Source organism: Pleurodeles waltl, chromosome 4_1, assembly GCF_031143425.1.
Source record: "Pleurodeles waltl isolate 20211129_DDA chromosome 4_1, aPleWal1.hap1.20221129, whole genome shotgun sequence".
Classification (NCBI taxonomy): domain Eukaryota; kingdom Metazoa; phylum Chordata; class Amphibia; order Caudata; family Salamandridae; genus Pleurodeles; species Pleurodeles waltl.
In genome coordinates, this window is record NC_090442.1 from 40392326 (window position 1) to 40536504 (window position 144179).

Sequence of the window (144179 nt, forward strand, 5' to 3'; positions counted from 1 at the left end):
CAGGATCCCATACCGTTCTTCATCTTCTTTCCATCAAAGGAGTTTTTTCAAACAATATCTAGATAATTTCCAAAGTTTCATATCTTATGCTGCGCTTTTTTCCCGTTAATCCTCCTTTCTTCTTTTATTGAATACTCTGTTTTATGCTGCAATGGTATTTTTGGATTATTTGAAAAGAGAATGAAATTGCTTTGACAGTAGTTCAGACTTCCCATTTCTTGACTTGCTAATTTGCTCCCTGAATTAGCTTATACAAGTGACATGAACAGGGCCTTGACCTAAGCACGTACCTGAAAGCCTGTCACCACCTCTAGAAATAAAATTCACAGCAGCTCAAAACATTCATTTTGAAAGAGAATATTTCAAGTGAGTCAATGTTTAATTTCAATAAAGAAAGCTGTAGAAAATGACACGCTGCACATTTGGGTAACCAGCATGACTCTTTTCAGTGAAGAAGTGGAATGGTTCTGTTGCAATATACTATCACCCTGGCAAGCTGCTACGAGGAAGAGTAAATAATATGATTAGGTTTCAGCAAAAATGTATTAGTTCAGGGTGTGCAACTCAGATTGACTTAAACTTACACACCCTGCTCTGTGAGAGTAGTGCCCTATCCATTGCGGCATTGAGGGTAATCTGCAAGACAGAGTTCCAAAATCATCCTTTCATCTCAGTTCATGGCCACATACAGTATTTCTGCAGTCATTCGTTTCACTTTTCTGTCTTAATTTAAACTGACCATTTTAAACCTCCGGCACCCACCACTTCAATCTTACCGTTTTTGTGCTATCATAGGGCCTTGGAACTTTTGGCAAGTGGACAGAAGCAGTCAGAGAACCACATCACAATACATACTCCTTTGCCTGATACCTTTCACAACAAATTGCTGTTGGAAAAAGACGTTAAGGTCCTTGCTCTCAGACAGACACAGAAAGCCTATCACCACCTCTACGAACATATTTCAATCAAACCAATATATATCATTCAACAATTATGCCTCTGTATCAATATAACTACAACTCGAGACAAAAAGGAATTTAAAAAACAATCTGCCCATTTGAATAACCAGCATAGTTTTAAGGACGTACAAATTGGAATGTGACAATTTCAGAGTTCCTCATTCATAAGAAGTCTGTGAGATAGTATCTCAGAAAGATCTCAAGTTTATAGCAAAAATGGTTGTAAGGGTGATTTATACCACACAATTGCAACTAGGTGCCTCAAACTGCAAGAGACCAGTCCTTGACAGATTACACAATTGGGGCAACAGCAAAGGCAGCAATTGTGTCAATTCTTTATGATTCTTCTCCAGTACTATATTTTTTTCTGAGGGACAATTTGCATTATTCCTGATGAAAATCATAGAACTTCTACCCATGCATAGTTTCTGCTTTCTGCACGCACACACTCCCTGCACTGAATCTACCCACAGTTCTGTTCAGAATGATTGTTGCATGTCATATTGTTGTATACGTATTGCATATCCGTGGCATTTATGAAGAGGTACTTTGGTATGGCAGAAAGACAGAAAAGTAGCAATGCTGAAGGCATAACGTGACTGATTGTGCAGTTTGCATTGGGCTTCCTTAATGAGTGAGAGTGAAAGGAGTATTTTAAGAGTGTGCCTCCAGTTTGTATGTAAAGATAAGTTGGGTGCTGTGAGAAAAAGACTCAACCATGAAGGGACTCGAACCCTCAATCTTCTAATCCAAAATCAGACGCCTTATCCATTAGGCCACATGGTCACTGACCACAGTATATTTGGGTGTTTAGGGTTAGGTGGTATGAATGGATGTGGAACATATCAATTCCCTTTGCGCAGGACAGGATCCCATACCGTTCTTCATCTTCTTTCCATCAAAGGAGTTTTTTCAAACAATATCTTGATAATTTCCAAAGTTTCATATCTTATGATGTGCTTTTTTGCAGTTAATCCTCCTTTCTTCTTTTATTGAATACTCTGTTTTATGCTGCAATGGTATTTTTGGATTATTTGAAAAGAGAATGAAACTGCTTTGACACTATTTCAGACTTCTCATTTCTTGACTTGCTAATTCGCTCCCTGTATTAGCTTATACAAGTGACATGAACAGGGCCTTGACCTAAGCACGTACCTGAAAGCCTGTCACCACCTCTAGAAATAAAATTAACAGCAGCTCAAAACAATCATTTTGATAGAGAAAATTTCAAGTGAGTCCAAGTTTAATTTCAATAAAGAAAGCTGTATAAAATGACACGCTGCACATTTGGGTAACCAGCATGACTCTTTTCAGTGAAGAAGTGGAATGGTTCTGTTGCAATATACTATCACCCTGGCAAGCTCCTACGAGGAAGAGTAAACAATATGATTAGGTTTTAGCAAAAATGTAATAGTTCAGGGTGTGCACCTCAGATAGACTTAAACTTACACACCCTGGTCTGTGAGAGTAGTGCCCTATCCATTGCGGCATTGAGGGTAATCTGCAAGACAGAGTTCCAAAATCATCCTTTCATCTCAGTTCATGGCCACATAGAGTATTTCTGCAGTCATTTGTTTCACTTTTCTGTCTTTAATTAAACTGCCCATTTTAAACCTCCGGCACCCACCACTTCAATCTTACCGTTTTCGTGCTATCATAGGGCCTTGGAACTTTTGGCAAGTGGACAGAGGCAGTCAGAGAACCACATCACAATACATACTCCTTTGCCTGATACCTTTCGCGACAAATTGCTCTTGGAAAAAGACGTTAACCGGTCCTTGTTCTCAGACAGACACAGAAAGCCTATCACCACCTCTACGAACATATTTCAATCAAACCAATATATATCATTCAACAATTATGCCTCTGTATCAATATAACTACAACTCGAGACAGAAAGGAATTTAAAAAACAATCTGCCCATTTGAATAACCAGCAGAGTTTTAACGACGTACAAATTGAAATGTGACAATTTCAGAGTTCCTCATTCATAAGAAGTCTGTGAGATAGTATCTCAGAAAGATCTCAAGTTTATAGCAAAAATGGTTGTAAGGGTGATTTATACCACACAATTGCAACTAGGTGCCTCAATCTGCAAGAAACCAGTCCTTGACAGATTACACAATTGGGGCAACAGCAAAGGCAGCAATTGTGTCAATCCTTTATGATTCTTCTCCAGTACTATATTTCTTCTGAGGGACAATTTGCATTATTCCTGATGAAAATCATAGAGCTTCTACCCATGCATAGTTTCTGCTTTCTGCACGCACACACTCCCTGCACTGAATCTACCCACAGTTCTGTTCAGAATGATCGTGCCATGTCATATTGTTGTATACGTATTGCATATCCGTGGCATTTATGAAGAGGTACTTTGTTATGGCAGAAAGACAGAACAGTAGCAATGCTGAAGGCATAACGTGACTGATTGTGCAGTTTGCATTGGGCTTTCTTAATGAGTGAGAGTGAAAGGAGTATTGTAAGAGTGCATTTCCAGTTTGTATGTAAAGATAAGTTGGGTGCTGTGAGAAAAAGACTCTACCATGAAGGGACTCGAACCCGCAATCTTCTGACCTGAAGTCAGATGCCTTATTCATTAGGCCACATGGTCACTGACTGCAATACATTTGGGTGTTTAGGGTTAGGTGGTATGAATGGATGTGAAACATATCAATTACAGGTGCGCAGGACAGGATCCCATACCGTTCTTCATCTTCTGTCCATCAAAGGAGTTTTTTCAAACAATATCTAGATAATTTCCGAAGTTTCATATCTTATGCTGTGCTATTTTGCCGTTAATCCTCCTTTCTTCTTTTATTGAATACTCTGTTTCATGCTGCAATGGTATTTTTGGATTATTTGAAAAGAGAATGAAACTGCTTTGACAGTAGTTCAGACTTCCCATTTCTTGATTTGCTAATTTGCTCCCTGAATTAGCTTATACAAGTGACATGAACAGGGCCTTGACCTAAGCACGTACCTGAAAGCCTGTCACCACCTCTAGAAATAAAATTCACAGCAGCTCAAAACATTCATTTTGAAAGAGAATATTTCAAGTGAGTCCATGTTTAATTTCAATAAAGAAAGCTGTAGAAAATGACACGCTGCACATTTGGGTAACCAGCATGACTCTTTTCAGTGAAGAAGTGGAATGGTTCTGTTGCAATATACTATCACCCTGGCAAGCTGCTACGAGGAAGAGTAAACAATATGATTAGGTTTCAGCAAAAATGTTTTAGTTCAGGGTGTGCACCTCAGATAGACTTAAACTTACACACCCTGCTCTGTGAGAGTAGTGCCCTATCCATTGCGGCATTGAGGGTAATCTGCAAGACAGAGTTCCAAAATCATCCTTTCATCTCAGTTCATGGCCACATACAGTATTTCTGCAGTCATTCGTTTCACTTTTCTGTCTTAAATTAAACTGACCATTTTAAACCTCCGGCACCCACCACTTCAATCTTACCGTTTTTGTGCTATCATAGGGCCTTGGAACTTTTGGCAAGTGGACAGAAGCAGTCAGAGAACCACATCACAATACATACTCCTTTGCCTGATACCTTTCACAACAAATTGCTCTTGGAAAAAGACGTTAACCGGTCCTTGCTCTCAGACAGACACAGAAAGCCTATCACCACCTCTACGAACATATTTCAATCAAACCAATATATATCATTCAACAATTATGCCTCTGTATCAATATAACTACAACTCGAGACAAAAAGGAATTTAAAAAACAATCTGCCCATTTGAATAACCAGCATAGTTTTAAGGACGTACAAATTGGAATGTGACAATTTCAGAGTTCCTCATTCATAAGAAGTCTGTGAGATAGTATCTCAGAAAGATCTCAAGTTTATAGCAAAAATGGTTGTAAGGGTGATTTTTACCACACAATTGCAACTAGGTGCCTCAATCTGCAAGAGACCAGTCCTTGACAGATTACACAACTGGGGCAACAGCAAAGGCAGCAATTGTGTCAATCCTTTATGATTCTTCTCTACTACTATACTTTTTCTGAGGGACAATTTGCATTATTCCTGGAGAAAATCATAGAGCTTCTACCCATGCATAGTTTCTGCTTTCTGCACGCACACACTCCCTGCACTGAATCTACCCACAGTTCTGTTCAGAATGATTGTGCCATGTCATATTGTTGTATACGTATTGCATATCCGTGGCATTTATGAAGAGGTACTTTGGTATGGCAGAAAGACAGAAAAGTAGCAATGCTGAAGGCATAACGTGACTGATTGTGCAGTTTGCATTGGGCTTTCTTACTTAGTGAGGGTGAAAGGAGTATTTTAAGAGTGTACCTCCAGTTTGTATATAAAGATAAGTTGGGTGCTGTGAGAAAAAGACTCAACCATGAAGGGACTCGAACCCTCAATCTCCTAATCCAAAATCAGAAGCCTTATCCATTAGGCCACATGGTCACTGACCACAGTATGTTTGGGTGTTTAGGGTTAGGTGGTATGAATGGATGTGAAACATATCAATTACCGTTGCGCAGGACAGGATCCCATACCGTTCTTCATCTTCTTTCCATCAAAGGAGTTTTTTCAAACAATATCTTGATAATTTCCAAAGTATAATATCTTATGATGTGCTTTTTTGCCATTAATCCTCCTTTCTTCTTTTAATGAATACTCTGTTTTATGCTGCAATGGTGTTTTGGGATTATTTGAAAAGAGACTGAAACTGCTTTGACACTAGTTCAGACTTCTCATTTCTTTACTTGCTAATTTGCTCCCTGAATTAGCTTATACAAGGGACATGAACAGGGCCTTGACCTAAGCACGTACCTGAAAGCCTGTCACCACCTCTAGAAATAAAATTCACAGCAGCTCAAAACAATCATTTTGATAGAGAACAGTTCAAGTGAGTCTAAGTTTAATTTCAATAAAGAAAGCTGTATAAAATGACACGCTGCACATTTGGGTAACCAGCATGACTCTTTTCAGTGAAGAAGTGGAATGGTTCTGTTGCAATATACTATCACCCTGGCAAGCTGCTACGAGGAAGAGTAAACACTATGATTAGGTTTCAGCAAAAATGTATTAGTTCAGGGTGTGCACCTCAGATAGACTTAAACTTACACACCCTGGTCTGTGAGAGTAGTGCCCTATCCATTGCGGCATTGAGGGTAATCTGCAAGACAGAGTTCCAAAATCATCCTTTCATCTCAGTTCATGGCCACATACAGTATTTCTGCAGTCATTCGTTTCACTTTTCTGTCTTTAATTAAACTGACCATTTTAAACCTCCACCACCCACCACTTCAATCTTACCGTTTTTCTGCTATCATAGGGCCTTGGAACTTTTGGCAAGTGGACAGAGGCAGTCAGAGAACCACATCACAATACATACTCCTTTGCCTGATATCTTTCACAACAAACTGCTCTTGGAAAAAGACGTTAACCGGTCCTTGCTCTCAGACAGACACAGAAACCTTATCACCACCTCTACGAACATATTTCAATCAAACCAATATATATCATTCAACAATTATGCCTCTGTATCAATATAACTACAACTCGAGACAGAAAGGAATTTAAAAAACAATCTTCCCATTTGAATAACCACCATAGTTTTAAGGACGTACAAATTGGAATGTGACAATTTCAGAGTTCCTCATTCATAAGAAGTCTATGAGATAGTATCTCAGAAAGATCTCAAGTTTATAGCAAAAATGGTTGTAAGGGTTATTTTTACCACACAATTGCAACTAGGTGCCTCAATCTGCAAGAGACCAGTCCTTGACAGATTACTCAACTGGGGCAACAGCAAAGGCAGCAATTGTGTCAATCCTTTATGATTCTTCTCTAGCACTATACTTTTTCTGAGGGACAATTTGCATTATTCCTGGAGAAAATCATAGAGCTTCTACCCATGCATAGTTTCTGCTTTCTGCACGCACACACTCCCTGCACTGAATCTACCCACAGTTCTGTTCAGAATGATTGTGCCATGTCATATTGTTGTATACGTATTGCATATCCGTGGCATTTATGAAGAGGTACTTTGGTATGGCAGAAAGACAGAAAAGTAGCAATGCTGAAGGCATAACATGACTGATTGTGCAGTTTGCATTGGGCTTTCTTAATGAGTGAGAGTGAAAGGAGTATTGTAAGAGTGTGTTTCCAGTTTGTATGTAAAGATAAGTTGGGTGCTGTGAGAAAAAGACTCAACCATGAAGGGACTTGAACCCTCAATCGTCTGATCTGAAGTCAGGCGCCTTATCCATTAGCCCACATGGTCACTGTCTGCAATATGTTTGGGTGTTTAGAGTTAGGTGGTATGAATGGATGTGGAACATATCAATTACAGGTGCGCAGGACAGGATCACATACCGTTCTTCATCTTCTTTCCATCAAAGGAGTTTTTTCAAACAATATCTAGATAATTTCCAAAGTTTCATATCTTATGCTGTGCTTTTTTGCCGTTAATCCTCCTTTCTTCTTTTATTGAATACTCTGTTTTATGCTGCAATGGTATTTTTGGATTATTTGAAAAGAGAATGAAACTGCTTTAGCAGTAGTTCAGACTTCCCATTTCTTGACTTGCTAATTTGCTCCCTGAATTAGCTTATACAAGTGACATGAACAGGGCCTTGACCTAAGCACGTACCTGAAAGCCTGTCACCACCTCTAGAAATAAAATTCACAGCAGCTCAAAACATTCATTTTGAAAGAGAATATTTCAAGTGAGTCCAAGTTTAATTTCAATAAAGAAAGCTGTATAAAATGACACGCTGCACATTTGGGTAACCAGCATGACTCTTTTCAGTGAAGAAGTGGAATGGTTCTGTTGCAATATACTATCACCCTGGCAAGCTGCTACGAGGAAGAGTAAACAATATGATTATGTTTCAGCAAAAATGTATTAGTTCAGGGTGTGCACCTCAGATAGACTTAAACTTACACACCCTGGTCTGTGAGAGTAGTGCCCTATCCATTGCGGCATTGAGGGTAATCTGCAAGACAGAGTTAAAAAATCATCCTTTCATCTCAGTTCATGGCCACATACAGTATTTCTGCAGTCATTCGTTTCACTTTTCTGTCCTTAATTAAACTGACCATTTTAAACCTCCGGCACCCACCACTTCAATCTTACCGTTTTTGTGCTATCATAGGGCCTTGGAACTTTTGGCAAGTGGACAGAAGCAGTCAGAGAACCACATCACAATACATACTCCTTTGCCTGATACCTTTCACAACAAATTGCTCTTGGAAAAAGACGTTAACCGGTCCTTGCTCTCAGACAGACACAGAAAGCCTATCACCACCTCTACAAACATATTTAAATCAAACCAATATATATCATTCGACAATTATGCCTCTGTATCAATATAACTACAAGTCGAGACAGAAAGGAATTTAAAAAACAATCTGCCCATTTGAATAACCAGCAGAGTTTTAACGACGTACAAATTGAAATGTGACAATTTCAGAGTTCCTCATTCATAAGAAGTCTGTGAGATAGTATCTCAGAAAGATCTCAAGTTTATAGCAAAAATGGTTGTAAGGGTGATTTATACCACACAATTGCAACTAGGTGCCTCAAACTGCAAGAGACCAGTCCTTGACAGATTACACAATTGGGGCAACAGCAAAGGCAGCAATTGTGTCAATTCTTTATGATTCTTCTCCAGTACTATATTTTTTCTGAGGGACAATTTGCATTATTCCTGATGAAAATCATAGAGCTTCTACCCATGCATAGTTTCTGCTTTCTGCACGCACACACTCCCTGCACTGAATCTACCCACAGTTCTGTTCAGAATGATTGTGCCAAGTCATTTTGTTGTATACGTATTGCATATCCGTGGCATTTATGAAGAGGTACTTTGGTATGGCAGAAAGACAGAAAAGTAGCAATGCTGAAGGCATAACGTGACTGATTGTGCAGTTTGCATTGGGCTTTCTTAATGAGTGAGAGTGAAAGGAGTATTGTAAGAGTGCATTTCCAGTTTGTATGTAAAGATAAGTTGGGTGCTGTGAGAAAAAGACTCTACCATGAAGGGACTCGAACCCGCAATCTTCTGACCTGAAGTCAGATGCCTTATTCATTAGGCCACATGGTCACTGACTGCAATACATTTGGGTGTTTAGGGTTAGGTGGTATGAATGGATGTGAAACATATCAATTACAGGTGCGCAGGACAGGATCCCATACCGTTCTTCATCTTCTGTCCATCAAAGGAGTTTTTTCAAACAATATCTAGATACTTTCCGAAGTTTCATATCTTATGCTGTGCTTTTTTGCCGTTAATCCTCCTTTCTTCTTTTATTGAATACTCTGTTTCATGCTGCAATGGTATTTTTGGATTATTTGAAAAGAGAATGAAACTGCTTTGACAGTAGTTCAGACTTCCCATTTCTTGATTTGCTAATTTGCTCCCTGAATTAGCTTATACAAGTGACATGAACAGGGCCTTGACCTAAGCACGTACCTGAAAGCCTGTCACCACCTCTAGAAATAAAATTCACAGCAGCTCAAAACATTCATTTTGAAAGAGAATATTTCAAGTGAGTCCATGTTTAATTTCAATAAAGAAAGCTGTAGAAAATGACACGCTGCACATTTGGGTAACCAGCATGACTCTTTTCAGTGAAGAAGTGGAATGGTTCTGTTGCAATATACTATCACCCTGGCAAGCTGCTACGAGGAAGAGTAAACAATATGATTAGGTTTCAGCAAAAATGTTTTAGTTCAGGGTGTGCACCTCAGATAGACTTAAACTTACACACCCTGCTCTGTGAGAGTAGTGCCCTATCCATTGCGGCATTGAGGGTAATCTGCAAGACAGAGTTCCAAAATCATCCTTTCATCTCAGTTCATGGCCACATACAGTATTTCTGCAGTCATTCGTTTCACTTTTCTGTCTTAAATTAAACTGACCATTTTAAACCTCCGGCACCCACCACTTCAATCTTACCGTTTTTGTGCTATCATAGGGCCTTGGAACTTTTGGCAAGTGGACAGAAGCAGTCAGAGAACCACATCACAATACATACTCCTTTGCCTGATACCTTTCACAACAAATTGCTCTTGGAAAAAGACGTTAACCGGTCCTTGCTCTCAGACAGACACAGAAAGCCTATCACCACCTCTACGAACATATTTCAATCAAACCAATATATATCATTCAACAATTATGCCTCTGTATCAATATAACTACAACTCGAGACAAAAAGGAATTTAAAAAACAATCTGCCCATTTGAATAACCAGCATAGTTTTAAGGACGTACAAATTGGAATGTGACAATTTCAGAGTTCCTCATTCATAAGAAGTCTGTGAGATAGTATCTCAGAAAGATCTCAAGTTTATAGCAAAAATGGTTGTAAGGGTGATTTTTACCACACAATTGCAACTAGGTGCCTCAATCTGCAAGAGACCAGTCCTTGACAGATTACACAACTGGGGCAACAGCAAAGGCAGCAATTGTGTCAATCCTTTATGATTCTTCTCTACTACTATACTTTTTCTGAGGGACAATTTGCATTATTCCTGGAGAAAATCATAGAGCTTCTACCCATGCATAGTTTCTGCTTTCTGCACGCACACACTCCCTGCACTGAATCTACCCACAGTTCTGTTCAGAATGATTGTGCCATGTCATATTGTTGTATACGTATTGCATATCCGTGGCATTTATGAAGAGGTACTTTGGTATGGCAGAAAGACAGAAAAGTAGCAATGCTGAAGGCATAACGTGACTGATTGTGCAGTTTGCATTGGGCTTTCTTACTTAGTGAGGGTGAAAGGAGTATTTTAAGAGTGTACCTCCAGTTTGTATATAAAGATAAGTTGGGTGCTGTGAGAAAAAGACTCAACCATGAAGGGACTCGAACCCTCAATCTCCTAATCCAAAGTCAGAAGCCTTATCCATTAGGCCACATGGTCACTGACCACAGTATGTTTGGGTGTTTAGGGTTAGGTGGTATGAATGGATGTGAAACATATCAATTACCGTTGCGCAGGACAGGATCCCATACCGTTCTTCATCTTCTTTCCATCAAAGGAGTTTTTTCAAACAATATCTTGATAATTTCCAAAGTATAATATCTTATGATGTGCTTTTTTGCCATTAATCCTCCTTTCTTCTTTTAATGAATACTCTGTTTTATGCTGCAATGGTGTTTTGGGATTATTTGAAAAGAGACTGAAACTGCTTTGACACTAGTTCAGACTTCTCATTTCTTTACTTGCTAATTTGCTCCCTGAATTAGCTTATACAAGGGACATGAACAGGGCCTTGACCTAAGCACGTACCTGAAAGCCTGTCACCACCTCTAGAAATAAAATTCACAGCAGCTCAAAACAATCATTTTGATAGAGAACATTTCAAGTGAGTCTAAGTTTAATTTCAATAAAGAAAGCTGTATAAAATGACACGCTGCACATTTGGGTAACCAGCATGACTCTTTTCAGTGAAGAAGTGGAATGGTTCTGTTGCAATATACTATCACCCTGGCAAGCTGCTACGAGGAAGAGTAAACACTATGATTAGGTTTCAGCAAAAATGTATTAGTTCAGGGTGTGCACCTCAGATAGACTTAAACTTACACACCCTGGTCTGTGAGAGTAGTGCCCTATCCATTGCGGCATTGAGGGTAATCTGCAAGACAGAGTTCCAAAATCATCCTTTCATCTCAGTTCATGGCCACATACAGTATTTCTGCAGTCATTCGTTTCACTTTTCTGTCTTTAATTAAACTGACCATTTTAAACCTCCACCACCCACCACTTCAATCTTACCGTTTTTCTGCTATCATAGGGCCTTGGAACTTTTGGCAAGTGGACAGAGGCAGTCAGAGAACCACATCACAATACATACTCCTTTGCCTGATATCTTTCACAACAAACTGCTCTTGGAAAAATACGTTAACCGGTCCTTGCTCTCAGACAGACACAGAAACCTTATCACCACCTCTACGAACATATTTCAATCAAACCAATATATATCATTCAACAATTATGCCTCTGTATCAATATAACTACAACTCGAGACAGAAAGGAATTTAAAAAACAATCTTCCCATTTGAATAACCACCATAGTTTTAAGGACGTACAAATTGGAATGTGACAATTTCAGAGTTCCTCATTCATAAGAAGTCTATGAGATAGTATCTCAGAAAGATCTCAAGTTTATAGCAAAAATGGTTGTAAGGGTTATTTTTACCACACAATTGCAACTAGGTGCCTCAATCTGCAAGAGACCAGTCCTTGACAGATTACTCAACTGGGGCAACAGCAAAGGCAGCAATTGTGTCAATCCTTTATGATTCTTCTCTAGCACTATACTTTTTCTGAGGGACAATTTGCATTATTCCTGGAGAAAATCATAGAGCTTCTACCCATGCATAGTTTCTGCTTTCTGCACGCACACACTCCCTGCACTGAATCTACCCACAGTTCTGTTCAGAATGATTGTGCCATGTCATATTGTTGTATACGTATTGCATATCCGTGGCATTTATGAAGAGGTACTTTGGTATGGCAGAAAGACAGAAAAGTAGCAATGCTGAAGGCATAACATGACTGATTGTGCAGTTTGCATTGGGCTTTCTTAATGAGTGAGAGTGAAAGGAGTATTGTAAGAGTGTGTTTCCAGTTTGTATGTAAAGATAAGTTGGGTGCTGTGAGAAAAAGACTCAACCATGAAGGGACTTGAACCCTCAATCGTCTGATCTGAAGTCAGGCGCCTTATCCATTAGCCCACATGGTCACTGTCTGCAATATGTTTGGGTGTTTAGAGTTAGGTGGTATGAATGGATGTGGAACATATCAATTACAGGTGCGCAGGACAGGATCACATACCGTTCTTCATCTTCTTTCCATCAAAGGAGTTTTTTCAAACAATATCTAGATAATTTCCAAAGTTTCATATCTTATGCTGTGCTTTTTTGCCGTTAATCCTCCTTTCTTCTTTTATTGAATACTCTGTTTTATGCTGCAATGGTATTTTTGGATTATTTGAAAAGAGAATGAAACTGCTTTAGCAGTAGTTCAGACTTCCCATTTCTTGACTTGCTAATTTGCTCCCTGAATTAGCTTATACAAGTGACATGAACAGGGCCTTGACCTAAGCACGTACCTGAAAGCCTGTCACCACCTCTAGAAATAAAATTCACAGCAGCTCAAAACATTCATTTTGAAAGAGAATATTTCAAGTGAGTCCAAGTTTAATTTCAATAAAGAAAGCTGTATAAAATGACACGCTGCACATTTGGGTAACCAGCATGACTCTTTTCAGTGAAGAAGTGGAATGGTTCTGTTGCAATATACTATCACCCTGGCAAGCTGCTACGAGGAAGAGTAAACAATATGATTATGTTTCAGCAAAAATGTATTAGTTCAGGGTGTGCACCTCAGATAGACTTAAACTTACACACCCTGGTCTGTGAGAGTAGTGCCCTATCCATTGCGGCATTGAGGGTAATCTGCAAGACAGAGTTAAAAAATCATCCTTTCATCTCAGTTCATGGCCACATACAGTATTTCTGCAGTCATTCGTTTCACTTTTCTGTCCTTAATTAAACTGACCATTTTAAACCTCCGGCACCCACCACTTCAATCTTACCGTTTTTGTGCTATCATAGGGCCTTGGAACTTTTGGCAAGTGGACAGAAGCAGTCAGAGAACCACATCACAATACATACTCCTTTGCCTGATACCTTTCACAACAAATTGCTCTTGGAAAAAGACGTTAACCGGTCCTTGCTCTCAGACAGACACAGAAAGCCTATCACCACCTCTACAAACATATTTAAATCAAACCAATATATATCATTCGACAATTATGCCTCTGTATCAATATAACTACAAGTCGAGACAGAAAGGAATTTAAAAAACAATCTGCCCATTTGAATAACCAGCAGAGTTTTAACGACGTACAAATTGAAATGTGACAATTTCAGAGTTCCTCATTCATAAGAAGTCTGTGAGATAGTATCTCAGAAAGATCTCAAGTTTATAGCAAAAATGGTTGTAAGGGTGATTTATACCACACAATTGCAACTAGGTGCCTCAAACTGCAAGAGACCAGTCCTTGACAGATTACACAATTGGGGCAACAGCAAAGGCAGCAATTGTGTCAATTCTTTATGATTCTTCTCCAGTACTATATTTTTTCTGAGGGACAATTTGCATTATTCCTGATGAAAATCATAGAGCTTCTACCCATGCATAGTTTCTGCTTTCTGCACGCACACACTCCCTGCACTGAATCTACCCACAGTTCTGTTCAGAATGATTGTGCCAAGTCATTTTGTTGTATACGTATTGCATATCCGTGGCATTTATGAAGAGGTACTTTGGTATGGCAGAAAGACAGAAAAGTAGCAATGCTGAAGGCATAACGTGACTGATTGTGCAGTTTGCATTGGGCTTTCTTAATGAGTGAGAGTGAAAGGAGTATTTTAAGAGTGTGCCTCCAGTTTGTATGTAAAGATAAGTTGGGTGCTGTGAGAAAAAGACTCAACCATGAAGGGACTCGAACCCTCAATCTTCTAATCCAAAGTCAGACGCCTTATCCATTAGGCCACATGGTCACTGACCACAGTATATTTGGGTGTTTAGGGTTAGGTGGTATGAATGGATGTGGAACATATCAATTCCCTTTGCGCAGGACAGGATCCCATACCGTTCTTCATCTTCTTTCCATCAAAGGAGTTTTTTCAAACAATATCTTGATAATTTCCAAAGTTTCATATCTTATGATGTGCTTTTTTGCCGTTAATCCTCCTTTCTTCTTTTATTGAATACTCTGTTTTATGCTGCAATGGTATTTTTGGATTATTTGAAAAGAGAATGAAACTGCTTTGACACTATTTCAGACTTCTCATTTCTTGACTTGCTAATTCGCTCCCTGTATTAGCTTATACAAGTGACATGAACAGGGCCTTGACCTAAGCACGTACCTGAAAGCCTGTCACCACCTCTAGAAATAAAATTAACAGCAGCTCCAAACAATCATTTTGAGAGAGAAAATTTCAAGTGAGTCCAAGTTTAATTTCAATAAAGAAAGCTGTATAAAATGACACGCTGCACATTTGGGTAACCAGCATGACTCTTTTCAGTGAAGAAGTGGAATGGTTCTGTTGCAATATACTATCACCCTGGAAAGCTCCTACGAGGAAGAGTAAACAATATGATTAGGTTTTAGCAAAAATGTAATAGTTCAGGGTGTGCACCTCAGATAGACTTAAACTTACACACCCTGGTCTGTGAGAGTAGTGCCCTATCCATTGCGGCATTGAGGGTAATCTGCAAGACAGAGTTCCAAAATCATCCTTTCATCTCAGTTCATGGCCACATAGAGTATTTCTGCAGTCATTCGTTTCACTTTTCTGTCTTTAATTAAACTGCCCATTTTAAACCTCCGGCACCCACCACTTCAATCTTACCGTTTTCGTGCTATCATAGGGCCTTGGAACTTTTGGCAAGTGGACAGAGGCAGTCAGAGAACCACATCACAATACATACTCCTTTGCCTGATACCTTTCGCGACAAATTGCTCTTGGAAAAAGACGTTAACCGGTCCTTGTTCTCAGACAGACACAGAAAGCCTATCACCACCTCTACGAACATATTTCAATCAAACCAATATATATCATTCAACAATTATGCCTCTGTATCAATATAACTACAACTCGAGACAGAAAGGAATTTAAAAAACAATCTGCCCATTTGAATAACCAGCAGAGTTTTAACGACGTACAAATTGAAATGTGACAATTTCAGAGTTCCTCATTCATAAGAAGTCTGTGAGATAGTATCTCAGAAAGATCTCAAGTTTATAGCAAAAATGGTTGTAAGGGTGATTTATACCACACAATTGCAACTAGGTGCCTCAATCTGCAAGAAACCAGTCCTTGACAGATTACACAACTGGGGCAACAGCAAAGGCAGCAATTGTGTCAATCCTTTATGATTCTTCTCCAGTACTATATTTCTTCTGAGGGACAATTTGCATTATTCCTGATGAAAATCATAGAGCTTCTACCCATGCATAGTTTCTGCTTTCTGCACGCACACACTCCCTGCACTGAATCTACCCACAGTTCTGTTCAGAATGATCGTGCCATGCCATATTGTTGTATACGTATTGCATATCCGTGGCATTTATGAAGAGGTACTTTGTTATGGCAGAAAGACAGAACAGTAGCAATGCTGAAGACATAACATGACTAGTTATGCAGTTTGCATTGGGCTTTCTTAATGAGTGAGAGTGAAAGGAGTATTGTAAGAGTGTGTTTCCAGTTTGTATGTAAAGATAAATTGGGTGCTGTGAGAAAAAGACTCTACCATGAAGGGACTCGAACCCTCAATCTTCTGACCTGAAGTCAGATGCCTTATTCATTAGGCCACATGGTCACTGACTGCAATATGTTTGGGTGTTTAGGGTTAGGTGGTATGAATGGATGTGAAACATATCAATTACAGGTGCGCAGGACAGGATCCCATACCGTTCTTCATCTTCTGTCCATCAAAGGAGTTTTTTCAAACAATATCTAGATAATTTCCGAAGTTTCATATCTTATGCTGTGCTTTTTTGCCGTTAATCCTCCTTTCTTCTTTTATTGAATACTCTGTTTCATGCTGCAATGGTATTTTTGGATTATTTGAAAAGAGAATGAAACTGCTTTGACAGTAGTTCAGACTTCCCATTTCTTGACTTGCTAATTTGCTCCCTGAATTAGCTTATACAAGTGACATGAACAGGGCCTTGACCTAAGCACGTACCTGAAAGCCTGTCACCACCTCTAGAAATAAAATTCACAGCAGCTCAAAACATTCATTTTGAAAGAGAATATTTCAAGTGAGTCAATGTTTAATTTCAATAAAGAAAGCTGTAGAAAATGACACGCTGCACATTTGGGAAACCAGCATGACTCTTTTCAGTGAAGAAGTGGAATGGTTCTGTTGCAATATACTATCACCCTGGCAAGCTGCTACGAGGAAGAGTAAACAATATGATTAGGTTTCAGCAAAAATGTATTAGTTCAGGGTGTGCACCTCAGATAGACTTAAACTTACACACCCTGCTCTGTGAGAGTAGTGCCCTATCCATTGCGGCATTGAGGGTAATCTGCAAGACAGAGTTCCAAAATCATCCTTTCATCTCAGTTCATGGCCACATACAGTATTTCTGCAGTCATTCGTTTCACTTTTCTGTCTTAAATTAAACTGACCATTTTAAACCTCCGGCACCCACCACTTCAATCTTACCGTTTTTGTGCTATCATAGGGCCTTGGAACTTTTGGCAAGTGGACAGAAGCAGTCAGAGAACCACATCACAATACATACTCCTTTGCCTGATACCTTTCACAACAAATTGCTCTTGGAAAAAGACGTTAACCGGTCCTTGCTCTCAGACAGACACAGAAAGCCTATCACCACCTCTACGAACATATTTCAATCAAACCAATATATATCATTAAACAATTATGCCTCTGTATCAATATAACTACAACTCGAGACAAAAAGGAATTTAAAAAACAATCTGCCCATTTGAATAACCAGCATAGTTTTAAGGACGTACAAATTGGAATGTGACAATTTCAGAGTTCCTCATTCATAAGAAGTCTGTGAGATAGTATCTCAGAAAGATCTCAAGTTTATAGCAAAAATGGTTGTAAGGGTGATTTATACCACACAATTGCAACTAGGTGCCTCAAACTGCAAGAGACCAGTCCTTGACAGATTACACAATTGGGGCAACAGCAAAGGCAGCAATTGTGTCAATTCTTTATGATTCTTCTCCAGTACTATATTTTTTCTGAGGGACAATTTGCATTATTCCTGATGAAAATCATAGAGCTTCTACCCATGCATAGTTTCTGCTTTCTGCACGCACACACTCCCTGCACTGAATCTACCCACAGTTCTGTTCAGAATGATTGTGCCATGTCATATTGTTGTATACGTATTGCATATCCGTGGCATTTATGAAGAGGTACTTTGGTATGGCAGAAAGACAGAAAAGTAGCAATGCTGAAGGCATAACGTGACTGATTGTGCAGTTTGCATTGGGCTTCCTTAATGAGTGAGAGTGAAAGGAGTATTTTAAGAGTGTGCCTCCAGTTTGTATGTAAAGATAAGTTGGGTGCTGTGAGAAAAAGACTCAACCATGAAGGGACTCGAACCCTCAATCTTCTAATCCAAAGTCAGACGCCTTATCCATTAGGCCACATGGTCACTAACCACAGTATATTTGGGTGTTTAGGGTTAGGTGGTATGAATGGATGTGGAACATATCAATTCCCTTTGCGCAGGACAGGATCCCATACCGTTCTTCATCTTCTTTCCATCAAAGGAGTTTTTTCAAACAATATCTTGATAATTTCCAAAGTTTCATATCTTATGATGTGCTTTTTTGCCGTTAATCCTCCTTTCTTCTTTTATTGAATACTCTGTTTTATGCTGCAATGGTATTTTTGGATTATTTGAAAAGAGAATGAAACTGCTTTGACACTATTTCAGACTTCTCATTTCTTGACTTGCTAATTCGCAACCTGTATTAGCTTATACAAGTGACATGAACAGGGCCTTGACCTAAGCACGTACCTGAAAGCCTGTCACCACCTCTAGAAATAAAATTAACAGCAGCTCAAAACAATCATTTTGATAGAGAAAATTTCAAATGAGTCCAAGTTTAATTTCAATAAAGAAAGCTGTATAAAATGACACGCTGCACATTTGGGTAACCAGCATGACTCTTTTCAGTGAAGAAGTGGAATGGTTCTGTTGCAATATACTATCACCCTGGCAAGCTCCTACGAGGAAGAGTAAACAATATGATTAGGTTTTAGCAAAAATGTAATAGTTCAGGGTGTGCACCTCAGATAGACTTAAACTTACACACCCTGGTCTGTGAGAGTAGTGCCCTATCCATTGCGGCATTGAGGGTAATCTGCAAGACAGAGTTCCAAAATCATCCTTTCATCTCAGTTCATGGCCACATAGAGTATTTCTGCAGTCATTCGTTTCACTTTTCTGTCTTTAATTAAACTGCCCATTTGAAACCTCCGGCACCCACCACTTCAATCTTACCGTTTTCGTGCTATCATAGGGCCTTGGAACTTTTGGCAAGTGGACAGAGGCAGTCAGAGAACCACATCACAATACATACTCCTTTGCCTGATACCTTTCGCGACAAATTGCTCTTGGAAAAAGACTTTAACCGGTCCTTGTTCTCAGACAGACACAGAAAGCCTATCACCACCTCTACGAACATATTTCAATCAAACCAATATATATCATTCAACAATTATGCCTCTGTATCAATATAACTACAACTCGAGACAGAAAGGAATTTAAAAAACAATCTGCCCATTTGAATAACCAGCAGAGTTTTAACGACGTACAAATTGAAATGTGACAATTTCAGAGTTCCTCATTCATAAGAAGTCTGTGAGATAGTATCTCAGAAAGATCTCAAGTTTATAGCAAAAATGGTTGTAAGGGTGATTTATACCACACAATTGCAACTAGGTGCCTCAATCTGCAAGAAACCAGTCCTTGACAGATTACACAACTGGGGCAACAGCAAAGGCAGCAATTGTGTCAATCCTTTATGATTCTTCTCCAGTACTATATTTCTTCTGAGGGACAATTTGCATTATTCCTGATGAAAATCATAGAGCTTCTACCCATGCATAGTTTCTGCTTTCTGCACGCACACACTCCCTGCACTGAATCTACCCACAGTTCTGTTCAGAATGATCGTGCCATGTCATATTGTTGTATACGTATTGCATATCCATGGCATTTATGAAGAGGTACTTTGTTATGGCAGAAAGACAGAACAGTAGCAATGCTGAAGGCATAACGTGACTGATTGTGCAGTTTGCATTGGGCTTTCTTAATGAGTGAGAGTGAAAGGAGTATTGTAAGAGTGCATTTCCAGTTTGTATGTAAAGATAAGTTGGGTGCTGTGAGAAAAAGACTCTACCATGAAGGGACTCGAACCCTCAATTTTCTGACCTGAAGTCAGATGCCTTATTCATTAGGCCACATGGTCACTGACTGCAATATGTTTGGGTGTTTAGGGTTAGCTGGTATGAATGGATGTGAAACATATCAATTACAGGTGCGCAGGACAGGATCCCATACCGTTCTTCATCTTCTGTCCATCAAAGGAGTTTTTTCAAACAATATCTAGATAATTTCCGAAGTTTCATATCTTATGCTGTGCTTTTTTGCCGTTAATCCTCCTTTCTTCTTTTATTGAATACTCTGTTTCATGCTGCAATGGTATTTTTGGATTATTTGAAAAGAGAATGAAACTGCTTTGACAGTAGTTCAGACTTCCCATTTCTTGACTTGCTAATTTGCTCCCTGAATTAGCTTATACAAGTGACATGAACAGGGCCTTGACCTAAGCACGTACCTGAAAGCCTGTCACCACCTCTAGAAATAAAATTCACAGCAGCTCAAAACATTCATTTTGAAAGAGAATATTTCAAGTGAGTCCATGTTTAATTTCAATAAAGAAAGCTGTAGAAAATGACACGCTGCACATTTGGGTAACCAGCATGACTCTTTTCAGTGAAGAAGTGGAATGGTTCTGTTGCAATATACTATCACCCTGGCAAGCTGCTACGAGGAAGAGTAAACAATATGATTAGGTTTCAGCAAAAATGTATTAGTTCAGGGTGTGCACCTCAGATAGACTTAAACTTACACACCCTGCTCTGTGAGAGTAGTGCCCTATCCATTGCGGCATTGAGGGTAATCTGCAAGACAGAGTTCCAAAATCATCCTTTCATCTCAGTTCATGGCCACATACAGTATTTCTGCAGTCATTCGTTTCACTTTTCTGTCTTAAATTAAACTGACCATTTTAAACCTCCGGCACCCACCACTTCAATCTTACCGTTTTTGTGCTATCATAGGGCCTTGGAACTTTTGGCAAGTGGACAGAAGCAGTCAGAGAACCACATCACAATACATACTCCTTTGCCTGATACCTTTCACAACAAATTGCTCTTGGAAAAAGACGTTAACCGGTCCTTGCTCTCAGACAGACACAGAAAGCCTATCACCACCTCTACGAACATATTTCAATCAAACCAATATATATCATTCAACAATTATGCCTCTGTATCAATATAACTACAACTCGAGACAAAAAGGAATTTAAAAAACAATCTTCCCATTTGAATAACCAGCATAGTTTTAAGGACGTACAAATTGGAATGTGACAATTTCAGAGTTCCTCATTCATAAGAAGTCTGTGAGATAGTATCTCAGAAAGATCTCAAGTTTATAGCAAAAATGGTTGTAAGGGTGATTTTTACCACACAATTGCAACTAGGTGCCTCAATCTGCAAGAGACCAGTCCTTGACAGATTACACAACTGGGGCAACAGCAAAGGCAGCAATTGTGTCAATCCTTTATGATTCTTCTCTACTACTATACTTTTTCTGAGGGACAATTTGCTTTATTCCTGGAGAAAATCATAGAGCTTCTACCCATGCATAGTTTCTGCTTTCTGCACACACGCACTCCCTGCACTGAATCTACCCACAGTTCTGTTCAGAATGATTGTGCCATGTCATATTGTTGTATACGTATTGCATATCCGTGGCATTTATGAAGAGGTACTTTGGTATGGCAGAAAGACAGAAAAGTAGCAATGCTGAAGGCATAACGTGACTGATTGTGCAGTTTGCATTGGGCTTTCTTACTTAGTGAGGGTGAAAGGAGTATTTTAAGAGTGTACCTCCAGTTTGTATGTAAAGATAAGTTGGGTGCTGTGAGAAAAAGACTCAACCATGAAGGGACTCGAACCCTCAATCTCCTAATCCAAAGTCAAAAGCCTTATCCATTAGGCCACATGGTCACTGACCACAGTATGTTTGGGTGTTTAGGGTTAGGTGGTATGAATGGATGTGGAACATATCAATTACCGTTGCGCAGGACAGGATCCCATACCGTTCTTCATCTTCTTTCCATCAAAGGAGTTTTTTCAAACAATATCTTGATAATTTCCAAAGTATAATATCTTATGATGTGCTTTTTTGCCATTAATCCTCCTTTCTTCTTTTAATGAATACTCTGTTTTATGCTGCAATGGTGTTTTGGGATTATTTGAAAAGAGACTGAAACTGCTTTGACACTAGTTCAGACTTCTCATTTCTTTACTTGCTAATTTGCTCCCTGAATTAGCTTATACAAGGGACATGAACAGGGCCTTGACCTAAGCACGTACCTGAAAGCCTGTCACCACCTCTAGAAATAAAATTCACAGCAGCTCAAAACAATCATTTTGATAGAGAAAATTTCAAGTGAGTCTAAGTTTAATTTCAATAAAGAAAGCTGTATAAAATGACACGCTGCGCATTTGGGTAACCAGCATGACTCTTTTCAGTGAAGAAGTGGAATGGTTCTGTTGCAATATACTATCACCCTGGCAAGCTGCTACGAGGAAGAGTAAACACTATGATTAGGTTTCAGCAAAAATGTATTAGTTCAGGGTGTGCACCTCAGATAGACTTAAACTTACACACCCTGGTCTGTGAGAGTAGTGCCCTATCCATTGCGGCATTGAGGGTAATCTGCAAGACAGAGTTCCAAAATCATCCTTTCATCTCAGTTCATGGCCACATACAGTATTTCTGCAGTCATTCGTTTCACTTTTCTGTCTTTAATTAAACTGACCATTTTAAACCTCCACCACCCACCACTTCAATCTTACCGTTTTTCTGCTATCATAGGGCCTTGGAACTTTTGGCAAGTGGACAGAGGCCGTCAGAGAACCACATCACAATACATACTCCTTTGCCTGATATCTTTCACAACAAACTGCTCTTGGAAAAAGACGTTAACCGGTCCTTGCTCTCAGACAGACACAGAAACCTTATCACCACCTCTACGAACATATTTCAATCAAACCAATATATATCATTCAACAATTATGCCTCTGTATCAATATAACTACAACTCGAGACAGAAAGGAATTTAAAAAACAATCTTCCCATTTGAATAACCACCATAGTTTTAAGGACGTACAAATTGGAATGTGACAATTTCAGAGTTCCTCATTCATAAGAAGTCTATGAGATAGTATCTCAGAAAGATCTCAAGTTTATAGCAAAAATGGTTGTAAGGGTTATTTTTACCACACAATTGCAACTAGGTGCCTCAATCTGCAAGAGACCAGTCCTTGACAGATTACTCAACTGGGGCAACAGCAAAGGCAGCAATTGTGTCAATCCTTTATGATTCTTCTCTAGCACTATACTTTTTCTGAGGGACAATTTGCATTATTCCTGGAGAAAATCATAGAGCTTCTACCCATGCATAGTTTCTGCTTTCTGCACGCACACACTCCCTGCACTGAATCTACCCACAGTTCTGTTCAGAATGATTGTGGCATGTCATATTGTTGTATACGTATTGCATATCCGTGGCATTTATGAAGAGGTACTTTGGTATGGCAGAAAGACAGAAAAGTAGCAATGCTGAAGGCATAACATGACTGATTGTGCAGTTTGCATTGGGCTTTCTTAATGAGTGAGAGTGAAAGGAGTATTGTAAGAGTGTGTTTCCAGTTTGTATGTAAAGATAAGTTGGGTGCTGTGAGAAAAAGACTCAACCATGAAGGGACTTGAACCCTCAATCGTCTGATCTGAAGTCAGGCGCCTTATCCATTAGCCCACATGGTCACTGTCTGCAATATGTTTGGGTGTTTAGAGTTAGGTGGTATGAATGGATGTGGAACATATCAATTACAGGTGCGCAGGACAGGATCACATACCGTTCTTCATCTTCTTTCCATCAAAGGAGTTTTTTCAAACAATATCTAGATCATTTCCAAAGTTTCATATCTTATGCTGTGCTTTTTTGCCGTTAATCCTCCTTTCTTCTTTTATTGAATACTCTGTTTTATGCTGCAATGGTATTTTTGGATTATTTGAAAAGAGAATGAAACTGCTTTAGCAGTAGTTCAGACTTCCCATTTCTTGACTTGCTAATTTGCTCCCTGAATTAGCTTATACAAGTGACATGAACAGGGCCTTGACCTAAGCACGTACCTGAAAGCCTGTCACCACCTCTAGAAATAAAATTCACAGCAGCTCAAAACATTCATTTTGAAAGAGAATATTTCAAGTGAGTCCAAGTTTAATTTCAATAAAGAAAGCTGTATAAAATGACAAGCTGCACATTTGGGTAACCAGCATGACTCTTTTCAGTGAAGAAGTGGAATGGTTCTGTTGCAATATACTATCACCCTGGCAAGCTGCTACGAGGAAGAGTAAACAATATGATTATGTTTCAGCAAAAATGTATTAGTTCAGGGTGTGCACCTCAGATAGACTTAAACTTACACACCCTGGTCTGTGAGAGTAGTGCCCTATCCATTGCGGCATTGAGGGTAATCTGCAAGACAGAGTTCCAAAATCATCCTTTCATCTCAGTTCATGGCCACATACAGTATTTCTGCAGTCATTCGTTTCACTTTTCTGTCTTTAATTAAACTGACCATTTTAAACCTCTGGCACCCACCACTTCAATCTTACCGTTTTTGTGCTATCATAGGGCCTTGGAACTTTTGGCAAGTGGACAGAAGCAGTCAGAGAACCACATCACAATACATACTCCTTTGCCTGATACCTTTCACAACAAATTGCTCTTGGAAAAAGACGTTAACCGGTCCTTGCTCTCAGACAGACACAGAAAGCCTATCACCACCTCTACGAACATATTTCAATCAAACCAATATATATCATTCGACAATTATGCCTCTGTATCAATATAACTACAAGTCGAGACAGAAAGGAATTTAAAAAACAATCTGCCCATTTGAATAACCAGCAGAGTTTTAACGACGTACAAATTGAAATGTGACAATTTCAGAGTTCCTCATTCATAAGAAGTCTGTGAGATAGTATCTCAGAAAGATCTCAAGTTTATAGCAAAAATGGTTGTAAGGGTGATTTATACCACACAATTGCAACTAGGTGCCTCAAACTGCAAGAGACCAGTCCTTGACAGATTACACAATTGGGGCAACAGCAAAGGCAGCAATTGTGTCAATTCTTTATGATTCTTCTCCAGTACTATATTTTTTCTGAGGGACAATTTGCATTATTCCTGATGAAAATCATAGAGCTTCTACCCATGCATAGTTTCTGCTTTCTGCACGCACACACTCCCTGCACTGAATCTACCCACAGTTCTGTTCAGAATGATTGTGCCATGTCATATTGTTGTATACGTATTGCATATCCGTGGCATTTATGAAGAGGTACTTTGGTATGGCAGAAAGACAGAAAAGTAGCAATGCTGAAGGCATAACGTGACTGATTGTGCAGTTTGCATAGGGGTTTCTTAATGAGTGAGAGTGAAAGGAGTATTTTAAGAGTGTGCCTCCAGTTTGTATGTAAAGATAAGTTGGGTGCTGTGAGAAAAAGACTCAACCATGAAGGGACTCGAACCCTCAATCTTCTAATCCAAAGTCAGACGCCTTATCCATTAGGCCACATGGTCACTGACCACAGTATATTTGGGTGTTTAGGGTTAGGTGGTATGAATGGATGTGGAACATATCAATTCCCTTTGCGCAGGACAGGATCCCATACCGTTCTTCATCTTCTTTCCATCAAAGGAGTTTTTTCAAACAATATCTTGATAATTTCCAAAGTTTCATATCTTATGATGTGCTTTTTTGACGTTAATCCTCCTTTCTTCTTTTATTGAATACTCTGTTTTATGCTGCAATGGTATTTTTGGATTATTTGAAAAGAGAATGAAACTGCTTTGACACTATTTCAGACTTCTCATTTCTTGACTTGCTAATTCGCTCCCTGTATTAGCTTATACAAGTGACATGAACAGGGCCTTGACCTAAGCACGTACCTGAAAGCCTGTCACCACCTCTAGAAATAAAATTAACAGCAGCTCAAAACAATCATTTTGATAGAGAAAATTTCAAGTGTCCAAGTTTAATTTCAATAAAGAAAGCTGTATAAAATGACACGCTGCACATTTGGGTAACCAGCATGACTCTTTTCAGTGAAGAAGTGGAATGGTTCTGTTGCAATATACTATCACCCTGGCAAGCTCCTACGAGGAAGAGTAAACAATATGATTAGGTTTTAGCAAAAATGTAATAGTTCAGGGTGTGCACCTCAGATAGACTTAAACTTACACACCCTGGTCTGTGAGAGTAGTGCCCTATCCATTGCGGCATTGAGGGTAATCTGCAAGACAGAGTTCCAAAATCATCCTTTCATCTCAGTTCATGGCCACATACAGTATTTCTGCAGTCATTCGTTTCACTTTTCTGTCTTTAATTAAACTGACCATTTTAAACCTCTGGCACCCACCACTTCAATCTTACCGTTTTCGTGCTATCATAGGGCCTTGGAACTTTTGGCAAGTGGACAGAGGCAGACAGAGAACCACATCACAATACATACTCCTTTGCCTGATACCTTTCACGACAAATTGCTCTTGGAAAAAGACGTTAACCGGTCCTTGTTCTCAGACAGACACAGAGAGCCTATCACCACCTCTACGAACATATTTCAATCAAACCAATATATATCATTCAACAATTATGCCTCTGTATCAATATAACTACAACTCGAGACAGAAAGGAATTTAAAAAACAATCTGCCCATTTGAATAACCAGCAGAGTTTTAACGACGTACAAATTGAAATGTGACAATTTCAGAGTTCCTCATTCATAAGAAGTCTGTGAGATAGTATCTCAGAAAGATCTCAAGTTTATAGCAAAAATGGTTGTAAGGGTGATTTATACCACACAATTGCAACTAGGTGCCTCAATCTGCAAGAAACCAGTCCTTGACAGATTACACAATTGGGGCAACAGCAAAGGCAGCAATTGTGTCAATCCTTTATGATTCTTCTCCAGTACTATATTTCTTCTGAGGGACAATTTGCATTATTCCTGATGAAAATCATAGAGCTTCTACCCATGCATAGTTTCTGCTTTCTGCACGCACACACTTCCTGCACTGAATCTACCCACAGTTCTGTTCAGAATGATCGTGCCATGTCATATTGTTGTATACGTATTGCATATCCGTGGCATTTATGAAGAGGTACTTTGTTATGGCAGAAAGACAGAACAGTAGCAATGCTGAAGGCATAACGTGACTGGTTATGCAGTTTGCATTGGGCTTTCTTAATGAGTGAGAGTGAAAGGAGTATTGTAAGAGTGTGTTTCCAGTTTGTATGTAAAGATAAGTTGGGTGCTGTGAGAAAAAGACTCAACCATGAAGGGACTCGAACCCTCAATCTTCTGACCTGAAGTCAGATGCCTTATTCATTAGGCCACATGGTCACTGACTGCAATATGTTTGGGTGTTTAGGGTTAGGTGGTATGAATGGATGTGGAACATATCAATTACAGGTGCGCAGGACAGGATCCCATACCGTTCTTCATCTTCTGTCCATCAAAGGAGTTTTTTCAAACAATATCTAGATAATTTCCGAAGTTTCATATCTTATGCTGTGCTTTTTTGCCGTTAATCCTCCTTTCTTCTTTTATTGAATACTCTGTTTTATGCTGCAATGGTATTTTGGGATTATTTGAAAAGAGAATGAAACTGCTTTGATAGTAGTTCAGACTTCCCATTTCTTGACTTGCTAATTTGCTCCCTGAATTAGCTTATACAAGTGACATGAACAGGGCCTTGACCTAAGCACGTACCTTAAAGCCTGTCACCACCTCTAGAAATAAAATTCACAGCAGCTCAAAACATTCATTTTGAAAGAGAATATTTCAAGTGAGTCCAAGTTTAATTTCAATAAAGAAAGCTGTAGAAAATGACACGCTGCACATTTGGGTAACCAGCATGACTCTTTTCAGTGAAGAAGTGGAATGGTTCTGTTGCAATATACTATCACCCTGGCAAGCTGCTACGAGGAAGAGTAAACAATATGATTAGGTTTCAGCAAAAATGTATTAGTTCAGGGTGTGCACCTCAGATAGACTTAAACTTACACACCCTGGTCTGTGAGAGTAGTGCCCTATCCACTGCGGCATTGAGGGTAATCTGCAAGACAGAGTTCCAAAATCATCCTTTCATCTCAGTTCATGGCCACATACAGTATTTCTGCAGTCATTCGTTTCACTTTTCTGTCTTAAATTAAACTGACCATTTTAAACCTCCGGCACCCACCACTTCAATCTCACCGTTTTTGTGCTATCATAGGGCCTTGGAACTTTTGGCAAGTGGACAGAAGCAGTCAGAGAACCACATCACAATACATACTCCTTTGCCTGATACCTTTCACAACAAATTGCTCTTGGAAAAAGACGTTAACCGGTCCTTGCTCTCAGACAGACACAGAAAGCCTATCACCACCTCTACGAACATATTTCAATCAAACCAATATATATCATTCAACAATTATGCCTCTGTATCAATATAACTACAACTCGAGACAAAAAGGAATTTAAAAAACAATCTGGCCATTTGAATAACCAGCATAGTTTTAAGGACGTACAAATTGGAATGTGACAATTTCAGAGTTCCTCATTCATAAGAAGTCTGTGAGATAGTATCTCAGAAAGATCTCAAGTTTATAGCAAAAATGGTTGTAAGGGTGATTTTTACCACACAATTGCAACTAGGTGACTCAATCTGCAAGAGACCAGTCCTTGACAGATTACACAACTGGGGCAACAGCAAAGGCAGCAATTGTGTCAATCCTTTATGATTCTTCTCTAGTGTGAGAAAACAGGGCTGATTGCAGAGGCCCCATAACTTTTTGCCCCCATTTTCCACTTTTTGCTGGTGTTTTCCTGACTTTAAAGGTGCCCTGGGTATTGCTAACCAGTCCCAGGGCCTGTGCTCTGTGTAAAATGGATATGCAAATTAGGCTAATTATAAGTGGCTAAGTTAACCTACCTATAAGTCCCTAGTATATGGTAGGGCATGTAGGTTTAGGGACCACAGCATAGGTGGTGCACACCTAGGTGCATTGCTGAGGTGCCCAGTGTCATTTTAAAAGCAAGCCTGCCTTGCTGGCTGCTTTTAAATTAAAGTTATATGCAAATTCGACTTTGGAATTAAAGGTACTTCCAAAGTCTTAAACTACCTTATTTTTACATATAAGTCACCCCTAAGGTGTGCCCTATGTGCCCCTAGGGCTGGGTGCCATGTAACTATAAGCAGGGACTTTATAAAAATAGATTTATAAGCCCTGGTGAGGTAAAAACAGCCAAATTCGTTTTTCCCTCATTGAAGTAAATGGCCTTCATAGGCTAGAATGGGCAGACTTTATTTTAAATTTTAAAGTCTCCTTAAATGTTGCATACCAAGAATTTGGTATCAAATTAATTGTTGTAATAAATCCTACAACTTCCAGTTGTTGGATTTAATATAACTAGTTCAGGTAAAAAGTTTAGACTTTACCTAAAAAGTTGCCAATTTCAGCTCTGCATTGTTTTTGCTGCTGTGCTCTGATTGGCCAGCCTGCAGCAGCTTCTGCCAGGCTGCCTTGATGAGGTGTGAAGTGGCCAGGCTTCACACAAAGGAATGTGCTTGGGGGAGAGAATCTCCCCTCAGCAGATGGTGAGGCAGGAAGGGGGAGGGCTGCCAAACTGGTCTTCAAAGGCAGAGAAGGACATTTGCAGCACCCAGCAACACCCCCACATCCTGCAACCCCAGACAGCTAGGTGCCCCCTTGATTAGATTAGGAGAGGGCAGGAGAGGGGTGTGTTTATGATTTTTAGCCACACCAGTGGGTGGGCTCAGCCAGATGTAACCTCCAAAAATCAGATTCATCCATGTTGGATTTTTAGAGACTGTTGCCTTCTGGGATGGATTTTTGCCACACTTCCCAGGAAGTGGTCATCACAGGGGGACGACCCTGTCCCTGATTGGAGAACCAGGGCCCCCCTGCTTTTCACCCAGGAGCAAGGATAAAACTGGCAGACCTGCACCCACACTGCAGATCCCCTCCAGAATTCAACAAGAAAGGAACTAAAGAAGAAGAAGGACTGCCCTGCTGGACCCCTGGCCTGCACCTGGACCCTGCACTCAGAAGGACTGCACCAGCTGCACACTTGGGCTTCACCACAAGAAGGACTTTACCTGGCTTCAACTGGTTCAAGGAGGGACTCCCTGTTTGCCACAGGTGAAAAATTGCTAAACCAAAGTCCCCTGCACCAACTCCTGAAGAAAGCGACCAGCTGACCACTGTCCAGTGGCCAAAAAGGAGTTTGCGCCAGGTGCATTCTGGGAGTTGAAGTCCGCACCCCCCAAGGACCATCACAGAACTTCTGGACCCTTGGGGTGAGCTGTGGACCCCAAAAGAACCTTAAAAGAACATCTGGGTGAAGCCCCAGAAGTTTGGAAAAGATTTGAGAATTTTTGGAAAAAAGCTCCAGAGAGGGACCGACCCGCCGCGGAAATTCTAGCCGGCTTGCCTCAACCGCGACCCGGCCTGACTTCGTGGTTTGTCCCGGTAAAGAAAAACATCCAAAAAAGAGACTAAGTCCGAATGTAAAAAGTTGACCGGGACCTCCCAGCCATCGTATCCGAGAAGGGCTCCATGGACGTCGGATCAAGATCCAGGTTTACCCCGGTCGAAGGATTTTCATCTCGAAAAAACGACTAAGTCCGAAGGTAAAAGTCTCCACCGAGGAAACCCACATCGCGTATCCGGACAAGGGCTCCAGGAGGTCGGATTCAACTGGCAGGTTCGTCCCGGTGAAGAAAAACTTCAAAATAAAGACTAAGTCAGAAGGTAACTTTTTAACCGAGGCCTCCCGCGACTTGTAGCCGAGCAGGGCTCCATCGCGGTCGGCCTGAAACTTTGACTTTGCCCCGGTCGAGGTGCAACCAGATGACCCGATTGGCGCTTTTTGTTTCTAAGCGCTAGAAAAGTAATAATTCTTTAAAAATTCATATCTCCGGTTCCCTTTATCCGATTTTATTCGTTTTTGTGTCATTTTAAAGATAAAAATATAAACTATTTTTATAAATTGGTTTTGGATTTTTAAACTGTTTCCTGTGTTTTATTTAATTACTGTTTTGTGATATTTGAATGCTTTACACACTGTCTCCTAAGTTAAGCCTTGACGCTCGTTGCCAAGCTACCAAGGGTTGAGCTGGGATTAATTTACTGAGACCTAACTGTACCTAGGTGGAGGTTAGTGGCTTGTTGCTAGGTGTAGGTACCTACCTGCCCTTACCAATAACCCATTTTTCAACATAGTACTATACTTTTTCTGAGGGACAATTTGCATTATTCCTGGAGAAAATCATAGAGCTTCTACCCATGCATAGTTTCTGCTTTCTGCACGCACACACTCCCTGCACTGAATCTACCCACAGTTCTGTTCAGAATGATTGTGCCATGTCATATTGTTGTATACGTATTGCATATCCGTGGCATTTATGAAGAGGTATTTTGGTATGGCAGAAAGACAGAAAAGTAGCAATGCTGAAGGCATAACGTGACTGATTGTGCAGTTTGCATTGGGCTTTCTTAATGAGTGAGAGTGAAAGGAGTATTTTAAGAGTGTGCCTCCAGTTTGTATGTAAAGATAAGTTGGGTGCTGTGAGAAAAAGACTCAACCATGAAGGTACTCGAACCCTCAATCTTCTAATCAAAAGTCAGACGCCTTATCCATTAGGCCACATGGTCACTGACTGCAGTATGTTTGGGTGTTTAGGGTTAGGTGGTATGAATGGATGTGGAACATATCAATTACCGTTGCGCAGGACAGGATCCCATACCGTTCTTCATCTTCTTTCCATCAAAGGAGTTTTTTCAAACAATATCTTGATAATTTCCAAAGTTTCATATCTTATGATGTGCTTTTTTGCTGTTAATCCTCCTTTCTTCTTTTATTGAATACTCTGTTTTATGCTGCAATGGTATTTTTGGATTATTTGAAAAGAGAATGAAACTGCTTTGACACTAGTTCAGACTTCTCATTTCTTGACTTGCTAATTTGCTCCCTGAATTAGCTTATACAAGTGACATGAACAGGGCCTTGACCTAAGCACGTACCTGAAAGCCTGTCACCACCTCTAGAAATAAAATTCACAGCAGCTCAAAACAATCATTTTGATAGAGAAATTTCAAGTGAGTCCAAGTTTAATATCAATAAAGAAAGCTGTATAAAATGACACGCTGCACATTTGGGTAACCAGCATGACTCTTTTCAGTGAAGAAGTGGAATGGTTCTGTTGCAATATACTATCACCCTGGCAAGCTCCTACGAGGAAGAGTAAACAATATGATTAGGTTTCAGCAAAAATGTATTAGTTCAGGGTGTGCACCTCAGATAGACTTAAACTTACACACCCTGGTCTGTGAGAGTAGTGCCCTATCCATTGCGGCATTGAGGGTAATCTGCAAGACAGAGTTCCAAAATCATCCTTTCATCTCAGTTCATGGCCACATAGAGTATTTCTGCAGTCATTCGTTTCACTTTTCTGTCTTTAATTAAACTGACCATTTTAAACCTCCGGCACCCACCACTTCAATCTTACCGTTTTTGTGCTATCATAGGGCCTTGGAACTTTTGGCAAGTGGACAGAGGCAGTCAGAGAACCACATCACAATACATACTCCTTTGCCTGATACCTTTCACAACAAATTGCTCTTGGAAAAAGACGTTAACCGGTCCTTGCTCTCAGACAGACACAGAAAGCCTATCACCACCTCTACGAACATATTTCAATCAAACCAATATATATCATTCAACAATTATGCATCTGTATCAATATAACTACAACTCGAGACAGAAAGGAATTTAAAAAACAATCTGCCCATTTGAATAACCAGCAGAGTTTTAACGATGTACAAATTGAAATGTGACAATTTCAGAGTTCCTCATTCATAAGAAGTCTGTGAGATAGTATCTCAGAAAGATCTCAAGTTTATAGCAAAAATGGTTGTAAGGGTGATTTATACCACACAATTGCAACTAGGTGTCTCAATCTGCAAGAAACCAGTCCTTGACAGATTACACAATTGGGGCAACAGCAAAGGCAGCAATTGTATCAATCCTTTATGATTCTCCAGTACTATATTTTTTCTGAGGGACAATTTGCATTATTCCTGATGAAAATCATAGAGCTTCTACCCATGCATAGTTTCTGCTTTCTGCACGCACACACTCCCTGCACTGAATCTACCCACAGTTCTGTTCAGAATGATCGTGCCATGTCATATTGTTGTATACGTATTGCATATCCGTGGCATTTATGAAGAGGTACTTTGGTATTTCAGAAAGACAGACCAGTAGCAATGCTGAAGGCATAACGTGACTGGTTGTGCAGTTTGCATTGGGCTTTCTTAATGAGTGAGAGTGAAAGGAGTATTGTAAGAGTGTGTTTCCAGTTTGTATGTAAAGATAAGTTGGATGCTGTGAGAAAAAGATTCTTCCATGAAGGGAAGCGAACCCTCAATCTTCTGACCCGAAGTCAGATGCCTTATCCATTAGGCCACATGGTCACTGACTGCAATATGTTTGGGTGTTTAGGGTTAGGTGGTATGAATGGATGTGAAACATATCAATTACAGGTGCGCAGGACAGGATCATATACCGTTCTTCATCTTCTGTCCATCAAAGGAGTTTTTTCAAACAATATCTAGATAATTTCCGAAGTTTCATATCTTATGCTGTGCTTTTTTGCCGTTAATCCTCCTTTCTTCTTTTATTGAATACTCTGTTTTATGCTGCAATGGTATTTTGGGATTATTTGAAAAGACAATGAAACTGCTTTGATAGTAGTTCAGACTTCCCATTTCTTGACTTGCTAATTTGCTCCCTGAATTAGCTTATACAAGTGACATGAACAGGGCCTTGACCTAAGCACGTACCTGAAAGCCTGTCACCACCTCTAGAAATAAAATTCACAGCAGCTCAAAACATTCATTTTGAAAGAGAATATTTCAAGTGAGTCCATGTTTAATTTCAATAAAGAAAGCTGTAGAAAATGACACGCTGCACATTTGGGTAACCAGCACGACTCTTTTCAGTGAAGAAGTGGAATGGTTCTGTTGCAATATATTATCACCCTGGCAAGCTGCTACGAGGAAGAGTAAACAATATGATTAGGTTTCAGCAAAAATGTATTAGTTCAGGGTGTGCACCTCAGATAGACTTAAACTTACACACCCTGGTCTGTGAGAGTAGTGCCCTATCCATTGCGGCATTGAGGGTAATCTGCAAGACAGAGTTCCAAAATCATCCTTTCATCTCAGTTCATGGCCACATACAGTATTTCTGCAGTCATTCGTTTCACTTTTCTGTCTTAAATTAAACTGACCATTTTAAACCTCCGGCACCCACCACTTCAATCTTACCGTTTTTGTGCTATCATAGGGCCTTGGAACTTTTGGCAAGTGGACAGAAGCAGTCAGAGAAACACATCACAATACATACTCCTTTGCCTGATACCTTTCACAACAAATTGCTCTTGGAAAAAGACGTTAACCGGTCCTTGCTCTCAGACAGACACAGAAAGCCTATCACCACCTCTACGAACATATTTCAATCAAACCAATATATATCATTCAACAATTATGCCTCTGTATCAATATAACTACAACTCGAGACAAAAAGGAATTTAAAAAACAATCTGCCCATTTGAATAACCAGCATAGTTTTAATGACGTACAAATTGGAATGTGACAATTTCAGAGTTCCTCATTCATAAGAAGTCTGTGAGATAGTATCTCAGAAAGATCTCAAGTTTTTAGCAAACATGGTTGTAAGGGTGATTTTTACCACACAATTGCAACTAGGTGCCTCAATCTGCAAGAGTCCAGTCCTTGACAGATTACACAACTGGGGCAACAGCAAAGGCAGCAATTGTGTCAATCCTTTATGATTCTCCTCTAGTACTATACTTTTTCTGAGGGACAATTTGCATTATTCCTGGAGAAAATCATGGAGCTTCTACCCATGCATAGTTTCTGCTTTCTGCACGCACACACTCCCTGCACTGAATCTACCCACAGTTCTGTTCAGAATGATTGTGCCATGTCATATTGTTGTATACGTATTGCATATCCGTGGCTTTTATGAAGAGGTACTTTGGTATGGCAGAAAGACAGAAAAGTAGCAATGCTGAAGGCATAACGTGACTGATTGTGCAGTTTGCATTGGGCTTTCTTAATGAGGTAGAGTGAAAGGAGTATTGTAAGAGTGTGTTTCCAGTTTGTATGTAAAGATAAGTTGGGTGCTGTGAAAAAAAACTCATCCATGAAGGGACTCAAACCCTCAATCTTCTGAACCGAAGTCAGACTCCTTACCCATTAGGCCACATGGTCACTGACTGCAATATGTTTGTGTGTTTAGGGTTAGGTGGTATGATTGGATGTGGAACATATCAATTACAGGTGCGCAGGACAGGATCCCATACCGTTCTTCAACTTCTTTCCATCAAAGGAGTTTTTTCAAACAATATCTAGATAATTTCCAAAGTTTCATATCTTATGATGTGCTTTTTTGCCGTTAATCCTCCTTTCTTCTTTTATTGAATACTCTGTTTTATGCTGCAATGGTATTTTTGGATTATTTGAAAAGAGAATGAAACTGCTTTGACAGTAGTTCAGACTTCCCATTTCTTGACTTGCTAATTTGCTCCCTGAATTAGCTTATGCAAGTGACATGGACAGGGCCTTGACCTAATCACGTACCTGAAAGCCTGTCACCACCTCTAGAAATAAAATTCACAGCAGCTCAAAACATTCATTTTGAAAGAGAATATTTCAAGTGAGTCCAAGTTTAATTTCAATAAAGAAAGCTGTATAAAATGACACGCTGCACATTTGGGTAACCAGCATGACTCTTTTCAGTGAAGAAGTGGAATGGTTCTGTTGCAATATACTATCACCCTGGCAAGCTGCTACGAGGAAGAGTAAACAATATGATTAGGTTTCAGCAAAAATGTATTAGTTCAGGGTGTGCACCTCAGATAGACTTAAACGTACACACCCTGGTCTGTGAGAGTAGTGCCCTATCCATTGCGGCATTGAGGGTAATCTGCAAGACAGAGTTCCAAAATCATCCTTTCATCTCAGTTCATGGCCACATACAGTATTTCTGCAGTCATTCGTTTCACTTTTCTGTCTTTAATTGAACTGACCATTTTAAACCTACGGCACCCACCACTTCAATCTTACCGTTTTTGTGCTATCATAGGGCCTTAGAACTTTTGGCAAGTGGACAGAAGCAGTCAGAGAACCACATGACAATACATACTTCTTTGCCTGATACGTTTCACAACAAACTGCTCTTGGAAAAAGACGTTAACCGGTCCTTGCTCTCAGACAGACTCAGAAAGCCTATCACCACCTCTACGAACATATTTCAATCAAACCAATATATATCATTCAACAATTATGCCTCTGTATCAATATAACTACAACTCGAGACAGAAAGGAATTTAAAAAACAATCTGCCCATTTGAATAACCAGCAGAGTTTTAAGGACGTACAAATTGGAATGTGACAATTTCAGAGTTCCTCATTCATAAGAAGTCTGTGAGATAGTATCTCAGAAAGATCTCAAGTTTATAGCAAAAATGGTTGTAAGAGTGATTTATACCACACAATTGCAACTAGGTGCCTCAATCTGCAAGAGACCCGTCCTTGACAGATTACACAACTGGGGCAACAGCAAAGGCAGCAATTGTGTCAATCCTTTATGATCCTTCTCTAGTACTATACTTTTTCTGAGGGACAATTTGCATTGTTCCTGGAGAAAATCATAGAGCTTCTGCCCATGCATAGTTTCTGCTTTCTGCACGCACACACTCCCTGCACTGAATCTACCCACAGTTCTGTTCAGAATGATTGTGCCGTGTCATATTGTTGTATACGTATTGCATATCCGTGGCATTTATGAAGAGGTACTTTGGTATGGCAGAAAGACAGAAAAGTAGCAATGCTGAAGGCATAACGTGACTGATTGTGCAGTTTGCATTGGGCTTTCTTAATGAGTGAGAGTGAAAGGAGTATTGTAAGAGTGTGTTTCCAGTTTGTATGTAAAGATAAGTTGGATGCTGTGAGAAAAAGACTCAACCATGAAGGGACTCGTACCCTCAATCTTCTGATCCGAAGTCAGACACCTTATCCATTAGGCCACATGGTGACTGACTGCAATATGTTTGGGTGTTTAGGGTTAGATGTATGATTGGATGTGGAACATATCAATTACAGGTGCGCAGGACAGGATCCCATACCGTTCTTCATCTTCTTTCCATCAAAGGAGTTTTTTCAAACAATAACTAGATAATTTCCAAAGTTTAATATCTTATGATGTGCTTTTTTGCCATTAATCCTCCTTTCTTCTTTTATTGAATACTCTGTTTTATGCTGCAATGGTATTTTTGGATTATTTGAAAAGAGAATGAAACTGCTTTGACAGTAGTTCAGACTTCCCATTTCTTGACTTGCTAATTTGCTCCCTGAATTAGCTTATACAAGTGACATGAACAGGGCCTTGACCTAAGCACGTACCTGAAAGCCTGTCACCACCTCTAGAAATAAAATTCACAGCAGCTCAAAACATTCATTTTGAAAGAGAATATTTCAAGTGAGTCCAAGTTTAATTTCAATAAAGAAAGCTGTATAAAATGACACGCTGCACATTTGGGTAACCAGCATGACTCTTTTCAGTGAAGAAGTGGAATAGTTCTGTTGCAATATACTATCACCCTGGCAAGCTGCTACGAGGAAGAGTAAACAATATGATTAGGTTTCAGCAAAAATCTATTATTTCAGGGTGTGCACCTCAGATAGACTTAAACTTACACACCCTGGTCTGTGAGAGTAGTTTCCTATCCATTGCGCATTGAGGGTAATCTGCAAGACAGAGTTCCAAAATCATCCTTTCATCTCAGTTCATGGCCACATACAGTATTTCTGCAGTCATTCGTTTCACTTTTCTATCTTTAATTAAACTGACCGTTTTAAACCTCCGGCACCCACCACTTCAATCTTACCGGTTTTGTGCTATCATAGGGCCTTGGAACTTTTGGCAAGTGGACAGAAGCAGTCAGAGAACCACATCACAATACATACTCCTTTGCCTGATACCTTTCACAACAAACTGCTCTTGGAAAAAGATGTTAACCGTCCTTGCTCTCAGACAGACACCGAAACCTTATCACCACCTCTACGAACATATTTCAATCAAACCAATATATACCATTCAACAATTATGCCTCTGTATCAATATAACTACAACTCGAGACAGAAAGGAATTTAAAAAACAATCTGCCCATTTGAATAACCAGCATAGTATTAAGGACGTACAAATTGGAATGTGACAATTTCAGAGTTCGTCATTCATAAGAAGTCTATGAGATAGTATCTCAGAAAGATCTCAAGTTTATAGCAAAAATGGTTGTAAGGGTGATTTTTACCACACAATTGCAACTAGGTGCCTCAATCTGCAAGAGACCAGTCCTTCACAGATTACACAACTGGGGCAACAGCAAAGGCAGCAATTGTGTCAATCCTTTATGATTCTTCTCTAGTACTATACTTTTTCTGAGGGACAATTTGCATTATTCCTGGAGAAAATCATAGAGCTTCTACCCATTCATAGTTTCTGCTTTCTGCACGCACACACTCCCTGCACTGCATCTACCCACAGTTCTGTTAAGAATGATTGTGCCGTGTCATATTGTTGCATACGTATTGCATATCCATGGCATTCATGAAGAGGTACTTTGGTATGGCAGAAAGACAGAAAAGTAGCAATGCTGAAGGCATAACGTGACTGATTGTGCAGTTTGCATTGGGCTTTCTTAATGAGTGAGAGTGAAAGGAGTATTGTAAGAGTGTGTTTCCAGTTTGTATGTAAAGATAAGTTGGGTGCTGTGAGAAAAAGACTCAACCATGAAGGGACTCAAACCCTCAATTTTCTGATCTGAAGTCAGACGCCTTATCCATTAGGCCACATGGTCACTGACTGCAATATGTTTGGGTGTTTAGGGTTAGGTGGTATGAATCGAAGTGGAACATATCAATTACAGGTGCGCAGGACAGGATCCCATACCGTACTTCATCTTCTTTCCATCAATGGAGTTTTTTCAAACAATATCTAGATAATTTCCAAAGTTTCATATCTTATGCTGCGCTTTTTTCCCGTTAATCCTCCTTTCTTCTTTTATTGAATACTCTGTTTTATGCTGCAATGGTATTTTTGGATTATTTGAAAAGAGAATGAAACTGCTTTGGCAGTAGTTCAGACTTCCCATTTCTTGACTTGCTAATTTGCTCCCTGAATTAGCTTATACAAGTGACATGAACAGGGCCTTGACCTAAGCACGTACCTGAAAGCATGTCACCACCTCTAGAAATAAAATTCACAGCAGCTCAAAACATTCATTTTGAAAGAGAATATTTCAAGTGAGTCCAAGTTTAATTTCAATAAAGAAAGCTGTATAAAATGACACGCTGCACATTTGGGTAACCAGCATGACTCTTTTCAGTGAAGAAGTGGAATAGTTCTGTTGCAATATACTATCACCGTGGCAAGCTGCTACGAGGAAGAGTAAACAATATGATTAGGTTTCAGCAAAAATCTATTATTTCAGGGTGTGCACCTCAGATAGACTTAAACTTACACACCCTGGTCTGTGAGAGTAGTTTCCTATCCATTGTGCATTGAGGGTAATCTGCAAGACAGAGTTCCAAAATCATCCTTTCATCTCAGTTCATGGCCACATACAGTATTTCTGCAGTCATTCGTTTCACTTTTCTATCTTTAATTAAACTGACCGTTTTAAACCTCCGGCACCCACCACTTCAATCTTACCGGTTTTGTGCTATCATAGGGCCTTGGAACTTTTGGCAAGTGGACAGAAGCAGTCAGAGAACCACATCACAATACATACTCCTTTGCCTGATACCTTTCACAACAAACTGCTCTTGGAAAAAGATGTTAACCGTCCTTGCTCTCAGACAGACACCGAAACCTTATCACCACCTCTACGAACATATTTCAATCAAACCAATATATACCATTCAACAATTATGCCTCTGTATCAATATAACTACAACTCGAGACAGAAAAGAATTTAAAAAACAATCTGCCCATTTGAATAACCAGCATAGTATTAAGGACGTACAAATTGGAATGTGACAATTTCAGAGTTCGTCATTCATAAGAAGTCTATGAGATAGTATCTCAGAAAGATCTCAAGTTTATAGCAAAAATGGTTGTAAGGGTGATTTTTACCACACAATTGCAACTAGGTGCCTCAATCTGCAAGAGACCAGTCCTTGACAGATTACACAACTGGGGCAACAGCAAAGGCAGCAATTGTGTCAATCCTTTATGATTCTTCTCTAGTACTATACTTTTTCTGAGGGACAATTTGCATTATTCCTGGATAAAATCATGGAGCTTCTACCCATGCATAGTTTCTGCTTTCTGCACGCACACACTCCCTGCACTGAATCTACCCACAGTTCTGTTCAGAATGATTGTGCCATGTCATATTGTTGTATACGTATTGCATATCCGTGGCTTTTATGAAGAGGTACTTTGGTATGGCAGAAAGACAGAAAAGTAGCAATGCTGAAGGCATAACGTGACTGATTGTGCAGTTTGCATTGGGCTTTCTTAATGAGGTAGAGTGAAAGGAGTATTGTAAGAGTGTGTTTCCAGTTTGTATGTAAAGATAAGTTGGGTGCTGTGAAAAAAAACTCATCCATGAAGGGACTCAAACCCTCAATCTTCTGAACCGAAGTCAGACTCCTTACCCATTAGGCCACATGGTCACTGACTGCAATATGTTTGTGTGTTTAGGGTTAGGTGGTATGATTGGATGTGGAACATATCAATTACAGGTGCGCAGGACAGGATCCCATACCGTTCTTCAACTTCTTTCCATCAAAGGAGTTTTTTCAAACAATATCTAGATAATTTCCAAAGTTTCATATCTTATGATGTGCTTTTTTGCCGTTAATCCTCCTTTGTTCTTTTATTGAATACTCTGTTTTATGCTGCAATGGTATTTTTGGATTATTTGAAAAGAGAATGAAACTGCTTTGACAGTAGTTCAGACTTCCCATTTCTTGACTTGCTAATTTGCTCCCTGAATTAGCTTATACAAGTGACATGGACAGGGCCTTGACCTAATCACGTACCTGAAAGCCTGTCACCACCTCTAGAAATAAAATTCACAGCAGCTCAAAACATTCATTTTGAAAGAGAATATTTCAAGTGAGTCCAAGTTTAATTTCAATAAAGAAAGCTGTATAAAATGACACGCTGCACATTTGGGTAACCAGCATGACTCTTTTCAGTGAAGAAGTGGAATGGTTCTGTTGCAATATACTATCACCCTGGCAAGCTGCTACGAGGAAGAGTAAACAATATGATTAGGTTTCAGCAAAAATGTATTAGTTCAGGGTGTGAACCTCAGATAGACTTAAACGTACACACCCTGGTCTGTGAGAGTAGTGCCCTATCCATTGCGGCATTGAGGGTAATCTGCAAGACAGAGTTCCAAAATCATCCTTTCATCTCAGTTCATGGCCACATACAGTATTTCTGCAGTCATTCGTTTCACTTTTCTGTCTTTAATTGAACTGACCATTTTAAACCTACGGCACCCACCACTTCAATCTTACCGTTTTTGTGCTATCATAGGGCCTTGGAACTTTTGGCAAGTGGACAGAAGCAGTCAGAGAACCACATGACAATACATACTTCTTTGCCTGATACGTTTCACATCAAACTGCTCTTGGAAAAAGACGTTAACCGGTCCTTGCTCTCAGACAGACTCAGAAAGCCTATCACCACCTCTACGAACATATTTCAATCAAACCAATATATATCATTCAACAATTATGCCTCTGTATCAATATAACTACAACTCGAGACAGAAAGGAATTTAAAAAACAATCTGCCCATTTGAATAACCAGCAGAGTTTTAAGGACGTACAAATTGGAATGTGACAATTTCAGAGTTCCTCATTCATAAGAAGTCTGTGAGATAGTATCTCAGAAAGATCTCAAGTTTATAGCAAAAATGGTTGTAAGAGTGATTTATACCACACAATTGCAACTAGGTGCCTCAATCTGCAAGAGACCCGTCCTTGACAGATTACACAACTGGGGCAACAGCAAAGGCAGCAATTGTGTCAATCCTTTATGATCCTTCTCTAGTACTATACTTTTTCTGAGGGACAATTTGCATTGTTCCTGGAGAAAATCATAGAGCTTCTGCCCATGCATAGTTTCTGCTTTCTGCACGCACACACTCCCTGCACTGAATCTACCCACAGTTCTGTTCAGAATGATTGTGCCGTGTCATATTGTTGTATACGTATTGCATATCCGTGGCATTTATGAAGAGGTACTTTGGTATGGCAGAAAGACAGAAAAGTAGCAATGCTGAAGGCATAACGTGACTGATTGTGCAGTTTGCATTGGGCTTTCTTAATGAGTGAGAGTGAAAGGAGTATTGTAAGAGTGTGTTTCCAGTTTGTATGTAAAGATAAGTTGGATGCTGTGAGAAAAAGACTCAACCATGAAGGGACTCGTACCCTCAATCTTCTGATCCGAAGTCAGACACCTTATCCATTAGGCCACATGGTGACTGACTGCAATATGTTTGGGTGTTTAGGGTTAGATGTATGATTGGATGTGGAACATATCAATTACAGGTGCGCAGGACAGGATCCCATACCGTTCTTCATCTTCTTTCCATCAAAGGAGTTTTTTCAAACAATAACTAGATAATTTCCAAAGTTTAATATCTTATGATGTGCTTTTTTGCCATTAATCCTCCTTTCTTCTTTTATTGAATACTCTGTTTTATGCTGCAATGGTATTTTTGGATTATTTGAAAAGAGAATGAAACTGCTTTGACAGTAGTTCAGACTTCCCATTTCTTGACTTGCTAATTTGCTCCCTGAATTAGCTTATACAAGTGACATGAACAGGGCCTTGACCTAAGCACGTACCTGAAAGCCTGTCACCACCTCTAGAAATAAAATTCACAGCAGCTCAAAACATTCATTTTGAAAGAGAATATTTCAAGTGAGTCCAAGTTTAATTTCAATAAAGAAAGCTGTATAAAATGACACGCTGCACATTTGGGTAACCAGCATGACTCTTTTCAGTGAAGAAGTGGAATAGTTCTGTTGCAATATACTATCACCCTGGCAAGCTGCTACGAGGAAGAGTAAACAATATGATTAGGTTTCAGCAAAAATCTATTATTTCAGGGTGTGCACCTCAGATAGACTTAAACTTACACACCCTGGTCTGTGAGAGTAGTTTCCTATCCATTGCGCATTGAGGGTAATCTGCAAGACAGAGTTCCAAAATCATCCTTTCATCTCAGTTCATGGCCACATACAGTATTTCTGCAGTCATTCGTTTCACTTTTCTATCTTTAATTAAACTGACCGTTTTAAACCTCCGGCACCCACCACTTCAATCTTACCGGTTTTGTGCTATCATAGGGCCTTGGAACTTTTGGCAAGTGGACAGAAGCAGTCAGAGAACCACATCACAATACATACTCCTTTGCCTGATACCTTTCACAACAAACTGCTCTTGGAAAAAGATGTTAACCGTCCTTGCTCTCAGACAGACACCGAAACCTTATCACCACCTCTACGAACATATTTCAATCAAACCAATATATACCATTCAACAATTATGCCTCTGTATCAATATAACTACAACTCGAGACAGAAAGGAATTTAAAAAACAATCTGCCCATTTGAATAACCAGCATAGTATTAAGGACGTACAAATTGGAATGTGACAATTTCAGAGTTCGTCATTCATAAGAAGTCTATGAGATAGTATCTCAGAAAGATCTCAAGTTTATAGCAAAAATGGTTGTAAGGGTGATTTTTACCACACAATTGCAACTAGGTGCCTCAATCTGCAAGAGACCAGTCCTTGACAGATTACACAACTGGGGCAACAGCAAAGGCAGCAATTGTGTCAATCCTTTATGATTCTTCTCTAGTACTATACTTTTTCTGAGGGACAATTTGCATTATTCCTGGAGAAAATCATAGAGCTTCTACCCATGCATAGTTTCTGCTTTCTGCACGCACACACTCCCTGCACTGCATCTACCCACAGTTCTGTTAAGAATGATTGTGCCGTGTCATATTGTTGCATACGTATTGCATATCCATGGCATTCATGAAGAGGTACTTTGGTATGGCAGAAAGACAGAAAAGTAGCAATGCTGAAGGCATAACGTGACTGATTGTGCAGTTTGCATTGGGCTTTCTTAATGAGTGAGAGTGAAAGGAGTATTGTAAGAGTGTGTTTCCAGTTTGTATGTAAAGATAAGTTGGGTGCTGTGAGAAAAAGACTCAACCATGAAGGGACTCAAACCCTCAATTTTCTGATCTGAAGTCAGACGCCTTATCCATTAGGCCACATGGTCACTGACTGCTATATGTTTGGGTGTTTAGGGTTAGGTGGTATGAATGGATGTGGAACATATCAATTACAGGTGCGCAGGACAGGATCCCATACCGTACTTCATCTTCTTTCCATCAATGGAGTTTTTTCAAACAATATCTAGATAATTTCCAAAGTTTCATATCTTATGCTGCGCTTTTTTCCCGTTAATCCTCCTTTCTTCTTTTATTGAATACTCTGTTTTATGCTGCAATGGTATTTTTGGATTATTTGAAAAGAGAATGAAACTGCTTTGGCAGTAGTTCAGACTTCCCATTTCTTGACTTGCTAATTTGCTCCCTGAATTAGCTTATACAAGTGACATGAACAGGGCCTTGACCTAAGCACGTACCTGAAAGCATGTCACCACCTCTAGAAATAAAATTCACAGCAGCTCAAAACATTCATTTTGAAAGAGAATATTTCAAGTGAGTCCAAGTTTAATTTCAATAAAGAAAGCTGTATAAAATGACACGCTGCACATTTGGGTAACCAGCATGACTCTTTTCAGTGAAGAAGTGGAATGGTTCTGTTGCAATATACTATCACCCTGGCAAGCTGCTACGAGGAAGAGTAAACAATATGATTAGGTTTCAGCAAAAATGTATTAGTTCAGGGTGTGCACCTCAGATAGACTTAAACGTACACACCCTGGTCTGTGAGAGTAGTGCCCTATCCATTGCGGCATTGAGGGTAATCTGCAAGACAGAGTTCCAAAATCATCCTTTCATCTCAGTTCATGGCCACATACAGTATTTCTGCAGTCATTCGTTTCACTTTTCTGTCTTTAATTAAACTGACCATTTTAAACCTACGGCACCCACCACTTCAATCTTACCGTTTTTGTGCTATCATAGGGCCTTGGAACTTTTGGCAAGTGGACAGAAGCAGTCAGAGAACCACATGACAATACATACTTCTTTGCCTGATACGTTTCACAACAAACTGCTCTTGGAAAAAGACGTTAACCGGTCCTTGCTCTCAGACAGACTCAGAAAGCCTATCACCACCTCTACGAACATATTTCAATCAAACCAATATTTATCATTCAACAATTATGCCTCTGTATCAATATAACTACAACTCGAGACAGAAAGGAATTTAAAAAACAATCTGCCCATTTGAATAACCAGCAGAGTTTTAAGGACGTACAAATTGGAATGTGACAATTTCAGAGTTCCTCATTCATAAGAAGTCTGTGAGATAGTATCTCAGAAAGATCTCAAGTTTATAGCAAAAATGGTTGTGAGGGTGATTTTTACCACACAATTGCAACTAAGTGCCTCAATCTGCAAGAGACCATTCCTTGACAGATTACACAACTGGGGCAACAGCAAAGGCAGCAATTGTGTCAATCCTTTATGATTCTTCTCTAGTACTATACTTTTTCTGAGGGACAATTTGCATTATTCCTGGAGAAAATCATAGAGCTTCTACCCATGCATAGTTTCTGCTTTCTGCACGCACACACTCCCTGCACTGAATCTACCCACAGTTCTGTTCGGAATGATTGGGCCATGTCATATTGTTGTATACGTATTGCATATCCGTGGCATTTATGAAGAGGTACTTTGGTATGGCAGAAAGACAGAAAAGTAGCAATGCTGAAGGCATAACGTGACTGATTGTGCAGTTTGCATTGGGCTTTCTTAATGAGTGAGAATGAAAGGAGTATTGTAAGAGTGTATTTCCAGTTTGTATGTAAAGATAAGTTGGGTGCTGTGAGAAAAAGACTCAACCATGAAGGGACTCGAACCCTCAATCTTCTGATCCGAAGTCAGATGCCTTTTCCATTAGGCCACATGGTCACTGACTGCAATATGTTTGGGTGTTTAGGGTTAGGTGGTATGAATGGATGTGGAACATATCAATTACAGGTGCGCAGGACAGGATCCCATACCGTTCTTCATCTTCTTTCCATCCAAGGAGTTTTTTCAAACAATATCTAGATAATTTCCAAAGTTTCATATCTTATGATGTGCTTTTTTGCCGTTAATCCTCCTTTCTTCTTTTATTGAATACTCTGTTTTATGCTGCAATGGTATTTTTGGATTATTTGAAAAGAGAATGAAACTACTTTGACAGTAGTTCAGACTTCCCATTTCTTGACTTGCTAATTTGCTCCCTGAATTAGCTTATACAAGTGACATGAACAGGGCCTTGACCTAAGCACGTACCTGAAAGCCTGTCACCACCTCTAGAAATAAAATTCACAGCAGCTCAAAACAATAATTTTGAAAGAGAATATTTCAAGTGAGTCCAAGTTTAATTTCAATAAAGAAAGCTGTATAAAATGACACGCTGCACATTTGGGTAACCAGCATGACTCTTTTCAGTGAAGAAGTGGAATGGTTCTGTTGCAATATACTATCACCCTGGCAAGCTGCTACGAGGAAGAGTAAACAATATGATTAGGTTTCAGCAAACATGTATTAGTTCAGGGTGTGCACCTCAGATAGACTTAAACGTACACACCCTGGTCTGTGAGAGTAGTGCCCTATCCATTGCGGCATTGAGGGTAATCTGCAAGACAGTGTTCCAAAATCATCCTTTCATCTCAGTTCATGGCCACATACAGTATTTCTGCAGTCATTCGTTTCACTTTTCTGTCTTTAATTAAACTGACCATTTTAAACCTCCGGCACCCACCACTTCAATCTTACCGTTTTTGTGCTATCATAGGGCCTTGGAACTTTTGGCAAGTGGACAGAAGCAGTCAGAGAACCACATGACAATACATACTCCTTTGCCTGATACCTTTCACAACAAACTGCTCTTGGAAAAAGACGTTAACCGGTCCTTGCTCTCAGACAGACACAGAAAGCCTATTACCACCTCTACGAACATATTTCAATCAAACCAATATATATCATTCAACAATTATGCCTCTGTATCAATATAACTACAACTCGAGACAGAAAGGAATTTAAAAAACAATCTGCCCATTTGAATAACCAGCAGAGTTTTAAGGACGTAGAAATTGGAATGTGACAATTTCAGAGTTCCTCATTCATAAGAAGTCTGTGAGATAGTATCTCAGAAAGATCTCAAGTTTATAGCAAAAATGGTTGTAAGGGTGATTTATACCACACAATTGCAACTAGGTGCCTCAATCTGCAAGAGACCAGTCCTTGACAGATTACACAATTGGGGCAACAGCAAAAGCAGCAATTGTGTCAATCCTTTATGATTCTTCTCCAGTACTATATTTTTTCTGAGGGACAATTAGCATTATTCCTGGAGAAAATCATAGAGCTTCTACGCATGCATAGTTTCTGCTTTCTGCACGCACACACTCCCTGCACTGCATCTACCCGCAGTTCTGTTAAGAATGATTGTGCTGTGTCATATTGTTGCATACGTATTGCATATCCATGGCATTTATGAAGAGGTACTTTGGTATGGCAGAAAGACAGAAAAGTAGCAATGCTGAAGGCATAACGTGCCTGATTGTGCAGTTTGCATTGGGCTTTCTTAATGAGTGAGAGTGAACGGAGTATTGTAAGAGTGTGTTTCCAGTTTGTATGTAAAGATAAGTTGGGTGCTGTGAGAAAAAGACTCAAGCATGAAGGGACTCGTACCCTCAATCTTCTGATCCGAAGTCAGACGCCTTATCCATTAGGCTACATGGTCACTGACTGCAATATGTTTGGGTGTTTAGGGTTAGGTGGTATGAATGGATGTGGAACATATCAATTACAGGTGCGCAGGACAGGATCCCATACCGTTCTTCATCTTCTTTCCATCAAAGGAGTTTTTTCAAACAATATCTAGATAATTTCCAAAGTTTCATATCTTATGATGTGCTTTTTTGCCGTTAATCCTCCTTTCTTCTTTTATTGAATACTCTGTTTTATGCTGCAATGGTATTTTTGGATTATTTGAAAAGAGAATGAAACTACTTTGACAGTAGTTCAGACTTCCAATTTCTTGACTTGCTAATTTGCTCCCTGAATTAGTTTATACAAGTGACATGAACAGGGCCTTGACCTAAGCACGTACCTGAAAGCCTGTCACCACATCTAGAAATAAAATTCACAGCAGCTCAAAACATTCATTTTGAAAGAGAATATTTCAAGTGAGTCCAAGTTTAATTTCAATAAAGAAAGCTGTATAAAATGACACGCTGCACATTTGGGTAACCAGCATGACTCTTTTCAGTGAAGAAGTGGAATGGTTCTGTTGCAATATACTATCACCCTGGCAAGCTGCTACGAGGAAGAGTAAAGAATATGATTAGGTTTCAGCAAAAATGTATTAGTTCAGGGTGTGCACCTCAGATAGACTTAAGCTTACACACCCTGGTCTGTGAGAGTAGTGCCCTATCCATTGCGGCATTGAGGGTAATCTGCAAGACAGAGTTCCAAAATCATCCTTTCATCTCAGTTCATGGCCACATACAGTATTTCTGCAGTCATTCGTTTCACTTTTCTGTCTTTAATTAAATTGACCATTTTAAACCTCCGGCACCCACCACTTCAATCTTACCGTTTTTGTTCTATCATAGGGCCTTGGAACTTTTGGCAAGTGGACAGAAGCAGTCAGAGAACCACATCATAATACATACTCCTTTGCCTGATACCTTTCACAACAAACTGCTCTTGGAAAAAGACGTTAACCAGTCCTTGCTCTCAGACAGACACAGAAAGCCTATCACCACCTCTACGAACATATTTCAATCAAACCAATATATATCATTCAACAATTATGCCTCTGTATCAATATAACTACCATTCGAGACAGAAAGGAATTTAAAAAACAATCTGCCCATTTGAATAACCAGCAGAGTTTTAAGGACGTAAAATTGGAATGTGACAATTTCAGAGTTCCTCATTCATAAGAAGTCTGTGAGATAGTATCTCAGAAAGATCTCAAGTTTATAGCAAAAATGGTTGTGAGGGTGATTTTTACCACACAATTGCAACTAAGTGCCTCAATCTGCAAGAGACCATTCCTTGACAGATTACACAACTGGGGCAACAGCAAAGGCAGCAATTGTGTCAATCCTTTATGATTCTTCTCTAGTACTATACTTTTTCTGAGGGACAATTTGCATTATTCCTGGAGAAAATCATAGAGCTTCTACCCATGCATAGTTTCTGCTTTCTGCACGCACACACTCCCTGCACTGAATCTACCCACAGTTCTGTTCGGAATGATTGGGCCATGTCATATTGTTGTATACGTATTGCATATCCGTGGCATTTATGAAGAGGTACTTTGGTATGGCAGAAAGACAGAAAAGTAGCAATGCTGAAGGCATAACGTGACTGATTGTGCAGTTTGCATTGGGCTTTCTTAATGAGTGAGAATGAAAGGAGTATTGTAAGAGTGTATTTCCAGTTTGTATGTAAAGATAAGTTGGGTGCTGTGAGAAAAAGACTCAACCATGAAGGGACTCGAACCCTCAATCTTCTGATCCGAAGTCAGATGCCTTTTCCATTAGGCCACATGGTCACTGACTGCAATATGTTTGGGTGTTTAGGGTTAGGTGGTATGAATGGATGTGGAACATATCAATTACAGGTGCGCAGGACAGGATCCCATACCGTTCTTCATCTTCTTTCCATCCAAGGAGTTTTTTCAAACAATATCTAGATAATTTCCAAAGTTTCATATCTTATGATGTGCTTTTTTGCCGTTAATCCTCCTTTCTTCTTTTATTGAATACTCTGTTTTATGCTGCAATGGTATTTTTGGATTATTTGAAAAGAGAATGAAACTGCTTTGACAGTAGTTCAGACTTCCCATTTCTTGACTTGCTAATTTGCTCCCTGAATTAGCTTATACAAGTGACATGAACAGGGCCTTGACCTAAGCACGTACCTGAAAGCCTGTCACCACCTCTAGAAATAAAATTCACAGCAGCTCAAAACAATAATTTTGAAAGAGAATATTTCAAGTGAGTCCAAGTTTAATTTCAATAAAGAAAGCTGTATAAAATGACACGCTGCACATTTGGGTAACCAGCATGACTCTTTTCAGTGAAGAAGTGGAATGGTTCTGTTGCAATATACTATCACCCTGGCAAGCTGCTACGAGGAAGAGTAAACAATATGATTAGGTTTCAGCAAACATGTATTAGTTCAGGGTGTGCACCTCAGATAGACTTAAACGTACACACCCTGGTCTGTGAGAGTAGTGCCCTATCCATTGCGGCATTGAGGGTAATCTGCAAGACAGAGTTCCAAAATCATCCTTTCATCTCAGTTCATGGCCACATACAGTATTTCTGCAGTCATTCGTTTAACTTTTCTGTCTTTAATTAAACTGACCATTTTAAACCTCCGGCACCCACCACTTCAATCTTACCATTTTTGTGCTATCATAGGGCCTTGGAACTTTTGGCAAGTGGACAGAAGCAGTCAGAGAACCACATGACAATACATACTCCTTTGCCTGATACGTTTCACAACAAACTGCTCTTGGAAAAAGACGTTAACCGGTCCTTGCTCTCAGACAGACACAGAAAGCCTATCACCACCTCTACGAACATATTTCAATCAGCCCAATATATATCATTCAACAATTATGCGTCTGTATCAATATAACTACAACTCGAGACAGAAAGGAATTTAAAAAACAATCTGCCCATTTGAATAGCCAGCAGAGTTTTAAGGACGTACAAATTGGAATGTGACAATTTCAGAGTTCCTCATTCATAAGAAGTCTGTGAGATAGTATCTCAGAAAGATCTCAAGTTTATAGCAAAAATGGTTGTAAGGGTGACTTATACCACACAATTGCAACTAGGTGCCTCAATCTGCAAGAGACCAGTCCTTGACAGATTACACAACTGGGGCAACAGCAAAGGCAGCAATTGTGTCAATCCTTTATGATTCTTCTCTAGTACTATACTTTTTCTGAGGGACAATTTGCATTATTCCTGGAGAAAATCATAGAGCTTCTACCCATGCATAGTTTCTGCTTTCTGCACGCACACACTCCCTGCACTGAATCTACCCACAGTTCTGTTCAGAATGATTGTGCCATGTCATATTGTTGTATACGTATTGCATATCCGTGGCATTTATGAAGAGGTACTTTGGTATGGCAGAAAGACAGAAAAGTAGCAATGCTGAAGGCATAACGTGACTGATTGTGCAGTTTGCATTGGGCTTTCTTAATGAGTGAGAGTGAAAGGAGTATTGTAAGAGTTTATTTCCAGTTTGTATGTAAAGTTAAGTTGGTTGCTGTGAGAAAAAGAATCAACCATGAAGGGACTCGAACCCTCAATCTTCTGATGCGAAATCAGACGCCTTATCCATTAGGCCACATGGTCACTGACTGCAATACGTTTGGGTGTTTAGGGTTAGGTGGTATGAATGGATGTGGAACATATCAATTACAGGTGCGCAGGACAGGATCCCATACCGTTCTTCATCTTCTTTCCATCAAAGGAGTTTTTTCAATCAATATTAAGATAATTTCCAAAGTTTCATATCTTATGATGTGCTTTTTTGCTGTTAATCCTCCTTTCTTCTTTTATTGAATACTCTGTTTTATGCTGCAATGGTATTTTTGGATTATTTGAAAAGAGAATGAAACTGCTTTAACAGTAGTTCAGACTTCCCATTTCTTGACTTGCTAATTTGCTCCCTGAATTAGCTTATACAAGTGACATGAACAGGGCCTTGACCTAAGCACGTACCTGAAAGCCTGTCACCACCTCTAGAAATAAAATTCACAGCAGCTCAAAACATTCATTTTGAAAGAGAATATTTCAAGTGAGTCCAAGTTTAATTTCATTAAAGAAAGCTGTATAAAATGACACGCTACACATTTGGGTAACCAGCATGACACTTTTCAGTGAAGAAGTGGAATGGTTCTGTTGCAATATACTATCACCCTGGCAAGCTGCTACGAGGAAGAGTAAACAATATGATTAGGTTTCAGCAAAAATGTATTAGTTCAGGGTGTGCACCTCAGATAGACTTAAACTTACACACCCTGGTCTGTGAGAGTAGTGCCCTATCCATTGCGGCATTGAGAGTAATCTGCAAGACTGAGTTCCAAAATCATCCTTTCATCTCAGTTCATGGCCACATACAGTATTTCTGCAGTCATTCGTTTCACTTTTCTGTCTTTAATTAAACTCACCATTTTAAACCTCCGGCACCCACCACTTCAATCTTCCCGTTTTTGTGCTATCATAGGGCCTTGGAACTTTTGGAAAGTGGACAGAAGCAGTCAGAGAAACACATCACAATACATACTCCTTTACCTGATACCTTTCACAACAAACTGCTCTTGGAAAAAGACGTTAACCGGTCCTTGCTCTCAGACAGACACAGAAAGCCTATCACCACCTCTACGAACATATTTCAATCAAACCAATGTATATCATTCAACATTTATGCCTCTGTATCAATATAACTACAACTCGAGACAGAAAGTAATTTAAAAAACAATCTGCCCATTTGAATAACCAGCATAGTTTTAAGGACGTACAAATTGGAATGTGACAATTTCAGAGTTCCTCATTCATAAGAAGTCTGTGAGATAGTATCTCAGAAAGATCTCAAGTTTATAGCAAAAATGGTTGTAAGGGTGATTTTTACCACACAATTGCAACTAGGTGCCTCAATCTGCAAGAGACCAGTCCTTGACAGATTACACAACTGGGGCAACAGCAAAGGCAGCAATTGTGTCAATCCTTTATGATTCTTCTCTAGTACTATACTTTTTCTGAGGGACAATTTGCATTATTCCTGGAGAAAATCATAGAGCTTCTACCCATGCATAGTTTCTGCTTTCTGCACGCACACACTCCCTGCACTGAATCTACCCACAGTTCTGTTCAGAATGATTGTGCCATGTCATATTGTTGTATACGTATTGCATATCCGTGGCATTTATGAAGAGGTACTTTGGTATGGCAGAAAGACAGAAAAGTAGCAATGCTGAAGGCATAACGTGACTGATTGTGCAGTTTGCATTGGGCTTTCTTAATGAGTGAGAGTGAAAGGAGTATTGTAAGAGTGTATTTCCAGTTTGTATGTAAAGATAAGTTGGGTGCTGTGAGAAAGAGAATCAACCATGAAGGGACTCGAACCCTCAATCTTCTGATCCGAAATCAGACGCCTTATCCATTATGCCACATGGTCACTGACTGCAATATGTTTGGGTGTTTAGGGTTAGGTGGTATGAATGGATGTGGAACATATCAATTACAGGTGCGCAGGACAGGATCCCATACCGTTCTTCGTCTTCTTTCCATCAAAGGAGTTTTTTCAATCAATATCAAGATAATTTCCAAAGTTTCATATCTTATGATGTGCTTTTTTGCTGTTAATCCTCCTTTCTTCTTTTATTGAATACTCTGTTTTATGCTGCAATGGTATTTTTGGATTATTTGAAAAGAGAATGAAACTGCTTTAACAGTAGTTCAGACTTCCCATTTCTTGACTTGCTAATTTGCTCCCTGAATTAGCTTATACAAGTGACATGAACAGGGCCTTGACCTAAGCACGTACCTGAAAGCCTGTCACCACCTCTAGAAATAAAATTCACAGCAGCTCAAAACATTCATTTTGAAAGAGAATATTTCAAGTGAGTCCAAGTTTAATTTCATTAAAGAAAGTTGTATAAAATGACACGCTGCACATTTGGGTAACCAGCATGACACTTTTCAGTGAAGAAGTGGAATGGTTCTGTTGCAATATACTATCACCCTGGCAAGGTGCTACGAGGAAGAGTAAACAATATGATTAGGTTTCAGCAAAAATGTATTAGTTCAGGGTGTGCACCTCAGATAGACTTAAACTTACACACCCTGCTCTGTGAGAGTAGTGCCCTATCCATTGCGGCATTGAGGGTAATCTGCAAGACAGAGTTCCAAAATCATCCTTTCATCTCAGTTCATGGCCATATACAGTATTTCTGCAGTCATTCGTTTCATTTTTCTGTCTTTAATTAAACTGACCATTTTAAACCTCCGGCACCCACCACTTCAATCTTCCCGTTTTTGTGCTATCATAGGGCCTTGGAACTTTTGGAAAGTGGACAGAAGCAGTCAGAGAAACACATCACAATACATACTCCTTTACCTGATACCTTTCACAACAAACTGCTCTTGGAAAAAGACGTTAACCGGTCCTTGCTCTCAGACAGACACAGAAAGCCTATCACCACCTCTACGAACATATTTCAATCAAACCAATGTATATCATTCAACATTTATGCCTCTGTATCAATATAACTACAACTCAAGACAGAAAGTAATTTAAAAAACAATCTGCCCATTTGAATAACCAGCAGAGTTTTAAGGACGTACAAATTGGAATGTGACAATTTCAGAGTTCCTCATTCATAAGAAGTCTGTGAGATAGTATCTCAGAAAGATCTCAAGTTTATAGCAAAAATGGTTGTAAGGGTGATTTTTACCACACAATTGCAACTAGGTGCCTCAATCTGCAAGAGACCAGTCCTTGACAGATTACACAACTGGGGCAACAGCAAAGGCAGCAATTGTGTCAATCCTTTATGATTCTTCTCTAGTACTATACTTTTTCTGAGGGACAATTTGCATTATTCCTGGAGAAAATCATAGAGCTTCTACCCATGCATAGTTTCTGCTTTCAGCACGCACACACTCCCCACACTGAATCTACCCACAGTTCTGTTCTGAATGATTGTGCCATGTCATATTGTTGTATACGTATTGCATATCCAAGGCATTTATGAAGAGGTACTTTGGTATGGCAGAAAGACAGAAAAGTAGCAATGCTGAAGGCATAACGTGACTGATTGTGCATTTTGCATTGGGCTTTCTTAATGAGTGAGAGTGAAAGGAGTATTGTAAGAGCGTGCCTCCAGTTTGTATGTAAAGATAAGTTGGGTGCTGTGAGAAAAAGACTCAACCACGAAGGGACTCGAACCCTCAATCTTCTGATCCTAAGTCACACGCCTTATCCTTTAGGCCACATGGTTACTGACTGCAGTATGTTTGGGTGTTTAGGGTTAGGTGGTAGGAATGGATGTGGAACATATCAATTACAGGTGCGCAGGACAGGATCCCATACCGTTCTTCATCTTCTTTCTATCAAAGGAGTTTTTTCAAACAATATCTAGATAATTTCCAAAGTTTCATATCTTATGATGTGCTTTTTTGCCGTTAATCCTCCTTTCTTCTTTTATTGAATACTCTGTTTCATGCTGCAATGGTATTTTTGGATTATTTGAAAAGAGAATGAAACTGCTTTGACAGGAGTTCAGACTTCCCATTTCTTGACTTGCTAATTTGCTCCCTGAATTAGCTTATACAAGTGACATGAACAGGGCCTTGACCTAAGCACGTACCTGAAAGCCTGTCACCACCTCTAGAAATAAAATTCACAGCAGCTCAAAACATTCATTTTGAAAGAGAATATTTCAAGTGAGTCCAAGTTTAATTTCAATAAAGAAAGCTGTATAAAATGACACGCTGCACATTTGGGTAACCAGCATGACTCTTTTCAGTGAAGAAGTGGAATGGTTCTGTTGCAATATACTATCACCCTGGCAAGCTGCTACGAGGAAGAGTAAACAATATGATTAGGTTTCAGCAAAAATGTATTAGTTCAGGGTGTGCACCTCAGATAGACTTAAACGTACACACCCTGGTCTGTGAGAGTAGTGCCCTATCCATTGCGGCATTGAGGGTAATCTGCAAGACAGAGTTCCAAAATCATCCTTTCATCTCAGTTCATGGCCACATACAGTATTTCTGCAGTCATTCGTTTCACTTTTCTGTCTTTAATTAAACTGACCATTTTAAATCTCCGGCACCCACCACTTCAATCTTACCGTTTTTGTGCTATCATAGGGCCTTGGAACTTTTGGCAAGTGGACAGAAGCAGTCAGAGAACCACATGACAATACATACTCCTTTGCCTGATACGTTTCACAACAAACTGCTCTTGGAAAAAGACGTTAACCCGTCCTTGCTCTCAGACAGACACAGAAAGCCTATCACCACCTCTACGAACATATTTCAATCAGCCCAATATATATCATTCAACAATTATGCGTCTGTATCAATATAACTACAACTCGAGACAGAAAGGAATTTGAAAAAGAATCTGCCCATTTGAATAACCAGCAGAGTTTTAAGGACGTACAAATTGGAATGTGACAATTTCACAGTTCCTCATTCATAAGAAGTTTGTGAGATAGTATCTCAGAAAGATCTCAAGTTTATAGCAAAAATGGTTGTAAGGGTGACTTATACCACACAATTGCAACTAGGTGCCTCAATCTGCAAGAGACCAGTCCTTGACAGATTACACAACTGGGGCAACAGCAAAGGCAGCAATTGTGTCAATCCTTTATGATTCTTCTCTAGTACTATACTTTTTCTGAGGGACAATTTGCATTATTCCTGGAGAAAATCATAGAGCTTCTACCCATGCATAGTTTCTGCTTTCTGCACGCACACACTCCCTGCACTGAATCTACCCACAGTTCTGTTCAGAATGATTGTGCCATGTCATATTGTTGTATACGTATTGCATATCCATGGCATTTATGAAGAGGTACTTTGGTATGGCAGAAAGACAGAAAAGTAGCAATGCTGAAGGCATAACGTGACTGATTGTGCATTTTGCATTGGGCTTTCTTAATGAGTGAGAGTGAAAGGAGTATTGTAAGAGTGTGTTTCCAGTTTGTATGTAAAGATAAGTTGGGTGCTGTGAGAAAAAGACTCAACCATGAAGGGACTCAAACCCTCAATCTTCTGATCCGAAGCCAGACGCCTTATCCATTAGGCCACATGGTCACTGACTGCAATATGTTTGGGTGTTTAGGGTTAGGTGGTATGAATGGATGTGGAACATATCAATTACAGGTGCGCAGGACAGGATCCTGTACCGTTCTTCATCTTCTTTCCATCAAAGGAGTTTTTTCAAACAATATCTAGATAATTTCCAAAGTTTCATATCTTATGCTGTGCTTTTTTGCCGTTAATCCTCCTTTCTTCTTTTACTGAATACTCTGTTTTGTGCTGCTATGGTATTTTTGGATTATTTGAAAAGAGAATGAAACTGCTTTGACAGTAGTTCAGACTTCCCATTTCTTGACTTGCTAATTTGCTCCCTGAATTAGCTTATACAAGTGACATGAACAGGGCCTTGACCTAAGCACGTACCTGAAAGCCTGTCACCACCTCTAGAAATATAATTCACAGCAGCTCAAAACATTCATTTTGAAAGAGAATATTTCAAGTGAGTCCAAGTTTAATTTCATTAAAGAAAGCTGTATAAAATGACACGCTGCACATTTGGGTAACCAGCATGACACTTTTCAGTGAAGAAGTGGAATGGTTCTGTTGCAATATACTATCACCCTGGCAAGCTGCTACGAGGAAGAGTAAACAATATGATTAGGTTTCAGCAAAAATGTATTAGTTCAGGGTGTGCACCTCAGATAGACTTAAACTTACACACCCTGCTCTGTGAGAGTAGTGCCCTATCCATTGCGGCATTGAGGGTAATCTGCAAGACAGAGTTCCAAAATCATCCTTTCATCTCAGTTCATGGCCACATACAGTATTTCTGCAGTCATTCGTTTCACTTTTCTGTCTTTAATTAAACTGACCATTTTAAACCTCCGGCACCCACCACTTCAATCTTCCCGTTTTTGTGCTATCATAGGGCCTTGGAACTTTTGGAAAGTGGACAGAAGCAGTCAGAGAAACACATCACAATACATACTCCTTTACCTGATACCTTTCACAACAAACTGCTCTTGGAAAAAGACGTTAACCGGTCCTTGCTCTCAGACAGACACAGAAAGCCTATCACCACCTCTACGAACATATTTCAATCAAACCAATGTATATCATTCAACATTTATGCCTCTGTATCAATATAACTACAACTCGAGACAGAAAGTAATTTAAAAAACAATCTGCCCATTTGAATAACCAGCATAGTTTTAAGGATGTACAAATTGGAATGTGACAATTTCAGAGTTCCTCATTCATAAGAAGTCTGTGAGATAGTATCTCAGAAAGATCTCAAGTTTATAGCAAAAATGGTTGTAAGGGTGATTTTTACCACACAATTGCAAATAGGTGCCTCAATCTGCAAGAGACCAGTCCTTGACAGATTACACAACTGGGGCAACAGCAAAGGCAGCAATTGTGTCAATCCTTTATGATTCTTCTCTAGTACTATACTTTTTCTGAGGGACAATTTGCATTATTCCTGGAGAAAATCATAGAGCTTCTACCCATGCATAGTTTCTGCTTTCTGCACGCACACACTCCCTGCACTGAATCTACCCACAGTTCTGTTCAGAATGATTGTGCCATGTCATATTGTTGTGTACGTATTGCATATCCAAGGCATTTATGAAGAGGTACTTTGGTATGGCAGAAAGACAGAAAAGTAGCAATGCTGAAGGCATAACGTGACTGATTGTGCATTTTGCATTGGGCTTTCTTAATGAGTGAGAGTGAAAGGAGTATTGTAAGAGCGTGCCTCCAGTTTGTATGTAAAGATAAGTTGGGTGCTGTGAGAAAAAGACTCAACCACGAAGGGACTCGAACCCTCAATCTTCTGATCCTAAGTCAAACGCCTTATCCTTTAGGCCACATGGTCACTGACTGCAGTATGTTTGGGTGTTTAGGGTTAGGTGGTAGGAATGGATGTGGAACATATCAATTACAGGTGCGCAGGACAGGATCCCATACCGTTCTTCATCTTCTTTCTATCAAAGGAGTTTTTTCAAACAATATCTAGATCATTTCCAAAGTTTCATATCTTATGATGTGCTTTTTTGCCGTTAATCCTCCTTTCTTCTTTTATTGAATACTCTGTTTCATGCTGCAATGGTATTTTTGGATTATTTGAAAAGAGAATGAAACTGCTTTGACAGGAGTTCAGACTTCCCATTTCTTGACTTGCTAATTTGCTCCCTGAATTAGCTTATACAAGTGACATGAACAGGGCCTTGACCTAAGCACGTACCTGAAAGCCTGTCACCACGTCTAGAAATAAAATTCACAGCAGCTCAAAACATTCATTTTGAAAGAGAATATTTCAAGTGAGTCCAAGTTTAATTTCATTAAAGAAAGCTGTATAAAATGACACGCTGCACATTTGGGTAACCAGCATGACACTTTTCAGTGAAGAAGTGGAATGGTTCTCTTGCAATATAGTATCACCCTGGCAAGCTGCTACGAGGAAGAGTAAACAATATGATTAGGTTTCAGCAAAAATGTATTAGTTCAGGGTGTGCACCTCAGATAGACTTAAACTTACACACCCTGGTCTGTGAGAGTAGTGCCCTATCCATTGCAGCATTGAGGGTAATCTGCAAGACAGAGTTCCAAAATCATCCTTTCATCTCAGTTCATGGCCACATACAGTATTTCTGCAGTCATTCGTTTCACTTTTCTGTCTTTAATTAAACTGACCATTTTAAACCTCCGGCACCCACCACTTCAATCTTCCCGTTTTTGTGCTATCATAGGGCCTTGGAACTTTTGGCAAGTGGACAGAAGCAGTCAGAGAAACACATCACAATACATACTCCTTTACCTGATACCTTTCACAACAAACTGCTCTTGGAAAAAGACGTTAACCGGTCCTTGCTCTCAGACAGACACAGAAAGCCTATCACCACCTCTACGAACATATTTCAATCAAACCAATATATATCATTCAACAATTATGCCTCTGTATCAATATAACTACAACTCGAGACAGAAAGGAATTTAAAATACAATCTGCCAATTTGAATAACCAGAAGAGTTTTAAGGACGTACAAATTGAAATGTGACAATTTCAGAGTTCCTCATTCATAAGAAGTCTGTGAGATAGTATCTCAGAAAGATCTCAAGTTTATAGCAAAAATGGTTGTAAGGGTGATTTTTACCACACAATTGCAACTAGGTGCCTCAATCTGCAAGAGACCAGTCCTTGACAGATTACACAACTGGGGCAACAGCAAAGGCAGCAATTGTGTCAATCCTTTATGATTCTTCTCTAGTACTATACTTTTTCTGAGGGACAATTTGCATTATTCCTGGAGAAAATCATAGAGCTTCTACCCATGCATAGTTTCTGCTTTCTGCACGCACACACTCCCTGCACTGAATCTACCCACAGTTCTGTTCAGAATGATTGTGCCATGTCATATTGTTGTATACGTATTGCATATCCAAGGCATTTATGAAGAGGTACTTTGGTATGGCAGAAAGACAGAAAAGTAGCAATGCTGAAGGCATAACGTGACTGATTGTGCAGTTTGCATTGGGCTTTCTTAATGAGTGAGAGTGAAAGGAGTATTGTAAGAGTGTGTTTCCAGTTTGTATGTAAAGATAAGTTGGGTGCTGTGAGAAAAAGACTCACCCATGAAAGGACTCGAACCCTCAATCTCCCGATCCGAAGTCAGACGCCTTATCCATTAGGCCACATGGTCACTGACTGCAATATGTTTGGGTGTTTAGGGTTAGGTGGTATGAATGGATGTGGAACATATCAATTACAGGTGCGCAGGACAGGATCCCATACCGTTCTTCATCTTCTTTCCATCAAAGGAGTTTTTTCAAACAATATCTAGATAATTTCCAAAGTTTCATATCTTATGATGTGCTTTTTTGCAGTTAATCCTCCTTTCTTCTTTTATTGAATACTCTGTTTTATGCTGCAATGGTATTTTTGGATTATTTGAAAAGAGAATGAAACTGCTTTGACAGTTGTTCAGACTTCCCATTTCTTGACTTGCTAATTTGCTCCCTGAATTAGCTTATACAAGTGACATGAACAGGGCCTTGACCTAAGCACGTACCTGAAAGCCTGTCACCACCTCTAGAAATAAAATTCACAGCAGCTCAAAACATTCATTTTGAAAGAGAATATTTCAAGTGAGTCCAAGTTTAATTTCAATAAAGAAAGTTGTATAAAATGACACGCTGCACATTTGCGTAACCAGCATGACTCTTTTCAGTGAAGAAGTGGAATGGTTCTGTTGCAATATACTATGACCCTGGTAAGCTGCTACGAGGAAGAGTAAACAATATGATTAGGATTCAGCAAAAATGTATTAGTTCAGGGTGTGCACCTCAGATAGACTTAAACTTACACACCCTGGTCTGTGAGAGCAGTGCCCTATCCATTACAGCATTGAGGGTAATCTGCAAGACAGAGTTCCAAAATCATCCTTTCATCTCAGTTCATGGCCACATACAGTATTTCTGCAGTCATTCGTTTCACTTTTCTGTCTTTAATTAAACTGACCATGTTAAACCTCCGGCACCCACCACTTCAATCTTACCGTTTTTGTGCTATCATAGGGCCTTGGAACCTTTGGCAAGTGGACAGAAGCAGTCAGAGAACCACATCACAATACATACTCCTTTTCCTGATACCTTTCACAACAAACTGCTCTTGGAGAAAGACGTTAACCGGTCCTTGCTCTCAGACAGACACAGAAAGCCTATCACCACCTCTACGAACATATTTCAATCAAACCAATATATATCATTCAACAATTATGCCTCTGTATCAATATAACTACAACTCGAGACAGAAAGGAATTTAAAAAACAATCTGCCCATTTGAATAACCAGCAGAGTTTTAAGGACGTACAGATTGGAATGTGACAATTTCAGAGTTCCTCATTCATAAGAAGTCTGTGAGATAGTATCTCAGAAAGATCTCAAGTTTATAGCAAAAATGGTTGTAAGGGTGATCTTTACCACACAATTGCAACTAGGTGCCTCAATCTGCAAGAGACCAGTCCTTGACAGATTACACAACTGGGGCAACAGCAAAGGCAGCAATTGTGTCAATCCTTTATGATTCTTCTCTAGTACTATACTTTTTCTGAGGGACAATTTGCATTATTCCTGGAGAAAATCATAGAGCATCCATAGTTTCTGCTTTCTGCACGCACACACACTCCCTGCACTGAATCTACCCACAGTTCTGTTCAGAATGATTGTGCCATGTCATATTGTTGCATACGTATTGCATATCCGTGGCATTTATGAAGAGGTACTTTGGTATGGCAGAAAGACAGAAAAGTAGCAATGCTGAAGGCATAATGTGACTGATTGTGCAGTTTGCATTGGGCTTTCTTAATGAGTGAGAGTGAAAGGAGTATTGTGAGAGTGTGCCTCCAGTTTGTATGTAAAGATAAGTTGGGTGCTGTGAGAAAAAGACTCAACCATGAAGGGACTCGAACCCTCAATCTTCTGATCCGAAGTCAGAAGCCTTATCCATTAGGCCACATGGTCACTGACTGCAACATGTTTGGGTGTTTAGGGTTAGGTGGTATGAATGGATGTGGAACATATCAATTACAGGTGCGCAGGACAGGATCCCGTACCGTTCTTCATCTTCTTTCCATCAATGGAGTTTTTTCAAACAATATCTAGATAATTTCCAAAGTTTCATATCTTATGCTGTGCTTTTTTGCCGTTAATCCTCCTTTCTTCTTTTATTGAATACTCTGTTTTATGCTGCAATGGTATTTTTGGATTATTTGAAAAGAGAATGAAACTGCTTTGACAGTAGTTCAGACTTCCCATTTCTTGACTTGCTAATTTGCTCCCTCAATTAGCTTATTCAAGTGACATGAACAGGGCCTTGACCTAAGCACGTACCTGAAAGCCTGTCACCACCTCTAGAAAATAAAATTCACAGCAGCTCAAAACATTCATTTTGAAAGAGAATATTTCAAGTGAGTCCAAGTTTAATTTCAATAAAGAAAGCTGTATATAATGACACGCTGCACATTTGGGTAACCAGCATGACTCTTTTCAGTGAAGAAGTGGAATGGTTCTGTTGCAATATACTATCACCCTGGCAAGCTGCTACGAGGAAGAGTAAACAATATAATTAGGTTTCAGCAAAAATGTATTAGTTCAGGGTGTGCACCTCAGATAGACTTAAACTTACACACCCTGGTCTGTGAGAGTAGTGCCCTATCCATTGCGGCATTGAGGGTAATCTGCAAGACAGAGTTCCAAAATCATCCTTTCATCTCAGTTCATGGCCACATACAGTATTTCTGCAGTCATTCGTTTCACTTTTCTGTCTTTAATTAAACTGACCATTTTAAACCTCCGGCACCCACCACTTCAATCTTACCGTTTTTGTGCTAACATAGGGCCTTGGAACTTTTGGCAAGTGGACAGAAGCAGTCAGAGAACCACATCAGAAAATAAATACTCCTTTGCCTGATACCTTTCACAACAAACTGCTCTTGGAAAAAGACATTAACCGGTCCTTGCTCTCAGACAGACACAGAAAGCCTATCACCACCTCTACGAACATATTTCAATCAAACCAATATATATCATTCAACAATTATGCCTCTGTATCAATATAACTACAACTCGAGACAGAAAGGAATTTAAAAAACAATCTGCCCATTTGAATAACCAGCATAGTTTTAAGGACGTACAAATTGGAATGTGACAATATCAGAGTTCCTCATTCATAAGAAGTCTGTGAGATAGTATCTCAGAAAGATCTCAAGTTTCTAGCAAAAATGGTTTTAAGGGTGATTTTTACCACACAATTTCAACTAGGTGCCTCAATCTGCAAGAGACCAGTCCTTGACAGATTACACAACTGGGGCAACAGCAAAGGCAGCAATTGTGTCAATCCTTTATGATTCTTCTCTAGTACTATACTTTTTCTGAGGTACAATTTGCATTATTCCTGGAGAAAATCATAGAGCTTCTACCCATGCATAGTTTCTGCTTTCTGCACGCACACACTCCCTGCACTGAATCTACCCACAGTTCTGTTCAGAATGATTGTGCCATGTCATATTGTGGTATACGTATTGCATATCCGTGGCATTTATGAAGAGGTACTTTGGTATGGCAGAAAGAGAGAAAAGTAGCAATGCTGAAGGTATAACGTGACTGATTGTGCAGTTTGCATTGGGCTTTCTTAATGAGTGAGAGTGAAATGAGTATTGTAAGAGTGTGTTTCCAGTTTGTATGTAAAGATAAGTTGGGTGCTGTGAGAAAAAGACTCAACGGTGAAGGGACTCGAACCGTCAATCTTCTGATCCGAAGTCAGACACCTTATCCATTAGGCCACATGGTCACTGACTTCAGTATGTTTGCGTGTTTAGGGTTAGGTGGTATGAATGGATGCGATACATATCAATTACAGAAGCGCAGGACAGGATCCCATACCGTTCTTCATCTTCTTTCCATCAAAGGAGTTTTTTCAAACAATATCTAGATAATTTCCAAAGTTTCATATCTTATGATGTGCTTTTTTGCCGTTAATCCTCCTTTCTTCTTTTATTGAATATTCTGTTTTATGCTGCAATGGTATTTTTGGATTATTTGAAAAGAGAATGAAACTGCTTTGACAGTAGTTCAGACTTCCCATCTCTTGACTTGCTAATTTGCTCCCTGAATTAGCTTATACAAGTGACATGTACAAGGCCTTGACCTAAGCACGTACCTGAAAGCCTGTCACCACCTCTAGAAATAAAATTCACAGCAGCTCAAAACATTCATTTTGAAAGAGAATATTTCAAGTGAGTCCAAGTTTAATTTCAATAAAGAAAGCTGTATAAAATGACACGCTACACATTTGGGTAACCAGCATGACTCTTTTCAGTGAAGAAGTCGAATGGTTCTGTTGCAATATACTATCACCCTGGTAAGCTGCTACGAGGAAGAGTAAACAATATGATTAGGTTACAGCAAAAAAGTATTAGTTCAGGGTGTGCACCTCAGATAGACTTAAACTTACACACCCCGGTCTGTGGGAGTAGTGCCCTATCCATTGCGGCATTGAGAGTAATCTGCAAGACAGAGTTCCAAAATCATCCTTTCATCTCAGTTCATGGCCACATAGAGTATTTCCGTAGTCATTCGTTTCACTTTTCTGTCTTTAATTAAACTGACCATCTTAAACCTCCACCACCCACCACTTCAAAGTTACCGTTTTTATGTTATAATAGGGCCTTGGAACTTTTGGCAAGTGGACAGAAGCAATTAGAGAACCACATGACAATACATACTCCTTTGCCTGATACCTTTCACAACAAACTGCTCTTGGAAAAAGACGTTAACCGGTCCTTGCTCTCAGACAGACACAGAAAGCCTATCACCACCTCTACTAACATACTTCAACCAAACCAATATATATCATTCAAACAATTATGCCTCTGTATCAATATAGCTACAACTCGAGACAGAAAGGAATTTACAAAACAATCTGCCCATTTGAATAACCAGCGTGGTTTTAAGGACGTACAAATTGGAATGTGACAATTTCAGAGTTCCTCATTCATAAGAAGTCTGTGAGATAGTATCTCAGAAAGATCTCAAGTTTGTAGAAAAAATGGTTGTAAGGGTAATTTTTACCACACAATTGCAACTAGGTGCCTCAATCTACAAGAGACCAGTCCTTGACAGATTACACAACTGGGGCCACAGCAAAGGCAGCAATTGTGTCAATCCTTTATGATTCTTCTCTAGTACTATACTTTTTCTGAGGGACAATTTGCATTATTCCTGGAGAAAATCATAGAGCTTCTACGCATGCATAGTTTCTGCTTTCTGCACGCACACACACTCCCTGCACTGAATCTACCCACAGTTCTGTTCAGAATGATTGTGCCATGTCATATTGTTGCATACGTATTTCATATCCGTAGCGTTTACGAAGAGGTACTTTGGTATGGCAGAAAGACAGAATAGTAGCAATGCTGAAGGCATTATGTGACTGATTGTGCAGTTTGCATTGGGCTTTCTTAATGAGTGAGAGTGAAAGGAGTATTGTAAGAGTGTGTTTCCAGTTTGTATGTAAAGATAAGTTGGGTGCTGTGAGAAAAAGACTCAACCATGAAGGGACTCGAACCCTCAATCTTCTGAACAGAAGTCAGACGCCTTATCCATTAGGCCACTTGGTCACTGACTGCAATATGTTTGGGTGTTTAGGGTTAGGTTGTATGAATGGATGTGGAACATATCAATTACAGGTGCGCAGGACAGGATCCCATACCGTTCTTCATCTTCTTTCCATCAAAGGAGTTTTTTCAAACAATATCTTGATAATTTCCAAAGTTTCATATCTTATGATGTGCTTTTTTGCCATTAAACCTCCTTTCTTCTTTTATTGAATACTCTGTTTTATGCTGCAATGGTATTTTTGGATTATTTGAAAAGATAATGAAACTGCTTTGACAGTAGTTCAGAATTCCCATTTCTTGACTTGCTCATTTGCTCCCTGAATTAGCTTATACAAGTGACATGAACAGGGCCTTGACCTAAGCACGTACCTGAAAGCCTGTCAGCACCTCTAGAAATAAAATTCACAGCAGCTCAAAACAATCATTTTGAAAGAGAATATTTCAAGTGAGTCCAAGTTTAATTTCAATAAAGAAAGCTGTATAAAATGACACGCTGCACATTTGGGTAACCAGCATGACTCTTTTCAGTGAAGAAGTGGAATGGTTCTGTTGCAATATACTATCACCCTGGTAAGCTGCTACGAGGAAGAGTAAACAATATGATTACGTTACAGCAAAAAAGTATTAGTTCAGGGTGTGCACTGATGAAGCTGAAATGAAGGTTTTACATTTATTAGCGCATAAACGTAGTGTAGAAATAATCATGTGTGACTTTAACCGAACTAATAAAGATTGTACGGGGACAAAATGTGCCCTTAGAGTAGTTTGCCAACATTTATAAGCGTGCTTTATATAACGTGATGTATTAGAAGTGCACTAATCCGACATAATCGTAAACGTGTGCTATGATTTGCTTGTTCGAAATGTTTTAGCTTAGCATTACTTTAGTGGAGGCTTCGGCCTAGTTGCCTGGTCTCACGATTTAGATGCTCGTATTTTTCCAATGTGCTAATAAACTTTTTTTTCTGCTTGAAGCTGTACTTTTCCACTGAGATCGTTCACATGCTTATCTTAAGGTTTGGTGCCAGCTTGGCATTTTTCTCTTTGCTCCAAGGTCGATCTGCAGGTGCGGACAATGGAAGCTCTGAAAATGAGTTAATTGGTATAAAATGTTGCAACTTGCGTACCCGTCTCCAAGGATAATGTATGCTTAAGTAAAAGCTTGAGAACTGTCGTTTTTGATTGGACAATTTGAAGCTAACCTATGAACCCTCCAATGGAAGACCCTACTGGATTTGAACTGTTGTCTATTTAAAACAGGTGCACGAGAAGAAGGCAGCCATTACCAGCCCGATACCCGCCATTTTGCAGGACATTGCAGCTATTATGGCCCACCTTGCTGCGACGCCATTTTGAAAGAGACTTTGATGCTTTCTCTAATCGAGAGAAAGAGACTTAAATGATTCTTGCCCTAGAGACTTTAACTTTGATCCCTTACATGAAGTAGTAGTTTATCTTGCCGCCGTGAGGCAAATTGCCCCGTCCACCCCTGCCCCTTTGCCCCGTCCCATGCTGATCGAGAAACGGTACCTGTGAGACGAAGACTTCCTTGCATGCTGATTGTAATTGGTAAATATGAAAGGAAATTGTACAATTGCATTGTGTTTCTTTTAGGTAACCAACTGCTGATTTTTGATAAGAGCCCTAGTTAGGAGTTTTCAAAATTAATGTTGCTAAATTGTTTTTGCATGAAGTCCCACATGCCGATGCTAATTTGAGGTTAGATGAGGATTCCTTTTGTTGCACAATGCAATTTGAGACCTTGTTATGCTGACTAAATGTATGCAATTAGCTCATTACAGATTATAGTATTAGTGATTTGCATTGCTATTATCGAATGCCTTGTTATTCAAATGCTGCATAGATTGCACCTGTTTCGTCGTTATGGACAGCTATTAATGTTCATTTACGTTTATCATTTGGTGTTAAGACACATCTATATTGTGCTAGCTTTGTTAATATAGGGAAATAAATTCACTAACTTTGAATAAACTGGTGTGGTTATTCCTGACTGAAAGGTCAGGGTTCGCCGAAATGTATTCTGGATTCATTGTTAAGTGTTATGTTGATCAGGGTATTGCTTATGTTCGTTATTGATTATTGATTTGATTAAATTGACTGATCTCGGGTGAAGAGAGTCCCACTTAGCCAAAAGATTCATCGGCCTAAAGAGCGTCCAAGTACAGGTAAATTATTAGTACGGAACGCTCTATCAGCACCTCAGATAGACTTAAACTTACACACCCTGGTCTGTGAGAGTAGTGCCCTATCCATTGCGGCATTGAGGGTAATCTGCAAGACAGAGTTCCAAAATCATCCTTTCATCTCAGTTCATGGCCACATAGAGTATTTCCGTAGTCATTCGTTTCACTTTTCTGTCTTTAATTAAACTGACCATTTTAAATCTCCGGCACCCACCACTTCAATCTTACCGTTTTTGTGCTATCATAGGGCCTTGGAACATTTGGCAAGTGGACAGAAGCAGTCAGAGAACCACATGACAATACATACTCCTTTGCCTGATACCTTTCACAACAAACTGCTCTTGGAAAAAGACGTTAGCCGGTCCTTGCTCTCAGACAGACACTGAAAGCCTATCACCACCTCTACTAACATACTTCAACCAAACCAATATATATCATTCAAACAATTATGCCTCTGTATAAATATAGCTCCAACTCGAGACAGAAAGGAATTTACAAAACAATCTGCCCATTTGAATAACCAGCATGGTTTTAAGGACGTACAAATTGGAATGTGACAATTTCAGAGTTCCTCATTCATAAGAAGTCTGTGAGATAGTATCTCAGAAAGATCTCAAGTTTATAGAAAAAATGTTTGTAAGGGTAATTTTTACCACACAATTGCAACTAGGTGCCTCAATCTGCAAGAGACCAGTCCTTGACAAATTACACAACTGGGGCAACAGCAAAGGCAGCAATTGTGTCAATCCTTTATGATTCTTCTCTAGTACTATACTTTTTCTGAGGGACAATTTGCATTATTCCTGGAGAAAATCATAGAGCTTCTACGAATGCATAGTTTCTGCTTTCTGCACGCACACACACTCCCTGCACTGAATCTTCCCACAGTTCTGTTCAGAATGATTGTGCCATGTCATATTGTTGCATACGTATTGCATATCTGTAGCGTTTATGAAGAGGTACTTTGGTATGGCAGAAAGACAGAAAAGTAGCAATGCTGAAGGCATAATGTGACTGATTGTGCAGTTTGCATTGGGCTTTCTTATTGAGTGAGAGTGAAAGGAGTATTGTAAGAGTGTGCCTCCAGTTTGTATGTAAAGATAAGTTGGGTGCTGTGAGAAAAAGACTCAACCATGAAAGGACTCGAACCCTCAATCTTCTGATCCGAAGTCAGACGCCTTATCCATTAGGACACATGGTCACTGACTGCAATATGTTTGGGTGTTTAGGGTTAGGTGGTATGAATGGATGTGGAACATATCAATTACAGGTGTGCAGGACAGGATCCCATACCGTTCTTCATCTTCTTTCCATGAAAGGAGTTTTTTCAAACAATATCTTGATAATTTCCAAAGTTTCATATCTTATGATGTGCTTTTTTGCCGTTAAACCTCCTTTCTTCTTTTATTGAACACTCTGTTTTATGCTACAATGGTATTTTTGGATTATTTGAAAAGAGAATGAAACTGCTTTGACAGTAGTTCAGACTTCCCATTTCTTGACTTGCTAATTTGCTCCCTGAATTAGCTTATACAAGTGACATGAACAGGGCCTTGACCTAAGCACGTACCTGAAAGCCTGTCACCACCTCTAGAAATAAAATTCACAGCAGCTCAAAACGATCATTTTGAAAGAGAATATTTCAAGTGAGTCCAAGTTTAATTTCAATAAAGAAAGCTGCATAAAATGACACGCTGCACATTTGGGTAACCAGCATGACTCTTTTCAGTGAAGAAGTGGAATGGTTCTTTTGCAATATACTATCACCCTGGTAAGCTGCTACGAGGAAGAGTAAACAATATGATTAGGTTTCAGCAAAAAAGTATTAGTTCAGGGTGTGCACCTCAGATAGACTTAAACTTACACACCCTGGTCTGTGAGAGTAGTGCCCTATACATTGCGGCATTGAGGGTAATCTGCAAGACAGAGTTCCAAAATCATCCTTTCATCTCAGTTCATGGCCACATAGAGTATTTCCGTAGTCATTCGTTTCACTTTTCTGTCTTTAATTAAACTGACCATTTTAAATCTCCGGCACCCACCACTTCAATCTTACCGTTTTTGTGCTATCATAGGGCCTTGGAACATTTGGCAAGTGGACAGAAGCAGTCAGAGAACCACATGACAATACATACTCCTTTGCCTGATACCTTTCACAACAAACTGCTCTTGGAAAAAGACGTTAGCCGGTCCTTGCTCTCAGACAGACACTGAAAGCCTATCACCACCTCTACTAACATACTTCAACCAAACCAATATATATCATTCAAACAATTATGCCTCTGTATAAATATAGCTCCAACTCGAGACAGAAAGGAATTTACAAAACAATCTGCCCATTTGAATAACCAGCATGGTTTTAAGGACGTACAAATTGGAATGTGACAATTTCAGAGTTCCTCATTCATAAGAAGTCTGTGAGATAGTATCTCAGAAAGATCTCAAGTTTATAGAAAAAATGGTTGTAAGGGTAATTTTTACCACACAATTGCAACTAGGTGCCTCAATCTGCAAGAGACCAGTCCTTGACAAATTACACAACTGGGGCAACAGCAAAGGCAGCAATTGTGTCAATCCTTTATGATTCTTCTCTAGTACTATACTTTTTCTGAGGGACAATTTGCATTATTCCTGGAGAAAATCATAGAGCTTCTACGAATGCATAGTTTCTGCTTTCTGCACGCACACACACTCCCTGCACTGAATCTTCCCACAGTTCTGTTCAGAATGATTGTGCCATGTCATATTGTTGCATACGTATTGCATATCTGTAGCGTTTATGAAGAGGTACTTTGGTATGGCAGAAAGACAGAAAAGTAGCAATGCTGAAGGCATAATGTGACTGATTGTGCAGTTTGCATTGGGCTTTCTTATTGAGTGAGAGTGAAAGGAGTATTGTAAGAGTGTGCCTCCAGTTTGTATGTAAAGATAAGTTGGGTGCTGTGAGAAAAAGACTCAACCATGAAAGGACTCGAACCCTCAATCTTCTGATCCGAAGTCAGACGCCTTATCCATTAGGACACATGGTCACTGACTGCAATATGTTTGGGTGTTTAGGGTTAGGTGGTATGAATGGATGTGGAACATATCAATTACAGGTGTGCAGGACAGGATCCCATACCGTTCTTCATCTTCTTTCCATGAAAGGAGTTTTTTCAAACAATATCTTGATAATTTCCAAAGTTTCATATCTTATGATGTGCTTTTTTGCCGTTAAACCTCCTTTCTTCTTTTATTGAACACTCTGTTTTATGCTACAATGGTATTTTTGGATTATTTGAAAAGAGAATGAAACTGCTTTGACAGTAGTTCAGACTTCCCATTTCTTGACTTGCTAATTTGCTCCCTGAATTAGCTTATACAAGTGACATGAACAGGGCCTTGACCTAAGCACGTACCTGAAAGCCTGTCACCACCTCTAGAAATAAAATTCACAGCAGCTCAAAACGATCATTTTGAAAGAGAATATTTCAAGTGAGTCCAAGTTTAATTTCAATAAAGAAAGCTGCATAAAATGACACGCTGCACATTTGGGTAACCAGCATGACTCTTTTCAGTGAAGAAGTGGAATGGTTCTTTTGCAATATACTATCACCCTGGTAAGCTGCTACGAGGAAGAGTAAACAATATGATTAGGTTTCAGCAAAAAAGTATTAGTTCAGGGTGTGCACCTCAGATAGACTTAAACTTACACACCCTGGTCTGTGAGAGTAGTGCCCTATACATTGCGGCATTGAGGGTAATCTGCAAGACAGAGTTCCAAAATCATCCTTTCATCTCAGTTCATGGCCACATAGAGTATTTCCGTAGTCATTCGTTTCACTTTTCTGTCTTTAATTAAACTGACCATTTTAAATCTCCGGCACCCACCACTTCAATCTTACCGTTTTTGTGCTATCATAGGGCCTTGGAACATTTGGCAAGTGGACAGAAGCAGTCAGAGAACCACATGACAATACATACTCCTTTGCCTGATACCTTTCACAACAAACTGCTCTTGGAAAAAGACGTTAGCCGGTCCTTGCTCTCAGACAGACACTGAAAGCCTATCACCACCTCTACTAACATACTTCAACCAAACCAATATATATCATTCAAACAATTATGCCTCTGTATAAATATAGCTCCAACTCGAGACAGAAAGGAATTTACAAAACAATCTGCCCATTTGAATAACCAGCATGGTTTTAAGGACGTACAAATTGGAATGTGACAATTTCAGAGTTCCTCATTCATAAGAAGTCTGTGAGATAGTATCTCAGAAAGATCTCAAGTTTATAGAAAAAATGGTTGTAAGGGTAATTTTTACCACACAATTGCAACTAGGTGCCTCAATCTGCAAGAGACCAGTCCTTGACAAATTACACAACTGGGGCAACAGCAAAGGCAGCAATTGTGTCAATCCTTTATGATTCTTCTCTAGTACTATACTTTTTCTGAGGGACAATTTGCATTATTCCTGGAGAAAATCATAGAGCTTCTACGAATGCATAGTTTCTGCTTTCTGCACGCACACACACTCCCTGCACTGAATCTTCCCACAGTTCTGTTCAGAATGATTGTGCCATGTCATATTGTTGCATACGTATTGCATATCTGTAGCGTTTATGAAGAGGTACTTTGGTATGGCAGAAAGACAGAAAAGTAGCAATGCTGAAGGCATAATGTGACTGATTGTGCAGTTTGCATTGGGCTTTCTTATTGAGTGAGAGTGAAAGGAGTATTGTAAGAGTGTGCCTCCAGTTTGTATGTAAAGATAAGTTGGGTGCTGTGAGAAAAAGACTCAACCATGAAAGGACTCGAACCCTCAATCTTCTGATCCGAAGTCAGACGCCTTATCCATTAGGACACATGGTCACTGACTGCAATATGTTTGGGTGTTTAGGGTTAGGTGGTATGAATGGATGTGGAACATATCAATTACAGGTGTGCAGGACAGGATCCCATACCGTTCTTCATCTTCTTTCCATGAAAGGAGTTTTTTCAAACAATATCTTGATAATTTCCAAAGTTTCATATCTTATGATGTGCTTTTTTGCCGTTAAACCTCCTTTCTTCTTTTATTGAACACTCTGTTTTATGCTACAATGGTATTTTTGGATTATTTGAAAAGAGAATGAAACTGCTTTGACAGTAGTTCAGACTTCCCATTTCTTGACTTGCTAATTTGCTCCCTGAATTAGCTTATACAAGTGACATGAACAGGGCCTTGACCTAAGCACGTACCTGAAAGCCTGTCACCACCTCTAGAAATAAAATTCACAGCAGCTCAAAACGATCATTTTGAAAGAGAATATTTCAAGTGAGTCCAAGTTTAATTTCAATAAAGAAAGCTGCATAAAATGACACGCTGCACATTTGGGTAACCAGCATGACTCTTTTCAGTGAAGAAGTGGAATGGTTCTTTTGCAATATACTATCACCCTGGTAAGCTGCTACGAGGAAGAGTAAACAATATGATTAGGTTTCAGCAAAAAAGTATTAGTTCAGGGTGTGCACCTCAGATAGACTTAAACTTACACACCCTGGTCTGTGAGAGTAGTGCCCTATACATTGCGGCATTGAGGGTAATCTGCAAGACAGAGTTCCAAAATCATCCTTTCATCTCAGTTCATGGCCACATACAGTATTTCTGCAATCATTCGTTTCACTTTTCTGTCTTTAATTAAACTGACCATTTTAAACCTCCGGCACCCACCACTTCAATCTTACCGTTTTTGTGCTATCATAGGGCCTTGGAACTTTTGGCAAGTGGACAGAAGCAGTCAGAGAACCACATCACAATGCATACTCCTTTGCCTGATACCTTTCACAACAAACTGCTCTTGGAAAAAGACGTTAACCGGTCCTTGCTCTCAGACAGACACAGAAAGCCTATCACCACCTCTACTAACATACTTCAACCAAACCAATATATATCATTCAAACAATTATGCCTCTGTATCAATATAGCTACAACTCAGGACAGAAAGGAATTTACAAAACAATCTTCCCATTTGAATAACCAGCATGGTTTTAAGGACGTACAAATTGGAATGTGACAATTTCAGAGTTCCTCATTCATAAGAAGTCTGTGAGATAGTATCTCAGAAAGATCTCAAGTTTATAGAAAAAATGGTTGTAAGGGTAATTTTTACCACACAATTGCAACTAGGTGCCTCAATCTGCAAGAGACCAGTCCTTGACAGATTACACAACTGGGGCAACAGCAAAGGCAGCAATTGTGTCAATCCTTTATGATTCTTCTCTAGTACTATACTTTTTCTGAGGGACAATTTGCATTATTCCTGGAGAAAATCCTAGAGCTTCTATGCATGCATAGTTTCTGCTTTCTGCACGCACACACACTCCCTGCACTGAATCTACCCACAGTTCTGTTCAGAATGATTGTGCCATGTCATATTGTTGCATACGTATTGCATATCCGTAGCGTTTATGAGGAGGTACTTTGGTATGGCAGAAAGACAGAAAAGTAGCAATGCTGAAGGCATAATGTGACTGATTGTGCAGTTTGCATTGGGCTTTCCTAATGAGTGAGAGTGAAAGGAGTATTGTAAGAGTGTGCCTCCAGTTTGTATGTAAAGATAAGTTGGGTGCTGTGAGAAAAAGACTCAACCATGAAGGGACTCAAACCCTCAATCTTCTGATCTGAAGTCAGATGCCTTATCCAGTAGGCCACATGTACACTGAGTGCAATATGCTTGGGTGTTTAGGGTTAGGTGGAATGAATGGATGTTTAACATATCAATTACAGGTGCGCAGGACAGGATCCCATACCGTTCTTCATCTTCTTTCCATCAAAGGAGTTTTTTCAAACAATATCTTGATAATTTCCAAAGTTTCATATCTTATGATGTGCTTTTTTGCCGTTAAACCTCCTTTCTTCTTTTATTGAATTCTCTGTTTTATGCTGCAATGGTATTTTGGGATTATTTGAAAAGAGAATGAAACTGCTTTGACAGTAGTTCAGACTTCCCATTTCTTGACTTGCTAATTTGCTCCCTCAATTAGCTTATACAAGTGACATGAACAGGGCCTTGACCTAAGCACGTACCTGAAAGCCTGTCACCACCTCTAGAAATAAAATTCACAGCAGCTCAAAACGATCATTTTGAAAGAGAATATATCAAGTGAGTCCAAGTTTAATTTCAATAAAGAAAGCTGTATAAAATGACACGCTGCACATTTGGGTAACCAGCATGACTCTTTTCAGTGAAGAAGTGGAATGGTTCTTTTGCAATATACTATCACCCTGGTAAGCTGCTACGAGGAAGAGTAAACAATATGATTAGGTTTCAGCAAAAAAGTATTAGTTCAGGGTGTGCACCTCAGATAGACTTAAACTTACACACCCCGGTCTGTGGGAGTAGTGCCCTATCCATTGCGACATTGAGGGTAATCTGCAAGACAGAGTTCAAAAATCATCCTTTCATCTCAGTTCATGGCCACATAGGGTATTTCCGTAGTCATTCGTTTCACTTTTTTGTCTTTAATTAAACTGACCATCTTAAACCTCCACCACCCACCACTTCAAAGTTACCGTTTTTGTGTTATAATAGGGCCTTGGAACTTTTGGCAAGTGGACAGAAGCAATCAGAGAACCACATGACAATACATACTCCTTTGCCTGATACCTTTCACAACAAACGGCTCTTGGAAATAGACGTTAACCGGTCCTTGCTCTCAGACAGACACAGAAAGCCTATCACCACCTCTACTAACATACTTCAACCAAACCAATATATATCATTCAAACAATTATGCCTCTGTATCAATATAGCTACAACTCGAGACAGAAAGGAATTTACAAAACAATCTGCCCATTTGAATAACCAGCATGGTTTTAAGGACGTACAAATTGGAATGTGACAATTTCAGAGTTCCTCATTCATAAGAAGTCTGTGAGATAGTATCTCAGAAAGATCTCAAGTTTATAGAAAAAATTGTTATAAGGGTAATTTTTACCACACAATTGCAACTAGGTGCCTCAATCTGCAAGAGACCAGTCCTTGACAAATTACACAACTGGGGCAACAGCAAAGGCAGCAATTGTGTCAATCCTTTATGATTCTTCTCTAGTACTATACTTTTTCTGAGGGACACTTTGCATTATTCCTGGAGAAAATCATAGAGCTTCTACGAATGCATAGTTTCTGCTTTCTGCACGCACACACACTCCCTGCACTGAATCTACCCTCAGTTCTGTTCAGAATGATTGTGCCATGTCATATTGTTGCATACGTATTGCATATCCGTAGCGTTTATGAAGAGGTACTTTGGTATGGCAGAAAGACAGAAAAGTAGCAATGCTGAAGGCATAATGTGACTGATTGTGCAGTTTGCATTGGGCTTTCTCAATGAATGAGAGTGAAAGGAGTATTGTAAGAGTGTGCCTCCAGTTTGTATGTAAAGATAAGTTGGGTGCTGTGAGAAAAAGACTCAACCATGAAGGGACTCGAACCCTCAATCTTCTGATCCGAAGTCAGATGCCTTATCCATTAGGCCACATGGTCACTTACTGCAGTATGTTTGGGTGTTTAGGGTTAGATGGTATGAATGGATGTGGAACATATCAATTAGAGGTGCGCAGGACAGGATCCCATACCGTTCTTCATCTTCTTTCCATCAAAGGAGTTTTTTCAAACAATATCATGATAATTTCCAAAGTTTCATATCTTATGATGTGCTTTTTTGCCATTAAACCTCCTTTCTTCTTTTATTGAATACTCTGTTTTATGCTGCAATGGTATTTTTGGATTATTTGAAAAGATAATGAAACTGCTTTGACAGTAGTTCAGAATTCCCATTTCTTGACTTGCTAATTTGCTCCCTGAATTAGCTTATACAAGTGACATGAACAGGGCCTTGACCTAAGCACGTACCTGAAAGCCTGTCACCACCTCTAGAAATAAAATTCACAGCAGCTCAAAACAATCATTTTGAAAGAGAATATTTCAAGTGAGTCCAAGTTTAATTTCAATAAAGAAAGCTGTATAAAATGACACGCTGCACATTTGGGTAACCAGCATGACTCTTTTCAGTGAAGAAGTGGAATGGTTCTGTTGCAATATACTATCACCCTGGTAAGCTGCTACGAGGAAGAGTAAACAATATGATTACGTTACAGCAAAAAAGTATTAGTTCAGGGTGTGCACTGATGAAGCTGAAATGAAGGTTTTACATTTATTAGCGCATAAACGTAGTGTAGAAATAATCATGTGTGACTTTAACCGAACTAATAAAGATTGTACGGGGACAAAATGTGCCCTTAGAGTAGTTTGCCAACATTTATAAGCGTGCTTTATATAACGTGATGTATTAGAAGTGCACCAATCAGACATAATCGTAAACGTGTGCTATGATTTGCTTGTTCGAAATGTTTTAGCTTAGCATTACTTTAGTGGAGGCTTCGGCCTAGTTGCCTGGTCTCACGATTTAGATGCTCGTATTTTTCCAATGTGCTAATAAACGTGTATTTCTGCTTGAAGTTGTACTTTTCCACTGAGATCGTTCACATGCTTATCTTAAGGTTTCGTGCCAGCTTGGAATTTTTCTCTTTGCTCCAAGGTCGATCTGCAGGTGCGGACAATGGAAGCTCTGAAAATGAGTTAATTGGTATAAAATGTTGCAACTTGCGTACCCGTCTCCAAGGATAATGTATGCTTAAGTAAAAGCTTGAGAACTGTCGTTTTTGATTGGACAATTTGAAGCTAACCTATGAACCCTCCAATGGAAGACCCTACTGGATTTGAACTGTTGTCTATTTAAAACAGGTGCACGAGAAGAAGGCAGCCATTACCAGCCCGATACCCGCCATTTTGCAGGACATTGCAGCTATTATGGCCCACCTTGCTGCGACGCCATTTTGAAAGAGACTTTGATGCTTTCTCTAATCGAGAGAAAGAAGAGACTTAAATGATTCTTGCCCTAGAGACTTTAACTTTGATCCCTTACATGAAGTAGTAGTTTATCTTGCCGCCGTGAGGCAAATTGCCCCGTCCACCCCTGCCCCTTTGCCCCGTCCCATGCTGATCGAGAAACGGTACCTGTGAGACGAAGACTTCCTTGCATGCTGATTGTAATTGGTAAATATGAAAGGAAATTGTACAATTGCATTGTGTTTCTTTTAGGTAACCATCTGCTGATTTTTGATAAGAGCCCTAGTTAGGAGTTTTCAAAATTAATGTTGCTAAATTGTTTTTGCATGAAGTCCCACATGCCGATGCTAATTTGAGGTTAGATGAGGATTCCTTTTGTTGCACAATGCAATTTGAGACCTTGTTATGCTGACTAAATGTATGCAATTAGCTCATTACAGATTATAGTATTAGTGATTTGCATTGCTATTATCGAATGCCTTGTTATTCAAATGCTGCATAGATTGCACCTGTTTCGTCGTTATGGACAGCTATTAATGTTCATTTACGTTTATCATTTGGTGTTAAGACACATCTATATTGTGCTAGCTTTGTTAATATAGGGAAATAAATTCACTAACTTTGAATAAACTGGTGTGGTTATTCCTGACTGAAAGGTCAGGGTTCGCCGAAATGTATTCTGGATTAATTGTTAAGTGTTATGTTGATCAGGGTATTGCTTATGTTCGTTATTGATTATTGATTTGATTAAATTGACTGATCTCGGGTGAAGAGAGTCCCACTTAGCCAAAAGATTCATCGGCCTAAAAAGCGTCCAAGTACAGGTAAATTATTAGTACGGAACGCTCTATCAGCACCTCAGATAGACTTAAACTTACACACCCTGGTCTGTGAGAGTAGTGCCCTATCCATTGCGGCATTGAGGGTAATCTGCAAGACAGAGTTCCAAAATCATCCTTTCATCTCAGTTCATGGCCACATAGAGTATTTCCGTAGTCATTCGTTTCACTTTTCTGTCTTTAATTAAACTGACCATTTTAAATCTCCGGCACCCACAACTTCAATCTTACCGTTTTTGTGCTATCATAGGGCCTTGGAACATTTGGCAAGTGGACAGAAGCAGTCAGAGAACCACATGACAATACATACTCCTTTGCCTGATACCTTTCACAACAAACTGCTCTTGGAAAAAGACGTTAGCCGGTCCTTGCTCTCAGACAGACACAGAAAGCCTATCACCACCTCTACTAACATACTTCAACCAAACCAATATATATCATTCAAACAATTATGCCTCTGTATAAATATAGATCCAACTCGAGACAGAAAGGAATTTACAAAACAATCTGCCCATTTGAATAACCAGCATGGTTTTAAGGACGTACAAATTGGAATGTGACAATTTCAGAGTTCCTCATTGATAAGAAGTCTGTGAGATAGTATCTCAGAAAGATCTCAAGTTTATAGAAAAAATGTTTGTAAGGGTAATTTTTACCACACAATTGCAACTAGGTGCCTCAATCTGCAAGAGACCAGTCCTTGACAAATTACACAACTGGGGCAACAGCAAAGGCAGCAATTATGTCAATCCTTTATGATTCTTCTCTAGTACTATACTTTTTCTGAGGGACAATTTGCATTATTCCTGGAGAAAATCATAGAGCTTCTACGAATACATAGTTTCTGCTTTCTGCACGCACACACACTCCCTGCACTGAATCTTCCCACAGTTCTGTTCAGAATGATTGTGCCATGTCATATTGTTGCATACGTATTGCATATCCGTAGCGTTTATGAAGAGGTACTTTGGTATGGCAGAAAGACAGAAAAGTAGCAATGCTGAAGGCATAATGTGACTGATTGTGCAGTTTGGATTGGGCTTTCTTAATGAGTGAGAGTGAAAGGAGTATTGTAAGAGTGTGCCTCCAGTTTGTATGTAAAGATAAGTTGGGTGCTGTGAGAGAAAGACTCAACCATGAAGGAACTCGAACCCTCAATCTTCTGATCCGAAGTCAGATGCCTTATCCATTAGGCCACATGGTCACTGACTGCAATATGTTTGGGTGTTTAGGGTTAGGTGGTATGAATGGATGTGGAACATATCAATTACAGGTGCGCAGGACAGGATCCCATACCGTTCTTCATCTTCTTTCCATCAAAGGAGTTTTTTCAAACAATATCTTGATAATTTCCAAAGTTTCATATCTTATGATGTGCTTTTTTGCCATTAAACCTCCTTTCTTCTTTTATTGAATACTCTGTTTTATGCTGCAATGGTATTTTTGGATTATTTGAAAAGAGAATGAAACTGCTTTGACAGTAGTTCAGACTTCCCATTTCTTGACTTGCTAATTTGCTCCCTGAATTAGCTTATACAAGTGACATGAACAGGGCCTTGACCTAAGCACGTACCTGAAAGCCTGTCACCACCTCTAGAAATAAAATTCACAGCAGCTCAAAACAATCATTTTGAAAGAGAATATTTCAAGTGAGTCCAAGTTTAATTTCAATAAAGAAAGCTGTATAAAATGACACGCTGCACATTTGGGTAACCAGCATGACTCTTTTCAGTGAAGAAGTGGAATGGTTCTGTTGCAATATACTATCACCCTGGTAAGCTGCTACGAGGAAGAGTAAACAATATGATTACGTTACAGCAAAAAAGTATTAGTTCAGGGTGTGCACCTCAGATAGACTTAAACTTACACACCCTGGTCTGTGAGAGTAGTGCCCTATCCATTGCGGCATTGAGGGTAATCTGCAAGACAGAGTTCCAAAATCATCCTTTCATCTCAGTTCATGGCCACATAGAGTATTTCCGTAGTCATTCGTTTCACTTTTCTGTCTTTAATTAAACTGACCATCTTAAACCTCCACCACCCACCACTTCAAAGTTACCGTTTTTATGTTATAATAGGGCCTTGGAACTTTTGGCAAGTGGACAGAAGCAATCAGAGAACCACATGACAATACATACTCCTTTGCCTGATACCTTTCACAACAAATGGCTCTTGGAAAAAGATGTTAACCGGTCCTTGCTCTCAGACAGACACAGAAAGCCTATCACCACCTCTACTAACATACTTCAACCAAACCAATATATATCATTCAAACAATTATGCCTCTGTATCAATATAGCTACAACTCGAGACAGAAAGGAATTTACAAAACAATCTGCCCATTTGAATAACCAGCATGGTTTTAAGGACGTACAAATTGGAATGTTACAATTTCAGAGTTCCTCATTCATAAGAAGTCTGTGAGATAGTATCTCAGAAAGATCTCAAGTTTATAGAAAAAATGGTTGTAAGGGTAATTTTTACCACACAATTGCAACTAGGTGCCTCAATCTGCAAGAGACCAGTCCTTGACAAATTACACAACTGGGGCAACAGCAAAGGCAGCAATTGTGTCAATCCTTTATGATTCTTCTCTAGTACTATACTTTTTCTGAGGGACAATTTGCATTATTCCTGGAGAAAATCATAGAGCTTCTACGAATGCATAGTTTCTGCTTTCTGCACGCACACACACTCCCTGCACTGAATCTTCCCACAGTTCTGTTCAGAATGATTGTGCCATGTCATATTGTTGCATACGTATTGCATATCCGTAGCGTTTATGAAGAGGTACTTTGGTATGGCAGAAAGACAGAAAAGTAGCAATGCTGAAGGCATAATGTGACTGATTGTGCAGTTTGGATTGGGCTTTCTTAATGAGTGAGAGTGAAAGGAGTATTGTAAGAGTGTGCCTCCAGTTTGTATGTAAAGATAAGTTGGGTGCTGTGAGAGAAAGACTCAACCATGAAGGAACTCGAACCCTCAATCTTCTGATCCGAAGTCAGATGCCTTATCCATTAGGCCACATGGTCACTGACTGCAATATGTTTGGGTGTTTAGGGTTAGGTGGTATGAATGGATGTGGAACATATCAATTACAGGTGCGCAGGACAGGATCCCATACCGTTCGTCATCTTCTTTCCATCAAAGGAGTTTTTTCAAACAATATCTTGATAATTTCCAAAGTTTCATATCTTATGATGTGCTTTTTTGCCATTAAACCTCCTTTCTTCTTTTATTGAATACTCTGTTTTATGCTGCAATGGTATTTTTGGATTATTTGAAAAGAGAATGAAACTGCTTTGACAGTAGTTCAGACTTCCCATTTCTTGACTTGCTAATTTGCTCCCTGAATTAGCTTATACAAGTGACATGAACAGGGCCTTGACCTAAGCACGTACCTGAAAGCCTGTCACCACCTCTAGAAATAAAATTCACAGCAGCTCAAAACAATCATTTTGAAAGAGAATATTTCAAGTGAGTCCAAGTTTAATTTCAATAAAGAAAGCTGTATAAAATGACACGCTGCACATTTGGGTAACCAGCATGACTCTTTTCAGTGAAGAAGTGGAATGGTTCTGTTGCAATATACTATCACCCTGGTAAGCTGCTACGAGGAAGAGTAAACAATATGATTACGTTACAGCAAAAAAGTATTAGTTCAGGGTGTGCACCTCAGATAGACTTAAACTTACACACCCTGGTCTGTGAGAGTAGTGCCCTATCCATTGCGGCATTGAGGGTAATCTGCAAGACAGAGTTCCAAAATCATCCTTTCATCTCAGTTCATGGCCACATAGAGTATTTCCGTAGTCATTCGTTTCACTTTTCTGTCTTTAATTAAACTGACCATCTTAAACCTCCACCACCCACCACTTCAAAGTTACCGTTTTTATGTTATAATAGGGCCTTGGAACTTTTGGCAAGTGGACAGAAGCAATCAGAGAACCACATGACAATACATACTCCTTTGCCTGATACCTTTCACAACAAATGGCTCTTGGAAAAAGATGTTAACCGGTCCTTGCTCTCAGACAGACACAGAAAGCCTATCACCACCTCTACTAACATACTTCAACCAAACCAATATATATCATTCAAACAATTATGCCTCTGTATCAATATAGCTACAACTCGAGACAGAAAGGAATTTACAAAACAATCTGCCCATTTGAATAACCAGCATGGTTTTAAGGACGTACAAATTGGAATGTTACAATTTCAGAGTTCCTCATTCATAAGAAGTCTGTGAGATAGTATCTCAGAAAGATCTCAAGTTTATAGAAAAAATGGTTGTAAGGGTAATTTTTACCACACAATTGCAACTAGGTGCCTCAATCTGCAAGAGACCAGTCCTTGACAAATTACACAACTGGGGCAACAGCAAAGGCAGCAATTGTGTCAATCCTTTATGATTCTTCTCTAGTACTATACTTTTTCTGAGGGACAATTTGCATTATTCCTGGAGAAAATCATAGAGCTTCTACGAATGCATAGTTTCTGCTTTCTGCACGCACACACACTCCCTGCACTGAATCTACCCTCAGTTCTGTTCAGAATGATTGTGCCATGTCATATTGTTGCATACATATTGCATATCCATAGCGTTTATGAAGAGGTACTTTGGTATGGCAGAAAGACAGAAAAGTAGCAATGCTGAAGGCATAATGTGACTGATTGTGCAGTTTGGATTGGGCTTTCTTAATGAGTGAGAGTGAAAGGAGTATTGTAAGAGTGTGCCTCCAGTTTGTATGTAAAGATAAGTTGGGTGCTGTGAGAAAAAGACTCAACCATGAAGGGACTCGAACCCTCAATCTTCTGATCCGAAGTCAAATGCCTTATCCATTAGGCCACATGGTCACTGACTGCAATATGTTTGGGTGTTTAGGGTTAGGTGGTATGAATGGATGTGGAACATATCAATTACAGGTGCGCAGGACAGTATCCCATACCGTTCGTCATCTTCTTTCCATCAAAGGAGTTTTTTCAAACAATATCTTGATAATTTCCAAAGTTTCATATCTTATGATGTGCTTTTTTGCCGTTAAACCTCCTTTCTTCTTTTATTGAATACTCTGTTTTATGCTGCAATGGTATTTTTGGATTATTTGAAAAGAGAATGAAACTGCTTTGACAGTAGTTCAGACTTCCCATTTCTTGACTTGCTAATTTGCTCCCTGAATTAGCTTATATAAGTGACATGAACAGGGCCTTGACCTAAGCACGTACCTGAAAGCCTGTCACCACCTCTAGAAATAAAATTCACAGCAGCTCAAAACGATCATTTTGAAAGAGAATATTTCAAGTCAGTCCAAGTTTAATTTCAATAAAGAAAGCTGTATAAAATGACACGCAGCACATTTGGGTAACCAGCATGACTCTTTTCAGTGAAGAAGTGGAATGGTTCTTTTGCAATATACTATCACCCTGGTAAGCTGCTACGAGGAAGAGTAAACAATATGATTAGGTTTCAGCAAAAAAGTATTAGTTCAGGGTGTGCACCTCAGATAGACTTAAACTTACACACCCCGGTCTGTGGGAGTAGTGCCCTATCCATTGCGACATTGAGGGTAATCTGCAAGACAGAGTTCAAAAATCATCCTTTCATCTCAGTTCATGGCCACATAGAGTATTTCCGTAGTCATTCGTTTCACTTTTTTGTCTTTAATTAAACTGACCATCTTAAACCTCCACCACCCACCACTTCAAAGTTACCGTTTTTATGTTATAATAGGGCCTTGGAACTTTTGGCAAGTGGACAGAAGCAATCAGAGAACCACATGACAATACATACTCCTTTGCCTGATACCTTTCACAACAAACGGCTCTTGGAAAAAGACGTTAACCGGTCCTTGCTCTCAGTCAGACACAGAAAGCCTATCACCACCTCTACTAACATACTTCAACCAAACCAATATATATCATTCAAACAATTATGCCTCTGTATCAATATAGCTACAACTCGAGGCAGAAAGGAATTTACAAAACAATCTGCCCATTTGAATAACCAGCATGGTTTTAAGGACGTACAAATTGGAATGTGACAATTTCAGAGTTCCTCATTCATAAGAAGTCTGTGAGATAGTATCTCAGAAAGATCTCAAGTTTATAGAAAAAATGGTTGTAAGGGTAATTTTTACCACACAATTGCAACTAGGTGCCTCAATCTGCAAGTTACCAGTCCTTGACAAATTACACAACTGGGGCAACAGCAAAGGCAGCAATTGTGTCAATCCTTTATGATTCTTCTCTAGTACTATACTTTTTTCTGAGGGACAATTTGCATTATTCCTGGAGAAAATCATAGAGCTTCTACGAATGCATAGTTTCTGCTTTCTGCACGCACACACACTCCATGCACTGAATCTACCCTCAGTTCTGTTCAGAATGATTGTGCCATGTCATATTGTTGCATACGTATTGCATATCCGTAGCGTTTATGAAGAGGTACTTTGGTATGGCAGAAAGACAGAAAAGTAGCAATGCTGAAGGCATAATGTGACTGATTGTGCAGTTTGGATTGGGCTTTCTTAATGAGTGAGAGTGAAAGGAGTATTGTAAGAGTGTGCCTCCAGTTTGTATGTAAAGATAAGTTGGGTGCTGTGAGAAAAAGACTCAACCATGAAGGGACTCGAATCCTCAATCTTCTGATCCGAAGTCAGATGCCTTATCCATTAGGCCACATGGTCACTGACTGCAATATGTGTGGGTGTTTAGGGTTAGGTGGTATGAATGGATGTGGAACATATCAATTACAGGTGCGCAGGACAGGATCCCATACCGTTCTTCATCTTCTTTCCATCAAAGGAGTTTTTTCAAACAATATCTTGATAATTTCCAAAGTTTCATATCTTATGATGTGCTTTTTTGCAGTTAAACCTCCTTTCTTCTTTTATTGAATACTCTGTTTTATGCTGCAATGGTATTTTTGGATTATTTGAAAAGAGAATGAAACTGCTTTGACAGTAGTTCAGACTTCCCATTTCTTGACTTGCTAATTTGCTCCCTGAATTAGCTTATACAAGTGACATGAACAGGGCCTTGACCTAAGCACGTACCTGAAAGCCTTTCACCACCTCTAGAAATAAAATTCACAGCAGCTCAAAACGATCATTTTGAAAGAGAATATTTCAAGTGAGTCCAAGTTTAATTTCAGTAAAGAAAGCTGTATAAAATGACACGCTGCACATTTGGGTAACCAGCATGACTCTTTTCAGTGAAGAAGTGGAATGGTTCTTTTGCAATATACTATCACCCTGGTAAGCTGCTACGAGGAAGAGTAAACAATATGATTAGGTTTCAGCAAAAAAGTATTAGTTCAGGGTGTGCACCTCAGATAGACTTAAACTTACACACCCTGGTCTGTGAGAGTAGTGCCTTATCCATTGCGGCATAGAGGGTAATCTGCAAGACAGAGTTCCAAAATCATCCTTTCATCTCAGTTCATGGCCACATAGAGTATTTCCGTAGTCATTCGTTTCACTTTTCTGTCTTTAATTAAACTGACCATCTAAAACCTCCACCACCCACCACTTCAAAGTTACCGTTTTTATGTTATAATAGGGCCTTGGAACCTTTGGCAAGTGGACAGAAGCAATCAGAGAACCACATGACAATACATACTCCTTTGCCTGATACCTTTCACAACAAACAGCTCTTGGAAAAAGACGTTAACCGGTCCTTGCTCTCAGACAGACACAGAAAGCCTATCACCACCTCTACTAACATACTTCAACCAAACCAATATATATCATTCAAACAATTATGCCTCTGTATCAATATAGCTACAACTCGAGACAGAAAGGAATTTACATAACAATCTGCCCATTTGAATAACCAGCATGGTTTTAAGGACGTACAAATTGGAATGTGACAATTTCAGAGTTCCTCATTCATAAGAAGTCTGTGAGATAGTATCTCAGAAAGATCTCAAGTTTATAGAAAAAATTGTTGTAAGGGTAATTTTTACCACACAATTGCAACTAGGTGCCTCAATCTGCAAGAGACCAGTCCTTGACAAATTACACAACTGGGGCAACAGCAAAGGCAGCAATTGTGTCAATCCTTTATGATTCTTCTCTAGTACTATACTTTTTCTGAGGGACAATTTGCATTATTCCTGGAGAAAATCATAGAGCTTCTACGAATGCATAGTTTCTGCTTTCTGCACGCACACACACTCCCTGCACTGAATCTACCCTCAGTTCTGTTCAGAATGATTGTGCCATGTCATATTGTTGCATACGTATTGCATATCCGTAGCGTTTATGAAGAGGTACTTTGGTATGGCAGAAAGACAGAAAAGTAGCAATGCTGAAGGCATAATGTGACTGATTGTGCAGTTTGCATTGGGCTTTCTTAATGAATGAGAGTGAAAGGAGTATTGTAAGAGTGTGCCTCCAGTTTGTATGTAAAGATAAGTTGGGTGCTGTGAGAAAAAGACTCAACCATGAAGGGACTCGAACCCTCAATCTTCTGATCCGAAGTCAGATGCCTTATCCATTAGGCCACATGGTCACTTACTGCAGTATGTTTGGGTGTTTAGGGTTAGATGGTATGAATGGATGTGGAACATATCAATTAGAGGTGCACAGGACAGGATCCCATACCGTTCTTCATCTTCTTTCCATCAAAGGAGTTTTTTCAAACAATATCTTGATAATTTCCAAAGTTTCATATCTTATGATGTGCTTTTTTGCCATTAAACCTCCTTTCTTCTTTTATTGAATACTCTGTTTTATGCTGCAATGGTATTTTTGGATTATTTGAAAAGATATTGAAACTGCTTTGACAGTAGTTCAGAATTCCCATTTCTTGACTTGCTAATTTGCTCCCTGAATTAGCTTATACAAGTGACATGAACAGGGCCTTGACCTAAGCACGTACCTGAAAGCCTGTCACCACCTCTAGAAATAAAATTCACAGCAGCTCAAAACAATCATTTTGAAAGAGAATATTTCAAGTGAGTCCAAGTTTAATTTCAATAAAGAAAGCTGTATAAAATGACACGCTGCACATTTGGGTAACCAGCATGACTCTTTTCAGTGAAGAAGTGGAATGGTTCTGTTGCAATATACTATCACCCTGGTAAGCTGCTACGAGGAAGAGTAAACAATATGATTACGTTACAGCAAAAAAGTATTAGTTCAGGGTGTGCACCTCAGATAGACTTAAACTTACACACCCTGGTCTGTGAGAGTAGTGCCCTATCCATTGCGGCATTGAGGGTAATCTGCAAGACAGAGTTCCAAAATCATCCTTTCATCTCAGTTCATGGCCACATAGAGTATTTCCGTAGTCATTCGTTTCACTTTTCTGTCTTTAATTAAACTGACCATCTTAAACCTCCACCACCCACCACTTCAAAGTTACCGTTTTTATGTTATAATAGGGCCTTGGAACTTTTGGCAAGTGGACAGAAGCAATCAGAGAACCACATGACAATACATACTCCTTTGCCTGATACCTTTCACAACAAACGGCTTTTGGAAAAAGACGTTAACCGGTCCTTGCTCTCAGACAGACACAGAAAGCCTATCACCACCTCTACTAACATACTTCAACCAAACCAATATATATCATTCAAACAATTATGCCTCTGTATCAATATAGCTACAACTCGAGACAGAAAGGAATTTACAAAACAATCTGCCCATTTGAATAACCAGCATGGTTTTAAGGACGTACAAATTGGAATGTGACAATTTCAGAGTTCCTCATTCATAAGAAGTCTGTGAGATAGTATCTCAGAAAGATCTCAAGTTTATAGAAAAAATTGTTGTAAGGGTAATTTTTACCACACAATTGCAACTAGGTGCCTCAATCTGCAAGAGACCAGTCCTTGACAAATTACACAACTGGGGCAACAGCAAAGGCAGCAATTGTGTCAATCCTTTATGATTCTTCTCTAGTACTATACTTTTTCTGAGGGACACTTTGCATTATTCCTGGAGAAAATCATAGAGCTTCTACGAATGCATAGTTTCTGCTTTCTGCACGCACACACACTCCCTGCACTGAATCTACCCTCAGTTCTGTTCAGAATGATTGTGCCATGTCATATTGTTGCATTCGTATTGCATATCCGTAGCCTTTATGAAGAGGTACTTTGGTATGGCAGAAAGACAGAAAAGTAGCAATGCTGAAGGCATAATGTGACTGATTGTGCAGTTTGCATTGGGCTTTCTTAATGAATGAGAGTGAAAGGAGTATTGTAAGAGTGTGCCTCCAGTTTGTATGTAAAGATAAGTTGGGTGCTGTGAGAAAAAGACTCAACCATGAAGGGACTCGAACCCTCAATCTTCTGATCCGAAGTCAGATGCCTTATCCATTTGGCCACATGGTCACTTACTGCAGTATGTTTGGGTGTTTAGGGTTAGATGGTATGAATGGATGTGGAACATATCAATTAGAGGTACGCAGGACAGGATCCCATACCGTTCTTCATCTTCTTTCCATCAAAGGAGTTTTTTCAAACAATATCTTGATAATTTCCAAAGTTTCATATCTTATGATGTGCTTTTTTGCCACTAAACCTCCTTTCTTCTTTGATTGAATACTCTGTTTTATGCTGCAATGGTATTTTTGGATTATTTGAAAAGATAATGAAACTGCTTTGACAGTAGTTCAGAATTCCCATTTCTTGACTTGCTAATTTGCTCCCTGAATTAGCTTATACAAGTGACATGAACAGTGCCTTGACCTAAGCACGTACCTGAAAGCCTGTCACCACCTCTAGAAATAAAATTCACAGCAGCTCAAAACAATCATTTTGAAAGAGAATATTTCAAGTGAGTCCAAGTTTAATTTCAATAATGAAAGCTGTATAAAATGACACGCTGCACATTTGGGTAACCAGCATGACTCTTTTCAGTGAAGAAGTGGAATGGTTCTGTTGCAATATACTATCACCCTGGTAAGCTGCTACGAGGAAGAGTAAACAATATGATTACGTTACAGCAAAAAAGTATTAGTTCAGGGTGTGCACCTCAGATAGACTTAAACTTACACACCCTGGTCTGTGAGAGTAGTGCCCTATCCATTGCGGCATTGAGGGTAATCTGCAAGACAGAGTTCAAAAATCATCCTTTCATCTCAGTTCATGGCCACATAGAGTATTTCCGTAGTCATTCGTTTCACTTTTCTGTCTTTAATTAAACTGACCATCTTAAACCTCCACCACCCACCACTTCAAAGTTACCGTTTTTATGTTATAATAGGGCCTTGGAACCTTTGGCAAGTGGACAGAAGCAATCAGAGAACCACATGACAATACATACTCCTTTGCCTGATACCTTTCACAACAAACAGCTCTTGGAAAAAGACGTTAACCGGTCCTTGCTCTCAGACAGACACAGAAAGCCTATCACCACCTCTACTAACATACTTCAACCAAACCAATATATATCATTCAAACAATTATGCCTCTGTATCAATATAGCTACAACTCGAGACAGAAAGGAATTTACAAAACAATCTGCCCATTTGAATAACCAGCATGGTTTTAAGGACGTACAAATTGGAATGTGACAATTTCAGAGTTCCTCATTCATAAGAAGTCTGTGAGATAGTATCTCAGAAAGATCTCAAGTTTATAGAAAAAATTGTTGTAAGGGTAATTTTTACCACACAATTGCAACTAGGTGCCTCAATCTGCAAGAGACCAGTCCTTGACAAATTACACAACTGGGGCAACAGCAAAGGCAGCAATTGTGTCAATCCTTTATGATTCTTCTCTAGTACTATACTTTTTCTGAGGGACAATTTGCATTATTCCTGGAGAAAATCATAGAGCTTCTACGAATGCATAGTTTCTGCTTTCTGCACGCACACACACTCCCTGCACTGAATCTACCCTCAGTTCTGTTCAGAATGATTGTGCCATGTCATATTGTTGCATACGTATTGCATATCCGTAGCGTTTATGAAGAGGTACTTTGGTATGGCAGAAAGACAGAAAAGTAGCAATGCTGAAGGCATAATGTGACTGATTGTGCAGTTTGCATTGGGCTTTCTTAATGAATGAGAGTGAAAGGAGTATTGTAAGAGTGTGCCTCCAGTTTGTATGTAAAGATAAGTTGGGTGCTGTGAGAAAAAGACTCAACCATGAAGGGACTCGAACCCTCAATCTTCTGATCCGAAGTCAGATGCCTTATCCATTAGGCCACATGGTCACTTACTGCAGTATGTTTGGGTGTTTAGGGTTAGATGGTATGAATGGATGTGAAACATATCAATTAGAGGTGCACAGGACAGGATCCCATACCGTTCTTCATCTTCTTTCCATCAAAGGAGTTTTTTCAAACAATATCTTGATAATTTCCAAAGTTTCATATCTTATGATGTGCTTTTTTGCCATTAAACCTCCTTTCTTCTTTTATTGAATACTCTGTTTTATGCTGCAATGGTATTTTTGGATTATTTATAAAGATAATGAAACTGCTTTGACAGTAGTTCAGAATTCCCATTTCTTGACTTGCTAATTTGCTCCCTGAATTAGCTTATACAAGTGACATGAACAGGGCCTTGACCTAAGCACGTACCTGAAAGCCTGTCACCACCTCTAGAAATAAAATTCACAGCAGCTCAAAACAATCAGTTTGAAAGAGAATATTTCAAGTGAGTCCAAGTTTAATTTCAATAAAGAAAGCTGTATAAAATGACACGCTGCACATTTGGGTAACCAGCATGACTCTTTTCAGTGAAGAAGTGGAATGGTTCTGTTGCAATATACTATCACCCTGGTAAGCTGCTACGAGGAAGAGTAAACAATATGATTACGTTACAGCAAAAAAGTATTAGTTCAGGGTGTGCACCTCAGATAGACTTAAACTTACACACCCTGGTCTGTGAGAGTTGTGCCCTATCCATTGCGGCATTGAGGGTAATCTGCAAGACAGAGTTCCAAAATCATCCTTTCATCTCAGTTCATGGCCACATAGAGTATTTCCGTAGTCATTCGTTTCACTTTTCTGTCTTTAATTAAACTGACCATCTTAAACCTCCACCACCCACCACTTCAAAGTTACCGTTTTTATGTTATAATAGGGCCTTGGAACTTTTGGCAAGTGGACAGAAGCAATCAGAGAACCACATGACAATACATACTCCTTTGCCTGATACCTTTCACAACAAACAGTTTTTGGAAAAAGACGTTAACCGGTCCTTGCTCTCAGACAGACACAGAAAGCCTATCACCACCTCTACTAACATACTTCAACCAAACCAATATATATCATTCAAACAATTATGCCTCTGTATCAATATAGCTACAACTCGAGACAGAAAGGAATTTACAAAACAATCTGCCCATTTGAATAACCAGCATGGTTTTAAGGACGTACAAATTGGAATGTGACAATTTCAGAGTTCCTCATTCATAAGAAGTCTGTGAGATAGTATCTCAGAAAGATCTCAAGTTTATAGAAAAAATGTTTGTAAGGGTAATTTTTACCACACAATTGCAACTAGGTGCCTCAATCTGCAAGAGACCAGTCCTTGACAAATTACACAACTGGGGCAACAGCAAAGGCAGCAATTGTGTCAATCCTTTATGATTCTTCTCTAGTACTATACTTTTTCTGAGGGACAATTTGCATTATTCCTGGAGAAAATCATAGAGCTTCTACGAATGCATAGTTTCTGCTTTCTGCACGCACACACACTCCCTGCACTGAATCTACCCTCAGTTCTGTTCAGAATGATTGTGCCATGTCATATTGTTGCATACGTATTGCATATCCGTAGCGTTTATGAAGAGGTACTTTGGTATGGCAGAAAGACAGAAAAGTAGCAATGCTGAAGGCATAATGTGACTGATTGTGCAGTTTGCATTGGGCTTTCTCAATGAATGAGAGTGAAAGGAGTATTGTAAGAGTGTGCCTCCAGTTTGTATGTAAAGATAAGTTGGGTGCTGTGAGAAAAAGACTCAACCATGAAGGGACTCGAACCCTCAATCTTCTGATCCGAAGTCAGAAGCCTTATCCATTAGGCCACATGGTCACTTACTGCAGTATGTTTGGGTGTTTAGGGTTAGATGGTATGAATGGATGTGGAACATATCAATTAGAGGTGCGCAGGACAGGATCCCATACCGTTCTTCATCTTCTTTCCATCAAAGGAGTTTTTTCAAACAATATCTTGATAATTTCCAAAGTTTCATATCTTATGATGTGCTTTTTTGCCATTAAACCTCCTTTCTTCTTTTATTGAATACTCTGTTTTATGCTGCAATGGTATTTTTGGATTATTTGAAAAGATAATGAAACTGCTTTGACAGTAGTTCAGAATTCCCATTTCTTGACTTGCTAATTTGCTCCCTGAATTAGCTTATACAAGTGACATGAACAGGGCCTTGACCTAAGCACGTACCTGAAAGCCTGTCACCACCTCTAGAAATAAAATTCACAGCAGCTCAAAACAATCATTTTGAAAGAGAATATTTCAAGTGAGTCCAAGTTTAATTTCAATAAAGAAAGCTGTATAAAATGACACGCTGCACATTTGGGTAACCAGCATGACTCTTTTCAGTGAAGAAGTGGAATGGTTCTGTTGCAATATACTATCACCCTGGTAAGCTGCTACGAGGAAGAGTAAACAATATGATTACGTTACAGCAAAAAAGTATTAGTTCAGGGTGTGCACTGATGAAGCTAAAATGAAGGTTTTACATTTATTAGCGCATAAACGTAGTGTAGAAATAATCATGTGTGACTTTAACCGAACTAATAAAGATTGTACGGGGACAAAATGTGCCCTTAGAGTAGTTTGCCAACATTTATAAGCGTGCTTTATATAACGTGATGTATTAGAAGTGCACTAATCCGACATAATCGTAAACGTGTGCTATGATTTGCTTGTTCGAAATGTTTTAGCTTAGCATTACTTTAGTGGAGGCTTCGGCCTAGTTGCCTGGTCTCACGATTTAGATGCTCGTATTTTTCCAATGTGCTAATAAACGTGTATTTCTGCTTGAAGCTGTACTTTTCCACTGAGATCGTTCACATGCTTATCTTAAGGTTTCGTGCCAGCTTGGCATTTTTCTCTTTGCTCCAAGGTCGATCTGCAGGTGCGGACAATGGAAGCTCTGAAAATGAGTTAATTGGTATAAAATGTTGCAACTTGCGTACCCGTCTCCAAGGATAATGTATGCTTAAGTAAAAGCTTGAGAACTGTCGTTTTTGATTGGACAATTTGAAGCTAACCTATGAACCCTCCAATGGAAGACCCTACTGGATTTGAACTGTTGTCTATTTAAACCAGGTGCACGAGAAGAAGGCAGCCATTACCAGCCCGATACCCGCCATTTTGCAGGACATTGCAGCTATTATGGCCCACCTTGCTGCGACGCCATTTTGAAAGAGACTTTGATGCTTTCTCTAATCGAGAGAAAGAGACTTAAATGATTCTTGCCCTAGAGACTTTAACTTTGATCCCTTACATGAAGTAGTAGTTTATCTTGCCGCCGTGAGGCAAATTGCCCCGTCCACCCCTGCCCCTTTGCCCCGTCCCATGCTGATCGAGAAACGGTACCTGTGAGACGAAGACTTCCTTGAATGCCGATTGTAATTAGTAAATATGAAAGTAAATTGTACAATTGCATTGTGTTTCTTTTAGGTAACCAACTGCTGATTTTTTATAAGAGCCCTAGTTAGGAGTTTTCAAAATTAATGTTGCTAAATTGTTTTTGCATGAAGTCCCACATGCCGATGCTAATTTGAGGTTTGATGAGGATTCCTTTTGTTGCACAATGCAATTTGAGACCTTGTTATGCTGACTAAATGTATGCAATTAGCTCATTACAGATTATAGTATTAGTGATTTGCATTGCTATTATCGAATGCCTTGTTATTCAAATGCTGCATAGATTGCACCTGTTTCGTCGTTATTGACAGCTATTAATGTTCATTTACGTTTATCATTTGGTGTTAAGACACATCTATGTTGTGCTAGCTTTGTTAATATAGGGAAATAAATTCACTAACTTTGAATAAACTGGTGTGGTTATTCCTGACTGAAAGGTCAGGGTTCGCCGAAATGTATTCTGGATTAATTGTTAAGTGTTATGTTGATCAGGGTATTGCTTATGTTCGTTATTGATTATTGATTTGATTAAATTGACTGATCTCGGGTGAAGAGAGTCCCACTTAGCCAAAAGATTCATCGGTCTAAAGAGCGTCCAAGTACAGGTAAATTATTAGTACGGAACGCTCTATCAACACCTCAGATAGACTTAAACTTACACACCCTGGTCTGTGAGAGTAGTGCCCTATCCATTGCGGCATTGAGGGTAATCTGCAAGACAAAGTTCCAAAATCATCCTTTCATCTCAGTTCATGGCCACATAGAGTATTTCCGTAGTCATTCGTTTCACTTTTCTGTCTTTAATTAAACTGACCATTTTAAATCTCCGGCACCCACAACTTCAATCTTACCGTTTTTGTGCTATCATAGGGCCTTGGAACATTTGGCAAGTGGACAGAAGCAGTCAGAGAACCACATGACAATACATACTCCTTTGCCTGATACCTTTCACAACAAACTGCTCTTGGAAAAAGACGTTAGCCGGTCCTTGCTCTCAGACAGACACAGAAAGCCTATCACCACCTCTACTAACATACTTCAACCAAACCAATATATATCATTCAAACAATTATGCCTCTGTATAAATATAGCTCCAACTCGAGACAGAAAGGAATTTACAAAACAATCTGCCCATTTGAATAACCAGCATGGTTTTAAGGACGTACAAATTGGAATGTGACAATTTCAGAGTTCCTCATTCATAAGAAGTCTGTGAGATAGTATCTCAGAAAGATCTCAAGTTTATAGAAAAAATGTTTGTAAGGGTAATTTTTACCACACAATTGCAACTAGGTGCCTCAATCTGCAAGAGACCAGTCCTTGACAAATTACACAACTGGGGCAACAGCAAAGGCAGCAATTGTGTCAATCCTTTATGATTCTTCTCTAGTACTATACTTTTTATGAGGGACAATTTGCATTATTCCTGGAGAAAATCATAGAGCTTCTACGAATGCATAGTTTCTGCTTTCTGCACGCACACACACTCCCTGCACTGAATCTTCCCACAGTTCTGTTCAGAATGATTGTGCCATGTCATATTGTTGCATACGTATTGCATATCTGTAGCGTTTATGAAGAGGTACTTTGGTATGGCAGAAAGACAGAAAAGTAGCAATGCTGAAGGCATAATGTGACTGATTGTGCAGTTTGCATTGGGCTTTCTTATTGAGTGAGAGTGAAAGGAGTATTGTAAGAGTGTGCGTCCAGTTTGTATGTAAAGATAAGTTGGGTGCTGTGAGAAAAAGACTCAACCATGAAAGGACTCGAACCCTCAATCTTCTGATCCGAAGTCAGACGCCTTATCCATTAGGACACATGGTCACTGAGTGCGATATGTTTGGGTGTTTAGGGTTAGGTGGTATGAATGGATGTGGAACATATCAATTACAGGTGCGCAGGACAGGATCCCATACAGTTCTTCATCTTCTTTCCATCAAAGGAGTTTTTTCAAACAATATCTTGATAATTTCCAAAGTTTCATATCTTATGATGTGCTTTTTTGCCGTTAAACCTCCTTTCTTCTTTTATTGAACACTCTGTTTTATGCTGCAATGGTATTTTTCGATTATTTGAAAAGAGAATGAAACTGCTTTGACAGTAGTTCAGACTTCCCATTTCTTGACTTGCTAATTTGCTCCCTGAATTAGCTTATACAAGTGACATGAACAGGGCCTTGACCTAAGCACGTACCTGAAAGCCTGTCACCACCTCTAGAAATAAAATTCACAGCAGCTCAAAACGATCATTTTGAAAGAGAATATTTCAAGTGAGTCCAAGTTTAATTTCAATAAAGAAAGCTGCATAAAATGACACGCTGCACATTTGGGTAACCAGCATGACTCTTTTCAGTGAAGAAGTGGAATGGTTCTTTTGCAATATACTATCACCCTGGTAAGCTGCTACGAGGAAGAGTAAACAATATGATTAGGTTTCAGCAAAAAAGTATTAGTTCAGGGTGTGCACCTCAGATAGACTTAAACTTACACACCCTGGTCTGTGAGAGTAGTGCCCTATACATTGCGGCATTGAGGGTAATCTGCAAGACAGAGTTCCATAATCATCCTTTCATCTCAGTTCATGGCCACATACAGTATTTCTGCAATCATTCGTTTCACTTTTCTGTCTTTAATTAAACTGACCATTTTAAACCTCCGGCACCCACCACTTCAATCTTACCGTTTTTGTGCTATCATAGGGCCTTGGAACTTTTGGCAAGTGGACAGAAGCAATCAGAGAACCACATGACAATACATACTCCTTTGCCTGATACCTTTCACAACAAACGGCTCTTGGAAAAAGACGTTAACCGGTCCTTGCTCTCAGTCAGACACAGAAAGCCTATCACCACCTCTACTAACATACTTCAACCAAACCAATATATATCATTCAAACAATTATGCCTCTGTATCAATATAGCTACAACTCGAGACAGAAAGGAATTTACAAAACAATCTGCCCATTTGAATAACCAGCATGGTTTTAAGGACGTACAAATTGGAATGTGACAATTTCAGAGTTCTTCATTCATAAGAAGTCTGTGAGATAGTATCTCAGAAAGATCTCAAGTTTATAGAAAAAATGGTTGTAAGGGTAATTTTTACCACACAATTGCAACTAGGTGCCTCAATCTGCAAGTTGCCAGTCCTTGACAAATTATACAACTGGGGCAACAGCAAAGGCAGCAATTGTGTCAATCCTTTATGATTCTTCTCTAGTACTATACTTTTTCTGAGGGACAATTTGCATTATTCCTGGAGAAAATCATAGAGCTTCTACGAATGCATAGTTTCTGCTTTCTGCACGCACACACACTCCCTGCACTGAATCTACCCTCAGTTCTGTTCAGAATGATTGTGCCATGTCATATTGTTGCATACGTATTGCATATCCGTAGCGTTTATGAAGAGGTACTTTGGTATGGCAGAAAGACAGAAAAGTAGCAATACTGAAGGCATAATGTGACTGATTGTGCAGTTTGGATTGGGCTTTCTTAATGAGTGAGAGTGAAAGGAGTATTGTAAGAGTGTGCCTCCAGTTTGTATGTAAAGATAAGTTGGGTGCTGTGAGAAAACGACTCAACCATGAAGGAACTCGAACCCTCAATCTTCTGATCCGAAGTCAGATGCCTTATCCATTAGGCCACATGGTCACTGACTGCAATATGTTTGGGTGTTTAGGGTTAGGTGGTATGAATGGATGTGGAACATATCAATTACAGGTGCGCAGGACAGGATCCCATACCGTTCTTCATCTTCTTTCCATCAAAGGAGTTTTTTCAAACAATATCTTGATAATTTCCAAAGTTTCATATCTTATGATGTGCTTTTTTGCCATTAAACCTCCTTTCTTCTTTTATTGAATACTCTGTTTTATGCTGCAATGGTATTTTTGGATTATTTGAAAAGAGAATGAAACTGCTTTGACAGTAGTTCAGACTTCCCATTTCTTGACTTGCTAATTTGCTCCCTGAATTAGCTTATACAAGTGACATGAACAGGGCCTTGACCTAAGCACGTACCTGAAAGCCTGTCACCACCTCTAGAAATAAAATTCACAGCAGCTCAAAACAATCATTTTGAAAGAGAATATTTCAAGTGAGTCCAAGTTTAATTTCAATAAAGAAAGCTGTATAAAATGACACGCTGCACATTTGGGTAACCAGCATGACTCTTTTCAGTGAAGAAGTGGAATGGTTCTGTTGCAATATACTATCACCCTGGTAAGCTGCTACGAGGAAGAGTAAACAATATGATTACGTTACAGCAAAAAAGTATTAGTTCAGGGTGTGCACCTCAGATAGACTTAAACTTACACACCCTGGTCTGTGAGAGTAGTGCCCTATCCATTGCGGCATTGAGGGTAATCTGCAAGACAGAGTTCCAAAATCATCCTTTCATCTCAGTTCATGGCCACATAGAGTATTTCCGTAGTCATTCGTTTCACTTTTCTGTCTTTAATTAAACTGACCATCTTAAACCTCCACCACCCACCACTTCAAAGGTACCGTTTTTATGTTATAATAGGGCCTTGGAACTTTTGGCAAGTGGACAGAAGCAATCAGAGAACCACATGACAATACATACTCCTTTGCCTGATACCTTTCACAACAAATGGCTCTTGGAAAAAGATGTTAACCGGTCCTTGCTCTCAGACAGACACAGAAAGCCTATCACCACCTCTACTAACATACTTCAACCAAACCAATATATATCATTCAAACAATTATGCCTCTGTATCAATATAGCTACAACTCGAGACAGAAAGGAATTTACAAAACAATCTGCCCATTTGAATAACCAGCATGGTTTTAAGGACGTACAAATTGGAATGTGACAATTTCAGAATTCCTCATTCATAAGAAGTCTGTGAGATAGTATCTCAGAAAGATCTCAAGTTTATAGAAAAAATGGTTGTAAGGGTAATTTTTACCACACAATTGCAACTAGGTGCCTCAATCTGCAAGAGACCAGTCCTTGACAAATTACACAACTGGGGCAACAGCAAAGGCAGCAATTGTGTCAATCCTTTATGATTCTTCTCTAGTACTATACTTTTTCTGAGGGACAATTTGCATTATTCCTGGAGAAAATCATAGAGCTTCTACGAATGCATAGTTTCTGCTTTCTGCACGCACACACACTCCCTGCACTGAATCTACCCTCAGTTCTGTTCAGAATGATTGTGCCATGTCATATTGTTGCATACATATTGCATATCCATAGCGTTTATGAAGAGGTACTTTGGTATGGCAGAAAGACAGAAAAGTAGCAATGCTGAAGGCATAATGTGACTGATTGTGCAGTTTGGATTGGGCTTTCTTAATGAGTGAGAGTGAAAGGAGTATTGTAAGAGTGTGCCTCCAGTTTGTATGTAAAGATAAGTTGGGTGCTGTGAGAAAAAGACTCAACCATGAAGGGACTCGAACCCTCAATCTTCTGATCAGAAGTCAGATGCCTTATCCATTAGGCCACATGGTCACTGACTGCAATATGTTTGGGTGTTTAGGGTTAGGTGGTATGAATGGATGTGGAACATATCAATTACAGGTGCGCAGGACAGTATCCCATACCGTTCTTCATCTTCTTTCCATCAAAGGAGTTTTTTCAAACAATATCTTGATAATTTCCAAAGTTTCATATCTTATGATGTGCTTTTTTGCCGTTAAACCTCCTTTCTTCTTTTATTGAATACTCTGTTTTATGCTGCAATGGTATTTTTGGATTATTTGAAAAGAGAATGAAACTGCTTTGACAGTAGTTCAGACTTCCCATTTCTTGACTTGCTAATTTGCTCCCTGAATTAGCTTATACAAGTGACATGAACAGGGCCTTGACCTAAGCACGTACCTGAAAGCCTGTCACCACCTCTAGAAATAAAATTCACAGCAGCTCAAAACGATCATTTTGAAAGAGAATATTTCAAGTCAGTCCAAGTTTAATTTCAATAAAGAAAGCTGTATAAAATGACACGCAGCACATTTGGGTAACCAGCATGACTCTTTTCAGTGAAGAAGTGGAATGGTTCTTTTGCAATATACTATCACCCTGGTAAGCTGCTACGAGGAAGAGTAAACAATATGATTAGGTTTCAGCAAAAAAGTATTAGTTCAGGGTGTGCACCTCAGATAGACTTAAACTTACACACCCCGGTCTGTGGGAGTAGTGCCCTATCCATTGCGACATTGAGGGTAATCTGCAAGACAGAGTTCAAAAATCATCCTTTCATCTCAGTTCATGGCCACATAGAGTATTTCCGTAGTCATTCGTTTCACTTTTTTGTCTTTAATTAAACTGACCATCTTAAACCTCCACCACCCACCACTTCAAAGTTACCGTTTTTATGTTATAATAGGGCCTTGGAACTTTTGGCAAGTGGACAGAAGCAATCAGAGAACCACATCACAATACATACTCCTTTGCCTGATACCTTTCACAACAAACTGCTCTTGGAAAAAGACGTTAACCGGTCCTTGCTCTCAGACAGACACAGAAAGCCTATCACCACCTCTACTAACATACTTCAACCAAACCAATATATATCATTCAAACAATTATGCCTCTGTATCAATATAGCTACAACTCGAGACAGAAAGGAATTTACAAAACAATCTGCCCATTTGAATAACCAGCATGGTTTTAAGGACGTACAAATTGGAATGTGACAATTTCAGAGTTCCTCATTCATAAGAAGTCTGTGAGATAGTATCTCAGAAAGATCTCAAGTTTATAGAAAAAATTGTTGTAAGGGTAATTTTTACCACACAATTGCAACTAGGTGCCTCAATCTGCAAGAGACCAGTCCTTGACAAATTACACAACTGGGGCAACAGCAAAGGCAGCAATTGTGTCAATCCTTTATGATTCTTCTCTAGTACTATACTTTTTCTGAGGGACAATTTGCATTATTCCTGGAGAAAATCATAGAGCTTCTACGAATGCATAGTTTCTGCTTTCTGCACGCACACACACTCCCTGCACTGAATCTACCCTCAGTTCTGTTCAGAATGATTGTGCCATGTCATATTGTTGCATACGTATTGCATATCCGTAGCGTTTATGAAGAGGTACTTTGGTATGGCAGAAAGACAGAAAAGTAGCAATGCTGAAGGCATAATGTGACTGATTGTGCAGTTTGCATTGGGCTTTCTTAATGAATGAGAGTGAAAGGAGTATTGTAAGAGTGTGCCTCCAGTTTGTATGTAAAGATAAGTTGGGTGCTGTGAGAAAAAGACTCAACCATGAAGGGACTCGAACCCTCAATCTTCTGATCCGAAGTCAGATGCCTTATCCATTAGGCCAAATGGTCACTTACTGCAGTATGTTTGGGTGTTTAGGGTTAGATGGTATGAATGGATGTGGAACATATCAATTAGAGGTGCACAGGACAGGATCCCATACCGTTCTTCATCTTCTTTCCATCAAAGGAGTTTTTTCAAACAATATCTTGATAATTTCCAAAGTTTCATATCTTATGATGTGCTTTTTTGCCATTAAACCTCCTTTCTTCTTTTATTGAATACTCTGTTTTATGCTGCAATGGTATTTTTGGATTATTTGAAAAGATAATGAAACTGCTTTGACAGTAGTTCAGAATTCCCATTTCTTGACTTGCTAATTTGCTCCCTGAATTAGCTTATACAAGTGACATGAACAGGGCCTTGACCTAAGCACGTACCTGAAAGCCTGTCACCACCTCAAGAAATAAAATTCACAGCAGCTCAAAACAATCATTTTGAAAGAGAATATTTCAAGTGAGTCCAAGTTTAATTTCAATAAAGAAAGCTGTATAAAATGACACGCTGCACATTTGGGTAACCAGCATGACTCTTTTCAGTGAAGAAGTGGAATGGTTCTGTTGCAATATACTATCACCCTGGTAAGCTGCTACGAGGAAGAGTAAACAATATGATTACGTTACAGCAAAAAAGTATTAGTTCAGGGTGTGCACCTCAGATAGACTTAAACTTACACACCCTGGTCTGTGAGAGTAGTGCCCTATCCATTGCGGCATTGAGGGTAATCTGCAAGACAGAGTTCCAAAATCATCCTTTCATCTCAGTTCATGGCCACATAGAGTATTTCCGTAGTCATTCGTTTCACTTTTCTGTCTTTAATTAAACTGACCATCTTAAACCTCCACCACCCACCACTTCAAAGTTACCGTTTTTATGTTATAATAGGGCCTTGGAACTTTTGGCAAGTGGACAGAAGCAATCAGAGAACCACATGACAATACATACTCCTTTGCCTGATACCTTTCACAACAAACGGCTCTTGGAAAAAGACGTTAACCGGTCCTTGCTCTCAGACAGACACAGAAAGCCTATCACCACCTCTACTAACATACTTCAACCAAACCAATATATATCATTCAAACAATTATGCCTCTGTATCAATATAGCTACAACTCGAGACAGAAAGGAATTTACAAAACAATCTGCCCATTTGAATAACCAGCATGGTTTTAAGGACGTACAAATTGGAATGTGACAATTTCAGAGTTCCTCATTCATAAGAAGTCTGTGAGATAGTATCTCAGAAAGATCTCAAGTTTATAGAAAAAATTGTTGTAAGGGTAATTTTTACCACACAATTGCAACTAGGTGCCTCAATCTGCAAGAGACCAGTCCTTGACAAATTACACAACTGGGGCAACAGCAAAGGCAGCAATTGTGTCAATCCTTTATGATTCTTCTCTAGTACTATACTTTTTCTGAGGGACAATTTGCATTATTCCTGGAGAAAATCATAGAGCTTCTACGAATGCATAGTTTCTGCTTTCTGCACGCACACACACTCCCTGCACTGAATCTACCCTCAGTTCTGTTCAGAATGATTGTGCCATGTCATATTGTTGCATACGTATTGCATATCCGTAGCGTTTATGAAGAGGTACTTTGGTATGGCACAAAGACAGAAAAGTAGCAATGCTGAAGGCATAATGTGACTGATTGTGCAGTTTGCATTGGGCTTTCTCAATGAATGAGAGTGAAAGGAGTATTGTAAGAGTGTGCCTCCAGTTTGTATGTAAAGATAAGTTGGGTGCTGTGAGAAAAAGACTCAACCATGAAGGGACTCGAACCCTCAATCTTCTGATCCGAAGTCAGAAGCCTTATCCATTAGGCCACATGGTCACTTACTGCAGTATGTTTGGGTGTTTAGGGTTAGATGGTATGAATGGATGTGGAACATATCAATTAGAGGTGCGCAGGACAGGATCCCATACCGTTCTTCATCTTCTTTCCATCAAAGGAGTTTTTTCAAACAATATCTTGATAATTTCCAAAGTTTCATATCTTATGATGTGCTTTTTTGCCATTAAAACTCCTTTCTTCTTTTATTGAATACTCTGTTTTATGCTGCAATGGTATTTTTGGATTATTTGAAAAGATAATGAAACTGCTTTGACAGTAATTCAGAATTCCCATTTCTTGACTTGCTAATTTGCTCCCTGAATTAGCTTATACAAGTGACATGAACAGGGCCTTGACCTAAGCACGTACCTGAAAGCCTGTCACCACCTCTAGAAATAAAATTCACAGCAGCTCAAAACAATCATTTTGAAAGAGAATATTTCAAGTGAGTCCAAGTTTAATTTCAATAAAGAAAGCTGTATAAAATGACACGCTGCACATTTGGGTAACCAGCATGACTCTTTTCAGTGAAGAAGTGGAATGGTTCTGTTGCAATATACTATCACCCTGGTAAGCTGCTACGAGGAAGAGTAAACAATATGATTACGTTACAGCAAAAAAGTATTAGTTCAGGGTGTGCACCTCAGATAGACTTAAACTTACACACCCTGGTCTGTGAGAGTAGTGCCCTATCCATTGCGGCATTGAGGGAAATCTGCAAGACAGAGTTCAAAAATCATCCTTTCATCTCAGTTCATGGCCACATAGAGTATTTCCGTAGTCATTCGTTTCACTTTTCTGTCTTTAAATAAACTGACCATCTTAAACCTCCACCACCCACCACTTCAAAGTTACCGTTTTTATGTTATAATAGGGCCTTGGAACTTTTGGCAAGTGGACAGAAGCAATCAGAGAACCACATGACAATACATACTCCTTTGCCTGATACCTTTCACAACAAACGGCTCTTGGAAAAAGACGTTAACCGGTCCTTGCTCTCAGACAGACACAGAAAGCCTATCACCACCTCTACTAACATACTTCAACCAAACCAATATATATCATTCAAACAATTATGCCTCTGTATCAATATAGCTACAACTCGAGACAGAAAGGAATTTACAAAACAATCTGCCCATTTGAATAACCAGCATGGTTTTAAGGACGTACAAATTGGAATGTGACAATTTCAGAGTTCCTCATTCATAAGAAGTCTGTGAGATAGTATCTCAGAAAGATCTCAAGTTTATAGAAAAAATTGTTGTAAGGGTAATTTTTACCACACAATTGCAACTAGGTGCCTCAATCTGCAAGAGACCAGTCCTTGACAAATTACACAACTGGGGCAACAGCAAAGGCAGCAATTGTGTCAATCCTTTATGATTCTTCTCCAGGTCTATACTTTTTCTGAGGGATAATTTGCATTATTCCTGGAGAAAATCATAGAGCTTCTACGAATGCATAGTTTCTGCTTTCTGCACGCACACACACTCCCTGCACTGAATCTACCCTCAGTTCTGTTCAGAATGATTGTGCCATGTCATATTGTTGTATACGTATTGCATATCCGTAGCGTTTATGAAGAGGTACTTTGGTATGGCAGAAAGACAGAAAAGTAGCAATGCTGAAGGCATAATGTGACTGATTGTGCAGTTTGCATTGGGCTTTCTCAATGAATGAGAGTGAAAGGAGTATTGTAAGAGTGTGCCTCCAGTTTGTATGTAAAGATAAGTTGGGTGCTGTGAGAAATAGACTCAACCATGAAGGGACTCGAACCCTCAATCTTCTGATCCGAAGTCAGATGCCTTATCCATTAGGCCACATGGTCACTTACTGCAGTATGTTTGGGTGTTTAGGGTTAGATGGTATGAATGGATGTGGAACATATCAATTAGAGGTGCGCAGGACAGGATCCCATACCGTTCTTCATCTTCTTTCCATCAAAGGAGTTTTTTCAAACAATATCTTGATAATTTCCAAAGTTTCATATCTTATGATGTGCTTTTTTGCCATTAAACCTCCTTTCTTCTTTTATTGAATACTCTGTTTTATGCTGCAATGGTATTTTTGGATTATTTGAAAAGATAATGAAACTGCTTTGACAGTAGTTCAGAATTCCCATTTCTTGACTTGCTAATTTGCTCCCTGAATTAGCTTATACAAGTGACATGAACAGGGCCTTGACCTAAGCTCGTACCTGAAAGCCTGTCACCACCTCTAGAAATAAAATTCACAGCAGCTCAAAACAATCATTTTGAAAGAGAATATTTCAAGTGAGTCCAAGTTTAATTTCAATAAAGAAAGCTGTATAAAATGACACGCTGCACATTTGGGTAACCAGCATGACTCTTTTCAGTGAAGAAGTGGAATGGTTCTGTTGCAATATACTATCACCCTGGTAAGCTGCTACGAGGAAGAGTAAACAATATGATTACGTTACAGCAAAAAAGTATTAGTTCAGGGTGTGCACTGATGAAGCTGAAATGAAGGTTTTACATTTATTAGCGCATAAACGTAGTGTAGAAATAATCATGTGTGACTTTAACCGAACTAATAAAGATTGTACGGGGACAAAATGTGCCCTTAGAGTAGTTTGCCAACATTTATAAGCGTGCTTTATATAACGTGATGTATTAGAAGTGCACTAATCCGACATAATCGTAAACGTGTGGTATGATTTGCTTGTTCGAAATGTTTTAGCTTAGCATTACTTTAGTGGAGGCTTCGGCCTAGTTGCCTGGTCTCACGATTTAGATGCTCGTATTTTTCCAATGTGCTAATAAACGTGTATTTCTGCTTGAAGCTGTACTTTTCCACTGAGATCGTTCACATGCTTATCTTAAGGTTTGGTGCCAGCTTGGCATTTTTCTCTTTGCTCCAAGGTCGATCTGCAGGTGCGGACAATGGAAGCTCTGAAAATGAGTTAATTGGTATAAAATGTTGCAACTTGCGTACCCGTCTCCAAGGATAATGTATGCTTAAGTAAAAGCTTGAGAACTGTCGTTTTTGATTGGACAATTTGAAGCTAACCTATGAACCCTCCAATGGAAGACCCTACTGGATTTGAACTGTTGTCTATTTAAACCAGGTGCACGAGAAGAAGGCAGCCATTACCAGCCCGATACCCGCCATTTTGCAGGACATTGCAGCTATTATGGCCCACCTTGCTGCGACGCCATTTTGAAAGAGACTTTGATGCTTTCTCTAATCGAGAGAAAGAGACTTAAATGATTCTTGCCCTAGAGACTTTAACTTTGATCCCTTACATGAAGTAGTAGTTTATCTTGCCGCCGTGAGGCAAATTGTCCCGTCCACCCCTGCCCCTTTGCCCCGTCCCATGCTGACCAAGAAACGGTACCTATGAGACGAAGACTTCCTTGAATGCTGATTGTAATTGGTAAATATGAAAGGAAATTGTACAATTGCATTGTGTTTCTTTTAGGTAACCAACTGCTGATTTTTGATAAGAGCCCTAGTTAGGAGTTTTCAAAATTAATGTTGCTAAATTGTTTTTGCATGAAGTCCCACATGCCGATGCTAATTTGAGGTTAGATGAGGATTCCTTTTGTTGCACAATGCAATTTGAGACCTTGTTATGCTGACTAAATGTATGCAATTAGCTCATTACAGATTATAGTATTAGTGATTTGCATTGCTATTATCGAATGCCTTGTTATTCAAATGCTGCATAGATTGCACCTGTTTCGTCGTTATGGACAGCTATTAATGTTCATTTACGTTTATCATTTGGTGTTAAGACAAATCTATATTGTGCTAGCTTTGTTAATATAGGGAAATAAATTCACTAACTTTGAATAAACTGGTGTGGTTATTCCTGACTGAAAGGTCAGGGTTCGCCGAAATGTATTCTGGATTAATTGTTAAGTGTTATGTTGATCAGGGTATTGCTTATGTTCGTTATTGATTATTGATTTGATTAAATTGACTGATCTCGGGTGAAGAGAGTCCCACTTAGCCAAAAGATTCATCGGCCTAAAGAGCGTCCAAGTACAGGTAAATTATTAGTACGGAACGCTCTATCAGCACCTCAGATAGACTTAAACTTACACACCCTGGTCTGTGAGAGTAGTGCCCTATCCATTGCGGCATTGAGGGTAATCTGCAAGACAGAGTTCCAAAATCATCCTTTCATCTCAGTTCATGGCCACATAGAGTATTTCCGTAGTCATTCGTTTCACTTTTCTGTCTTTAATTAAACTGACCATTTTAAATCTCCGGCACCCACAACTTCAATCTTACCGTTTTTGTGCTATCATAGGGCCTTGGAACATTTGGCAAGTGGACAGAAGCAGTCAGAGAACCACATGACAATACATACTCCTTTGCCTGATACCTTTCACAACAAACTGCTCTTGGAAAAAGACGTTAGCCGGTCCTTGCTCTCAGACAGACACAGAAAGCCTATCACCACCTCTACTAACATACTTCAACCAAACCAATCTATATCATTCAAACAATTATGCCTCTGTATAAATATAGCTCCAACTTGAGACAGAAAGGAATTTACAAAACAATCTGCCCATTTGAATAACCAGCATGGTTTTAAGGACGTACAAATTGGAATGTGACAATTTCAGAGTTCCTCATTCATAAGAAGTCTGTGAGATAGTATCTCAGAAAGATCTCAAGTTTATAGAAAAATTTTTTGTAAGGGTAATTTTTACCACACAATTGCAACTAGGTGCCTAAATCTGCAAGAGACCAGTCCTTGACAAATTTCACAACTGGGGCAACAGCAAAGGCAGCAATTGTGTCAATCCTTTATGATTCTTCTCTAGTACTATACTTTTTCTGAGGGACAATTTGCATTATTCCTGGAGAAAATCATAGAGCTTCTACGAATGCATAGTTTCTGCTTTCTGCACGCACACACACTCCCTGCACTGAATCTTCCCACAGTTCTGTTCAGAATGATTGTGCCATGTCATATTGTTGCATACGTATTGCATATCTGTAGCGTTTATGAAGAGGTACTTTGGTATGGCAGAAAGACAGAAAAGTAGCAATGCTGAAGGCATAATGTGACTGATTGTGCAGTTTGCATTGGGCTTTCTTATTGAGTGAGAGTGAAAGGAGTATTGTAAGAGTGTGCGTCCAGTTTGTATTTAAAGATAAGTTGGGTGCTGAGAGAAAAAGACACAACCATGAAAGGACTCGAACCCTCAATCTTCTGATCCGAAGTCAGACGCCTTATCCATTAGGACACATGGTCACTGACTGCAATAAGTTTGGGTGTTTAGGGTTAGGTGGTATGAATGGATGTGGAACATATCAATTACAGGTGCGCAGGACAGGATCCCATACCGTTCTTCATCTTCTTTCCATCAAAGGAGTTTTTTCAAACAATATCTTGATAATTTCCAAAGTTTCATATCTTATGATGTGCTTTTTTGCAGTTAAACCTCCTTTCTTCTTTTATTGAATACTCTGTTTTATGCTGCAATGGTATTTTTGGATTATTTGAAAAGAGAATGAAACTGCTTTGACAGTAGTTCAGACTTCCCATTTCTTGACTTGCTAATTTGCTCCCTGAATTAGCTTATACAAGTGACATGAACAGGGCCTTGACCTAAGCACGTACCTGAAAGCCTGTCACCACCTCTAGAAATAAAATTCACAGCAGCTCAAAACGATCATTTTGAAAGAGAATAATTCAAGTGAGTCCAAGTTTAATTTCAATAAAGAAAGCTGCATAAAATGACACGCTGCACATTTGGGTAACCAGCATGACTCTTTTCAGTGAAGAAGTGGAATGGTTCTTTTGCAATATACTATCACCCTGGTAAACTGCTACGAGGAAGAGTAAACAATATGATTAGGTTTCAGCAAAAAAGTATTAGTTCAGGGTGTGCACCTCAGATAGACTTAAACTTACACACCCTGGTCTGTGAGAGTAGTGCCCTATACATTGCGGCATTGAGGGTAATCTGCAAGACAGAGTTCCAAAATCATCCTTTCATCTCAGTTCATGGCCACATACAGTATTTCTGCAATCATTCGTTTCACTTTTCTGTCTTTAATTAAACTGACCATTTTAAACCTCCGGCACCCACCACTTCAATCTTACCGTTTTTGTGCTATCATAGGGCCTTGGAACTTTTGGCAAGTGGACAGAAGCAATCAGAGAACCACATGACAATACATACTCCTTTGCCTGATACCTTTCACAACAAACGGCTCTTGGAAAAAGACGTTAACCGGTCCTTGCTCTCAGTCAGACACAGAAAGCCTATCACCACCTCTACTAACATACTTCAACCAAACCAATATATATCATTCAAACAATTATGCCTCTGTATCAATATAGCTACAACTCGAGACAGAAAGGAATTTACAAAACAATCTGCCCATTTGAATAACCAGCATGGTTTTAAGGACATACAAATTGGAATGTGACAATTTCAGAGTTCCTCATTCATAAGAAGTCTGTGAGATAGTATCTCAGAAAGATCTCAAGTTTATAGAAAAAATGGTTGTAAGGGTAATTTTTACCACACAATTGCAACTAGGTGCCTCAATCTGCAAGTTGCCAGTCCTTGACAAATTACACAACTGGGGCAACAGCAAAGGCAGCAATTGTGTCAATCCTTTATGATTCTTCTCTAGTACTATACTTTTTCTGAGGGACAATTTGCATTATTCCTGGAGAAAATCATAGAGCTTCTATGAATGCATAGTTTCTGCTTTCTGCACGCACACACACTCCCTGCACTGAATCTACCCTCAGTTCTGTTCAGAATGATTGTGCCATGTCATATTGTTGCATACGTATTGCATATCCGTAGCGTTTATGAAGAGGTACTTTGGTATGGCAGAAAGACAGAAAAGTAGCAATGCTGAAGGCATAATGTGACTGATTGTGCAGTTTGGATTGGGCTTTCTTAATGAGTGAGAGTGAAAGGAGTATTGTAAGAGTGTGCCTCCAGTTTGTATGTAAAGATAAGTTGGGTGCTGTGAGAAAAAGACTCAACCATGAAGGAACTCGAACCCTCAATCTTCTGATCCGAAGTCAGATGCCTTATCCATTAGGCCACATGGTCACTGACTGCAATATGTTTGGGTGTTTAGGGTTAGGTGGTATGAATGGATGTGGAACATATCAATTACAGGTGCGCAGGACAGGATCCCATACCGTTCTTCATCTTCTTTCCATCAAAGGAGTTTTTTCAAACAATATCTTGATAATTTCCAAAGTTTCATATCTTATGATGTGCTTTTTTGCCATTAAACCTCCTTTCTTCTTTTATTGAATACTCTGTTTTATGCTGCAATGGTATTTTTGGATTATTTGAAAAGAGAATGAAACTGCTTTGACAGTAGTTCATACTTCCCATTTCTTGACTTGCTAATTTGCTCCCTGAATTAGCTTATACAAGTGACATGAACAGGGCCTTGACCTAAGCACGTACCTGAAAGCCTGTCACCACCTCTAGAAATAAAATTCACAGCAGCTCAAAACAATCATTTTGAAAGAGAATATTTCAAGTGAGTCCAAGTTTAATTTCAATAAAGAAAGCTGTATAAAATGACACGCTGCACATTTGGGTAACCAGCATGACTCTTTTCAGTGAAGAAGTGGAATGGTTCTGTTGCAATATACTATCACCCTGGTAAGCTGCTACGAGGAAGAGTAAACAATATGATTACGTTACAGCAAAAAGTACTAGTTCAGGGTGTGCACCTCAGATAGACTTAAACTTACACACCCTGGTCTGTGAGAGTAGTGCCCTATCCATTGCGGCATTGAGGGTAATCTGCAAGACAGAGTTCCAAAATCATCCTTTCATCTCAGTTCATGGCCACATAGAGTATTTCCGTAGTCATTCGTTTCACTTTTCTGTCTTTAATTAAACTGACCATCTTAAACCTCCACCACCCACCACTTCAAAGTTACCGTTTTTATGTTATAATAGGGCCTTGGAACTTTTGGCAAGTGGACAGAAGCAATCAGAGAACCACATGACAATACATACTCCTTTGCCTGATACCTTTCACAACAAATGGCTCTTGGAAAAAGATGTTAACCGGTCCTTGCTCTCAGGCAGACACAGAAAGCCTATCACCACCTCTACTAACATACTTCAACCAAACCAATATATATCATTCAAACAATTATGCCTCTGTATCAATATAGCTACAACTCGAGACAGAAAGGAATTTACAAAACAATCTGCCCATTTGAATAACCAGCATGGTTTTAAGGACGTACGAAGTGGAATGTGACAATTTCAGAGTTCCTCATTCATAAGAAGTCTGTGAGATAGTATCTCAGAAAGATCTCAAGTTTATAGAAAAAATGGTTGTAAGGGTAATTTTTACCACACAATTGCAACTAGGTGCCTCAATCTGCAAGAGACCAGTCCTTGACAAATTACACAACTGGGGCAACAGCAAAGGCAGCAATTGTGTCAATCCTTTATGATTCTTCTCTAGTACTATACTTTTTCTGAGGGACAATTTGCATTATTCCTGGAGAAAATCATAGAGCTTCTACGAATGCATAGTTTCTGCTTTCTGCACGCACACACACTCCCTGCACTGAATCTACCCTCAGTTCTGTTCAGAATGATTGTGCCATGTCATATTGTTGCATACATATTGCATATCCATAGCGTTTATGAAGAGGTACTTTGGTATGGCAGACAGACAGAAAAGTAGCAATGCTGAAGGCATAATGTGACTGATTGTGCAGTTTGGATTGGGCTTTCTTAATGAGTGAGAATGAAAGGCGTATTGTAAGAGTGTGCCTTCAGTTTGTATGTAAAGATAAGTTGGGTGCTGTGAGATAAAGACTCAACCATGAAGGGACTTGAACCCTCAATCTTCTGATCCGAAGTCAGATGCCTTATCCATTAGGCCACATGGTCAATGACTGCAATATGTTTGGGTGTTTAGGGTTAGGTGGTATGAATGGATGTGGAACATATCAATTACAGGTGCGCAGGACAGTATCCCATACCGTTCTTCATCTTCTTTCCATCAAAGGAGTTTTTTCAAACAATATCTTGATAATTTCCAAAGTTTCATATCTTATGATGTGCTTTTTTGCCGTTAAACCTCCTTTCTTCTTTTATTGAATACTCTGTTTTATGCTGCAATGGTATTTTTGGATTATTTGAAAAGAGAATGAAACTGCTTTGACAGTAGTTCAGACTTCCCATTTCTTGACTTGCTAATTTGGTCCCTTAATTAGCTTATACAAGTGACATGAACAGGGCCTTGACCTAAGCACGTACCTGAAAGCCTGTCACCACCTCTAGAAATAAAATTCACAGCAGTTCAAAACGATCATTTTGAAAGAGAATATTTCAAGTCAGTCCAAGTTTAATTTCAATAAAGAAAGCTGTATAAAATGACACGCAGCACATTTGGGTAACCAGCATGACTCTTTTCAGTGAAGAAGTGGAATGGTTCTTTTGCAATATACTATCACCCTGGTAAGCTGCTACGAGGAAGAGTAAACAATATGATTAGGTTTCAGCAAAAAAGTATTAGTTCAGGGTGTGCACCTCAGATAGACTTAAACTTACACACCCCGGTCTGTGGGAGTAGTGCCCTATCCATTGCGACATTGAGGGTAATCTGCAAGACAGAGTTCAAAAATCATCCTTTCATCTCAGTTCATGGCCACATAGAGTATTTCCGTAGTCATTCGTTTCACTTTTTTGTCTTTAATTAAACTGACCATCTTAAACCTCCACCACCCACCACTTCAAAGTTACCGTTTTTATGTTATAATAGGGCCTTGGAACTTTTGGCAAGTGGACAGAAGCAATCAGAGAACCACATGACAATACATACTCCTTTGCCTGATACCTTTCACAACAAACGGCTCTTGGAAAAAGACGTTAACCGGTCCTTGCTCTCAGTCAGACACAGAAAGCCTATCACCACCTCTACTAACATACTTCAACCAAACCAATATATATCATTCAAACAATTATGCCTCTGTATCAATATAGCTACAACTCGAGGCAGAAAGGAATTTACAAACCAATCTGCCCATTTGAATAACCAGCATGGTTTTAAGGACGTACAAATTGGAATGTGACAATTTCAGAGTTCCTCATTCATAAGAAGTCTGTGAGATAGTATCTCAGAAAGATCTCAAGTTTATAGAAAAAATGGTTGTAAGGGTAATTTTTACCACACAATTGCAACTAGGTGCCGCAATCTGCAAGTTACCAGTCCTTGACAAATTACACAACTGGGGCAACAGCAAAGGCAGCAATTGTGTCAATCCTTTATGATTCTTCTCTAGTACTATACTTTTTTCTGAGGGACAATTTGCATTATTCCTGGAGAAAATCATAGAGCTTCTACGAATGCATAGTTTCTGCTTTCTGCACGCACACACACTCCCTGCACTGAATCTACCCTCAGTTCTGTTCAGAATGATTGTGCCATGTCATATTGTTGCATACGTATTGCATATCCGTAGCGTTTATGAAGAGGTACTTTGGTATGGCAGAAAGACAGAAAAGTAGCAATGCTGAAGGCATAATGTGACTGATTGTGCAGTTTGGATTGGGCTTTCTTAATGAGTGAGAGTGAAAGGAGTATTGTAAGAGTGTGCCTCCAGTTTGTATGTAAAGATAAGTTGGGTGCTGTGAGAAAAGACTCAACCATGAAGGGACTCGAACCCTCAATCTTCTGATCCGAAGTCAGATGCCTTATCCATTAGGCCACATGGTCACTGACTGCAATATGTTTGGGTGTTTAGGGTTAGGTGGTATGAATGGATGTGGAACATATCAATTACAGGTGCGCAGGACAGGATCCCATACCGTTCTTCATCTTCTTTCCATCAAAGGAGTTTTTTCAAACAATATCTTGATAATTTCCAAAGTTTCATATCTTATGATGTGCTTTTTTGCAGTTAAACCTCCTTTCTTCTTTTATTGAATACTCTGTTTTATGCTGCAATGGTATTTTTGGATTATTTGAAAAGAGAATGAAACTGCTTTTACAGTAGTTCAGACTTCCCATTTCTTGACTTGCTAATTTGCTCCCTGAATTAGCTTATACAAGTGACATGAACAGGGCCTTGACCTAAGCACGTACCTGAAAGCCTTTCACCACCTCTAGAAATAAAATTCACAGCAGCTCAAAACGATCATTTTGAAAGAGAATATTTCAAGTGAGTCCAAGTTTAATTTCAGTAAAGAAAGCTGTATAAAATGACACGCTGCACATTTGGGTAACCAGCATGACTCTTTTCAGTGAAGAAGTGGAATGGTTCTTTTGCAATATACTATCACCCTGGTAAGCTGCTACGAGGAAGAGTAAACAATATGATTAGGTTTCAGCAAAAAAGTATTAGTTCAGGGTGTGCACCTCAGATAGACTTAAACTTACACACCCTGGTCTGTGAGAGTAGTGCCCTATCCATTGCGGCATTGAGGGTAATCTGCAAGACAGAGTTCCAAAATCATCCTTTCATCTCAGTTCATGGCCACATACAGTATTTCTGCAATCATTCGTTTCACTTTTCTGTCTTTAATTAAACTGACCATTTTATACCTCTGGCACCCACCACTTCAATCTTACCGTTTTTGTGCTATCATAGGGCCTTGGAACTTTTGGCAAGTGGACAGAAGCAGTCAGAGAACCACATCACAATACATACTCCTTTGCCTGATACCTTTCACAACAAACTGCTCTTGGAAAAAGACGTTAACCGGTCCTTGCTCTCAGACAGACACAGAAAGCCTATCACCACCTCTACTAACATACTTCAACCAAACCAATATATATCATTCAAACAATTATGCCTCTGTATCAATATAGCTACAACTCGAGACAGAAAGGAATTTACAAAACAATCTGCCCATTTGAATAACCAGCATGGTTTTAAGGACGTATAAATTGGAATGTGACAATTTCAGAGTTCCTCATTCATAAGAAGTCTGTGTGATAGTATCTCAGAAAGATCTCAAGTTTATAGAAAAAATGGCTGTAAGGGTAATTTTTACCACACAATTGCAACTAGGTGCCTCAATCTGCAAGAGACCAGTCCTTGACAGATTACACAACTGGGGCAACAGCAAAGGCAGCAATTGTGTCAATCCTTTATGATTCTTCTCTAGTACTATACTTTTTCTGAGGGACAATTTGCATTATTCCTGGAGAAAATCATAGAGCTTCTACGCATGCATAGTTTCTGCTTTCTGCACGCACACACACTCCCTGCACTGAATCTACCCACAGTTCTGTTCAGAATGATTGTGCCATGTCATATTGTTGCATACGTATTGCATATCCGTAGCCTTTATGAAGAGGTACTTTGGTATGGCAGAAAGACAGAAAAGTAGCAATGCTGAAGGCATAATGTGACTGATTGTGCAGTTTGCATTGGGCTTTCTTAATGAGTGAGAGTGAAAGGAGTATTGTAAGAGTGTGCCTCCAGTTTGTATGTAAAGATAAGTTGGGTGCTGTGAGAAAAAGACTCAACCATGAAGGGACTCGAACCCTCAATCTTGTGATCAGAAGTCAGATGCCTTATCCATTAGGCCACATGGTCACTGAGTGGAATATGTTTGGGCGTTTAGGGTTAGGTGGAATGAATGGATGTTTAACATATCAATTACAGGTGCGCAGGACAGGATCCCATACCGTTCTTCATCTTCTTTCCATCAAAGGAGTTTTTTCAAACAATATCTTGATAATTTCCAAAGTTTCATATTTTATGATGTGCTTTTTTGCCGTTAAACCTCCTTTCTTCTTTTATTGAATACTCTGTTTTATGCTGCAATGGTATTTTTGGATTATTTGAAAAGAGAATGAAACTGCTTTGACAGTAGTTCAGACTTCCCATTTCTTGACTTGCTAATTTGCTCCCTGAATTAGCTTATACAAGTGACATGAACAGGGACTTGACCTAAGCACGTACCTGAAAGCCTGTCACCACCTCTAGAAATAAAATTCTCAGCAGCTCAAAACAATCATTTTGAAAGAGAATATTTCAAGTGAGTCCAAGTTTAATTTCAATAAAGAAAGCTGTATAAAATGACACGCTGCACATTTGGGTAACCAGCATGACTCTTTTCAGTGAAGAAGTGGAATGGTTCTGTTGCAATATACTATCAGCCTGGTAAGCTGCTACGAGGAAGAGTAAACAATATGATTAGGTTTCAGCAAAAAAGTATTAGTTCAGGGTGTGCACCTCAGATAGACTTAAACTTACACACCCTGGTCTGTGAGAGTAGTGCCCTATCCATTGCAGCATTGAGGGTAATATGCAAGACAGAGTTCCAAAATCATCCTTTCATCTCAGTTCATGGCCACATAGAGTATTTCCGTAGTCATTCGTTTCACTTTTCTGTCTTTAATTAAACTGACCATCTTAAACCTCCACCACCCACCACTTCAAAGTTACCGTTTTTATGTTATAATAGGGCCTTGGAACTTTTGGCAAGTGGACAGAAGCAATCAGAGAACCACATGACAATACATACTCCTTTGCCTGATACCTTTCACAACAAACGGCTCTTGGAAAAAGACGTTAACCGGTCCTTGCTCTCAGACAGACACAGAAAGCCTATCACCACCTCTACTAACATACTTCAACCAAACCAATATATATCATTCAAACAATTATGCCTCTGTATCAATATAGCTACAACTCGAGACAGAAAGGAATTTACAAAACAATCTGCCCATTTGAATAACCAGCATGGTTTTAAGGACGTACAAATTGGAATGTGACAATTTCAGAGTTCCTCATTCATAAGAAGTCTGTGAGATAGTATCTCAGAAAGATCTCAAGTTTATAGAAAAAATGGTTGTAAGGGTAATTTTTACCACACAATTGCAACTAGGTGCCTCAATCTGCAAGAGACCAGTCCTTGACAAATTACACAACTGGGGCAACAGCAAAGGCAGCAATTGTGTCAATCCTTTATGATTCTTCTCCAGGTCTATACTTTTTCTGAGGGATAATTTGCATTATTCCTGGAGAAAAACATAGAGCTTCTACGAATGCATAGTTTCTGCTTTCTGCACGCACACACACTCCCTGCACTGAATCTACCCTCAGTTCTGTTCAGAATGATTGTGCCATGTCATATTGTTGCATACGTATTGCATATCCGTAGCGTTTATGAAGAGGTACTTTGGTATGGCAGAAAGACAGAAAAGTAGCAATGCTGAAGGCATAATGTGACTGATTGTGCAGTTTGCATTGGGCTTTCTCAATGAATGAGAGTGAAAGGAGTATTGTAAGAGTGTGCCTCCAGTTTGTATGTAAAGATAAGTTGGGTGCTGTGAGAAATAGACTCAACCATGAAGGGACTCGAACCCTCAATCTTCTGATCCGAAGTCAGATGCCTTATCCATTAGGCCACATGGTCACTTACTGCAGTATGTTAGGGTGTTTAGGGTTAGATGGTATGAATGGATGTGGAACATATCAATTAGAGGTGCGCAGGACAGGATCCCATACCGTTCTTCATCTTCTTTCCATCAAAGGAGTTTTTTCAAACAATATCTTGATAATTTCCAAAGTTTCATATCTTATAATGTGCTTTTTTGCCATTAAACCTCCTTTCTTCTTTTATTGAATACTCTGTTTTATGCTGCAATGGTATTTTTGGATTATTTGAAAAGATAATGAAACTGCTTTGACAGTAGTTCAGAATTCCCATTTCTTGACTTGCTAATTTGCTCCCTGAATTAGCGTATACAAGTGACATGAACAGGGCCTTGACCTAAGCTCGTACCTGAAAGCCTGTCACCACCTCTAGAAATAAAATTCACAGCAGCTCAAAACAATCATTTTGAAAGAGAATATTTCAAGTGAGTCTAAGTTTAATTTCAATAAAGAAAGCTGTATAAAATGACACGCTGCACATTTGGGTAACCAGCATGACTCTTTTCAGTGAAGAAGTGGAATGGTTCTGTTGCAATATACTATCACCCTGGTAAGCTGCTACGAGAAAGAGTAAACAATATGATTACGTTACAGCAAAAAAGTATTAGTTCAGGGTGTGCACTGATGAAGCTGAAATGAAGGTTTTACATTTATTAGCGCATAAACGTAGTGTAGAAATAATCATGTGTGACTTTAACCGAACTAATAAAGATTGTACGGGGACAAAATGTGCCCTTAGAGTAGTTTGCCAACATTTATAAGCGTGCTTTATATAACGTGATGTATTAGAAGTGCACTAATCCGACATAATCGTAAACGTGTGGTATGATTTGCTTGTTCGAAATGTTTTAGCTTAGCATTACTTTAGTGGAGGCTTCGGCCTAGTTGCCTGGTCTCACGATTTAGATGCTCGTATTTTTCCAATGTGCTAATAAACGTGTATTTCTGCTTGAAGCTGTACTTTTCCACTGAGATCGTTCACATGCTTATCTTAAGGTTTGGTGCCAGCTTGGCATTTTTCTCTTTGCTCCAAGGTCGATCTGCAGGTGCGGACAATGGAAGCTCTGAAAATGAGTTAATTGGTATAAAATGTTGCAACTTGCGTACCCGTCTCCAAGGATAATGTATGCTTAAGTAAAAGCTTGAGAACTGTCGTTTTTGATTGGACAATTTGAAGCTAACCTATGAACCCTCCAATGGAAGACCCTACTGGATTTGAACTGTTGTCTATTTAAACCAGGTGCACGAGAAGAAGGCAGCCATTACCAGCCCGATACCCGCCATTTTGCAGGACATTGCAGCTATTATGGCCCACCTTGCTGCGACGCCATTTTGAAAGAGACTTTGATGCTTTCTCTAATCGAGAGAAAGAGACTTAAATGATTCTTGCCCTAGAGACTTTAACTTTGATCCCTTACATGAAGTAGTAGTTTATCTTGCCGCCGTGAGGCAAATTGTCCCGTCCACCCCTGCCCCTTTGCCCCGTCCCATGCTGACCAAGAAACGGTACCTATGAGACGAAGACTTCCTTGAATGCTGATTGTAATTGGTAAATATGAAAGGAAATTGTACAATTGCATTGTGTTTCTTTTAGGTAACCAACTGCTGATTTTTTATAAGAGCCCTAGTTAGGAGTTTTCAAAATTAATGTTGCTAAATTGTTTTTGCATGAAGTCCCACATGCCGATGCTAATTTGAGGTTAGATGAGGATTCCTTTTGTTGCACAATGCAATTTGAGACCTTGTTATGCTGACTAAATGAATGCAATTAGCTCATTACAGATTATAGTATTAGTGATTTGCATTGCTATTATCGAATGCCTTGTTATTCAAATGCTGCATAGATTGCACCTGTTTCGTCGTTATGGACAGCTATTAATGTTCATTTACGTTTATCATTTGGTGTTAAGACACATCTATATTGTGCTAGCTTTGTTAATATAGGTAAATAAATTCACTAACTTTGAATAAACTGGTGTGGTTATTCCTGACTGAAAGGTCAGGGTTCGCCGAAATGTATTCTGGATTAATTGTTAAGTGTTATGTTGATCAGGGTATTGCTTATGTTCGTTATTGATTATTGATTTGATTAAATTGACTGATCTCGGGTGAAGAGAGTCCCACTTAGCCAAAAGATTCATCGGCCTAAAGAGCGTCCAAGTACAGGTAAATTATTAGTACGGAACGCTCTATCAGCACCTCAGATAGACTTAAACTTACACACCCTGGTCTGTGAGAGTAGTGCCCTATCCATTGCGGCATTGAGGGTAATCTGCAAGACAGAGTTCCAAAATCATCCTTTCATCTCAGTTCATGGCCACATAGAGTATTTCCGTAGTCATTCGTTTCACTTTTCTGTCTTTAATTAAACTGACCATTTTAAATCTCCGGCACCCACAACTTCAATCTTACCGTTTTTGTGCTATCATAGGGCCTTGGAACATTTGGCAAGTGGACAGAAGCAGTCAGAGAACCACATGACAATACATACTCCTTTGCCTGATACCTTTCACAACAAACTGCTCTTGGAAAAAGACGTTAGCCGGACCTTGCTCTCAGACAGACACAGAAAGCCTATCACCACCTCTACTAACATACTTCAACCAAACCAATCTATATCATTCAAACAATTATGCCTCTGTATAAATATAGCTCCAACTTGAGACAGAAAGGAATTTACAAAACAATCTGCCCATTTGAATAACCAGCATGGTTTTAAGGACGTACAAATTGGAATGTGACAATTTCAGAGTTCCTCATTCATAAGAAGTCTGTGAGATAGTATCTCAGAAAGATCTCAAGTTTATAGAAAAAAAATTTGTAAGGGTAATTTTTACCACACAATTGCAACTAGGTGCCTCAATCTGCAAGAGACCAGTCCTTGACAAATTTCACAACTGGGGCAACAGCAAAGGCAGCAATTGTGTCAATCCTTTATGATTCTTCTCTAGTACTATACTTTTTCTGAGGGACAATTTGCATTATTCCTGGAGAAAATCATAGAGCTTCTACGAATGCATAGTTTCTGCTTTCTGCACGCACACACACTCCCTGCACTGAATCTTCCCACAGTTCTGTTCAGAATGATTGTGCCATGTCATATTGTTGCATACGTATTGCATATCTGTAGCGTTTATGAAGAGGTACTTTGGTATGGCAGAAAGACAGAAAAGTAGCAATGCTGAAGGCATAATGTGACTGATTGTGCAGTTTGCATTGGGCTTTCTTATTGAGTGAGAGTGAAAGGAGTATTGTAAGAGTGTGCGTCCAGTTTGTATGTAAAGATAAGTTGGGTGCTGAGAGAAAAAGACACAACCATGAAAGGACTCAAACCCTCAATCTACTGATCCAAAGTCAGACGCCTTATCCATTAGGACACATGGTCACTGACTGCAATATGTTTGGGTGTTTAGGGTTAGGTGGTATGAATGGATGTGGAACATATCAATTACAGGTGCGCAGGACAGGATCCCATACCGTTCTTCATCTTCTTTCCATCAAAGGAGTTTTTTCAAACAATATCTTGATAATTTCCAAAGTTTCATATCTTATGATGTGCTTTTTTGCCGTTAAACCTCCTTTCTTCTTTTATTGAACACTCTGTTTTATGCTGCAATGGTATTTTTGGATTATTTGAAAAGAGAATGAAACTGCTTTGACAGTAGTTCAGACTTCCCATTTCTTGACTTGCTAATTTGCTCCCTGAATTAGCTTATACAAGTGACATGAACAGGGCCTTGACCTAAGCACGTACCTGAAAGCCTGTCACCACCTCTAGAAATAAAATTCACAGCAGCTCAAAACGATCATTTTGAAAGAGAATAATTCAAGTGAGTCCAAGTTTAATTTCAATAAAGAAAGCTGCATAAAATGACACGCTGCACATTTGGGTAACCAGCATGACTCTTTTCAGTGAAGAAGTGGAATGGTTCTTTTGCAATATACTATCACCCTGGTAAACTGCTACGAGGAAGAGTAAACAATATGATTAGGTTTCAGCAAAAAAGTATTAGTTCAGGGTGTGCACCTCAGATAGACTTAAACTTACACACCCTGGTCTGTGAGAGTAGTGCCCTATACATTGCGGCATTGAGGGTAATCTGCAAGACAGAGTTCCAAAATCATCCTTTCATCTCAGTTCATTGCCACATACAGTATTTCTGCAATCATTCGTTTCACTTTTCTGTCTTTAATTAAACTGACCATTTTAAACCTCCGGCACCCACCACTTCAATCTTACCGTTTTTGTGCTATCATAGGGCCTTGGAACTTTTGGCAAGTGGACAGAAGCAATCAGAGAACCACATGACAATACATACTCCTTTGCCTGATACCTTTCACAACAAACGGCTCTTGGAAAAAGACGTTAACCGGTCCTTGCTCTCAGTCAGACACAGAAAGCCTATCACCACCTCTACTAACATACTTCAACCAAACCAATATATATCATTCAAACAATTATGCCTCTGTATCAATATAGCTACAACTCGAGACAGAAAGGAATTTACAAAACAATCTGCCCATTTGAATAACCAGCATGGTTTTAAGGACATACAAATTGGAATGTGACAATTTCAGAGTTCCTCATTCATAAGAAGTCTGTGAGATAGTATCTCAGAAAGATCTCAAGTTTATAGAAAAAATGGTTGTAAGGGTAATTTTTACCACACAATTGCAACTAGGTGCCTCAATCTGCAAGTTGCCAGTCCTTGACAAATTACACAACTGGGGCAACAGCAAAGGCAGCAATTGTGTCAATCCTTTATGATTCTTCTCTAGTACTATACTTTTTCTGAGGGACAATTTGCATTATTCCTGGAGAAAATCATAGAGCTTCTACGAATGCATAGTTTCTGCTTTCTGCACGCACACACACTCCCTGCACTGAATCTACCCTCAGTTCTGTTCAGAATGATTGTGCCATGTCATATTGTTGCATACGTATTGCATATCCGTAGCGTTTATGAAGAGGTACTTTGGTATGGCAGAAAGACAGAAAAGTAGCAATGCTGAAGGCATAATGTGACTGATTGTGCAGTTTGCATTGGGCTTTCTTAATGAGTGAGAGTGAAAGGAGTAGTGTAAGAGTGTGCCTCCAGTTTGTATGTAAAGATAAGTTGGGTGCTGTGAGAAAAAGATTCAACCATGAAGGGACTCAAACCCTTAATTTTCTGATCCGAAGTCAGACGCCTTATCCATTAGGCCACATGGTCACTGACTGCAATATGTTTGGGTGTTTAATGTTAGGTGGTATGAATGGATGTGGAACATATCAATTACAGGTGCGCAGGACAGGATCCCATACCGTTCTTTATCTTCTTTCCATCAAAGGAGTTTTTTCAAACAATATCTTGATAATTTCCAAAGTTTCATATCTTATGATGTGCTTTTTTGCCGTTCAACCTCCTTTCTTCTTTTATTGAATACTCTGTTTTATGCTGCAATGGTATTTTTGGATTATTTGAAAAGAGAATGAAACTGCTTTGACAGTAGTTCAGACTTCCCATTTCTTGACTTGCTAATTTGCTCCCTGAATTAGTTTATACAAGTGACATGTACAGGGCCTTGACCTAAGCACGTACCTGAAAGCCTGTCACAACCTCTAGAAATAAAATTCACAGCAGCTCAAAACGATCATTTTGAAGGAGAATATTTCAAGTGAGTCCAAGTTTAATTTCAATAAAGAAAGCTGTATAAAATGACACGCTGCACATTTGGGTAACCAGCATGACTCTTTTCAGTGAAGAAGTGGAATGGTTCTTTTGCAATATACTATCACCCTGGTAAGCTGCTACGAGGAAGAGTAAACAATATGATTAGGTTTCATCAAAAAAGTATTAGTTCAGGGTGTGCACCTCAGATAGACTTAAACTTACACACCCTGGTCAGTGAGAGTAGTGCCCTATCCATTGCGGCATTGAGGGTAATCTGCAAGACAGAGTTCCAAAATCATCCTTTCATCTCAGTTCATGGCCACATAGAGTATTTCCGTAGTCATTCGTTTCACTTTTCTGTCTTTAATTAAACTGACCATTTTAAACCTCCACCACCCACCACTTCAATGTTACCATTTTTATGTTATAATAGAGCCTTGGAACTTTTGGCAAGTGGACAGAAGCAATCAGAGAAGCACATGACAATACATACTCCTTTGCCTGATACCTTTCACAACAAACTGCTCTTGGAAAAAGACGTTAGCCGGTCGTTGCTCTCAGACAGACACAGAAAGCCTATCACCACCTCTACTAACATACTTCAATCAAACCAATATATATCATTCAAACAATTATGCCTCTGTATCAATATTGCTCCAACTCGAGACAGAAAGGAATTTACAAAACAATCTGCCCATTTGAATAACCAGCATGGTTTTAAGGACGTACAAATTGGAATGTGACAATTTCAGAGTTCCTCATTCATAAGAAGTCTGTGAGATAGTATTTCAGAAAGATCTCAAGTTTATAGAAAAAATGGCTGTAAGGGTAATATTTACCACACAATTGCAATTAGGTGCCTCAATCTGCAAGAGACCAGTCCTTGACAGATTACACAACCGGGGCAACAGCAAAGGCAGCAATTGTGTCAATCCTTTATGATTCTTCTCTAATACTATACTTTTTCTGAGGGTCAATTTGCATTATTCCTGGAGCAAATCATAGAGCTTCTACGCATGCATAGTTTCTGCTTTCTGCACGCACACACACTCCCTGCACTGAATCTACCCACAGTTCTGTTCAGAATGATTGTGCCATGTCATATTGTTGCATACCTATTGCATATCCGTAGCGTTTATGAAGAGGTACTTTGGTATGGCAGAAAGACAGAAAAGTAGCAATGCTGAAGGCATAATGTGACTGATTGTGCAGTTTGCATTGGGCTTTCTTAATGAGTGAGAGTGAAAGGAGTATTGTAAGAGTGTGCCTCCAGTTTGTATGTAAAGATAAGTTGGGTGCTGTGAGAAAAAGACTCAACCATGAAGGGACTCAAACCCTCAATTTTCCGATCTGAAGTCAGATGCCTTATCCATTAGGCCACATAGTCACTGACTGCAATTTGTTTGGGTGTTTAGGGTTAGGTGGTATGAATGGATGTGGAACATATCAATTACAGGTGCGCAGGACAGGATCCCATACCGTTCTTCATCTTCTTTCCATCAAAGGAGTTTTTTCAAACAATATCTTGATAATTTCCAAAGTTTCATATCTTATGATGTGCTTTTTTGCCGTTAAACCTCCTTTCTTCTTTTATTGAATACCCAGTTTTATGCTGCAATGGTATTTTTGGATTATTTGAAAAGAGAATGTGTTGGAAAATGGGTTATTGGTAGGGCAGGTAGGTACCTACACCTAGCAACAAGCCACCAACCTCCACATAGGTACAGTTAGGTCTCAGTAAATTAATCCCAGCTCAACCCTTGGTAGCTTGGCAACGAGCGTCAAGGCTTAACTTAGGAGACAAAGTGTAAAGCATTCAAATATCACAAAACAGTAATTAAATAAAACACAGGAAACAGTTTAAAAATCCAAAACCAATTTATAAAAATAGTTTATATTTTTATCATTAAAATGACACAAAAACTATTAAAATCGGTTCAGGGGAACCGGAGATATGAATTTTTAAAGAATTATTACTTTTCTAGCGCTTAGAAACAAAAAGCGCCAATCGGGTCATCTGGTTGCACCTCGACCGGGGCAAAGTCAAACTTTCAGGCCGACCGCGATGGAGCCCTGCTCGGCTACAGGTCGCGGGAGGCCTCGGTTAAAAAGTTACCTTCTGACTTAGTCTTTATTTTGAAGTTTTTCTTCACCGGGACGAACCTGCCAGTTGAATCCGACCTCCTGGAGCCCTTGTCCGGATACGCGATGTGGGTTTCCTCGGTGGAGACTTTTACCTTCGGACTTAGTCGTTTTTTCGAGATGAAAATCCTTCGACCGGGGTAAACCTGGATCTTGATCCGACGTCCATGGAGCCCTTCTCGGATACGATGGCTGGGAGGTCCCGGTCAACTTTTTACGTTCGGACTTAGTCTCTTTTTTGGATGTTTTTCTTTACCGGGACGAACCACGAAGTCAGGCCGGGTCGCGGTTGAGGCAAGCCGGCTAGAATTTCCGTGGCGGGTCGTTCCCTCTCTGGAGCTTTTTTCCAAAAATTCTCAAATCTTTTCCAAACTTCTGGGGCTTCACCCAGATGTTCTTTTAAGGTTCTTTTGGGGCCCACAGCTCACCCCAAGGGTCCAGAAGTTCTGTGATGGTCCTTGGGGGGTGCGGACTTCAACTCCCAGAATGCACCTGGCGCAAACTCCTTTTTGGCCACTGGACAGTGGTCAGCTGGTCGCTTTCTTCAGGAGTTGGTGCAGGGGACTCTGGTTTAGCAATTTTTCACCTGTAGCAAACAGGGAGTCCCTCCTTGAACCAGTTGAAGCCAGGCAAAGTCCTTCTTGTGGTGAAGCCCAAGTGTGCAGCTGGTGCAGTCCTTCTGAGTGCAGGGTCCAGGTGCAGGCCAGGGGTCCAGCAGGGCAGTCCTTCTTCTTCTTTAGTTCCTTTCTTGTTGAATTCTGGAGGGGATCTGAGGTGTGGGTGCAGGTCTGCCAGTTTTATCCTTGCTCCTGGTTGAAAAGCAGGGGGGCCCTGGTTCTCCAATCAGGGACAGGGTCGTCCCCCTGTGATGACCACTTCCTGGGAAGTGTGGCAAAAATCCATCCCAGAAGGCAACAGTCTCTAAAAATCCAACATGGATGAATCTGATTTTTGGAGGTTACATCTGGCTGAGCCCACCCACTGGTGTGGCTAAAAATCATAAACATACCCCTCTCCTGCCCTCTCCTAATCTAATCAAGGGGGCACCTAGCTGTCTGGGGTTGCAGGATGTGGGGGTGTTGCTGGGTGCTGCAAATGTCCTTCTCTGCCTTTGAAGACCAGTTTGGCAGCCCTCCCCCTTCCTGCCTCACCATCTGCTGAGGGGAGATTCTCTCCCCCAAGCACATTCCTTTGTGTGAAGTCTGGCCACTTCACACCTCATCAAGGCAGCCTGGAAGAAGCTGCTGCAGGCTGGCCAATCAGAGCACAGCAGCAAAAACAATGCAGAGCTGAAATTGGCAACTTTTTAGGTAAAGTCTAAACTTTTTACCTGAACTAGTTATATTAAATCCAACAACTGGAAGTTGTAGGATTTATTACAACAATTAATTTGATACCAAATTCTTGGTATGCAACATTTAAGGAGACTTTAAAATTTAAAATAAAGTCTGCCCATTCTAGCCTATGAAGGCCATTTACTTCAATGAGGGAAAAACGAATTTGGCTGTTTTTACCTCACCAGGGCTTATAAATCTATTTTTATAAAGTCCGTGCTTATAGTTACATGGCACCCAGCCCTAGGGGCACATAGGGCACACCTTAGGGGTGACTTATATGTAAAAATAAGGTAGTTTAAGACTTTGGAAGTACCTTTAATTCCAAAGTCGAATTTGCATATAACTTTAATTTAAAAGCAGCCAGCAAGGCAGGCTTGCTTTTAAAATGACACTGGGCACCTCAGCAATGCACCTAGGTGTGCACCACCTATGCTGTGGTCCCTAAACCTACATGCCCTACCATATACTAGGGACTTATAGGTAGGTTAACTTAGCCACTTATAATTAGCCTAATTTGCATATCCATTTTACACAGAGCACAGGCCCTGGGACTGGTTAGCAGTACCCAGGGCACCTTTAAAGTCAGGAAAACACCAGCAAAAAGTGGAAAATGGGGGCAAAAATGTATGGGGCCTCTGCAATCAGCCCTGTTTTCTCACACAACCCCCCCCCCCAGCCCACACGCCCAGGAGACTCAGCCCAACCCTGGGAGAGTCTTCCTGGCTTGTTAGGCGAGGAAGACAGTGAAGAAAACTGGCTGTCCCTTTGCAGGGCCTACTCTGCCTTATATCCTCCTGCCAGGGTCACTCCCTATGGGTAGTGAAGCCATCCCAACAGTAAAAGGACCCAACTCAAACTGAAACTTCCCTCTAGGGGGGTCTTCCTCCTTTCTCTCTGCCAACTTGGGTAGTGAGGTGCCCACCTCCCCTACTCCAAACTTTGCTAGGGCAACACCTAGCTTACCCAAAGAGGTCACCCAACACTTGAGCAACCCCACCATGACCAATAGGGTCAGAGGGCCTACTTTGCTATTGGCCCTGGGGTCTGCCTCCCAGGCCAAGTACATTGCTGCCAGGAAGGCTAGCACCCAGCAGAGGCTACTGACAGCTGTCAGTACCCAGAACCACACCCTAAGCTCTCCACTGACAGGTGGCTGAGCTGCTTTAAGGGCAACTTTGGGGTCCTGGCACCCCTCTTGCTGTCTAGAGTGGGGGGCTACCACCTCCTGTGGCAGACACCCTCCTTCCACTCTCCCTTCTGTCAGTGCAGGGGCAACACCTTGCACCTGGACAGCTGCCTGACTACTCAGGACTTCCTTGGGGTCAGGTGAGGCCTCACCAGTGCCAACTCTGGGCTCCCCCCCTACTGGGGCAGAAGGCCTTTGGCTCCCTGGAACTCTCTTTAAGAGTGGCCTACCCTTCCTTTTCTTCTTTCCTTTTCTTGGGGACCCCTGTCTCCTAACTGTAGGGACTGACTCCCCAGGACTTTGGGTTGGGGGGGCGCCCTGGGCGACCACCCCATCTGGGACCAGACTCACCTCTGGGAGGTCATTGCCCAGGATACAATCTAGGGGGAGGTCAGCACTGACTACCACCCTAATCCAGTCAAGGATACCCTCCCTCTCTAGGGGCACTATGGCTACAGGTTTGGAGGTGACCTCCCCTGTGGCTATCCTGACTTTCTTTGTCTTTCCTGGGACATACATGTCTGGGGTCACTAACCGGTCACTCACTATAGTGTAACTGGCACAGGTGACCCTTAGGCCAGTGGTAGGGATCCCATTCACTTGAATGTGGTGGAAGTGCCTACTCCCACCCTCAGGGATCACCAGCTTACCATCTGGTCCTGTCTCCCAGCACAATGCTAGGCAGACTTCATCATCTGAGGAATCCTCCTCTATGGCTACACTGGACAGCCCAGTGCTAACCACCTTCCTTGGACAGGCTGCATCTCCTCTGAAGTGACCTGTCTGCTGACAGTCAAAGCAAGCCCTACTGTCCAAGAGTTTTTTTAACCCTGGGTCTCCCTGTCTCTGCTTGTCAGAGTGGGAGTGGGATTTACTCTCCTCCTTCTTAGGGTTCTGGGGTACAGAGGGAGTCTCTGTGGTGGGCTTACCACCTCCCTCCTAAGGTTTTTGGGGACCTGTCCCCCCCTTCTTGGAGTCTCCCCCCTGGGACTTGACAACCACCCTGGTTCTCAACCACTCATCAGCTGCCTCCCCTAGCTCTCTAGGGTTGGTCTGCTTAGAGTCCACTAGATGCTGGCGTAACCTTTCTTGGGTACAATTGGTCAAGATGTGCTCTCTCATGATCAAATTGTATAACCCCTCATAAGTATTTACTTTGTTGCCAATAATCCAGCCCTCTTGTGCCTTTAGTGAAATGTCCACAAAGTCAACCCAAGACTGCGTACTGACCTTCTGGGTGTCCCTGAACTTCATTCTATATTGCTCTGGGGTCAGACCAAACTTCTTGGCTAAGCACCTCTTCATACTAGGGTATGAATCTGCCTCCTCCCCCCTTAAGGTCAGAAGCCTATCCCTCCCTGAGTTGGGGACCAACTCCCACAAAAGGGAACCCCAGTACTGAGGCCTAACCCTTCTCATTTGGAGAGCCCTCTCAAAGGCCCCCAGCCACTTATCTATGTCATCCCCCTCTACATAAGCAGGAACTACCCCCTTGGGTAATCTGGGGCAAACTCCCCCACCCATGGACACCTCAGCTTCTTTATCGCTGCCTCCATCTCTTTTCTCTTTGTATGCCCACTTTTTCTTTTCTAGGGCCAGCTTCTCTGCTTCCAAAGCTATGTATGCTAGCTGGGCCTCCAGCTCTCTTTCTCTGATGGATGGGTTCTCTCCCCCTGAAAGGACCCCCTTCCCACCACTAGCTTTGGATCTGCCCCTAGTGACTGTATTTACTGAGGACCGTTCTTCCTCATCCTCACTTAGGCTCAGATGCCTTCCCTCCCCTGAGTGGTTAGAGCTAGCATCCTCCCTTCTTTCTCCCTCCTCTGGAGCTTCTTCTGACTCTACCTCTTGGGCCTCAGCCCATGCTGTCAGGGATGTGATCAGGATTTGCTTCCTGAGATCAGTGGTTGCAGGCAACCCTCTTTCAATACACAACCCCCTAAGCTGGACTACTGTCAGTGTGGGTAGGCTAGCCAGATCAAGCTCCATGGTTCCCTAGTTTTGTGTCAACAAAAACGTTTTGCAAAAATTGGAAACAAGAATTTAGAAAAATTACAAAAATTCAATAATTGAAATTAATCCAAATTAAAAATTAAACATTTTTTTTGCATTAGGACAATTTAAAGGATTTTTAATTTGTTTTACCTAAAACTGTAACGTGATATTGAACACAAGTACAGGATCCCATCGCTGCTTTCAATTATGTTGGAAAATGGGTTATTGGTAGGGCAGGTAGGTACCTACACCTAGCAACAAGCCACCAACCTCCACATAGGTACAGTTAGGTCTCAGTAAATTAATCCCAGCTCAACCCTTGGTAGCTTGGCAACGAGCGTCAAGGCTTAACTTAGGAGACAAAGTGTAAAGCATTCAAATATCACAAAACAGTAATTAAATAAAACACAGGAAACAGTTTAAAAATCCAAAACCAATTTATAAAAATTGTTTATATTTTTATCTTCAAAATGACATAAAAACGATTAAAATCGGTTCAGGGGAACCGGAGATATGAATTTTTAAAGAATTATTACTTTTCTAGCGCTTAGAAACAAAAAGCGCCAATCGGGTCATCTGGTTGCACCTCGACCGGGGCAAAGTCAAACTTTCAGGCCGACCGCGATGGAGCCCTGCTCGGCTACAGGTCGCGGGAGGCCTCTGTTAAAAAGTTACCTTCTGACTTAGTCTTTATTTTGAAGTTTTTCTTCACCGGGACGAACCTGCCAGTTGAATCCGACCTCCTGGAGCCCTTGTCCGGTTACGCGATGTGGGTTTCCTCCGTGAAGACTTTTACCTTCGGACTTAGTCGTTTTTTCGAGATGAAAATCCTTCGACCGGGGTAAACCTGGATCTTGATCCGACGTCCATGGAGCCCTTCTCGGATACGATGGCTGGGAGGTCCCGGTCAACTTTTTACGTTCGGACTTAGTCTCTTTTTTGGATGTTTTTCTTTACCGGGACGAACCACGAAGTCAGGCCGGGTCGCGGTTGAGGCAAGCCGGCTAGAATTTCCGCGGCGGGTCGGTCCCTCTCTGGAGCTTTTTTCCAAAAATTCTCAAATATTTTCCAAACTTCTGGGGCTTCACCCAGATGTTCTTTTAAGGTTCTTTTGGGGTCCACAGCTCACCCCAAGGGTCCAGAAGTTCTGTGATGGTCCTTGGGGGGTGCGGACTTCAACTCCCAGAATGCACCTGGCGCAAACTCCTTTTTGGCCACTGGACAGTGGTCAGCTGGTCGCTTTCTTCAGGAGTTGGTGCAGGGGACTCTGGTTTAGCAATTTTTCACCTGTAGCAAACAGGGAGTCCCTCCTTGAACCAGTTGAAGCCAGGCAAAGTCCTTCTTGTGGTGAAGCCCAAGTGTGCAGCTGGTGCAGTCCTTCTGAGTGCAGGGTCCAGGTGCAGGCCAGGGGTCCAGCAGGGCAGTCCTTCTTCTTCTTTAGTTCCTTTCTTGTTGAATTCTGGAGGGGATCTGAGGTGTGGGTGCAGGTCTGCCAGTTTTATCCTTGCTCCTGGGTGAAAAGCAGGGGGGCCCTGGTTCTCCAATCAGGGACAGGGTCGTCCCCCTGTGATGACCACTTCCTGGGAAGTGTGGCAAAAATCCATCCCAGAAGGCAACAGTCTCTAAAAATCCAACATGGATGAATCTGATTTTTGGAGGTTACATCTGGCTGAGCCCACCCACTGGTGTGGCTAAAAATCATAAACACACCCCTCTCCTGCCCTCTCCTAATCTAATCAAGGGGGCACCTAGCTGTCTGGGGTTGCAGGATGTGGGGGCGTTGCTGGGTGCTGCAAATGTCCTTCTCTGCCTTTGAAGACCAGTTTGGCAGCCCTCCCCCTTCCTGCCTCACCATCTGCTGAGGGGAGATTCTCTCCCCCAAGCACATTCCTTTGTGTGAAGTCTGGCCACTTCACACCTCCTCAAGGCAGCCTGGCAGAAGCTGCTGCAGGCTGGCCAATCAGAGCACAGCAGCAAAAACAATGCAGAGCTGAAATTGGCAACTTTTTAGGTAAAGTCTAAACTTTTTACCTGAACTAGTTATATTAAATCCAACAACTGGAAGTTGTAGGATTTATTACAACAATTAATTTGATACGAAATTCTTGGTATGCAACATTTAAGGAGACTTTAAAATTTAAAATAAAGTCTGCCCATTCTAGCCTATGAAGGCCATTTACTTCAATGAGGAAAAACGAATTTGGCTGTTTTTACCTCACCAGGGCTTATAAATCTATTTTTATAAAGTCCCTGCTTATAGTTACATGGCACCCAGCCCTAGGGGCACATAGGGCACACCTTAGGGGTGACTTATATGTAAAAATAAGGTAGTTTAAGACTTTGGAAGTACCTTTAATTCCAAAGTCGAATTTGCATATAACTTTAATTTAAAAGCAGCCAGCAAGGCAGGCTTGCTTTTAAAATGACACTGGGCACCTCAGCAATGCACCTAGGTGTGCACCACCTATGCTGTGGTCCCTAAACCTACATGCCCTACCATATACTAGGGACTTATAGGAAGGTTAACTTAGCCACTTATAATTAGCCTAATTTGCATATCCATTTTACACAGAGCACAGGCCCTGGGACTGGTTAGCAGTACCCAGGGCACCTTTAAAGTCAGGAAAACACCAGCAAAAAGTGGAAAATGGGGGCAAAAAGTTATGGGGCCTCTGCAATCAGCCCTGTTTTTTCACAGAATTAAACTGCTTTGACAGTAGTTCAGACTTCCCATTTCTTGACTTGCTAATTTGCTCCCTGAATTATCTTATACAAGTGAAATGAACAGGGCCTTGACCTAAGCACGTACCTGAAAGCCTGTCACCACCTCTACTGTATAAATAAAATTCACAGCAGCTCAAAACGATCATTTTGAAAGAAAAATTTTCAAGTGAGTCCAAGTTTAATTTCAATAAAGAAAGCCGTATAAAATGACATGCTGCACATTTGGGTAACCAGCATGACTCTTTTCAGTGAAGAAGTGGAATGGTTCTTTTGCAATATACTATCACCCTGGTAAGCTGCTACGAGGAAGAGTAAACAATATGATTAGGTTTCAGCAATAAAGTATTAGTTCAGGGTGTGCACCTCAGATAGACTTAAACTTACACACCCTGGTCTGTGAGAGTAGTGCCCTATCCATTGCGGCATTGAGGGTAATCTGCAAGACAGAGTTCCAAAATCATCCTTTCATCTCAGTTCATGGCCACATACAGTATTTCCGTAGTCATTCGTTTCACTTTTCTGTCTTTAATTAAACTGACCATTTTAAACCTCCACCACCCACCACTTCAATGTTACAGTTTTTATGTTATAATATTGCCTTGGAACTTTTGGCAAGTGGACAGAAGCAATCAGAGAACCACATGACAATACATACTCCTTTGCCTGATACCTTTCACAACAAACTGCTCTTGGAAAAAGACGTCAACCGGTCCTTGCTCTCAGACAGACACAGAAAGCCTATCACCACCTCTACTAACATACTTCAACCAAACCAATATATATCATTCAAACAATTATGCCTCTGTATCAATATAGCTACAACTCGAGGCAGAAAGGAATTTACAAAACAATCTGCCCATTTGAATAATCAGCATGGTTTTAAGGACGTACAAATTGGAATGTGACAATTTCAGAGTTCCTCATTCATAAGAAGTCTGTGAGATAGTATCTCAGAAAGATCTCAAGTTTATAGGAAAAATGGCTGTAAGGGTAATTTTTACCACACAATTGCAACTAGGTGCCTCAATCTGCAAGAGACCAGTCCTTGACAGATTACACAACTGGGGCAACAGCAAAGGAAGCAATTGTGTCAATCCTTTATGATTCTTCTCTAGTACTATACTTTTTCTGAGGGACAATTTGCATTATTCCTGGAGAAAATCATAGAGCTTCTGCGCATCCATAGTTTCTGCTTTCTGCACGCACACACACACTCCTTGCACTGCATCTACCCACAGTTCTGTTCAGAATGATTGTGCCATGTCATATTGTTGCATACGTATTGCATATCCGTGGAATTTATGAAGAGGTACTTTGGTATGACAGAAAGACAGAAAAGCAGCAATGCTGAAGGCATAATTTGACTGATTGTGCAGTTTGCATTGGGCTTCATTAATGAGTGAGAGTGAAACGAGTATTGTAAGAGTGTGCCTCCAGTTTGTATGAAAAGATAAGTTGGGTGCTGTGAGAAAATGACTCAACCATGAAGGGATTCAAACCCTCAATCTTCTGATTCAAAGTCAGACACCTTATCCATTAGGCCACATGGTGACTGACTGCAGTATGTTTGGGTGTTTAGGGTTAGGTGGTATGAATGGATTTGGAACATATCAATTACAGTTGCGCAGGTCAGGATCCCATACCGTTCTTCATCTTCTTTCCATCAAAGGAGTTTTTTCAAACAATATCTTGATAATTTCCAAAGTTTCATATCTTATAAAGTGCTTTTTTGCTGTTAATCCTACTTTCTTCTTTTATTTAATACTCTCTTTCATGCTGCAATGGGATTTTTGGATTATTTGAAAAGAAAATGAAACTGCTTTGACAGTAGTTCTGAGTTCCCAGTTCTTGACTTGCTAATTTGCTCCCTGAATTAGCTTATACAAGTGACGTGAACAGGGCCTTGACCTAAGCACGTACCTGAAGGCCTGTCACCACCTCTAGAAATAAAATTCACAGCAGCTCAAAACAATCATTTTGAAAGAGAATATTTTAAGTGAGTCCATGTTTAATTTCAATAAAGAAAGCTGTATAAAATGACACGCTGCACATTTGGGTAACCAGCATGACTCTTTTCAGTGAAGAAGTGGAATGGTTCTGTTGCAATATACTATCACCCTGGCAAGCTGCTACGAGGAAGAGTAAACAATATGATTAGGTTTCAGCAAAAATGTATTAGTTCAGGGTGTGCACCTCAGATAGACTTAAACTTACACACCCTGGTCTGTGAGAGTAGTGCCCTATCCATTGCAGCATTGAGAGTAATCTGCAAGACTGAGTTCCAAAATCATCCTTTCATCTCAGTTCATGGCCACATACAGTATTTCTGCAGTCATTCGTTTCACTTTTCTGTCTTTAACTAAACTGACCATTTTAAACCTCCACCACCCACCACTTCAAAGTTACTGTTTTTATGTTATAATAGGGCCTTGGAACTTTTGGCAAGTGGACAGAAGCAATCAGAGAACCACATGACAATGCATACTCCTTTGCCTGATACCTTTCACAACAAACTGCTCTTGGAAAAAGACGTTAACCGGTCCTTGCTCTCAGACAGACACAGAAAGACTATCACCACCTCTAACATACTTCAACCAAACCAATATATATCATTCAAACAGTTATGCCTCTGTATCAATATAGCTGCAACTCGAGACAGAAAGGAATTTACAAATCAATCTGCCCTTTTGAATAACCAGCATGGTTTTAAGGACGTACAAATTGGAATGTGACAATTTCAGAGTTCCTCATTCATAAGAAGTCTGTGAGATAGTATCTCAGAAAGATCTCAAGTTTATAGAAAAAATGGTTGTAAGGTTGATTTGTACCACACAATTGCAACTAGGTGCCTCAATCTGCAAGAGACCAGTCCTTGACAGATTACACAACTGTGGCAACAGCAAAGGCAGCAATTGTGTCAATCCTTTATGATTCTTGTTAGACTTTTCATCCTTGGCGCGGTCTCCCTTAACTTTTTGCCTCTGTTCCCCAGGTTGTTGATGTGTGCTGGACTCTGATTTTACTGTTTTTGTTACTCTGGGCACTTTACCGCTGCTAACCAGTGCTAAAGTGCAAGGGCTCCTGTTTAAAATATGTACGTAATTTGTTCTCCATGATTGGCATATTTGTTTTACTGTTAAGTCCCTAGTAAAGTGCACTAGAGGTGCCCAGGGCCTGTAAATCAAATGTTACTGGTGGGCCTGCAGCACTGGTTGTGCCACCCACACAAGTAACCCTGTAATCATGTCTCAGACCTGCCACTGCAGTGTCTGTGTGTGTATTTTTACTCTGTAAATTCGAATTGGCAAGTGTACCCACTTGCCAGGCCTAAACCTTCCCTTTTCTTACATATAAGGCACCCCTAAGGTAGGCTGTAGGTAGCCCCAAGGGCAGGGTGCAGTGTATGGTTAAGGTAGGACATATAGTAATGTGGTTTATATGTCCTGACAGGGAAATATTGTTAAATTCGTTTTTCACTGTTGCAAGGACTGTCTCTCTCATAGGATAATATGGGGGCTACCTTTAAATATGATTAAAGCGTAGATTCCCCTAGAGAGTAGATGGACATGTGGAGTTTGGGGTCCCTGAACTCACAATTTAAAAATACATCTTTTAGTAAAGTTGATTTTAAGATTGTGCGTTTGAAAATACCACTTTTAGAAAGTGAGCATTTTCTTGCTTAAACCATTCTGTGACTCTGCCTTGTTTGTGGATTCCCTGTCTGGGTCAGTTTGACAGTTGGTTGTTTTTCACCTCACACCAGACAGTGACACAAAGGGAGCTGGGGTGTAACCTGCATTTCCTGATTAGGCATCTCTGCTAGGAGGGAGGGGTGGAGTGGTCACTCTCATCTGAAAGGACTGTGCCTGCCTCTAACAATGCCGGCTCCAACCCCCTGGTGTGTGTCTGAGGCCTTGCCTGGGCAAGGCAGGATTTCACAAGTAGGTGTGAGTCCCCTTTGAAGAAAGGTGACTTCAAAGACTAAAATGGGTATAAGAAGGGCACCCAAATCTACAGACTTGAGAAACACTTCTGGAACCAAGAGGAACCTCTGCCTGGAGAAGAGCTGAATAGCTGAGGAAGAAGAGCTGCCCTGCCTGTGACTGTGCTTTGTGGAGCTATCCTGCAGTTGCTGCTTCTGCCAGAGTAAGAGGGCAAAGACTGGACTTTGTGTGCCTTCCATCTTGAGAAGAAATCTTCAAGGGCTTGATCTAGAGCTTGCCTCCTGTTGTTTGAAGTCTCAGGGACAGCAAAGACTTCTCTCTGCCAGCACCTGGAGTCTCTGGAGAGACTCCTGCTCTGCCCTGTGGTGCCCATCCAGTTCCTGGGACCCTGAAAGGAGAAGCTGGCAGCCTAAAGACAAGAAAATCAACGCACAGAGCGCCGTGCGGGGAAAAGATTGACGCGAATCCGATCTGCGGCTGAAAAAACGGCGCCCTGCCGGCTCCGCAGCTGAGAAACGACGCTCGCAGGAAACGCGACCGAAAAATCAACGCACGGAGCCTGAGAAACGACGCGCAGCATCGCTGACGGAGGCTGGGAGATCGCAACCTGCGCGGCGGGATTTTCGGATCATCGTGCGGCTGGATTTTCGACTCGCGTACCGCCGTGCGGAGTTATTTTTGACGCACACCCGCCCGTGCGGGGTTATTTTTGACGCGCACCAGGTACATTTTCACTCTAGCAGCGCTAGTGTGTTTTTAAAACTACTTAAAGACTCTTTTTGATTTTTAATTAATAACTTGACTTGTGTATGGTGGATTTTTGTCGTTTTGGTCTTGTTTTGTTTAGATAAATATTTCCTATTTTTCTAAGCTGGTGTTGTGTCATTTTGTAGTGTTTTCATTAAGTTACTGTGTGTGTTGGTACAAATACTTTACACCTAGCACTCTGAGGTTAAGCCTACTGCTCTGCCAAGCTACCAAGGGGGTAAGCAGGGGTTAGCTGAGGGTGATTCTCTTTTACCCTGACTAGAGTGAGGGTCTTTGCTTGAACAGGGGGTAACCTGACTGTCAACCAAAGACCCCATTTCTAACATTGGTGATCAGGGGTTGGGATTTGGACTTGTATTTGTGCTTGACATACAGTGATTAAGTGTACACTACTGTTTGAGTTCAGACCACTACGTGACCACATACTACTAGTCTTGTGATTTTAGTTTTTTTCTATTTGGACTGTTTTTGCTCTGCATTCAGTTTCTTTTTTCGCTGATCCGGTGATTGACTTTTCTGGAACTTCATTTGCGAACTTGCTTTTCTGCATTTGGAACTTTGCACTCTTTTAACCTTTTATCATGTCTCTACTTGGAGATGCATCAGTTGAAGCTGTTTTTGACCTGAAGCAATTGGATAGTTATAACAAGGCTCAGCTAAAGCAGTTTTGTAAAAATTTTGGTTGTCCCATTAAGAGCTCTTCCAAGAAGGATGAGCTGAAAAAGGCGCTGAGGGCCTGGGTGACAACCAGAAGCACTGGAGGGCACACTGAGGATGAGGCGGAGGATGAGGATGAGGAGGGAGAGCAATCAGTACATAATGGTATAGTGGGGGGACCTGTTATTCCCAGGGAAAGAGTCTCTAGGGCAAGTAGCAGTGTATCCTCCAAGGGTCTGACACCTGAAGAGTTACAGGACAGACAGGCAGAGAGGGAGTACCAATTGGAGCTGAAAAAGCTCAGTCTAGAGATGGAACAGAGAAGGCTGGCCATTGAGGAAAGGAAGTTAGCAATGGCTCATGAGCTCAGTTTAAAAGAGATAGATCAGAGGAGTCAGCCCAGTAGGGATGGTGGCAGCAATCCTACAGTGCAGCCTGAGAGAAGGGTACACATCCCAAAAGACCTTGTGAGAGATTATAAGAGGGATGATGATATCTACTTGTGGTTCAAGGGTTATGAGTCAGCTCTCCACATGAACCTGGTCCCTGAAGCTCATTGGGGGGCAGCCCTGTGGAAGCATTTTGAGGCAGAGGGGAGGGACACACTGACAGCCTTAGGGGATGCTCAGGATCTCACCTACCCTGTCATGAAGGAGGCCTTACTTACCAGGTATGGTCTCACCCCTGAGCAGTACAAGGAGAAGTTTAGATCCTAGAAGAGAAAGGAATCCCAAACATGGTTGGAATGTGTTGATTCTTTTTGCAGGTCACTGGATGGTTGGGTGAAGGGCAGTAAGGTAAACACGTATGAGGGGCTTTACAATTTAATTGCTTGGGAGCACTTGTACAGTTTATGTTTTCCAGAGCTGCGCCAGCACCTCATTGACAGCAAGCTGACTGACCCCAGGAAGCTTGCACAGGAAGCGGACCGCTGGGAGAGCACCAGGGTCCAAAGGAGGTATGGGGGAGACCACGCCAAGGGTGGGCAGGGTCCCTCTCAGAAGAAAGGGGGGGTTAAGGGCAAACAGGGGGAGTTCTCTAAAGGGCCCCAAACTGATTCCCAGGGTAAGGATTCCCAACCCCCCAGTGAAAAGAAGCCATGGTTGTCCAAAGGGAAGCCAGTGGCAGGTGGTCCCCCACGTAAGTGCTATGCATGTGACCAGGTGGGTCATGTGAGGGGGGACCCCAAATGCCCCAAAAGTACACCGGCACCCACTGGTGCACCGTCCCAGGGTTTGGCCAGCGTAGCGCTTGGGGAGGAGTTGGTTTCAGGTGGGTGGGAACCAGCAGAAATGACCCTTGTCTCACTAGGGGACAGTGAGATGGTCCAGAGAAACCTAGTGCCTGATAACACTAAGAAGTACAGGCAATGGGTGACCATCAATGGACAGAGGGTGGAGGCTCTGAGAGACACAGGAGCCAGTGTGACTACAGTGAGGAGTCACCTGGTGTCTGAAGAGCAGATTGATCCCCGGGTACTTCACCAAGTAGTTGCGGTAGACAACTCTGAGCGCCTCTGCAGAGTGGCGCAGGTTCCCTTTGAATGGGAGGGGGGGTCTCAGGTTCCTGGAAAGTAGCTGTGAGTCCAACCATGCCTGTTGATTGTTTGCTAGGTAACGACCTGGAGGATTCCCCTTGGAAGGAGGTGGAACACAGGTCTCACTTGGAGATGTTGGGTCTGCCTGGGTGGGTATGCGTATCCACCCGGTCTATGGCAGCCAATCAGGGTAGTCAAGAGCCCCTGGAGCCTGAAACAGTGGCCCAGGGGACCGCCAAGAAGAGGAAGGGCAGGGGGCGCGGGAAACTGGCCCCTGAGGTTCCCACGGTCCGGGAGGAGGCGGAGCCTGAGGGTGACGCCCCGGAACCTACAGGGGAGCAGGTGGCTGAACTGGGGGAGGTCCCTGAGCTGTCGCACTGGCAGCAGGAAGGGGGACCCACCAGGGAAGCATTCTGCACAGCGCAGAAGGAGTGCCCTACTCTTGAGGGGCTGCGGCAGCAGGCTGCAGCCCAGGCGGCTGGCGAGGCGCCAGGTACTCACCTGATTTATTGGGAGGATGGCCTCCTGTTCAGTGAGCCTAAGGTTCCTGAGCCTGGGTCAGCTCGTATGCTGGTGGTACCCCAGTGCTTCAGGGCCTTCCTACTGGGTTTGGCTCATGATGTGCCTTTGGCAGGACATCTAGGGCAGGACAAGACCTATAAGAGGCTTGTCTCCCACTTTTACTGGCCCTTGATGCACAAGCAGTCAGCTGCTTATTGTAGGTCTTGTCAGACTTGTCAGGCAAGTGGCAAGAGTGGGGGGAAATGCAAAGCTCCCCTCCAACCTTTACCTGTAGTCAGTACTCCCTTTGAAAGGGTAGGAATTGACATTGTGGGGCCTCTGGATCCCAAGACAGCCATGGGCAACAGGCTCATCCTGGTCTTGGTGGACCATGCCACTCGGTACCCAGAAGCCATTCCTCTAAGGACGGTCACTGCCCCCGTGGTGGGACGTGCCTTGATGGGAGTTTTTACCTGCATGGGGTTCCCCAAGGAAGTGGTATCCGATAGAGGTACAAACTTCATATCCACTTATCTGAAGTCTCTGTGGAAGGTGTGTGGGGTAACGTACAAGTTCACCACACCTTACCACCCCCAAAGTAATGGTCTGGTTGAGAGATTCAACCGCACCTTGAAAGGCATGATTCAGGGCCTGTCAGAGCCCTTGAGGCATAAATGGGACGTCCTCTTGCCATGCCTTCTGTTCGCTTACAGGGAGGTGCCTCAAAAGGGACTTGGCTTTAGCCCCTTTGAGCTCATCTATGGCCACCCTGTGAGGGGACCGCTCAGTCTGGTGAAGGAGGCTTTGGAGAAAGCTCCTAGTAAACCACCCCAGGATGTATTTAGCTACATGCTGGCACTAAGAAACCAGACTGCCCGCTTCAGGAGTCTCTTTCAGGAGAACCTGGAAGCAAGCCAGGAGGATATGAAACGGTGGTACGACCAGAATGCCACTCTGGTTGAGTTTCAGCCTGGACAAAAAGTGTGGGTCATGGCACCAGTGGAGCCTAGGGCTCTCCAAGATAAGTGGACTGGGCCTTTTGAGGTGGTGGAAAGAAAGAGCGAGGTCACCTATCTGGTAGATTTGCAATCCCCCAGGAACCCTTTGCGGGTCCTACATGTCAACCGCCTCAAACCACACTTTGAGCGAACTGAGCTATCCATGCTCCTAGCGACAGATGACGGGGTGGAGGGAGAGAGCGAGCCTCTTCCTGACCTCCTGTCTGCAGGAGAGAAAGATGGGTCTGTGGAGGGAGTGATCCTCTCCCCCTCCCTGACTGAGGAACAGCAGAGGGACTGTCGCCACGTGTTGGGACAGTTCGCCTCGCTGTTTTCCCTGATCCCAGGAGTCACACACCTGTGCACACATGATGTGGACACTGGGGACAGTACACCTGTTAAACATAAGGTTTACAGAGTGACTGACAGGGTCAGGGCTTGCATCAAGGAGGAAGTCTCCAAAATGTTAACCCTAAGGGTTATTGAGCACTCCAGCAGTCCTTGGGCCAGCCCAGTGGTATTGGTCCCAAAGGCTGCTGCTCCTGGTGCCACTCCAGAACTTAGGTTCTGTGTGGACTACCGGGGTCTCAATGCGGTCAGCAAGACTGACGCACACCCCATCCCCCGAGCTGATGAGCTCATTGATCGGTTAGGAGCTGCCAAGTACCTCAGTACGTTTGATTTAACATCTGGGTACTGGCAGATTGCCTTAACTGAGGGAACAAAGGAGAGGTCAGCATTCTCTACCCCAGATGGGCACTTCTACTTCAACGTGATGCCCTTTGGGATGAAGAATGCCCCTGCCACCTTTCAGAGCTTGGTCAGCCAGGTGTTGGCAGGACTGGATGAGTTCAGTGCCGCCTACCTGGATGACATTGCTGTGTTTAGTTCCACATGGGAGGAACACCTGCAACACCTCTGGAGAGTGTTAGAGGCCCTGCAGAAGGCAGGCCTCACTATTAAGGCGAGCAAGTGCCAAATAGGGCAGGGTTCTGTGGTGTACTTAGGACACCAGGTGGGGAGTGGCCAGGTGGCACCCCTACAGCCTAAGATTGACACGATTCTGGCTTGGGAGCCTCCCAAGACCCAGACTGAAGTGAGAGCCTTTTTAGGTCTCACAGGATATTACAGGAGGTTTGTTACCCCCTTAACTGAGTTGACTTCTAAGAAGCAACCCAAGAAAGTGATCTGGACAGAGGCTTGCCAGAGCGCTTTTGATGCCCTGAAGGCTGCCATGTGCACAGCACCTGTGCTGAAGGCACCTGACTACTCCAAGGAGTTTGTTGTGCAAACAGACGCCTCAGAGCATGGTATTGTAGCAGTAATGAAGAGGGCCTAGATCAACCCGTAGCCTTCATTAGCAGGAGGTTACTACCCAGGGAACGTAGGTGGAGTGCCATAGAACGTGAAGCGTTTGCTGTGGTCTGGGCACTGAAGAAGCTAAGACCCTACTTGTTTGGGACTCACTTCTGAGTTCAGACCAACCACAGGCCCCTCAGATGGTTAATGCAGATGAGGGGTGAGAATCCGAAACTGTTGAGGTGGTCCATTTCCCTACAGGGGATGGACTTTACGGTGGAACACCGTCCTGGTACAGAGCACGCCAATGCTGATGGTCTGTCCAGGTTCTTCCGCCTTAGTGATGAGAACTCCCATGAGGTTGGGTAGTTGCTCCCCACTTTTAGCTGGGGGGGACACATGTTAGACTTTTCATCCTTGGCGTGGTCTCCCTTAACTTTTTGCCTCTGTTCCCCAGGTTGTTAATGTGTGCTGGACTCTGATTTTACTGTTTTTGTTACTCTGGGCACTTTACCGCTGCTAACCAGTGCTAAAGTGCAAGGGCTCCTGTTTAAAATATGTACGTAATTGGTTCTCCATGATTGGCATATTTGTTTTACTGTTAAGTCCCTAGTAAAGTGCACTAGAGGTGCCCAGGGCCTGTAAATCAAATGTTACTGGTGGGCCTGCAGCACTGGTTGTGCCACCCACACAAGTAACCCTGTAATCATGTCTCAGACCTGCCACTGCAGTGTCTGTGTGTGTATTTTTACTCTATAAATTCGAATTGGCAAGTGTACCCACTTGCCAGGCCTAAACCTTCCCTTTTCTTACATGTAAGGCACCCCTAAGGTAGGCCGTAGGTAGCCCCAAGGGCAGGGTGCAGTGTATGGTTAAGGTAGGACATATAGTAATGTGGTTTATATGTCCTGACAGTGAAATATTGTTAAATTTGTTTTTCACTGTTGCAAGGACTGTCTCTCTCATAGGATAATATGGGGGCTACCTTTAAATATGATTAAAGCGTAGATTCCCCTAGAGAGTAGATGGACATGTGGAGTTTGGGGTCCCTGAACTCACAATTTAAAAATACATCTTTTAGTAAAGTTGATTTTCAGCTTGTGCGTTTGAAAATGCCACTTTTAGAAAGTGAGC

At 40.4% G+C, this 144179-nt stretch overlaps 22 non-coding genes across 22 annotated transcripts; all 22 read right to left on the reverse strand.

The window, feature by feature from the left end:
• Window positions 1-1672: 1672 nt before the first annotated feature.
• On the reverse strand, window positions 1673-1745 carry TRNAQ-UUG (transfer RNA glutamine (anticodon UUG)). Its single transcript has one exon. It is a non-coding gene; the product is annotated as a tRNA-Gln (tRNA).
• A 9052-nt stretch (window positions 1746-10797) lies between these two features.
• On the reverse strand, window positions 10798-10870 carry TRNAQ-UUG (transfer RNA glutamine (anticodon UUG)). The gene has a single exon. It is a non-coding gene; the product is annotated as a tRNA-Gln (tRNA).
• Window positions 10871-14447: 3577 nt separating this feature from the next.
• Window positions 14448-14520, reverse strand: TRNAQ-UUG (transfer RNA glutamine (anticodon UUG)). Its single transcript has one exon. It is a non-coding gene; the product is annotated as a tRNA-Gln (tRNA).
• A 3577-nt stretch (window positions 14521-18097) lies between these two features.
• On the reverse strand, window positions 18098-18170 carry TRNAQ-UUG (transfer RNA glutamine (anticodon UUG)). The gene has a single exon. It is a non-coding gene; the product is annotated as a tRNA-Gln (tRNA).
• Window positions 18171-25397: 7227 nt separating this feature from the next.
• Window positions 25398-25470, reverse strand: TRNAQ-UUG (transfer RNA glutamine (anticodon UUG)). The gene has a single exon. It is a non-coding gene; the product is annotated as a tRNA-Gln (tRNA).
• A 20655-nt stretch (window positions 25471-46125) lies between these two features.
• Window positions 46126-46198, reverse strand: TRNAR-UCG (transfer RNA arginine (anticodon UCG)). Its single transcript has one exon. It is a non-coding gene; the product is annotated as a tRNA-Arg (tRNA).
• Window positions 46199-49774: 3576 nt separating this feature from the next.
• TRNAR-UCG (transfer RNA arginine (anticodon UCG)) lies at window positions 49775-49847 on the reverse strand. The gene has a single exon. It is a non-coding gene; the product is annotated as a tRNA-Arg (tRNA).
• A 1752-nt stretch (window positions 49848-51599) lies between these two features.
• TRNAR-UCG (transfer RNA arginine (anticodon UCG)) lies at window positions 51600-51672 on the reverse strand. The gene has a single exon. It is a non-coding gene; the product is annotated as a tRNA-Arg (tRNA).
• Window positions 51673-53424: 1752 nt separating this feature from the next.
• On the reverse strand, window positions 53425-53497 carry TRNAR-UCG (transfer RNA arginine (anticodon UCG)). Its single transcript has one exon. It is a non-coding gene; the product is annotated as a tRNA-Arg (tRNA).
• A 9046-nt stretch (window positions 53498-62543) lies between these two features.
• Window positions 62544-62616, reverse strand: TRNAR-UCG (transfer RNA arginine (anticodon UCG)). The gene has a single exon. It is a non-coding gene; the product is annotated as a tRNA-Arg (tRNA).
• Window positions 62617-76916: 14300 nt separating this feature from the next.
• TRNAR-UCG (transfer RNA arginine (anticodon UCG)) lies at window positions 76917-76989 on the reverse strand. Its single transcript has one exon. It is a non-coding gene; the product is annotated as a tRNA-Arg (tRNA).
• A 6991-nt stretch (window positions 76990-83980) lies between these two features.
• Window positions 83981-84053, reverse strand: TRNAR-UCG (transfer RNA arginine (anticodon UCG)). Its single transcript has one exon. It is a non-coding gene; the product is annotated as a tRNA-Arg (tRNA).
• Window positions 84054-87637: 3584 nt separating this feature from the next.
• On the reverse strand, window positions 87638-87710 carry TRNAR-UCG (transfer RNA arginine (anticodon UCG)). The gene has a single exon. It is a non-coding gene; the product is annotated as a tRNA-Arg (tRNA).
• A 1755-nt stretch (window positions 87711-89465) lies between these two features.
• TRNAR-UCG (transfer RNA arginine (anticodon UCG)) lies at window positions 89466-89538 on the reverse strand. The gene has a single exon. It is a non-coding gene; the product is annotated as a tRNA-Arg (tRNA).
• Window positions 89539-91293: 1755 nt separating this feature from the next.
• TRNAR-UCG (transfer RNA arginine (anticodon UCG)) lies at window positions 91294-91366 on the reverse strand. The gene has a single exon. It is a non-coding gene; the product is annotated as a tRNA-Arg (tRNA).
• A 1755-nt stretch (window positions 91367-93121) lies between these two features.
• TRNAR-UCG (transfer RNA arginine (anticodon UCG)) lies at window positions 93122-93194 on the reverse strand. The gene has a single exon. It is a non-coding gene; the product is annotated as a tRNA-Arg (tRNA).
• A 6988-nt stretch (window positions 93195-100182) lies between these two features.
• TRNAR-UCU (transfer RNA arginine (anticodon UCU)) lies at window positions 100183-100255 on the reverse strand. Its single transcript has one exon. It is a non-coding gene; the product is annotated as a tRNA-Arg (tRNA).
• A 3583-nt stretch (window positions 100256-103838) lies between these two features.
• On the reverse strand, window positions 103839-103911 carry TRNAR-UCG (transfer RNA arginine (anticodon UCG)). Its single transcript has one exon. It is a non-coding gene; the product is annotated as a tRNA-Arg (tRNA).
• A 1755-nt stretch (window positions 103912-105666) lies between these two features.
• On the reverse strand, window positions 105667-105739 carry TRNAR-UCG (transfer RNA arginine (anticodon UCG)). The gene has a single exon. It is a non-coding gene; the product is annotated as a tRNA-Arg (tRNA).
• Window positions 105740-112726: 6987 nt separating this feature from the next.
• Window positions 112727-112799, reverse strand: TRNAR-UCG (transfer RNA arginine (anticodon UCG)). The gene has a single exon. It is a non-coding gene; the product is annotated as a tRNA-Arg (tRNA).
• A 1755-nt stretch (window positions 112800-114554) lies between these two features.
• Window positions 114555-114627, reverse strand: TRNAR-UCG (transfer RNA arginine (anticodon UCG)). The gene has a single exon. It is a non-coding gene; the product is annotated as a tRNA-Arg (tRNA).
• Window positions 114628-118210: 3583 nt separating this feature from the next.
• On the reverse strand, window positions 118211-118283 carry TRNAR-UCG (transfer RNA arginine (anticodon UCG)). Its single transcript has one exon. It is a non-coding gene; the product is annotated as a tRNA-Arg (tRNA).
• Window positions 118284-144179: the final 25896 nt, after the last annotated feature.